Here is a 144,179-nt window from a genome sequence, read left to right on the forward strand (position 1 = left end):
CTCAATGGCGCTCCTCAGACTGACTCCCCACCGAACAACACACAGCTTTGGGATCTTCAAAAGGGGAAACCCAGCAGCTCACTGGATCCCTATCGCTGGTTCAGATGCTCTGGGCCAACATGGTCCCGAAACCAGGAACACTGCGTGGCACGCACGCCCCGGCCAGGTAGGCCATAGCGCCGTAAAGGGCCACCCTAAAGGTGGGTGCCACACTGGATGAAGAAGACCCAGAATCAATGGTGTCTGTCCCATAAATACCACTCCCCAGCATGCACAGCGAGGACAAACCCCCGTTATTGGCTGCTGGGAAGAGCACCCAAACCTTGACTCCAATGCTGCCACCTGCAGTACTGGGGTTGGAAGAACACCCCAGCACAGCAGAATGGGCTCACAGCACAGCCAAGCTGAGACAGAGACCGCAATTTGCCACTAACAATCAGGATCAGAGTCTAACTATACTCTGATCTATACTTAAATTTAACTAGCGCCAGTAATATAAAGTACATGGGCGCTACATAAATAAAAAATTAGGAGCCCCGTTGGGGGGCTTTGGCGAAATATCAAGGGTCTAAACAGAGAGAAAGGGACTGAGGACAGAGCTTCCCCAGTTCCTTTTGCTGCAGCTTAAGCTGCACTTGACAGTGAATGAATGGGAAGTGCTCTTTGCGGAGCGGCTTCCTGTTCATTCACAAACTGAAGCACAGTAAACATGGTTTACTGTGGTACAGATCACTCACTGTGTTCATTCATCCATCCTGAAACATCCCTGCAGCAGCTAGCGGGAGAGGAGGGATGCCAGGAGGCAGCGCCACACAGGGTGATTAGGGTGTGCCCAGGCACACTCAGCTCCCCCTGTGCGCACACCTATGGTAGGGAGACCAGACATCCCCAGTTTCAGGGGACAGTCCCCTGATTGAGGACACTGTCCCCGGACTAAGTCTGTCCTTGGTTTTGTCCCCAGATTGGATTCAATAGGGGGCAGGGGCAATTTCAAAGAAAGTCGGTGCAATTAAAATAAAAAAAATTGAATTACACCCCCTGCTCGGCCGTGCCTACTAGCATAGGGGGGCTGTATTTTTCCCATTATCTGTGCCCCTTTCTGATGATCATGTGCTGGTCGGAGCGGAGGGAATATTTCTTCTGTTTCGGGTGCATGCCCATTCAGCTTCGCTCACATGTTCTTCTGCCTTGGCTCAAATCCTGGCCAGCCACCTGCCTATCTCCTTGCCTTCCCTGGCAGAGTGATCTTCCTCCGCTCCCCATCCAGTAGTACCCAGGGCCCGAAGACAATGGACGGGGTGCCCCTGCGTTGACAAAAAAAAATTACACCACTGATCAAAGCGTGAACAGGCAAAACTCATATATATATATATATATATATATATATATATATATATATATAAAGCAGTATGGTGCCTCAGTATTCACTTTTATACATTTTGGAGGGAGATTCCGTGTGAAGAATACAAGTGTACGATAAGAGAGCAGGTGCCTCTAAGCTTATTCGTGAATTGCCATCCATCCTTCGTATAACATGTCGCCCAGTACCGACGGCGCTCTCCTCAGAGAGGAGGTGGCGGGGATCCCGCGCTTAGCCAATCACGAGCCAGGCTTTTCCCTTGCTGAGCGCCGCTGACGTCACAATGCTGAGACGTCACGGCTCGAGCTGTGGAACCCGGGGAAAGAGAACGAGCGTTCTGGAAGTCGACTGTGGTCCCTCCCCTCACACGCCCAGCGCCCGCTTCTTCTCAGTCAGCCCGGACGGGGAGAGCTCCCGGACCATGGCAACGGCTCTGTGGGCCTGAGACTTTGCATGCTGCTCGGCTGGACGGGCCGAGAATGCTGAAGATGAAGCTGCTACCGAGGAAAAGCAGCGCGTACAAGGCGTCGGATGAAGAAGAGGACGAGGAGGAGGAAGAGCTGGGGATGTATTCCCGTCCTAGCGGGCCGCTCCAGAGGGAGTCGGTGTACGAGTGGTTCGTACAGTCGCTGGGCCCGGCTCAGAGGTTGGAGTTCGCCTGCGGCTTGTTAGACTTGTGTAATCCGCTGGAGCTGCGCTTCTTGGGCTCATGTCTGGAGGACCTGGCCCGGAAGGACTGTCATTACCTGCGGGACTGTGAGAGCAGAGCTAATGGGCTGACCGGAGAGCCCGAGCTGGGGGACCTTAGTGACCGTACCGCCCGCTCCAGGCTTATCGTCTACCTGGCACTGCTGAGCTCTGAGAACCGGGAGGTGGCCGGCCGCCTCTACCGCCTCCTCCTAATGGGGATGGAGCGCCTGCTGGGGGGCTGGGAGGACGGAGAGCGCAAGCCGGCGGAGATAGCGGCTTCTCGGGAGGAACTACTGCTGCTGTTTACTATGGCGTCCCTCCACCCAGCCTTCTCCTTCCACCAGAGAGTCACCCTGCGGGAGCGTCTGGACCAGCTGAGGGAGGCCATGAGCAGGAAGAGCCGCTCGGAGGTAATTGGGAGGGGGTGGGGACGGTTACTATGGAGAGCACTCAGCGCCCCCCTGCGCACCCTCTACATACCGGCTTCTGTCATAGCACACGTGATCAGAGCTGCCATGGGCTGAACTCTTTCCTTACACCGTGCACCATACCGGCTTCTGTCATAGTACACGTGATCAGAGCTGTCATGGGCTGATCTCCTTCCTCACACTATGCACCATACCGGCTCCTGTCACAGCACACCTGATCAGAGCTGCCATGGGCTGCACACACAAACCGTGCACCATACCGGCTCCTGTCATAGCACATGTGATCAGAGCTGCCATGGGCTGATCTCCTTCCTCACACTATGCACCATACCGGCTCCTGTCACAGCACACCTGATCAGAGCTGCCATGGGCTGATCTCCTTCCTCACACTATGCACCATACCGGCTCCTGTCACAGCACACCTGATCAGAGCTGCCATGGGCTGCACACACAAACCGTGCACCACACTGGCTCCTGTCATAGCACACGTGATTGGAACTGCCATGGGCTGAACTCCCTCCTGACACCGTGCACCATACCGGCACCTGTCATAGCACACGTGATCAGAGCTGCCATTGGCTGTACTCCCTCTTAATACCGGCTCCTGTCATAGCACATGTGATCACAGCTGCCATGGGCTGCACACAGCGCACACCATACCGGCTCCTGTCACAGTACACGTGATCAGAGCTGCCATGGGCTGCACACACCGTGCACTAGAGGTAGACCGATATGGGTTTTTCTCTGGCCGATATTTAGAAATTGGGGCGGCCAATATATAATGCCGATTTTTGTGGCCGATATTTTAGGCCAATTTTTTTTTTTTTTTTTTTTTAAACACAACCTCACCCACTACACTCCTTCCTGCTTACTCCTGTCACTCTAGCACACACTTGATATCCTCAGTACAGGTGTCACTGGTTTGGAACTGGCAGGTGGCACTGGTTTGGAACTTACAGATGGCACTGACAGGAACTGGTTGGCATTGGCAGGTGGCACTGGTTTGGAAATGACAGATGGCACTATTGGCACTGACAGATGGCACTATTGGCATTAGCAGGTGGCACTGGTTTGGAACTGACAGATGGCACTAGTTTGGGACAGATGGCACTGGCAGGTGGCACTGGTAGGCACTGGTGGGTGGCAGTGGTTGGCACTGGCTGGTGGCACTCTCAGGTTTTACACTAAGCCGAGTGTAACTGTGTGAAACTAACAGAGGAGAGAGAGAGAGAGAGAGGGGCTGTCAGCTCGATGTCAGGGGTGGGCGGGACCCAGCAGCTAAATTACACCAGCCAATAATTGGGCTGCTTTAGAAAGGGGGCGGGGACACATACATGTAGCAGCCCGCCCAGATACCATCCCATTGGCTGGTGTAATATAGCTGGTGGGGTCCCGCCCAGCCCCCCAACATCGAACTGACAGTCACTCTTCTGCCAGAGCCGCTGAGTATGGAGAAGGAACGGCGGTCAGTGTAAAATATCAGCCTAATTTTGATATTGGTCTACCTCTACCGTACACCATACCCTCTCCTGTCATAGCACACGTGATCGGAGTTGCCATGGGCTGCACACACAGACCGTACACAACACCAGCTCCTGTCATAGCACATGTGATCGGAGCTGCCATGGGCTGAACTCCCTTCTCACACCGTGCACCATAATGGCTTCTGTAATAGTACACGTGATCAGAGCTACACATGACCCACATACTCATCTGTTAAAGTGATTGTGAAGTCTTGTTTTTTTTTTCCTATATAAATTACAAACATGTCATGTCATACTTGCCTGCTCTGTGCAGTGGATTAGCCCATATCCTCCTTCTTCTCTGTTCCCTCTTCGCTGCTCCTGGCCTCTCCACCCTGTTAAGTGCCCCTACAGCAAGCAACTTGCTATGGGGACAGCCGAGCTGCAGCTCCTTGTTTCCATTCAGACACGGTGCTGCCATTTGGCCATGCCCCCGCTCTATCCTGATTGGCTAACTGACTTAGACAGCTGCGAGAGCCAATGGCACACCAAAGATCATCAATTTAATCTAAACATTTTTTACATCACAAAACATGATAGTACAATGTTTCAGAGCCACGCAGGACCCCTTCCTTTTAGGCATTTGACTGGACATGGATTGTGCACTATGTCCTTCCGACACAGCTGATCAGATTGGGGCAAAGGGACAGTCACAGCAGCTCTCTACCACATGATCAGCCGTGTCCAATCACGATGTTAGCACACTTGCTGGTTATCGGCATTCCTTTCCTCACACTGTCACATTGTGAGGAGAGTAAAGCCAGTAACCAGCATGTGTGAAAGGGGACATCTACACTGATCATCAGGGCACTGATGATCGGTGCTGCCTATCTGTGAAAGCTGTCAAATGCCCATCAGTGCAGCCACATCAGTGAAGGAAAAAAAAACGACCTGTTTGCAAAATGTTATAACCGAAACTAAGAAAAAAGTTTTTGTGTGGTGTGTTTTTTTTTTTTATTATTATTATTATTATTTATTTGGTCTTTTTTTTTTTTTTCCATTTGTTTGTTTAGCAAAAAATAACCCAGTGGTGATTAAATACCACCAAAAGAAAGCTCCATCTGTCTGGGAAAAAAAGATAAAAATGTAATTTTGGGTACAGTGTTGCGTGACTGCGCAATTGTCATTCAAAGTGCAACAGCGCTGAAAGTTGAAAATTGGCAAGTGGTTAAACAAAAATCGTACAAGAGAAATTTTCCTGCCTGTCCCTTTTTGGATGAACTGTCACGATGGACTGTCGAAAGCTGTGCACTAATTTATTTTATCGTACAATCATTTCGAAAGTGGCATTTGTCATCCGATTTTCTGATCGTGTGAACTAGGCATAAGCCTCATCCTGGCCACACATGGGCCTACAAAGCCCAGCAGTGTCCTGTGTCATGAATGGACACAGGGAGCTGTGGCTCGGGTGCCCCCATTACAAGCTGCTTGCTGTGGGGGCATTCAACAGGAGGGAGGGGCTAGGGGCACAGAAGAGGGACCCGAAAAGTGGAGGATCTGGGCTGCTTTGTTCAAATCTACTACAGAGCAGAGCAGGTAAGTATAACATGTTTGTTATTTTTAGTCAGAAAATGTAAGTCCTGCTCAATTACTGGCCCCTTTTGCAGCTATAGCTATGTAAGGCTCAGTTCACATATATGCAAATTGGATGTGTTTTAAACCATTGGCTTCTGCTGCTGTTAGTAACAGCCAGTGACGAGGGAGCGGTGGGAGAGGCAGAGCAATGCTGTGTGTGTCTATGGCGTCTTGCTATGGTGGGCACCCAATGGGGAGAAGGAGCCAGGAGTGTTGGCAGAGGACATGAGTTGAGGAAGTTCAGGGCTGCTTTGTGCAAAATCATTGTTTCAGTGGTGTGAACTTTTTTTTTTTTTTTTTTAACTACTTGTTCAAGGGACTACATCGGAGTCCCAATCTTCTCGTCCCTCATGGCTATCTACTTCTTCTGATTAAAAAAATAAATCATTTTAACCAAACCCATATTTAACTAAGGTTTAACATTGTGCTGTTTATCCCCTACTCGGCTCCCTGTCTCCAGCCGGGAGGGGAGAGACCTTGCAGTGTGACGAACACCGATTGTGTGCTCGTCTGAAAAGGGAAATGTCACACTCTCTTAATGCTCAGAAGAAGGCTGCAAGGGGGGTGGTGACTTTCAGCTCAGACTGTCGCTACGCATTTGACCGGGAGCGAGTACCTGTCAAAACCAGGTAAAACTGTCATCTCCCCCACCAAAAAGTGCCATTGGATGGGGGGGGGGGGACGTGCAAACAAGTGGAACATACCCTTTTGGGTGAGGCTTGTGACTGGTGTGGCCTGAGCATCAAATCCTGGCATTTTCAAGCATCAGGAAGGCACAAGTGGCAACTTCCAGCCCTGCTAAAAAGGACAGAATTTTATGCTTGCGAACTGCCACTGTACACAAGGCCCCTTTTACACCTGGAAATTTTGTAAACTCTTGCAAATTCACGTGTTGTTGTACATGTTTCCAAAAAAAATGTCGCACATGTGGTGCCATTCTTTAACATTTTTCTGTGTGGACAAACGCATTAAAATGTGAGAAGCTCAGGGTGCAAAAAGCTACTTTTGACATATTTGTCTTGTGGAGAGCAGAATATTAATTTTAATGGGCTGCCCTACATGTGTAGAGCAAAAACACACCTAACCGTGGTGTTCTAATGTAAACTGCATGTATATTTCAACAGTATAGAAAGGGGAGTGTAGGACTCGCTTAACACTCAGCAGAAGTGCATCTGCTGAGTGAGAAAATGAGGCACTGGCCCCAATAAGAAGGGGGGAAAAAAAATTATTTCATCAGGTTACCCTCACACAAGGAAGCACTTGGGTGCTTGGTATAAGTGCATGCTGCTAAGCAGCAAAATTAAGCTCTGGTGTCCACTCCGAGAGGCTCCATTCACACTTGGACATTTTGGGATCGTAGTAGAATCGTTGTAATTCTACCCACAATCTCAAAACGCACTACAACTGAGGAACACAAGTTCAGGTGCCATTAATTTCAAACACAGACGTTTTGCTGTGATTGTCGCATTGCAAAAGTGGCAGATTACATTGCGTAAAAGTTTGTCTCCCAAAACAAGCTCCTGTTCCTTTTTGGGCGACAAACTTTACATGCGTGATTTATCGTGCAGAAAATATCAACAATTGTTGCAGAACCACACTGCGTTTTGTGTTGCCATTGAAAACAATGGCACTTGAACCTGCTTTTTGCGATTGTAGAGTGTTTTGGGATTGGGGGCAGAATCGCAGCAATTTTGCCGCAATACCAAAATGCCCAGGTGTGAATGGTTCACGCTGATGCAAATTTCATGTGGATTAGATGCGACCCGAAAGACCTAGATTCGTATGGCGCCTAAAAATAGTTTTCTATAAAAAGGGTTTACTGTAAGTCCTCATGCACATGGAAAAAATGCACCAAATCTACTGCCATAAGTTGGCAGAAATTTTTTTCGTATTTTCACGCTCATGAGTGTAGACTGATTATATGGGCTAAAATATATTCATTTAATATAGCTACTAGAATTTTAGGCTTGCATGTTTAGGTGTGTTTAGCTGCGCTTATGCACGTGCGTAAATTAGGCTGGAAAACTCCTCTCTGAATACAGGTTTGGGGCATTTTCTTATGCGCCTGAATGCTGCTCTTAGAGCAGTGCTTATGCATATTTGATAAACTAAAGCTTCTTTCAGAGGCCTTAGGCTTCGTTCACACAACCACCCCTGTTCTATATGCAAAAGTGATTTGGGAAGTATACATAAACTTTTTTTTTTTTTTTTATGGTAACAAGATCATTTCTTCAGTGGGCTGTCAAAACTGGAATGCAAGCGACTGCTTGGAGCATGAGCATTCCAGTGTGAACTGTCCCATAAAGTAGAATTCTAGACTAAATCTAATCTTTCAAATGTTCCTTCCTCACTTCTGACACCTACTGTATGCTGACTAGCCTGTATAAGAAAGATATATTGTATACTTCTTTTAAGGCCACTCCAGTCACACGATCTTCTCTAGGCTTCAATCCATTGTCGGTGCTCTCTCCTCTTCCATGCAGCCACTGCTGGCTAATACAGGGGGACCAGATCTCATGACTGGATTGGGCAGAAAATATTTTATTTTTTACGGTACTTAGTGGGGAACATAATTTTATTTGATCCCCTGCAAATTTTGTACGTTTTCCCACTTAGAAAGGAAAGGTCTATCATTTTTTATCATAGATGTATTTTAACCACTTGCTTACTGAGCAATTTAACCCCCTTCCTGCCCAGACCAATTTTCAGCGCTGATGCACTTTGAATGACAATTGCGCGGTCATACAACACTGTACCCAAATGACATTTTTTTATCATTATTTTCCCACAAATGGAGATTTCTTTTGGTTGTTTTTGAGCACCTCTGCGGTTTTTATTTTTTGTTAAAAAAAAATTAAAATACTGAATTAAAAAAAAATATATATATATTTTAACATTTTGCACACAGGTAATTTTTCTCCTTCATTGATGTACGCTGATGAGGCTGCACTGGTGGGCACTGAGAAGTTGCACTAATGGGTGCCACTGATGGGTGGCAGTGATGTGCACTGATGGGTGGCAATAATGGGCACACTGATCGGCACTGGTAAGTGGCACTGATTGTCACCACTTGTGGGCATTGATAGGTGGCACTGTGGGCACTGGCAGGGGTACTGTTGGCACAGATGAGGCAGAATTGCCTCTTCCTCTTCGGGACCGATGTCCCTTACACATAAGACGGTGATCTGTTTTTTTTTTTTCTCCTTTTGTTTACATCACGTGGTAAGGGGCTGGGATTGGCCCCTTTCTCGGATCTGTGATCACCCGAGTCTCAGTGACTCGGGGTGATCACAGCGCGCGTGAAGGGGAGGACGTCTATTGGCGTCCTCCCGGCAATTGGGGTCCGCGCTGTAGCTGTCATTCTGCTATACTGTGGACCCCTAGTGGTTAAATGATAGAGACAGAATATCAACCAAAAATCCAGAAGAAACGCAATACAAATATTCTAAATTGAGTTGCAGTTCAGTGAGTAACATAAGTATTTGATCCCCCAAGCAAAACACGACTTAGTACTTGGTGGAAAAACCCTTGTTGGCAAGCACAGAGGTAAGATGTTTCTTGTAGTTGGTTATCAGGTTTGCACACATCGCAGGAAGGATTTTGGTCCACTCTTCTTTACAGATCTTCTCTAAATCCTTCTTGGCTGTCGCTTGGCAACTCGGTTTCAGCTCCCTCCATAAGTTTTCTATAGGATTAGGGTCTGGAGACTGGCCCTAGGCCAGTTCATGACCTTAATGTACTTCTTCTTGAGCCACTCATAAACCTTGCAAAACCTTGAGGATTTACAACCCCTTTAAGGATTTGTGCACACAGGTGTCAAGGTGCGTGTCCAAGGGGACTCCCTGTGTTTTAGCGTTAAAAAAAAATGGTCAAATAGGGTGCTAAGATGTCTACAAAGGCCTTATAATGGGGGATAGATAATCAGTCAGGCCCGGAGCTGACCCTTTTTTTAAGGCCTCTAATGACCTCCCTAACCTTCTCCACCGTAAAAGCATATTCAAGTAAATTTTTGTGGGTGTTGTTTTTTACTGTTGGGATGGGGAGGTCATCCAAGTACCTAGCTATTTAGTTTTTGTCAGGCTGAGAATTATACAGGTCAGAGTAGAAATCATGGAATGCCTCTAGGATTTTGACCGGATTGGCTGTAGGGGGTTGACCGGATATCCTGATTTTTAGGCATAGTATGAGTTCTGATTCTGGGAGAGAGTTTTGCAGCGAGTAAAAATCCCATTTTGTTTGCATGTGTATAGAATTTATTACCGCTCCATCGAATTGCCTTTTCTGCTTGTGTAGTGAGAGCAAGATTAAGATCCAGTCTAGCTCTATCTATTAGGGCTATGGGATCCCTTTTATGACTAGCTCGTTTGGCTGCATATTACATTTCCAAGCGCTCTATGTCAGCCCTACGATCCTGTTTGGTTTAGGTAGAAATTTGGATAATTTTACCTTTAACCTAAGCCTTCTGGGCAGCCCAAAGCACTTTGATTGAGATATCACCTGTGTCATTGAGAGAAAAATATTCCTTAAGTCTTAAGCCTTATTTATTGTTTCAATTGAAGCCGGACTTGGCAGAATGGACTCATTGAATTTCCATTGACCCTGTTTCCTACCTAGAATGTTAGAATAGATAGATATCATTACTATTGAGTGATTGGAGAGGGCGGTGTCTTTGATGTGCACACTAACTATAAAAGGCAGTAAGTGTGTAGGAGTAAGAATATGGTCTATTCTAGTATAAGTGTTGTGAGGATGTGAGTAATGCGTGAAGTCCCTTTTTTAGAAGGATTTAATTCCCTCCAAGTATCAATAAGATTATGGGCCGAAATTATTCTGGCAATTTTGTGGCTTTCTTTGGTTGGATGAGTAATTTGGTCTTTTGGGGGGTTGGGATTTGTCAAGAGCCTGATCGATATCTGCGTTAGAATCTCCCACCAAATATTACTGTGCCTGTTAATGTTAACATAGGGCTTAGAGTATTCATCATAGTCCTAAAAAAAGGCAGCTTGACCCCCTGTTGGGGGCATAATAAGAAATTAGGGAATACAGGTGTCCTTCTATTGTGTCTTGTATTAATAAAATTCTCCTTTCGGGATTGCTATATTCAAAGGATTTTTCAAATTTGCAGGACTTTGAAAAAATAATGGATACCCCCTTGGTTTTATTTTTTGCATTAGCTAGGTGAAATAGGGGGGAAATATGGGTGTAAGTATTTGGCACTATACCGTATATGAAAGTGTGTCTCTTGGACATCCTACATTTTTCTTCGTTTGGGGAATTCAAATCTTGGACATTGTGGAAAGCTATTTTTAAGATGGGTTTGTGAGCTAGCCATGAGGGCCAGGGAGGCATACACGCTTTCAACGTCCCCACTCATCCCTAGTAGTCTTCTAATCCGAGGCCTTTAAGGAATTTTTCCCAACCAGTAGTAGGGGAATAAGATATCCATCTGCAGATCAGGTACACAAAGTTCTGTGAAATACGAGAAGGTTAGGCATTTAGGTAAGAATAAAATAACAGAGTAAAGAGAGGAAAGAATGAAAGATGAGGAAAAATCTCCTAACATGTAGAACCAGGGTTCAGGAGGGGAGACACCCCCTGAAACCTCAAAACTAGAACAGAAAGTAGTCTGACCCGTGGTGATCAGACAACCTATCCCTCAGAGGCCCATGGGTTTCTAAGGGGTAGGTGGAGGCACATGTAAACCACCCCCTGCACAGGATGCCCATATCATAAAAAAAATTGCTAAATTTAGCACAGCAAAACATTTGAGTAAAAAAAAAAAAAATGAATAATATTAAATAAAATATGATGATGATAATAATAAATACATTTTAGGTAAGTCCATGAAAGTTTGAAAAACTGTAAGGAAACACCCCGGGGAAGAAGGATCCCTTAATAGTGTTCAGACAGGTCTGAGATAGGAAAATGGTGGTGTAGAAAGAGAATGAAGTCAGGTGGGACCGCTGTCTTTGATTTTCTTCATCTTTCCTTTGTTCCAAAGGGGAGATTGAGATCTTGTTGGAGTGGGTCTCTTGGTTGAACCGGTGCCGGTTGAGGAGGTATCCATTTCAGCCTCTTGTGAGATGAGATTGAGTCGTAGTAATATGCGTTCTCCCTCCTGAAGGTTAGCGAAGGAGTATGATTTTCCGTTGACAGAAAACTTGACTGCAAAAAGGAAAGTCCATCTATATTTGATTTCTTTCTGCGTCAAGACTAGTAATAATGGTTTTAGTGCTCTTCCTAATTGTGGAGGGAGAGAGATCTGCGAATAACTGGATAGGGTGTCACTGGCATAAAACTTGGAGGCAGATCTGGTCTGTTTTATGACCTTCCTTTACAGAATAATAAATTTACTGGCTCCAGCAGCACTTCTCCTTTTGAGGGTTAACATGGCTAGGTACCAGGTGATTCGTAACACCATCCCCCTACACAACCAACCACACCAATAGATCTGGACCAGCAGTCAGCTCGTGTTTTTAATTACATGATCAGAAAGACCTGTACATGACACAGTTCGTTTAGCTGTAAGTATTACAAGTCCATTACAAAAATAATTTTTCTATATATTATATGGCTTATACTGACCATTTTCTATACATATTATAGAGTAATGTGTGACTCTCCATTACACCCCTGAAGAAAGAGAGACATCTCTCAGAAACGTCTGGACAATTTAGAGAACCACACTATACAACGCAATGCTGTAACTCTGAATTTATGTGTACAAATACTTTGTGTCTACCTCCGATCATGTTGATTTTTATTGAATTATTTGTTTTGACTCTTCTAATAAATATTATATAAAGATACACTTCTTTTCACACATAATTTGTTTACCACAAGTGCCTTAAAAGTCCAGTTAGGGGTTCTAGTTCTTTAGACTTTATTGCGAAAATACATTATTATTATTCTGTAATGTCTCTGGGTTTTCCATCTTTTCTGGGTGGTCCAAAGGCTCTGTGGGCCCTGTCTAGGCCTTGTCTAGTTCAAGGCGGTGTTGGGGAACATTAGGTAGCATTGCTTTGATTAGTTCCTGGACTGCTGAGGAGAGCAGTTTCAGGTAACCCTCTTGATTCTAATATTGTACCTGCGGGACCTGTTCATCAATTCTGGAGATGGCATAATCAAGTTGCTCCTGGACTGTGGATAAATGTTTGGAATGTTGATTAGAAAGGAAACTGTTTCCTCCAGTTTATGTTCTATTGTGTCTATCCTTGCTCCTAAATTTCAGTTTTCAGGTCCCCAGTTATTAGGGTTGTCCCGATAGGGCTGCAAGTAGGGTTGTCCCGATACCACTTTTTTAGGACCGAGTACAAGTACCGATACTTTTTTTCATGTAGTCGCCGATACCGAATACCGATACTTTTTTTAAATGTCATGTGACAGTTTTCAAACCACAATACAGACTAAGGATATTTTCTTTAGAATTATGAAGAACTCTAACTCAAGACATTATAAAATAATAAAAATGAGTAAAAATGAATAAAAATGTTTTATTTGCTTCTCACGCAGTAGTAAAAAAACTCAACTCAAAGAATTTTTCATAGAACATGTTGATAAATACAAAAAAAAGTATTCTATTTAGGTATCGGGAGCATTTGCACGAGTACGAGTACTCCCGCAAATACTCGGTATCGGTCCCGATACCGATACTAGTATCGGTATCTGGACAACCCTAGCTGCAAGTTAACGATTATTTTCATAATCGATTAGTTGGCCGATTATTGTTTTGATCGGTTAATAACCTTAAAAAAAAAAAAAAATTGTTGCGATTTGCATTTTTTTTTTTTTGGCCAATTTGTTGTTGGGCAGATTAGAAAACACAAATTGCCACAAAAAATGTTTTTCTGCAGCTTCTCCATTGAAGTATATTGTGTATTGAAACCAAAATGGCACAGTTTTGCGTTTAAAAATAAAATAAAAAAGTCCCTGCCCTTTCCAAATACACAGCAGCTCAAAAAATCATGGATATGAAACCATGTAAATCAACATAGTGTGTTTCTGCAAAAAGCACAGAGGTGTGACCCAGGCCTGAGATGTTTAGTAACATAATGGGGTTAAAAAAACTAAAATTAGTACAAAAAGAGCAAATAATCGCTACTGCAAAGGGGTTCATTTTTTACTGTGGGACAGTGAAAGTAATATTTACAGTAGCAATTTGCTCTTTTTGTACTATAAAGGGCTTTTTTTTTTTAACCCCATTATGTTACTGGCCGATTAATCGATTATGAAAATGGTAATCGATTAATTTCATAATCGATTAGTTGTTTCGGCCCTAGTCCCGATACCACTTTTTTAAGACCGAGTACAAGTACCGATACTTTTTTTTTTTTTTCAAGTACTCGCCGATACCGATTCTTTTCTTACTTCCGCTCTCCATCCTGACAGTTCGAGGGGGTAGAGGAGGAGGAGGAGCACGGATGGAGATGGCAGCACGGAGGGGGACAGCAGCACAAAGAGAGAGCAGCACAGAGGGGGACACGGATGGAGATGGCAGCACAGAGGGAGAGAGTAGCAAGGAGGGGGACACGAAGGGACATAGCAGCGTGGAGGGGGACATGGAGATGGCAGAACGGAGGGGGGCTGGAGGAGTATACGGGACAGTCAGTGGTGATCGTGTGTGGGGGAGTTACAAGCACCGATGATTTTAAAGCAGCTAAACGCCGCGTGCGGGGGAGGGGGGAGAGAGAAGCGGAGAAATTACTTTTAAATCTATACAGTGGTGATCGGTGCTTGTAACTTCCCCACACACTGATCACCGCCGACAAGTATCGGGTGAAGCATCGGGAGCATTTGCCCGAGTACAAGTACTCAAGCAAATGCTAGTATCAGGACAACCCTACCAGTTATTTTTGCCGCTGTTTGAGCCAGTCCCCTATCCAGAAGTTCTGAACATTTCTGGAATAGGTCCTCCATTTGAAAATCCTGGTCTCTGAGGCAAGTTTCTGACAGAATTTGATATGTAGGAAGAGCCAGATACTGAGTAGCTGATAAGAGGTTCAGTGGAGATTTGTGGGGGTCCTGCCTGGGTTTCTGAGGTGAAATTTTGAGCCGCTGAGGTGATTACATGTCTATTTTCTGTGAGGCAAAGTTCACTGGAGGCTTTATGCCGTGCTGTGGCGGCCATCTGAAATTTTTTGTCCGTGACAACGGATTGAAATTACGTTTTTAAAGTCTTTTTAAAATGAAAAAAAAACAGCTTAGAGGGGTATTCCCAGATTGATTATCTACCTGCTCATCAAGTTTGGGGTTAAACCGATGGCTTCTGTGGGCGCCACTGTACACACCTGGAGCGGAGCTCTCGGCTCAGGCAGCCATCCTCTGAGCCATGCGGACATGTGCAGCGATTTTATTTATTTTTTTCAAATGCAATTTTAATGCATTACACACACTATATTGCCCAAATGTTTGGTAAAATCTAAACGATGATCTTATACCAAGTACATAGATACCAAACAGGACATGCTTTAAAATTGCGCACAACCATGCAGCGGTGACAAACTACATAGATTTTTTTTTTTAAAAGCCTTTACAGGTTACCACTTTAGATTTAAGGAGGAAGCCTACTGCTAAAATTACTGCCCTCGATCTGACGTTCATGGTGATACCTCGCATGCATGGTGCAATTGCTGTTTACATATGACCAACGCTTGCGTTTGCCTTTTGTGTGTGAAATGCTCGTAGCTTCTGGTTTCTTAGGTCATATAGACGATTAAAGCCATTCTGGTCTCCTATCGGCTCTATGGTCAGCTAGCAGAACCACCGGCTGCATTATTAGGTTCCCAGGTGGGACAGGAGAGCCAGAGAAAACCATGGATAATGCTGTACCTGAAAGCAAACAATGGTAACAATAAAAAATTAACTAAAAAAATAAATAAAAAAAAAAAGTTTTTTTTTTTTTTTTTTTTTTTTTTTTGAACTGTGGTGGTGTAATCACTTCCTACAGCACTGGAGTAGCTGATTTACATATTGTAAGAACAAACGCTGTCAAGATAAATAAATTGCTGCTGCAGCTGAATGGCGTACCTACAAAGAAAATAATGGTTAACGATAAAACACAGTAAAGTATAAAAGAATTACATACCTGCAATTTAAACCTGATAAAACATAGTTCCCTCCACTTCACTGCGAGCAAATTAGTACAATTCAAGCATGCTCTCTCCCCTAGTCTAAGTCGAGATTCTACAAGCTGCTGGGGTAACCCCTGGCGATTAGATTGCACGGTGCCACATGTGCCAGTTCCATGATCAAACAAGTGACTAAAAAGTGGCATGCTCGTGTAATAATTGTCCACGTGCAAGTGGTACCCCTTTCCGAATAAGGGTGATAACAAGTCGCACACAATCTTGCCAGCGCTCCCTATGTAGTTTGGCCAGTTCTTGGGCTCCACGTGACTATCTTTTACCTCGTAAACCATAAAACTATATGTATAGCCTGAATAAAGTGAATGATGAGCGCAAAGATAAATGGAATATTGCATATAACACATCAAATATGTGAACGCTAAGAATAAAATATAAGATCCTCTAAATGAGGAAATAACGCAAAAAAAAACCAATCACCACTAATTAATTGTGGCAACTGAGGTGTGCAATCAGGGGTATTGAATACAATGAAGTGTCCCAAAATAAGATAAACAAAGTGTCCCAAGTGACAACAATAAAATAATCCGTGTATGGAAGCTGGCAGCGATGAAATATATCCAGTTAACTGTGCTGTAAAAATTTCACACGACAGCTGGGCTCACAGAGCGCTTACCTCCCTCACGTGGGAAAACAGCATAGAAATCCTCAGATGGAATGTATTCAAACTTCTCCCTTCTCGGATGGACGACTGCAGTCCAGTGGACTCTCTCCAGAAGCGTGTCCTTCTCTCTGTGTGCAGTTCCAGGCTTCACCAAAATGGCCGCTCCGTATCCAAACAATCACAGGTGGTTGAAAGAAAAGAAGGGCTCCAATAGTAAAGTATTTCCAAACGGAATTTTAATAGACTTCCAAAATTTAATAAAATTGCTAAGCATGAAAACTTAAAATTAAAATGAAACAACGCGAAGTGTCAAACAGCGACGGTGCGGACGGGATGCCGCGTCACTTCCGGTTACGTCTAGATGCGCCTTACGCGTTACGTCACGACACGTGACTTCATCAGAGGCATCAGAGGCCTGGCTGCAAATTGTTGGTTGAAGTGGTTTACGGGGGGGCAGATCAAATTCAGGGTCATCCAGAGGACGACGGTTCATTGTCATTAAAATGCATGAACCGTAAGATCTGCTCGTATTGTGTCCTGGCCATGGAGGCAGAGAACACGGGACGTATTGTGAATTGGGTCAGTGGACCAATATGACTGCAACTTTTTTTTTTTAACTATGCCCATGAGGAGGGATAGGCCCAGAAAGGTCTTAAATTCGGGAACCGTAATAGGTCTCCAATCTCTGGCAAGGGTCAATGTATTGACCAGCATACAAATTTCTTTGGTCCACAATAGATCTTGTGTGGAAAAACTGCCAAGAAAAATCAAGTGGCGTAAAACCAACTGTTTTCACCCGAATTCCGGGTTGGCTGGTGAATGGAGGAAGTACGGGTGCTGCAGAAGTGGTGGGCTCCCAATTGGGATTAGCAAATGCAGCGGGAAGGACACTATGGGCTTGTACGACCAGGATGTACTAGGTCGCTGGTGCTTGCCAGTTCACCAGAAGGATGAGCGGCACTAGTATTGGCTCTCTGCTCCATACTAGAGCCCTGCGGTTCTTGCACCTCACCAACAGAACAACGGGTTATCTACGTCTGACCTTGGCTCTGACGACAGAGTAGTGGTCCCTGCTATCTGTCAGGGTGCCGCTGCTGTCTACTGATTCGTATTCTGAGCCTGAATCTGACAGATGGGTGACTTCCTCTTCGCTCTCAACTGTCATGCTCAGAAAGGTGTAGGCCTCTTCACTAGTGTACCTCCGATTGGACATTGTGGCCTCCTAAATTTACAGGTACAACTAGTGTGACTTGCTGGCAAAAAGAGCACCTGGTTGTCAGAGCCTGCTTCAATCGCTAACAAAAAACTGTTAGCGTTTGCAGGGCTCAGGACTCTTATGTGTCTTGTCTTTTGTAAGTGACAGTGTCCGATTGATTCTGCACTTGCGTGGGCTGGGATGGGCGGAGGGCAGTGGCGTCTCCAGCTTTCATATTTAGGGGGGCACATGGGGGGACAGGGACAAAAGTAGGGGGGCCAACTATATATATCCTGGGGCCCTTTACTACGATCCCACTATGGGCCCTTTCACATGTTCTGCAGTGAGCTCTTCCTACTATACTGGGGCCCCCCAGGGTGGCAGAAAACAAGAGATATATGTCACCAGCACACCAGAAAATATAAGGGTCCAAAGCAGTGGGAGAACTATCAGGGTTGCAAAGGTTGTCTTGCCACCGGGCCCTGGTGTTCTGCCACAGTGGGGATCCCCAGCTGTCCTGTCCCTGCTATTTACAGCGCTGGTCTGGCATCTGTCTCCTTGGCAGCGGCGGCAGTCTATTAGGACCTAGTGCTGGTGACATTATGGGTGCATGCAGGGGAAGGCTGGCACTATTGGTTATAGAGGGCCGAGCCCCCAGCTGGTCACCTAGCAGCAGTAATGCTGTATAACCTTCTCTGTTGACATGCTGGTCGGCATGTGATCCAGGTGATGCTCCCAGTCAGATCTAATAAACGCAGTATTTATTAGCATCAAGAGTACAACCACATAAATATAATCAACCGTATGATCAGCAGCCATGTGGGCTCTATGCCTGTAAAGTGTGGGCTTTGATCAATAAAATCACTGATATTTATGACTAGGATTCGACTAAGAGCATCACCTGGATTGCATCCCGATCAGCATGTCAGAGAAGGGTCCACTGCTGCTAAGCAACCTGCAGGGAGCTCAACTGTCTACAACAAATAGAGATAGGCTCGGGTGTGTTTGAAATCCCACATGCCCGATCACGCCAGGAAGCAGACACTCCACAGTGCTAATCAATGTATGGGCTGCCTAAGAGCTAAGACCAGCCATAGACAGTTTAAATCTCAGCTGGTTCAGCAGAAACTGGCTGAGTTTTGAACCATTAATGAGCAGATTCTCTTATAATTATCACTAGTGGTTGCTGTATAGCCACTGGTGATAATCACTATTTGTCGGGAGAATATAATTGCTGGGCAGGAGGGATATTCCCCTGTCACCACTGTCTGTTGATGGGGGAATCATGCAAGTTTCTTTCCTGCAATCTGTGGATGCAGGAAAGAAATTTGCACCGTATATTATCTGCCTAACTGAAAGTGAAAGTAAATTGTGAATGTGTTGAAAGAACAGGAGAGGGGGAGGGAGACAGATGGAGGGGGAGAGAAGGGATGGAGATAATGTAGTTCAGTGATTACAGTGTACTGCAGTCTGCAGTGCACACACTTAAACACGGTCCAGGCTAGAATATCTGGTTGTGTGAGCGCTCGCATTATGCAGTGTCGGCGAGCAGAGGGAGGGGGGAATTCCCCCGCAGAGCTGACTGGGGACGCTCTCCCTCTCGGGGAGCAAAATACAAAAATTGCTAAAAAAATTTTTTTGGGGGGCACATGGTGGGGCACAGCATGATGTTGGGGGGGGGGGGGGGTCAGGGCCCCCCCCTAGGGACGCCTCTGGCGGAGGGGCTAAACACAGGTGCTAGCAGGCATCTGGGCTGATCCTGCCAACGATGCCTCCTCCCTTCTCCTTCCCACTGAGGGACACAGCGAGAGGCGCGGATCATCAGGACAGTTTTGGTGGTGTCGCCCTTCTGTCGGGTGTCACCTAGGTGCGGCCCGCTCCCTAGTAACGCTACTCCCTGGACGTGATGTCATAACATCATGCCCAGGCCTCCAAGGGTCATAGAGATGACTGGGGACCATCTGGTCACCAGAAATCTCTATGCTCAACTTCTGGCGCAGACTAATTTGTTCTCTGGCTCGCCGATCGCACGGGCGAGCCGGTAGAAGCAACGGAGGGTGAACTGCTGCTATGACTGTTCTTACGGTGCACAGAATCTTCGGCTGAAAAAGATGATATTTGAATGATGCCTGTAACTGCAAGCATTGTTCAGATATCTCTACTCAAAGTCCAGCACGTCATATGACATACCTTTGGGCGGGAAGTGGTTAACAAGGGAAAGTTAAGCCAGTGATTTTCAGAAAAGGCCTTTTATTCAAGGTATTTCTTGGATTAAACAACCCTTGTCTAACCCAGGGCTTCCCTGGGACCTCTGTTTTGGACCTTTCCTATCCTGCAGAAACCACCCTCTGAATCCATCAGGAAACTTTTGGATTATGTCTCCTGCAAGGTAGCCTTCTTATCTATCATGTCCATTAAGCATCTCTCTGTAGTAGAAGCTCTTTATTAAGGAGCCATTTCTCAATTCATCACAAGAACAAAGATGTCTTGCGTCCAAGACCCTCCTTTCTTCCTAAGGTGCTTTTCAGCATTCCACCTCAATTGGAAACTTAGTCTTTCCTTTGTTTCCCACTCCAAAACACCAAAGATGATTGCTCTTCACTGTCTGAAAGTGGTCAGAGCCATCAGCCTATCTTAACACCACAGCTTCTATGAGGAAGATGGATTGCTTTTTTGCCCTACCCTGAGGAACTTGCAATGAACTTCCTGCTTCAAGCGCCATCATCGCTAGATCAGAGCTTGCACCATTAGGCCTGCTTCACACTGGTGCGGCATTTGCTCCTGACTTAGGGAGCGCATGACTTGTACAAATCAATGGTTCCCTATGAGAGCCGTCTTAACTGGTCTGACACAAGTCGGCTGACATTGGAAAAGGTTCCTACACTACTTTAGTCTGTTAACTCCACTATACCAGTTGTCGCCATCCAGAATTTTTTTCCCAGTGAGCACTTCAACAGGCTGAGAAGAAACTGCTCGAAAGTAGACTACATGGTGCAAGGGCTATCCTTCAGAATTGATTCAGGAGACTTTCATGTCCCATATGAACTTTTTACCCAACCAGGAAACCATAACTGAGGACAAAGGGAAAAAAAACACAGTCAAATTTGTGTCAACTTTTAACAATCAACACAGGTCTGTTTCGAAACTCCAGAAACATTCTAATATCTTACTATTGGACTATTTAGCCCCAGTAATACCGGCAGCTCCACAAATCATTTTCAGGAAAGCCTGCATGGTGAAAAACATCTTTGCCCCCAGTAAGATTAAATTCCACAACAAAAGGTCTCCATTACACAAAAATAGGATGCTCTCCCTACCTGACAATTCATTATGCATGGTAGTACACACATTACTACCAATAGAAGCAAGGTTTTTCAAATCAAACAATTCATAACATGTTCTACCAATTTTGTTATATACGTCCTGCGTTGCCCATGCAACCAGCTATACTTGGGCTGCACTATACTAAGGACTAGGGTTGGTGATCACCGGAGATTCATTAACCACTTGAGGACCGGAAGGATTGGCCCCCTTAATGACAGGCCACTTTTTGCGATACAGCACTGCTGCGCTTTAACTGACAATTGCACGGTCGTGCGACACTGTACCTAAACATAATTGTCAACCTAATTGACTTCCACCACCTGTGGTTTTTATATTTTGCGCTATAAACAAAAATGACAATTTATGAAGAAAAAAACGATTTTTTACTTTTTTGCTATAATAAATACCCCCCCCCCCCCCCAAAAAAAAAGGCTTCATCAGTTTAGGCCAATATGTGGTGTTCTACATATTTTTGTCGAAAAAAGCGCAAACCAAGCGTCTACAAAATAGGGGATAGCTTTATTGCATTTTTTTTTCCCAGAATTTTGTCACTTAGAAAAAGCTCAGGAGCGTAAAACGCATCGGTCGCAGCCACATTGAGCCTATTCTCCACATTGACCCCTGGGTCTCTCTGCTCTTGCTTTTTGGCAGGCTGCAATTGTCATCGAACGAGCATGCTCCATCCAGGCTTGGTTTCCAGGTTCTGGCTCCGTGCCTGGTCAGCTGGTCTAATCCTCACATAACCACCAGCAGGGACGTGGGACTCAAGGCTTCCCTGAGCTGATGGCAGCTTACAACCATCCGCATTCTAGTGTGGCTCCTGGCACGGTATTGAGTGGACACGGCTGGTTCACTCTCCTCACGTCCAGTGTCAGTGACGCCGGGTTCACAGATCATTCCTGATCACCAGTGGCCAAGCACCATCCCATGATCTGCGCCAATCCCACGCTCCATACACCTTTTGGATCCATCCTGCACAGCCACTGGTGCCTCAGTGCTCTTCGGCCGGCGGTTCCTCACATCCCTGGTGGTCTCCAGTGGTACTGTAAGATACATAATACTATGATTGGAACTTCCTCACAAACTTTTTATTGCATTACAAATTGTTTGTTTTACTTTGGGGTCCCATTGACTTGGTATTTTCTTTTTACATTTAACCCTTTGAGCACTGACCTTTCTCGATTCCTCAGTAAATGAAGATATCACACTCCTCCCTCCCCTTTCTCTTTCAAAGGAATCGGATCAGGATGAAATGCCTTTCGTTGAAATTTCATCCAAACTTTAGAATACCATTGCTATTAGTATTGATACTGTATGCTCCTGCTTATAATTGGAATAGTGTGGGTCTGCTTCCAGTGTGGCATCACAAAAATTTCCAAAGCCTGCTAAGACTTTATTTCCTATTTTGCTCCCTTGTGGAACCTGTAGATTTTTATACTCCTTGGGTATAAAAGGTTTATTTTTTCCCTTTTCCAAGCTCCAGTTCCTAATCTAAGCCAGGAACATTTTATTTGTAAGTAGATGTGACCCTCCAAACCATCCATGTCTGGTTCCAAGCCCTCTCCCTAGAATGAGGCTACATATACTGATCCCAGGAAATCTCATGTTGTGTCGTTTCCAGGGGCTATAAATAGGAGTTTTGGACTCTGCCTCCCCCCCTTGGACAACCTCCTGCTGAATGACCAGTATACACCCCCCAATCGCTGTCAGCCATTGTCTAGTGGACTCTGCATAACTTTTGGATTTTTAATCTGTTTAAGTAATTGCTGGAACCATCTGCCAGACTAGAGTACTTGGCGTACATGACCCTATCTAGGATCTCCTAGCCGAGAGGAAAAATTTGCTTTGTGTCTGCATTAGGGTCTTTTCACTAATAGTTGCCTGCTTCAAGGCTTTGCCATACATTGTTTCACTCGGATTGTTGCACAATACCCTAGCAGTATGGGAAAAACAGACCTGGTCCTTGGACCGCCCTGTGTGTCTGACACACAAAGTCAAATTTTTCCTAACTTGGTGCATTTCCAATTTGGCACTGGGATCAGATAAGATGTGAAAAGTTCTCACAACGAATGCCAACCTGTTAAACTGTGGTGGAGCTCTGGATGCCCTGTCAACATCAAACTGGATAGGTTTTTTGCCAAGTTCAGGAACCCTCAGATCTTTGGGGTGGATGCTCTAGTGGCGCCATGGACTCATGGACCCAATTCACTCTGATCTACACCTTCTCGCCTCTCAAGATTTTTTTTTCTCGAATGCTCCTGCATAATTGAGGTTGAGGGTGCTTTTTTACAATACACAGAATTGGCCTAGCAAATCATGCTACTCGATCATACTGGCATATTCTCCGTGGGCCTTCCTGCATTGTACGGACCTTTTTGTTCCAAGGGGTCAGTACACCACCATCCTGCGTCTCCGTTGCTGGCTTGGATGACAAGGTTCTGAACCCCAGATCTAATAATTTTTTTTCTACTTTAGTTCATGATTGGGGGGGGGGGGTACATCTAACAGTTCTAGGACCCCTACTGTGTGGGGGGTTTTTTTTTTATTGTTAAAAGTAAAAATTTTTTTCAAAGTAAATGTAAAGCTTTACTTTTTTTTTTTTTGTCATTTACCTGGTCTGTGCAATGGTTTTACACAGAGCAGCTCCGATCTTCCTCTTCTAGGGTCTTTTACTGCCCCTCCCAGGTCCACCTCTTCCAAACACCCGTCCCCAGCCAAGTGCCCACAGAAAGCCCCTTATATTCAGACACACATCCCAGACCCCTTTCTCTGCTCACAGGTTTTGACTGACAACAGCAGGAACCAATAGCTGTTGTTGCTCTCGGCCAAGCCTGTGAAGACGGGAGAGGGGAGAAGAGCTGCTGCAGATGTGCACAGTAATGCATCGATTGGGCTCAGGTGAATATTTTGGAGGGGGTAGGGGGAGAGCTACTATTGCAAAGATTTTTACCTTAAAGTGGATGTAAACCCAGCACTCGTATAAACTAAAGGAACCGTATAAGTATGTGTGTATACGGTGTGTGTGATTATATATATATATATATATATATAAATCTCTCAAGCCTCCTGCATGTATCCCTACCTTGCAATGTCACCCCCTTCAGAAGTAGGAGCCCCGCAAAACTTTGGAGTGGGTGGGTCTTTGCCAGAGCTCGGTGGGCGGAATCATGTCACAAGACTCCCCTCCCACCTCTACACTCTCCTACATTTGCTGAGTTTTGAGTAACATCCAATTTAAAACTCAGGAAAGGCACCACGTGACTGGGCATGCTGAGATGTGGAGCAGCCAATCCTGGGAGAGCTGGCGAAGAAAGGAGGGGGGATATGAAGCTGGAATCGTAACACTCTGCTCGTTCATGAGATAACAAAATGAGATGTCAGTCACAGCAGTGGGGGGGGGGGGGATTGCTCAGAGCTGGATTAACTCTTTGTGGCAAGACTGGGCACAGATGACTTCACATCCTCTACTTTACCAGCCTTCATTAAAAGAAAAAATCGGGTTTACATCCACTTTAAAAGTTGTAAAGGCAAACGTTTTTTTTATTTTGATGCGTTCTATGCATTAAAATAAAAAAAACTTTTGTGTAACAGCCTCCCCAGAACCCCCCTAATTACTTACCTGAGCACCATCTCACGCTCTCCAGCGATGTCCATTAATACCTAAGCCGTCTGGGACATTCCCGATTGGCTGAGATAGCAGCGGCGCCATTGGCTGTCATTTAAAGTCAGTTAGCTAACCGGGAGAGAGGGGGCCGGGTCACAGCTCTGTGTCTGAATGGGCACAATGACTTGTTACTCGGATCCAGTGCCCAACAGGATGCCGCTGACTTGGGGGGGGGGGGGTTGGGACTCATTAGGAGGGAGGTGCCAAGAGCAGCAAAGAGGAGGATCGGGCTTCTCTGTGCAAAACCAACTGCGCAGAGCAGATAAGTATAACATGTTTAAAAAAAAAAAAAAGCTTCCTATCCTTAACAGCCAAGGAAGCTGCTTCTGTTTGATCTACAACTACCATGGTGCTGCACAAGTGACATGTTGGCAATCCCACCATATTAGGAATGTAAAGTTTTTTTTTTATTAATTCAGTGGGTTTAGTTACACTTTATGATCCACTGCTATTCAGGGGCTCTGGGCTTCAGCAAAATTGCAGCCTCCAGCAAGAAAAAAAAAAGAAGCCATGCTGGAGGAAATTTACAGCACACAATATTTTTGGTAGCATAACTATTTTTGTAGATATTTTGTATGTTCTTTGCTAAATCACTTTTTTTTTTTTTATCAAGTTGTTATGGGTAAAGTTCCGCAGTAAGCTCACTTCACACTAGGGTGACCACGTGTCCCGGATTGCCCGGGACAGTCCCGCATTTTGCAGGTTTGTCCCGGGCACATTAATTCCAGGACAATACAATGTCCCGGAATGAAACTGACATAGACACCCCCCTGGGCCAATCTGATGCCCCTAAAAAAGGCTGCCACATCACCACTTTACTCACTGACAGTACTTGTCCTGGCCAGGAATGCCTGGAGTCAACGTTCTTTTCAGCTCTAGAGTTCAATGAAATTTATTGGAAAATTCGGTCACATGGCTAAAATAAAGAAACTTCTTGAGTTACAGCTTTGTGAATTAGAACATATTGGAACTTGGATGAGCACTCTGGGCAGATCCTTTATGGAAACTGGTATCAATATATTTTAATGTAAACTTGCTAGTATTAACAGAAGATCTGAAGTTTATTTCCACAAGTGTTGCATCAAAGTTTAGGCTATGCTTTTCCAGGATTTTAGTAAGTGTAGCTATGTTTACCTTATTAGCTAGATTCAGAAAGAGTTAGGCCGGCTTATCTACAGATAAGCCGACCTAACTCAGAATCTGCGCCGGCCTATGTTTAAGTGTATTCTCAAACAGAGATACGCTTAAACATATCTAAGATACGACGGCTTGCGCCGTCCTATCTTAGGTTGCAATATTTCTGCTGGCCGCTAGGTGGCGCTTCCATTGCGGTCGGCGTAGAATATGCAAATCAGTAGATACGCCTATTCACGAACGGCCGGCCGCCGCAGTACATTTACGCCGTTTACGTAAGATATAGGCTGCCTAAAGTTAAAGATGCCCCCTAGGTGGCGTAGCCAATGTTAAAGTATGGCCACCGTTCCCGCTTCGAAATTCGAAAATTTTACGTTGTTTGCGTAAGTCGTCCGTGAATAGGGATTTACGTCGTTTACGTCCACGTCGAAATCAATAGGCCCGTGCGGCGGACCTAGCCGCAATGCACACTGGGAAATGTAGGCGCATGCGCAGTTAAAAAAAAATGTCAGGTCAAGCCCCATTAACATAAAACACGCCCCCTTAGACAAATTTGAATTAGGCGCCCTTACGCCCACCCGCTTTGAGGTATGCCGCCGTAACTTAGCAGGCAAGTACATTGTGAATCATGTACTTGCCTCGCTAACTTACGGCGGCGTAGCCTAAATGCCTTAAGCTACGCCGCCTTAAAGTTGCGGCGAGATATGTGAATATAGCTATTTGTGATCAGTGGCTGAAGTTTTACTAGCTGAGTGGCTGTGCAAGGAAGGTGCTGTAACATCTGCCGCTGACTTGTCTAGCTGGCCTGTGCCAGAATCCTCCTGCATTCCAGCTGTCTCTGAGAGCAGGGAATCCTCCTGTGACATAACGGAGATAAGAACTTGCAGAACACACTGTTTGGTCATACATGTTTCATTTTTTCCACTCTGTTGAAGGGAGCAAAAAGCTATCATGTTAGTCTAAAGGAATGGTAACGCAACCATCTACAATGATTTAATTGATGACCTTAAAGAAGAACCCCAGCTTCTCTTCCCTAAAAACAGATGCATTTTGCATGTAAATGAATCACAACCCCAGTCTTGGTTTATCTGTAACTTACCTCATTTAGCGGTAAAAAAAAAAGCAGATTTCTGTGCCTGTGATGTTGCTCCTTGTCCTGGCTGAATTTCCTATTTCCTTCCTTTCTGGATACCACATGTCCCATCATCCTCTGAGCCTCTCTAGTTTCAGGGCGAACTATGGGAGTCACTTGTACCCAGTTCTGGTCGTAGATGTGGGTGGGTCTAAGGGTTACTATGGGTGTTTATGGGCCCTTTATGTGGGTGGTGAAAGGAGAGGAATGTAATTATCCCCACCCACACTCCATTCCTCTGCATTGAATAGGGAAGAAGCAGAAAGTGAACTTTAGGCAGAAAATTAAAGTGATTCTAAAGGCAAAACCTGCTCTCTGTAATGGTTTTGCTTTGAGCAACTCCAATTAACAATCCCCCCCACCGCCGCTTGCTAAAAGGGCACTCATGCATGCATGCTTACTCACGCAACCCGCACAGAAAATTCATGGCTACACCCACTAAACACGTGTCGCTCTCATGGTGTCACTTAGGCTTTGCAACCCGCACAGAAAAAATACTTTGTATGTTTCTAAATTGTGCATCAATGCACGTAGCACTTGCCTTTTTTAGGCTGCGTGTTTTCGAATGCATGACAACCCACAAGAAACGTAACCATGTGTTTTGAAAACGCATGGTAATGCGCATCACGTTTGTGTTGCCATTAGTTCACATTTGTTTACGAATTAACGCAACCCGGAAAAAAGAAAAAAAATGCATGCTTTGTGTGTCTCCAAGGTGCGCAGGAATGTATTTCGGTGCCACACACAGAAGGCAGCTTGCTTTGGGGGCACCCGAGTCGAGCCGCTGCTCTCTCTCCCCTCATTGGCTCACTGACTTTACCAGCAGACGGGAGTCAATGGTGCCACGCTTCTCAGCCAATGAGGGAGAGTCCTGGACAGCCGAGACTCTCTTGAAACATCGCTGGATCGGCTCAGGTAAGTATTAGGGGGGCTGCTGCACACAAGGTTTTTTATCTCTGACTTTACAACCACTTTACTTTTAATCAAAAGGTGTGTAGATGTATAGATATATTTAATCACATTAAAAATATTTTATAAAACATTAACACTCCAAGCTGATCTATTTTACATGTACATCTACAGAACAATACATTCCCTTTTGAAACGTATCTTTTTTACAACCTCCCCCCCCCCCCCCCCCCCACACCAACAAAAAGTAACGCTCCAGGTATTCCTGCATTGAACAATTTATTTCATTTTTTTTATACATGCATGGAAACAAAAAATAAAAGGTTTGCCTATTATTTAAATAAATATTAATTTGGGCAACTCTCCCAGCATGACGGAAGAGAATGCACTTTTGTAGAAACGCTCTCCTCTGTGGTTGCAGAGCTTGCCCCAAAAAGCTGGTATACAATTTAAAATGCCCACCCCATACCTCCCTACTTAATTCACACTTTAGGGGCCTCTATGAAGCAGTTTGCTGATCAAACATTCAAGAATAACTTGGTGTGTTAGGGAAGCAGAGGGCTGCTCTTCAGAAGTGGACTGCAGAAAATTCTGCTCAGTTGATATGGCCTCTAAGAAGTTTCTTGGGAGGTTTATTGTTTGTTTTTTGTGTTTTTTTTCTACTGCCAGACAGTAGTGTTTTTTGTTATTAAACTTTTTTTTTTTTTCATTACAAAGTAGTAGTTGAGCTCTCATCAAGTGAATTTTGCTAGGTTGAGAAGATGCCATCTGTCTGCTTCACGCATTTCTCCTTCACCTCCATGATCAAACTGCTACATTGTAATTTTGTAGCAAGTTGCACGCTGAGCGGCTGTAGCAAGGGCTGGTCTGTCTCACACTTGTGAACATGGCCATTGACTGCACAGGCACAAAGCTTTACATGACCCTACCATCTCTGTGCTAGCATCTTGGTACAGGAAGTAGATACTGACTCTGGATTATGCCTGAACAAGGATGGTGCCAGCCCCCTGGCAAGCAAACCTGCAGATTACTCATCATCCATGCATTCATTGTTCAAAATGTTTCTGATATTAGACCTAATTTAAGCATCAATTCGTATATGAATGATTGAATTTTGGGTATCTGTTATAAGATGTATGTAATGTACTTACCTTTTTATTTATTTTATTTTTCTTTATAGGGAAATGTACAGGAATACTTGCCAAATCATGAGAGACATGTTGTAGATGGCAGTATAGGTACTTACAATGGAGTTAATACTACAACTCATATCCTCCAACAAGAAGGTATGTATTGTGAGTAGAATGGTACATTTTTTTTTTTTTTTTTTTTTTTTTTTTTTTTTTTTTTTTTGCTGTGATCGTTTATTTTTATTGGAGATTACACATCTCTTCCTTTTGTCTACCATTCAGGATGAGTGGAATCTCCTCAATCATCCAAACTATTAAGTGCTTATGCTACTGTACAATTGGGTTGTGAGTGGCTGTTTTCCTAAAACTACCAATTTCGTATAAATAGTGGCACTATCTTATTCTTTTTATATGAATCTGCTTCTGATAAACAAAGTGTGATCAACTGTCAAACTGACAGCCCAGTCCCGCAGATTATACTAGGAAAAATACTTTCCAGGTGTAATCTGTCTGTCCAATTGATAGCAAGGAAGTGCTTTGTGCCTACTCGGATGGGTACAGATCAACTATTGGATAGAAATTGGTCATGGATAAATGTGTTTTAATATGTCGATGGTGACAGAAAAGGCTATGGTATCCTTTTCCAGGGGCATTTTGCATTTAATCAAATTTAAAAAGTATATGCAGTATTTGTTTTTTTCTCAAAGTCACTACGAACGCCAGTAAAAAGCAGCTGTAAAAATGCGCTATTGCTAGCTTTTTGCAGTGGCGTTCACACGTGTTTAGTCACGTTTTGGCTTTTAGCAGCGTTTTTCTACCTCTATTCAAAATCAATGGTTCCCTGTGAGAGCCGTCTTAACTGATCCAACTTTCAGCCCATTGATTTTAATAGAAGTCGCATTCAAGTCAGATCATGATGATCCGACTTGTGATGCGACTTGTGCTCTGAGGATCTTAAGGCGGAACCCCATGCCAAAATAAACAGCGTGGGGTCCCCTCCCAAGCTATACAAGACCCTTCTGTCTGGTATGGATTATTTTAATTTATTTATTCTTTATATATATATATATATATATATATATATATATATATATATATATATATATATATATATATATATATATATATATATATATATATATATATATATATATTAAAAATCTTCCTCTGGTCTTGGCCACTGTTGCTGTTTTCTGTGCCGCCGACCCAGTCCTCCTCCGACGCTGTCTCACGTCATTGTGCCAGCTCCACTCTGTGCCATCATGTAACATTGCGAGGAGCGGTGTCTCATGGTGACTTCACCAGATGGCCACGCCCCATGGCTGTATAAGAGCCAGCAGAGAGGAGACTGCGTCGGATGAGGACCAGGTCAGGGGCGGAGAAGACCAGAGGAAGATTTTTTTATAAAGGACCTGTCAAAACTGTCTTTTTTTTTTTTTTTCTTTCATACATCACAGGACGCAGAGTTGGGCTAATAATTTTTACCTACTGGGTTATACGCCATCTCTATGTGAATAGACACTGGTAGACAAAGTCTTAGACAGAAAGTGATCCCTTTATAACCCCTCGCACACAGGAAGCACTTCAGTTTTGTAGCAAGCACTGAATTCTCAAAAAGAGGGGGAGGGGGACCTCTGTGTCCCGTGATGTACTCAAAGAAAAGGATTTTACAGGTAAGTATGACGAAAAAATCCTATTTTCTTTTGTCTTGCATCACAGGACACAGTTGGGCTAAAACGCATTACCTACTGGGACGTCCCAGAGCAATAACCTTGAGGGGAGGGAGACACCTTGCCAAACAATGGCCATCAGACCTTATATGGCAGCCCGCTAAGCCCTCTCCCCGCAGACCTCTGCGTCACATACAGTACACTGTGGCCTGAATGAACAACTGATGGACCCAATTGGCAATGGAAGCTTTGGAAGCTGCCTGCCCCTTCTTGGACAAGGGCCTCTTCCCGACAACCCTGGCCGTTGGTTGTCGGGGTCTGCGGGCGGGGGGCTTAATAAGGGGTCCCCCAGATTCCGGCCTCCCACCCTATGTGAATGAGTACGGGGTACATCCTACCCCTACCCATTCACCTGGGGAAAAAAATGTCAAGAAAAAAACACACTAGACAGGTCCTTAAAGTAATTAGGCAGCTCTGGGGGTCGTCTTCTGACTTCAGGGGTCTTCTTGCGACTCTCCGGCCTCTTCTCCGGTGCTTTCTGCCTTCTGCCGGGCTACTCCGCTATCTTCTGCCAGCTCTTTTACTAGCGGTGGCCTGGTCTTCATCGTCGTCTTGTTCCATCTTCTCTTCTTGCGATGTTCACACGACGTTCTCTCCGGCTGTAATGCCATGTGCGCGGTGCGCAACGTCTTGCATAGGCATGGGCCGGGGTCACCGGGTGATGTCACCCGGTGACCCCGCCCCATAGGACATCACAGTCCCGTAGCATGATTGGACTGTGACGTCCTATGGGGCGGGGTCACCGGGTGACATCACCTGGTGACCCCGCCCCATGCCTATATAAATCGTTGCGCACCGCACACACGCCATTACAGCGGGAGAGAACGTTGTGTAGACATCGGAACAAGAGAAGAGGGAAGAAAGACGGCGGAGGAGCCCGGCAGAGAAGAGACCCCGAAGTCGGAAGAAGACCCCCGGAGCTGCCTTTAAATAAATTACTTTAAAAACCTGTGTTGTGTGTGTGTGTGTGTGTGTGTGTGTGTGGTTTTTTTCTTGACATTTTTCCCCCAGGTAAATGGGTAGGGGTACGATGTACCCCATACTCATTCACATAGGGTGGAGGGCTGGAATCTGGGGGACTCCTTATTAAAGGGGACTCCCAGATTCCGATAAGCCCCCAGCCCGCAGACCCCGACAACCAACGGCCAGGGTTGTCTGGAAGGGGTCCTTGTCCTCATCAGCATGGGGGCAAGGTGCTTTTGGGGGGGGGGGGCGCAAGGCAAAGCACCCACCCCCCATGTTGAGTCGCATGCCAAAGTTGGATCTATTAATACAGAATCTGACTTTGATCCGACTTCAGGAAAAAAGTAGTGCAGGAACTACTTTGAAGTCGGTACGACTTAATGTCGTGCCAATATGAATGGTAGTCATTGAAAATCATGGAGAATGACTTGTCGTCATACGATTTTTGCCATCCAAAATCGTGGTACAAGTCCTATAAGTGTAAAAGGGGACTAAGTAGGTCTACTCTACAGCCTTGGCACAAGTCTGTTTTTTTTTTTTTTTTTTTCCTGTCTGTCTGTTTTTGGGCCTAAGGTTTTCAGTTGTAGTTTGCATATAAGGTCTGATGTGTAGAAGCCATTTTGTGCTCCTTGGCAGTTTTTTGCATGTGGCGTGCGCCCTTTCCCCAGAAATGCAGTATTGCTTATGAATAAGTGTGCGCAAAATGGATGCCCTGTGGCAGTAAAGCTACCTGAGCCGGTCGTTAAGTCCTTTAACCACTTGACAACCGAAGTCCGTTATTTAACGTCCTCGACTTTGTACGGTGATATTGTGCAGCTACAGGCATCATTCAGATATCACCTTCTTCAGCCGCCGATTCTGTGCATGATGAGAACAATCAAAGCGGCAGTTCCGCCGCTTGATCATTCTTATAGGCGGCGGGAGGGGGACGTCCCCCCCCCCCCCCCTCTTCCGCTGCCATCCGGTGCTTCCCCGTGCTCTCCCGTGCCATCGGGGGCCCGAAGAGCGAATTGGCTGGCGCTGCCTGGGAAGCATAGAGATGACTGGTGACCAGATGGTCGCCAGTCATCTCTATGACCGTCGGAGGCCCGAGTGCGACGTTATGACGTCACGCCCGGTACCCGGAAGTAAACAAAGCTGCAATTGCGGCTGTCGGCATGTGATCGGTGAATTTTCTTTCACCGATTTCATGCTTGTAAGCCTGGAGGAGAGATGTGGGGTCTTATTGACCCCACATCTCTCCATAAAGAGGACCTGTCACAGTGATTCCTATTACAAGGGATGTTTACATGTTTAAAAGTGATCAAAAAAAAGTGTAAAAAAAAATGTTTTTAAAACGCCCCTGTCCCCGGTAGCTCGCGCGCAGAAGCGAACACGCATGAAAGTCCCGCCCACATATGTAAACGCCGTTCAAACCCCACATGTGAGGTATCGTCGCGTGCGTTAGAGCGTGTGCAACAGTTCTAGCACCTCTAACTCGAAAATGGTAACCTGTAAAAAAAAAAAATCAAAGCGTCGCCTATGGAGATTTTTAAGTACCGAAGTTTGGAGCCATTCCATGAGTGTGCGCAATTTTAAAGCGTGACATGTTGGGTATCTATTTACTTGGCGTAACATCATCTTTCACATTATACAAAATTGGGCTAATTTTACTGTTTTGTTATTTTTTAATTCATGAAACTGTTTTTTTTCCCAAAAAAAAGGCGCTTGAAAAATGATTGCACAAATACCGTGTGAGGGAAAAAAGTTGCAATGACCGCCATTTTATTCCCTAGGGTGTCTGCTTAAAAAATATATATATGTTTTGGGGTTTCTGATTAATTTTCTAGCAAAAAAATTGTGATTTTTCCATGAAGGAGAGAAGTGCCAAAATAGGCCCGGTTGTCAAGTAGTTAATGATAGGTTTTTTTTGTCTGCTAGTTGATACAATTTCTAATGGTTGTCAGTAACCTTGATTACGTTATGCGCATCTGTGCCACCATGCCCCCCCCCCCACACAGATAAAAAGTACATTTAGAGTCTTATGCCGCGTACACACGATCATTTTTCGGCATGAAAAAAACGTTGTTTTAAAAGAATGACATTTAAAATGATCGTGTGTGGGCTTCACATCATTTTTCGGGTTCTGAAAAACGACAAAAAAAAATGATAGTGTGTGGGCTAAAACGACGTTAAAAACCTGCACATGCTCAGAAGCAAGTTATGAGACAGGAGCGCTCGTTCTGGTAAAACTACCATTCGTAATGGAGTAAGCACATTCATCACGCTGACAGACAGAAAAGCGCGAATCGTCTTTTACTAACACGGAATCGGCTAAAGCAGACCCAAGGGTGGCGTAGTCTGCATTGAACTTCCCCTTTATAGTGCCGTCGTACGTGTTGTATGTCACCGCGCTTTGCTAGAGCATTTTTTTTAAACGATGGTGTTTGGGGAAAGTCGTTTTAATGATGAAGTTGGAAAAACATCGTTTTTTCTACATGCTGAAAAACGTAGGTTTTTTTCATGCCGAAAAATGATCGTGTGTACTCGGCATTATCCTAGAAGAATTGGGGTATTCCCTAACATTTGTTATGGCTTAGTCCTTCAGTGAATGTAGGTGTACAGTAGCTTGGGCTATCAGCCATGCCACCATAACAGATGTATTGGTTATAGTCTTATTATTGTACAATGGGGGGGGATGTTGTTCCGTAGATGTATGGTTCGGGCACTAGGCTTTGTCTCATCCATATACAAGGATGTAGATCAGGAATATGCAATTAGCGGACCTCCAGATGTTGCAAAACTACAATTCCCATCATGCCTCTGCCCTTGGGTGTCATGCTTGTGGCTGTCAGAGTCTTGCTATGCCTCATGGGACTTGTAGTTCTGCAACAGCTGGAGGTCCGCTAATTGCATATCCCTGATGTAGATGGTTGCAAGTCGCTGAACGTTTGCTTCTGCAGCAGACTTTTCTTGTGTGCTTATATTTTGTACAAAGTGTCTATCCCCACCATAACTCAGACCTAGTCAATTAATGGATGTTCTGCTGTGTCTTTCAGTTTGCACCCAAGTCTTCAGTTAATTCAATTATATGCTTTTTGTGCATTCTATGTAACGGAATGAGCACAAGTATCTGAACCCAATAGCTGGTGCATTAAAATTCTTCAATTACCTTGTTACATTGGTCACACAAGCTTTCATATGTCATTTATATGTCCTTAATTGACCAAAGTCTCAGGGGTTTGGTTCTTTTATAACTGATTATTTTATTTACATATTTAAAAAAAAAAAATTATATATATATATATATTCGATTTATCTCATTTTAAAGTAAATACATTCATTATCAATTTTCAAAAAAACAAAACGCAGGGGGAGGGAAGAAAGGGGCCCAGTACAACTTCACCATCAATCATTTTCCTATTGGATACACTCTTATTATATAATCTATTCTTTATTCATATGCAGTTCACATCATTTTCCCTTATCTTTTCCCCACCACCTTACCTACCAATTGTATAACTACACATGGAAGATAACACCCCTATGGTGGTGGCAGAGCACATATAATTCTGTTCTAGTATTACAGCAACATTCACGTTTTATATCCCAATCTTATCCCTCTACCCTTTTTCACTTATCCTTCCCTACTCATTCTATAGTTTGAGAAGGATCTATCCTCCCCTGGGATTCCATCTGATGCTATAATAAAGGGTATCGTACCGGGTATCCCTAAACATGGATCCCATATTTCATGGATTTTTTTTTTTATCAAACACCTGCCATTCTTTTAATAAGGTATTGTTAACCTGTGTACGCCATTCCTTAACTTTCGTGCTATAAAATGGCATCATATTAATAGCTGTCCTAACTGCTGATAGATAGATATATATATATATATATATATCTATCTATGAAAAAAAAAAAAAAAACTCCCTCTGAAATTGCCCAATCAAACCACCATATATAGTAGAAATAAGACCCTTCTTAATTTGTGTCTTTGCAATAAGATCTATTAATGGCATAGTTTGTACCTTCAACTTATGATCTTTAAATTGGGCCTGTGGGGTGTGTCATAATTGTAAATATTGAAAGAAGTTATGTGGTAACAGAGTATTCTCTTTGTAATTAATGTTTTTAAAATGTTATTGGAATATAACTGTGAAATATATTGAATCTCCATTTCTCGCCTCACCCCAAATGCTTTCAATTTATCTTTTAATACTTTATATTTTCCCATATAGGGGTATAAACTTGTATATCTACGTATTGCATTATGTCTCATTTCCTGCCACAATTTGTTCATAAGTACTAGGGTGGGTTTTTGAGTAACATTACCAAAAGACCCAGATTCCAGCTGGGCTATTAAATGACTACGGGAGAGTCGAGTCAACAGTAGCGATTGAGTTGGGTCCTTCCAATCCATGAAACCCCATCCCTACCATCTGTTGGAGTTGAGCATTAAATAAAATACATCCTAGGATTTGACACGGTAAACCCCCCTCCCCCTATCTATTGAAAATTGTAATGTAGAAAGCTTAATTCTGGTATTTTACCCTTCCATAATATAATACTGAACAAAGAGTATTTTATTTCTTTTTTAAAACCATTTAAGAGGTATCCAATTTGGTGAATTATGCAAAATATAAAGTAACTGAGGGCTCCAGAGCATTTTTAACCAAATTTGCACGCCCCACTAGCGACAACGGTAATTTAGTCCATATTTTGCTATTCACCTTGAATTTATCTAATAATGGCATCAAATTATGATTAAAATATTCCTCAGTTTTTAAAGCGGGAGTTCACCCATTTGTAAAAAAAAAAAATTTCTCCCCTTAGCTTCCTGCTCGTTCGGTCTAGGGGAATCGGCTATTTGTATTAAAATATGAGCAGTACTTACCCGTTTTCGAGCTGCATCTTCTTCCGTCGCTTCCGGGTATGGGTCTTCGGGAGCGGGCGTTCCTTCTTGATTGACAGCCTTCCGAGAGGCTTCCGACGGTCGCATCCATCGCGTCACTCGTAGCCGAAAGAAGCTGAACGTCGGTGCGGCTCTATACTGCGCCTGCGCACCGACGTTCGGCTTCTTTCGGAAAATCGTGACGCGATGGATGCGACCGTCGGAAGCCTCTCGGAAGCCTGTCAATCAAGAAGGAACGCCCATTCCCGAAGCCCATACCCGGAAGCGACGGAGAGGATGCATCTCGTAAACGGGTAAGTACTGCACATATTTTAAAATAAATAGCCGATTCCCCTAGTAAAAACGAGCAGGAATCTAAGGGGGAAAAGTGCCCTCTAAGGGTGAACCCCCGCTTTAAGGAGACCCATATGCCATACACAGAAAGCAATCTGATTTGCTTTCTGCGGTAAAGTTGGGGACATCTCATCTACTGGGATCAATGCAGATTTATCCCAATTTATACTGAAACCCTTGAAATCAGCTATTCATCTGTATCTCCCAAAAACAACAAGGCATCATCGGCATACAGGTGAAACTCGAAAAATTAAAATATTGTGCAAAAGTTAATTTATTTCACTAATGCAACTTAAAAACTTATCCCTTTTTTTTTTTTTTTTTTTTTTTGCCCAAAAGTTTTGATTATCTGCTTTTATTTTGTGTTTTTAAGATTACCTTTTTTTAATCTAATCTAAATTATACACACAAGTGCACAGTTGGAGGCTTGTTGTGTTTAAAGCGGAGCTCCACCCTAAAGTGGAACTCCCGCTGATCGGATCCCTCCCCCCACTTCCAGCCACAGTCTGCGGGCAGGACGTCACCCCCCCCCCCCCCTCCCCTTCCGTTGTGTTCTGGGAACACTCGGCTCCCAGAGCACAGCAGGAGTCAATCAGCAGGCGCAGCACGACTCGCGCTTGCGCCGTAGGGAACCGGGCAGTGAAGCCGGAGCGCTTCACTTCCTGGTTCCCTCACCGAGGTTGGCGGGGGGGCAGCAGAGTGACGAGCGATCACTCGTCCTCTGCTGCGGACGGCGCTGGACTCCAGAACAGGTAAGTGTGCCGATATTAAAAGTCAGCAGCTGCAGTATTTGTAGCTGCTGACTTAATATTTTTTTTTTTTTTTCAGCGGACATCCGCTTTAATAAATGTTTACATTTGAGACATTTTCTGTATCACTTCTTATTACTAAAACTCCTGGACTGCATACTCAATGTGAAAGCCCAAGGGTCAGACTGATCATGTGAAAAAGGCTTAAGGCTGCTTTACACTAGTCTGTTGCGTTTTACCCACACTGTGGGTGCAGTTCAATGCACCTGTGGCTTTCCTTTGGGTAAGCTGCACTTTGCCATAGACTTCTATTACATCCTGCAGGTGTAGTGCACTTTCTGAAACTGCACCAAACCCTGCAGCTAAAAACAGAAGTCTATGGCTCAGTGCAGGTAACGTGCAGGTGTACCGCAATGCACCTGTGGATCAGTTTGAAAGCAGCCCAGTAACTACTGCAGAACAGATATACACATATATACACATGGATTTTAGTAATAAACTTACCTTTAATAACAGTTTTTCATTCAAGTATCGCTGGCTGCTGCTGCCCCAGGCCGAGTGCATTTGGTATCACTCCGCCTATGACAGGAGCCAGTGCTATACAGGAAGTATTGGCTTATGTGGCTCTGCTCCGCAGCCGCTTGGTTCCACTAGCGATGGCTTTATTCAAAAAACTGATGCTCTGGGATGGCAGGCCGGCAATTTGCAAACTGGGCTTGCCAACAAAGAGCAGGCCGCGGGCCACATCAGAGGGCTCTCTGGGCCACTGGTTGCACACCCCTGGTCTAATGGCTGTAACTTTCAAAACCAAGATATCACTGAAATATGGAAAAAACATGGGATTTTCAGAATGCACTAAATTAATGTTATCACTTTTTTTGTTTTGCATCTACAGCAGTGCACATCGAGAAAATCAGTTTTAAATATGTGCAGCGGAGGAGAGCTGAAAAGAATTCGGAATACACTTTTGAGGTGGGTGTATAGTTTTACACATGATTTACATTTTTATTTTTTAAATGGTTAAACGGTTTGTCTCATCTCTGTAAATTATACTTTCTGCTGGAGAGCTTTTTTTTTTTTTTAAAAAAATAGACTTGCTGGCTAGATCACCAGATGAAATTGGAGGAAAGCAAGTCTAACTACTTAACCCCCGGACCATATTGCTGCCCAAAGACCAGAGCACTTTTTGCGATTCGGGACTGCGCCGCTTTAACTGACAATTGCGCGGTCGTGCGACGTGGCTCCCAAACAAAATTGGCGTCCTTTTTTTCCCACAAATAGAGCTTTCTTTTGGTGGTATTTGATCACCTCTGCGGTTTTTATTTTTTGCGCTATAAACAAAAATAGAGCGACAATTTTGAAAAAAAATAATATTTTTTACTTTTTGCTATAATAAATATCCCCCAAAAATATATAAAAAAACATATTTTTTCCTCAGTTTAGGCCGATACGTATTCTTCTACATATTTTTAGTAAAAAAAAATCACAATAAGCGTTTATTGATTGGTTTGCGCAAAAGTTATAGCGTTTACAAAATAGGGGGTATTTTTATGGTATTTTTATTAATATATTTTTTTACTAGTAATGGCGGCGATCAGCGATTTTTTTTTTCCGGTACTGCGACATTATGGCGGACACTTCTGACACATTTTTGGGACCATTGGCATTTTTATAGCGATCCGTGCTATAAAAATGCATTGGATTACTATAAAAATGCCACTGGCAGTGAAGGGGTTAACACTAGGGGGCGGGGAAGGGGTTAAGTATGTCCCTGTGTGTTATCTTACTGTGGGGGGGGTGGCCTCACTAGGGGAAACACTGATCCTCTGTTCATACATTGTATGAACAGAAGATCAGCATTTCCCCTGCTGACAGGACCGAGAGCTGTGTGTTTACACACACACAGAGCTCCCGGTCCCCGCTCTGTAACGAGCGATCGCGTGTGCCCGGCGGCGATCGAGCCCCGCCAGGCACACGCACGGGAGTCGGGGGCGCGCACGCGCCCCTTAGTGGCGGCTCAAAGACCCGCCGTATAGCTACGGTCTCTCGCCCAGGAGAGCTGGCCTGCCGCTGTATAATGACGGTGTGCGGTCGGCTAGTGGCTAATGCAGGGAATTCAGTTACACAGGATACATTTAGGTGTGCACAAAGACTCTAGAACCGAAAGGATACTTATTGGTACTGATGGGGGAGAACCCAGCTTGCCTGCGCTAAGGTGAGGGCCCTTGAAAGGGCAGTGTCTAATGCCGGGTACACACGATTAGAAAATCGTTCAAAAATTAAAGATTTTGGAGCAATCGTACGATAATCTGATAGTTTGTACAGAGCTTTTCGAGAGTCGATCAGGACAGTTCATTCGATTTTATTATTTGATCGGACATGCACAATTTTTTTTTTTTTCGTATGCCAGATCGTACAATTTTAGTTTAATGCATTTGAAAATGCAATACAAATGCATTAACACATGACATCACTTCTGAATTTTTATTCTGTTATATGCAAATTTTTGTGCTTTTAGTAAACTCATCAGATTCGATCAGCATGCAAAAAAAAGACGATCATTCGTCCCATAATCTTATCATGTGTACCGGGCATAAGGAACTGTCTGGTCTTCTCCAGAGCTCCTAAAGGTGGCGATATGTTTAGTTTCAGACGATTCCCAGATTGCGGTTTTCTTATTCACCTTAGCTGGCAGCTACTGGGAACTAAAGGCTGATAAGCAGGCAAGAGTTACGGAAACACTGGGGGAGTCAGAAAGTAGGACGCTATGACTCTTGAAAAGTCAAGGAAGGAAGCACTGGGGGGGGGGGGGGGGGGGGGGGTGTCTAGCTAATTGAATCAACAGCAGTTGGTTAATCAGTCTTGAACACATGCCTTTTGGAATAACCATCACCAGCAGAACCTTGCAAGTTGAAGCCATGGAACCACATGTGCCAGCATGACTGCTGTTCTTTAGGAATGGAGGAGACTGATAAGCAACAAAATTGCTTTGGGCCAATAAATGCTCAGCTGTCCTGAACAAAAATGTTTATTGCATGTTAGATTAGATGACCAGTTATAAGGCATAGAACTGACAAACTTCCAGAATGGAAACACATCTGGTTCCGAATTGGTTAAGCATATCTGTTTTCATTTTGTTTTAGGTCACCTGGTCCGATAACTCCAAAACATCAGTAACCAAGTCATATCGAGAGTTGGTGGAATTTCTGTTAACGGTATTGCCCATTTTCTGATGATATAAAAATAATTAACCATATGTACTTACAAAGCAAAAATGTTGATCACTTGGTGATCTGGCAAATAATTTAGGGAAAGAAATGCACAAGCTTCCGACTAATTGCTTGGTCGTTACTAAACAATTCAGTTTTAAAGCCATAGACTAAATGCTACAAGGATTTATGCTGTTGGGATAGAAGTGTTGAGGGTTATGAATGAATGTACTTGTGTTGCCCAAAGTATTCTGTAAAATGTATCTTAAAGTGGCTCTTCAGTCCTCAAGTGTCTCTGCCTCCTCAAGCGCCACAATTATAGTCTGTGTTCAGATTTAAATGCCTTGCACAAGCAAAAAATACGCTTCCAGCTTCCCTATTCAGCAGCCTTTGCATGGCAAAAATAGCCGATGCGCCCAGCTCCCAATCTACATACAGGGTGCCGGAGGCATGGATTCCAATGGGCGGTGGGGGGTTTAGAAGCACATGATTGGAGCCTGAGGCTTTAATTGGCTTAAAAAATGTGTGGGTTCGGGGCGCAGAGCACTGCGCTCCGAGCCCACCCACTTCTGTGATGATAGCGAATTAATATTCGCTATTGTCTTCCTAAGAGGAAGACAATAGCGAAGGAGGAGACGCCAGGTGGAGGAGAAGACGCCAGGTGAAGCCGCCGCCCGGATGAAGCTCTGTCACTGACCTAGAGAGTATGGGGCTGATGACAGACGGAAGGGGGGTGCCCATCAGGGGGTACAGGGGGGTGCAGCTGATCTGATGGGTGGGGAGGAGTGGCAGGTGGATTGTTTGCTGCCCCCCCCCCAAAGAAAATATAGCACCAGCCGCCACTCTCTTGATCACTCCTTATTGCCTGTTAAAGTGGAGATCCACCCAAAAGGGGAAGTTCCGCTTTGAGGCCCCCTCTCCTGCTCCTCTTTCAGTAATGGCACTTTTTTTGGAGGGTGGAGCAAGTACCCAATTTTGACAGGTATCCGCTCCCACTGTGATCAGAAGTGGAAGTTCTCGTGTGATGGGTGCCAGAACACTTTCTCCAGCTGCCCTGTTTTGGGGCAGTGCAGGACCTGCTGAAGCACGGGGTGATAGTACCTGTGCCGCTGCCAGAAAGGTTTCAGGGATTTTACTCCAATCTGTTTGTAGTCCCAAAGAAGGACACGGTCAGTCTAATCCTGGATCTCAAGGCCCTCAACACCTTTGTAAAGGTGCGAAGGTTCATGATGGAATCAGTTCGCTCTGTGGTCGCTGCACTCCATCCGGGGGATTTTCTAGTGTCCTTGGACATCAAGTACGCATACTTGCATCAGAGATTTCTGCGTTTTTGCAGTTGGGGACAATCAATACCATTTGTGGCTTTCCCTTTTGGCCTGGCATCGGCACCAAGGGTTTGCACTAAGGTGCTCACCCTGATTCTGGCCTTGTTGAGACAGCAAGGTATCGCTATCGTGGGCTACCTGGATGACCTCCTCCTGAGAGCTACTTCAGACTCAGAATTAGAGGAGGATGTAGCGATTGCCAGTCAGACCCTTCAAGAATTTGGTTGGGTACTGACCCTCCAGAAGTCGGTGTTGGTGCTGACTCAGCGCCTGGAATACCTGGGCTTGATCCTGGACTCCTCGGAGGCAAAGGTTTTTCTCCCTTTAGAAAAATTGCAGGCTCTTCAGGTGGCGGTGAAGCTGTTGTAATCCCGCAGGTGGTCATCGCGTCCTGGGTCTCATGGTGGCCTCCTTCGAGGCGGTACCGTATGCGCAATTCCACACTCGAGTCTTGCAGAAGGAGATCCTGTCCAAGTGGGACAAGTCTCCGTTGTCCCTGGATTGTCAAATCCGGGTGAGCCAACTAGTCGTTAGGACTTCCCTGGTCTGGTGGTTGACAGCTCCGGCCCTTCAGTCCGGAAAGTCGTTCCTTCCCTTTCACTGGATGGTGATCACGACGGACTCCAGCCTGACCGGTTGGGGGGGGTGTTTGGGGGGTCCAGTCAACACAAGGTCGCTGGACATAGGAAGAATACCGCCTGCTGATCAATGTACTAGAACTTCGGGCGATCAGGCAGTGCCTCTCCACATGGTCAGAGGCTTCAGGGGTGTCCAGTCAGGATCCAGTCGGACAACGCCACACCAGTGGCGTATGTCAACTATTAAGGAGGAACAAGGATCTTGGCTGCAGCATCGGAGGTCGCTCGCATCCTGCGGTGGGCAGAAAGGAGCGTGCCGGCTCTATCGGTCGGATACATTCCGGGCGTAGAAAACTGGCAGGCGGACTACCTAAGTCGCCAGATGCTGGACCAAGTAGAATGGTCACTACACCTGGTCGTGTTTCAACTCCTTTGCCTAAAATTGGGCATGCCAGATGTGGATCTCCTGGCTTCTCGATTCAATTGGAAGGTATTGAGGTTTGCGGCCGGGTCAAAAGATCCCAGGTGGCCCTGTGGCGACAGTATTGGCTGATCTATGCTTTTTCCCCACTGAAACTTCTTCCTCGTCTTCTCCGCAGAGTGGAGACCGAGGGGATTCCGGAAATCCTAATTGCCCCAGATTGGCCTCGGCGTCCATGGTACTCCGACCTGGTGCGCCTGGTGGTGGATGCCCATTGGCGACTGCCGATGCGAGAGGACCTTCTGTCACATACTTCATCCTGCTTTACAGTCTCTGGCTTTAACGGCATGGCTATTGAAAGCCAGATACTAAGGGACAGAGGTCTGTTGGATTCAGTAATTTCCACTATGCTGAGGGCAAGGAAGTCCTCTTCTCGGAAGATCTACCATCGCAAGTGGAAGGCATACATCTCTGTGTGAGGAGATGGAGTGGCATCCACGGGCATATTCGGTTTCCAGGATCCTGCTGTTTCTACAGTGTGGAGTGGATCAGAAACTTGCCTTAAGCACCATTAAGGGGCAGATTTCAGCCTTGGCTGTTTTCTTTCAACGACCCCTGGCGGCTCATTCACTGGTGAGTATGTTTGTGCAAGGGGTCCGACATGTGGCTCCTCCGGTTCGACCACCACTACCTCCGTGGGATTTGAACCTGGTGCTCTTGGTACTTCAGAAACCTCCCTTTGAGAACATCAGAGAGATTCCTCTTTTGACACCCTCTCAAAGTTGCCTTTCTGGTGGCCATTACATCTGTCGGGAGGGTTTCTGAGTTGGCGGCCTTGTCTTGCAAGTCCTCCTACTTGATCTTCCATAAGGATAAAGCGGTGCAGATGGAACGCCCGCAGCCTTCGTTTCTTCCGAAGGTGATTTCAGCTTTTCATCTGAATGAGGACATTGTACTTCCATCCTTGTGTCCTTGGCCGTCGCATCCCAAAGAGGTTGCGTTACATTCCTTAGACGTGGAATGTGCTCTGCGGGTGTATCTGTCTGCTTCGGCTCCGTTTTCCAGAGTTCCGACTCACTGTGTCGGTGACCGGTCCAAAGAAAGGTCTGGCGGTCTCGACGGCCACCATTTCTCATGGATCAGAGAGATTGTGATTCAGGCTCATGCCCTTAAAGGGTGGGCGCCTCCCTTTCCTGTTATGGCACATTCGACCAGGGTGGTTGGTGCCTCCTGGGCTTTTCGACATAAAGCGTCTATCTCTCAGGTGTGTCTCGCAGGTGTGTAAGGTGGCGACCTGGTCGTCCGTTCACACCTTCACTAAATTTTACAAGGTTGACGTGCATGCATCTGCGGATGCTTGCTTCGACGCAAGGTTTTGCAGGCGGCTGTTTAATGTTGCAACTCCTCCGTTGAGGAGCTCTGTTTGTTTGGGGTGAAGTTTGTTTGCTGTTCCCACCCCTCGTTTTTTCGACACTGCTTGGGGGACGTTCTACTGGTCAAGAATAAAGGCGCTGTGTCCATCCATGGACGAAAGAGAAAATAGGACTTTTGTACTCGTAAAATCCTTTTCTCTGAAGTTCATGGACGGACAAGGCACCGACCCCTCCTGTTTGAGTTTGTACTGCTTTTTGACGAGTTTGAGTGCAGGGTGAGGGGTTATGACCAGAAGGACCTCCCCCCTCGGCGGGGCTGTTCAACTTTAGTATAATTACATTTGACCTCTGATGAAGTCGCATGACGTGACGATACATGTAAGGAATTGGGTACCCATGTGGCTGGAAGTGACATCCGTCCATGCTACAGCTACACCAGACCTAGGATTGCTGTTTTAAATCGTTTGTTTGCTTTTTGTAAGCCTTTTTTAAATAAATATTTTGGCTTAACGTGCTTCACGATTTTGGGAATCTTTACTTTCTTTCCTGGATTGGACCTGTGGACAACCTGTGGATGTTTGGAGGCATCCATTTTCTTGAAGACCAGCCTGGTTCACAACAAACACCCATACAAGCTGACGCGCTGTTTGGGAGAGGACTACGATACCACTCTGAGCTACTGCCCTGTTGGGCTAAGGTAAGCGCTCTGTGAGCCCAGTATCAGGAAGGAAGAAGATTACCCTGTATAGAAAACACTTTGAATACATGAAATACACTGGTTTATGAACTTTACTTCAATGAATTGTTTCTTGCTTATATGTCATTGGATCCTATAAGCACCTTCTCTAATTCACCAGTATTTGAACTTTATTGTTACACCAGCATCTTATCAGCACTGTGCACACTAGTGCATAATAGATAGGATTGCTCATCCAGCACTTTTCAGTTTGTGATTTATTATTTATTTTGTCACATTTTGTTACACCAGCATCCTATCAGCACTGTGTACACATGTGTATAATAGGATTGCTCATCCAGCACTTTTCAGTTTGTGATTCATTATTACATTTTTTTTTTTTTATATATTTACATATATTTATTCACACGGTTTTTTACTCTCTTATTAATTTCAGTACTTTATTTTATTTATTTGCGCTCATCACTTCCCTCTATTTATTTTTTTGTATATCTAACATGTCTGCCTAGTCCTCTCCTAATAGACGGAACATAACCCACTTGTCAAGACTAAAGGAGCCGTGTCCGTCCATGGACTTCAGAGAAAGGGATTTTACAAAAATCCTATTTTTTTTTTCATACAAAGTGCACTTATTTTTTGTGCCACTTACCCACTCTGCAGATGCATACTTAATTAAATCCAACATCCTTGGCCTCCTAGGGATCGCTTCCATTCTGCTCCACAATTCCTCCGTTTCCTGGTCGTGCCTGAGCAGTAGTGACCCTTTGAAGTCTGGGGCTCATCTCCTGGCCAAGAGATGGAGGTAGAGAAGTGTTCTTTTTTTTTTTTTTTTTTTAGGGCTCTATTGTGCAGGCCTAGTAAGGTTTTGTACCTGCGGAAGTGATCAGGAGGCTGTAAATCATTTCCAGGAGAAAGCCGACAAGCAGCTTGTGAGGTACACAGCCTATGTGAGTGTGTGTAAAAGCCACTGCTGCCACCAACATTCTCTGTAAACCGGTGGCAGTGCAAAGGTGAAAGCAAGCCTTATGCTTTGTCAATTCAGGGCAAAGTAACAGGCTAAATCCATTTCCTTCACTTCCCAGCCACTTCACTCTGTGTCAGAAAGGAAGTAACCCAGTACTTTCAGGGGTAGGGTAACATGTCAATCAAATACATGTAATGGCACTAGGCTAAACATGGCTCCTTTACAAGAGCAGTCCTGTGTAATGCACAAATCCAATGAATCGCAGCTTACGCGGGAAAGAGGAAAGGAAACTTTATACCTCCCGGGGAGTTTTGTATTACCATATTGCTTTGTACCGTATGGTCAAGCCACAGGTTTGTTTTATTCAGTCATATACATTGATGGAAAAGTATAAGGACACTTTGGGCTTGGCTCACACCTGTACGATTTATGTTTGCTGAAACACAAGACAATCCATATCCACATACATTGTTTTCTATGGTGCCTGTTCAATGGGGGCTCATGAAAAATGCATGTACATGCGTTTTTTGGTGTGTGTTTTTTTTTTTTTTTATTGTGTTTTGGTTTTAACAACCAGTCTCCTCCTTTTCAAAACAAAAAACGTTTTAAGAATGAAGCTGCAAAATGCACCAAAAAAAAAAAAAAGAAAGCATAAAGAAGCACATTCACATGTGTGAACCTAGACTTTCTTTTAATGGAATTTTCTTTTTGAAAATGCCCTCAACAAAAAACTTCCTGTAGATCAGGGGTGGCCAACCAGTGGCCCGGGGGCCACATGTGGCCCGCAAAGCCCTCTGATGTGGCCTGTGACCTCCTGCTCTGGAATGGTGGGTTGGCAAGCCCAGATCACAGGTTGCTGACCCCACCATACCACAGCATCAGTGTGGTGAATGAATCTGGTGGTAGAGGAAGAAAGCGGCTGCGGAGCAGAGCCCCATAAGCCGATGCTTCCTCTACAGCGCCAGCTTTTACACAGGCGGAGTCTATGGCAAAGTTCACGCTGCACCCGGGGTGTGGGTAAACCACAGAACATCAGTGTGAAAGCAGTCTTAAGCCCTTTTCACACGATCAGCCTGACCAAATGGGGCCCTCAATTCACCTCTATAGAGCGCCAGATGTCCGTTTACGCCCACCTACCTCCAATCCGAGTTCGTCCCCTTTCATCTGGGCGGATCAGAGGGCCTATAGAGTAGCCGTGACCTGTCATCCACCCGCTACGCTCATTATGGCCCCCGACTGGTTACCAAGTTGCTTATATGGCCCTCGATCTTCAAAAGGTTGGGCACCCCTGCTGTAGATACTGTTCAGGCTTAAAGAGGAACTGCAGTCTGCTCACATAAATTTAATAAAAACATCTTTGCTAGGGTTGCACCGATATCACTTTTTTAAGACTGATACTCCCACCCCCCCCCAAGTACTCGCTGATACTGATACTTTTTTTAATATCATGTGACAGTGGCACTGATGAGGCGTGGACTGGACTGTCTGGGTTTTTTTTTTTTTTTTTTTTTACAATTTATGTATATAATTTTATTTTTACAATGCCTTATTTTGGCGACGGGGGGGGGGTCCGGCTGGGGTTGTGGACAGTCAGTGGCAGTGTGTGTGTTTGTGTGTGTGTGTGTTTTTTTTTTTTGTTTTTTTTTTTTTACAATTTTTACTCTAAAATATTTACTTATTACAATGTTTCTCCCCCCCCCCTTTTTTAAGGGGGGCTTTGGTGAGATGTCAGGGGTAGTGATGGAAGAAAATCCGACGGGACAGTTCGCGAACGCTAACCGCAAATGTCCGCGGCAGGCCTCATTGACTTTAATGCCAGGCGAATATTAAAAACCTGCAGGTCATATTTGCAGCCACAAATTGCTTACTAGCTGTACACAAATAGTCCCACAACATGGACACTGACCTACCAAAAGTATTACGTGAAAAATCGGATACATAAGTAAGTGCCGGCAATTACAAGCCCCAAAAATTAGCCGACAGGCGTTCACTTGACGGCAAACAACTTTGTATTCTGTGGCTGGCGGTACATTAGGCATTCACCGTATACAGAAGTAAGTGTCGGCCATTACAGGCCCCAAAAATTAGCCCACGGCCACAGGCGTTCCCCGGACAGTAAACAACTTTGTATTCTGTGGCTGGTGGTACATTAGGCATTCAACGGATACAGAAGTAAGTGTTGGCCATTACAGGCCCCAAAAATCACTGATGGCGCACTGGCTGCGACTGACCAGTTTGGTTATCTCATCAAATGGCCACAGAAGTCTGCATGAGTCGCGCATGAGCAGCCACTGGTGCGGTGCAAAAAAACCAAGCTCCCAGAACCTTTCCTGCCGCAGAGTTCGTACAGGTAGTCCTTAACTGTAGTCATTAACTGCACGCTAATGCTGGAGCAGCCTATCGAGCATATACAATGTTGAGTTCCATCGCATCGGGCAGTCACAAATAAGACGTCTGACGGGCAGGTTGTTTCGCCGCTGAATGTCAGCAAGGCGAGCCATGGCCGTGTAAGATCTTCTGAAATGGGCCGAGATTTTCCTGGCTTGCCGCAAGACGTCCTGGAGCCAGGGTATTTGGCAACAAATCGCTGCACGACCAAGTTCAGGACGTGTGCCATGCATGGCACGTGTGTAATTTTGCCCTGTTTCAGCGCGCTCAGCAGATTGGCACCGTTGTCGCACACCACTTTACCAACTGTCAAATTGAGCGGTGCAAGCCACTGATCTGCCTGTGAATGCAAAGCTGAAAGGAGTGCAGGACCAGTGTGGCTCTTGTCTTCCAGGCACAACAGACGCAGCACAGCATGGCAACGTCTCACCAGGCATGTTGAATAGGTTCTGGGGATCTTGGGCGGCGCAGTGGAAGAGACGGTAGCATCAGAAAATGAGGAGTCGGCCTAGGAGGAGGAGAAGAGGCAGGCCTGCATGTTATCCGTGGCAGGAAAACCAAATCTACATGGGTGCCACGGGTTGCATGCTTGACGGCCGTCAGAAGGTTCACCTAGTGGGCAGTGGAAGTTATATACCTTCCCTGCCCATGTTTGCTAGACCACGTGTCTGTGGTCAGATGTATCTTGGCACCGATACTGTGTGCCAGAGATACATTCACTTGCCGCTGAACATGGCCATATAGCTCTGGGATGCCCTTCTGTGAAATTTTTTTCCTTCCTGGGACCTTCCATTGTGGTGTTCCAATGGCCACAAATTTTTGAAAGGCCTCCGACTCCACCAGTTTATATGGCAGTAGTTGGCAGGCTCTTCAGTTCCGACAAGCCAGCGGTCAACCGTTGGGCAAGAGGGTTATCCGGCGTCATCGTGTTTTTTTTTTTTTTTGTTTTACGATCGAACATTTGGGCTACGGAAGCCTGCCTTTTTGCAGAAAAACGTGAGGAAGGCATGATGGAAGGTGGAGTGGAGGACAATTGTGAGCATAGAGGGGAAGGAGAAGGAGAAGAGGCTGGACAGTGAGAGCCTGGAGTGTGGCTTTGTGGGTTCTAATGGCGTTGCTCCCACTGGGCTCGTGATGGGAGGCCAGGTGCCTTCTTAAGGCAGTCCTAGGTGAGTGTTTGGCTTACCGCGACTTATGCGTTAACTGCAAAGGCTGCAGATGGCAACACTATTGTCTGCAGCGGACATATTAAAGCCCACACTGTGGGGCCATGGGCCGGCGTCCTGGGTGCGCCAGATGTGACCGTACATTGTTGATGGCTCGCTCCTGATACATTAGGAGTCTGGCTTGTCCCTCCTGTGCAATGTAAGTTCGGCCTGCTTCTCCTCCCTATCTGCTGGTCCATCTCTCCCTCTGAACTCCCCTCCTCTTCCTCTCTTGTGGACACCCAAGTGACGTCTGTAGACACGTCATCATCGACGTCGCCTTCCACATCACTAACAGTAGAGATTTCGGAGTAGGCAGCAACAGCGGGCACCAACCTCCTTGGGCTGATCTGAGTACTGTCGTCAGACTGCTGAGTGCCGGCTGTTGCTACGTCCTCTTCCTGATCCAATGCCAAGAATGGCTGCGCATCTGAAATGTCTTCTGATGGATCGGAAAATAATTCCTGTGACTCAAGCGGAGGGTATATGGTGGTGGTTTTGGTGGCGAGCCACTCAACCAAGTCTGGTGCGTCCGTTGACGTAATCGAACGAACATTGTGCCACTTCCCACTTAGTGCTCCTGCCCTACCCCTACCACCCCTGCGGAAGGGCCTGCCTCTTCTTCTGCCTGTCATTTTTTAAATGACCCTGTGACAACAAAAGTTTTTAGAGAAGCGCAGTATATGTGGAAGAAGGTATATAACAAAATCTGCCGTTTTGGGGGGCCACTGGTTTATCGCACCAGTTATGAAACTTTTTTTTTTTTTTTCAGGAATTTTTTTTTAATGTGTGTAGCAGAGGTAACGCCACAAAAGAGGCAAAAATTCAGCAGTAACCAAATACACCGCCAGTCACAATGCTGCACAATACAAATCCACTATAATATGCTTTCTATATTCAAAAGTATATTATAAGTGTATTTTACACATATATACTGCAGAGCAAGTAGCACACCTATACCACTGCTTGAAAGGACTTTTGTGGACCTGTTGGGTAGCGATTTTGTGTCACTAAAGTCTGTCCCTGCTGGAAACGCCAACCTCTCCCTACACTACAAAAAGTACATGAATGTATTACACACTATCATGTACTTCAGAGCAAGTGGCACACCTATACCAGTTCTTAAAAGGACTTTTGTGGACCTTTTAGATAGCTATTTGATAGAATACAGCCTGTCCCTGCTCCAAACAGCACCCTCTCCCTACACTGACAAAAAGCAGAATGTAAGATGGCCGCCAGATCAGGTCTATTTATAAGGTAGGGGGTATGTCCATGTGCTGAAATGTCTCAAATGGCTGTCCTGCACCACCTGATGGATGTGTCATAGGTCAAAGTTCTTACCCATGTAACATTGCGGACCACCGTGAACATCGCCAGATGTCCGCCGGTTTGGCGGACCGCGAACACGCAAAGTTTGTCTCTAGTCAGGGGTCTAAACAGACATGGAAAGAGATGAGGATAGATTCCCCAGTTCCTCTCAACAACCTCGGCGGCACTGGCGATGAATGGACATATTTGAATAACCTATTTACCAGCTCCTTCCTCCACTCTCCATCCTGATAGGTCTGGGACAGGGGGGGATCTGGGACAGCTGAAGAAGCTGCCGATTTTCACTTCCTGGATTTACACGCGCACACGTGCGCACACACGCACACGCACACGCACACACACACACTGCAGCCCTGCAGTTCTCATTGGCCCTCTCATTATGACTCACCCCCCCCCCCCCCCCTTCCTGGCAAACTTACAAGAGTGAGAGATAGCGCTAGGCTAATGACCAGACAAGAAACAGGAAGTGGGCTGTATAAGGTACCGTATTTACTGGCAGAAGAAAAATGTTTTACTATGCAAAGTAAAAACGGCAAGGGCAGAAGATTTAATAGATGGAAAGATGAAAAATGACTGAAGGTCCGCTTTTTAGTAGAAATTATGACCCATTTGTTTATGCAGAGGTCTTCATTAAAAACTTTGTTTATATGTTTATAATTTTTTTTATTAGATTTTTTTTTTTTTTTTTTTTTTTTATTCCTATGCTTTGGGTCACTGTGATTTTGCATGGTTAATCTTCTTTTGGAATTGTAATGACCATAGTAATTTGTTGCAACTTTCCCAACAGCTTCCAAAGGAGCTGTCCAATGAACATATTGATAAGACTATAATAGATGCCCTACACCTAGGGAAAAGGAGGGAGGAGCATCACTATTCAGATTTGGAGCCTATAGTACAGTAAGTTTTATTTTTTATTTTTCTCTCTCTCTCTTCTGAATGGATGTATTTTCTCATTTTGTAAATGTTATAAATAATAGAGCGTTTCTATTTACAAAATTATTTTATACTATAGGCAGAGTAACCCACATTTAACCCCTGTTCACACTGATGTGACTTGTCATGGGATTTGCCAGTTCCAAATCGCATGACGGGTCGCACCCTATTGCCGGCAATATAACTATTCATATCTGTAACTCATGTTTCTGCACCAAACCTGTACCTGTTATGAACATGTTAATATTGTACCATATAGTTAGATTTTGCAAAACCTACTTTTGTTTTATGTTTACCTACCTCAATACCAGGCCAATTCTGACATTTCTCATATACATGTAAAAATCCTATTTTTGATTTTAACTAGAAAATTACTTCGAACCCCTAAACATAGTGTATAGTCATTCAAACTGATTTTTTTTTTGTGAAACAATGCACGTTAATGAATAAAAAAAAAAGTGAAAGATGAAGTTATGCCGAGTAAATAGATGCTTGACATGTCCTACCTTTTTTAAATTACGTACGCTCATGGAATTGCAACAGATTATGGTAATTTAAATTATCCATGGATGACGCTTTTAAAAGCCTTTGTAGGTGACCAGTTTGGAGTTGGTCTGTTGCTAGAATTATTGCTCTCACTCTATCGCAGTGATGCCTCGCGTGTGTTGCGATCACGGTTTACACATGCGTGCGTGACTGACGTGTGCATTCGCCACACTGTGAGCGCAAGGGGTGACGGGGCTCTTTCAATTTTTTATTTATTATTAATTTTTTTTTCTTTCTCCTTTTGGGCTCCAATGCAGCTGATCAGACAGACTGGTCTGATCAGCTGCTTCACTGGCCCTGTAGCAACAAAGCAACAAAGAGCCTTAACCATAAGAGAACCGGAAAGTGTTGACGATGTCGTCAGACGTCACACAGTGGGAGGAACAGCTTCAGTTCCTCTCACTGTGAGGCTAGAGATGGATGTCTCTATTCGGATTGCTTCCTGATCGCTTGGGAGAGCACGGCAATGGAGGGGGGGGGGTGTAACCTCCTTCCGCACCTTGTAAAAGTATTCCACCGGCTGCCCAGATGCTCTGGAAAACTTTTTTACCTGAAAGAGAATCGCCAGAGCTAGAATAAGGACAACTAGGATCATGGTTCTAACCAATGATAGTGGCCAGGAGGGAGGTGGTTAATAAAAGTTTACAATATAGGCTGTGTCTATTGCCATCTGGCTAAATCTTTTTTAATTCTACTACCAGCATACAGTGGGGAAATAATGATTTGATCCCCTGCAGGTTTAGTAAGTTTGCCCACTTACAAAGAAATGAAGGGTCTATCATAGGTGTATTTTAAATGGAGACATGAATAAGCAGCGCATAATACAATTGCTATAAATTGAGTTGCAGTTCAGTGAGTAAGATAAGAATTTGATCCCCTACCATCCAGCAATAATTCTAGCTCACACAGACTGGCTACAGTATGTGGTCTCACAGGATTAGTCCTGTCGATTTAAGAAGGCGCTCCTAACAACTATTTGTGTATAAAAGACACCTGTCCACAGAATCTTGCTTCCATTCAAACCTCACCCCCATGGGCAAGAATAAAGAGCTGTCAAAGGATGTTGGGGACAATATTGTAGATCTGTACAAGGCTGGAATGAGCTACAAAGACATCAGCAAGAAGCTTGGTGAGGAGGAGACATACCTGTAAGTCCCTTTTAATTTGCTGCCCAGCGGGCACACGCACACCGCCGTGTGCCTCGTGAGTGAGCTTGTGGGTCCCGGGAACTCGATGTTCCCGGGCAGCCCGCGATTGTGGTCGGCAAAGGCAGAACAGGGGGATGCCTTTGTAAGCAAGGCATTCCCCTGTTCTGCCTAGTGACATGTCGCTGATCTACTGTTCCCTGTGATCGGGAACAGTAGATCTGTGATGTGTCACTGGTAGCTCCTCCCCCTAACCGTTAGAATTACTCCCTAGGACACACTTTACCCCTTCAGTGCCACCTAGTGGTTAACCCCCTTCGCTGCCAGTGTCATTTTCATAGTAATCCGTGCATTTTTATAGCACTGAATGCTGTAAAAATGACAATGGTCCCAAAATGTCTGTCCACCATAAAAACGCAGATCCTCATAAAAATCCCTAGTAAAAATTATAATAAAAATGCCATAAAACTATCCCCTATTTTGTACACGGTATAACTTTTGCACAAACCAATCAATATACGCTTATTGCGATTTTTGTTTACCAAAAATATGTAGAATACATATCGGCCTAAACTGAGATTTTTTTATTTATTTTTTTTAAATTGGGGATATTTATTATAGCAAAAAGTACAAAATATTGTGTTTTTCTTCAAAGTTGTCGCTTTATTTTTGTTTATAGCGCAAAAACTAAAAACCGCAGAGGTGATCGAATGCCACCAAAATAAAGCTCTATTTGTGGGGGGGGGAAAGGACATCAATTTTGTTTGGGAGCCACATCGCACGACCGTGCAGTTGTCAGTTAAAGCAACGCAGTGCCAAATCGCAAAAAGTGGCCTGATCTTTGGCCATCCAAATGGTCCAGGGCTTAAGTGGTTAAGTCGCCAAACAAACCATTGGTAACATAATATGCCGCCATGGATTGAAAGGGATGTGGTCAGATAAGACCAAAATTGAGCTCTTTGACATTAATTGCCTCGCCATGTTTGGAGGAAGAAAAATGCTGACTATGACCCTAGGAACACCATCCCTATAGTGTAGCACGGAGGTGGAAACATTATGCTTTGAGGCTGTTTCTCTGCTAAAGGTACTGACCGACTTTGCTGCATTGAGGAGCCAATGGACGGGCCATGTATTGTAAAATCTTGGATGAGGACCTTCTTCCCTCAGCCAGAACACTGAAGATTGCTCCTGGATGGGTTTTCCAGCATGACAATGACCCAAAACATACCGCCAAGGCAACAAAGGAGTGGTTCGAGAAGAAGCACGTTAAGGTCATGGAGTGGCCTAGCAAGTCTCCAGACCTTAAGACTATAAAAAATGTATAGAGGGAGCTGAAACTTTGCGTTGCCATGCGACAGCCAAGAAACCTTAAGGATCTAGAGAAGATCTTTAACCACTTCCCGCCTGGCCTATAGCAAAATGATGGCCAAGAAGTGGTTCAGTCATCCTGACTGGGCGTCATAATGGGGGCACACAGTGCGGTGGTGTGGCGTGTCAGTCTGACACATATCACCGATCTCCGAACTTACTTTTTTGCAAAATTTGATAACAGAAATAAACTTTTTTTTTTTTCCCTTCAAAATTTTCGGTCTTTTTTTTTTTTTGTTTAGCAAAAAATTAAAACCGCAGAGGTGATCAAATATCACCAAAATAAATCTCTATTTGTGGGAACAAAATTAAAAAACAAATGTTTGTGTACAGTGTAGCATGACCGTGCAATTGTCATTTTAAAAAGTGACAGCGCTGAAAGCTGAAAATTGGCTTGGGCAGAAAGGGGGGGTAAGTGCCTGGTATTGAAGTGGTTAAAGATGAGAGGATCAAAATTCCTCCTGAGATGTGTGCAAACCTGGTGACCAACTACAAGAAATGTCTTACCTCTGTGCTTGCCAACAAGGGTTTCTCCACCAAGTAAAAAGTCATGTTTTGCTTGGGCATCAATTCCTCCTTTTTTTTTTTTTTACTTACTGAACTGCAACTTCATTTGTGTGTGAAATTAGGTGGTCAAATAATTATTTTCAACACTATACCTGTTATTTTTCATGGTGTCCTGTATAATGCATGTCTGTTCTTCGGATCTTCTGGGAAGTCTAACCTAATTGCTGCCCTCGGCCTGGATTTTGGAGTGCTGCATCCAGAACTCACTGGAATAGATGTTATGGGGGATAACCTGAAAGGGACCTTCATGCATTGGGTTCCTTGTAACAAACTTTCCAGACTATGTTCACAGAGTGCTTTCCAGGTCCAGAGCTGCTAGCAATTCCTCAACGCTTGTTTTTTCTCTGGAGACTCACTCGGTGGGTAGGCTGGTCGGATGAGCATCAGGTGCTGCCTAATTTCCATTGGTGTTCGGACACAATTCCTGACCATTTTTGCTGCAGAAGGGGTTAAGCACTGACATCATAAACTGGGTGAGGTGTCTACATGCTCTGCGCCATTTCCTCTGCACCTCTTTTTGGAATAAGCCTCTCCCCGCTGCTGCATCTGCTTGCAAAATAGCCAAGTGGAGCGCTGATCCGCATACTGGTGACCCCTGACCAGCCAACCCTCAGAGTCCTCTGTCTTTCTTGCCTTGTCCATCAGGGTAGGCACAGATTCTATGGCTAAACTGCCTATGGCTTCTGAGCCATAGGTCACAGTAACTATATCAGATTCCGAGTCCCTCCGAACTCTGATGAGATTCCTGAAGATTTGCAGTTTTTACATTAGAAATATTAGACCATTTTGGCTCTTTATTGGTGAAGTGCACACCACTCAAACTAGAGGATCAGTCTACTGCTTTCTGTTTTGGGTCTTTTAGAGCCCATGAAGCTGCAAAGACGTTCCCATTGCGCTCTTTTTAAAGTTGTCTTGTATGGGGATTGAAAACGCATGTCTTTTGACACCCTCCAAATGCTTGAAAGACTTTTTCCTTTTTGGAAAGGCTTTGTTGAACAATGGTCTACCTCTGCTGGTACATCAGCAGCTCACTTTAACAAGGAGGCCATTATAGTTGTAGAGGATGTTCTGTATTTAGGGACCCCACCTATCGGACGAAAACCCTGTTTAGAACTTGGTTCTCGCTGACAGGCCTTTCTGGTCGCCTTGTTTAGGTTGTGATCTAATTTGTCAAAACCATGTCAGAATTGTCAAAATCCCTTAAGAGACCCCTCCACCGTCACAGTGGATTTTTCATTAGAGCGTGTGAGCAGTTGGCTGAAGCTTTACACCATGGCTGTGATGGCCTGCTGGAAACATATTGGCTTGTTACTTGTATTGACGTTTATCTGTGCATGTGTCTAGAGTACTGAATAGTGCTGATCTGCAAATCCTGCTTCCAAGGAGCCACTGACCTGTATGGTCTACATACAGTGCCTTGCGAAAGTATTCGGCCCCCTTGAACTTTGCGACCTTTTGCCACATTTCAGGCTTCAAACATAAAGATATAAAACTTTAATTTTTTTTGAAGAATCAACAACAAGTGGGACACAATCATGAAGTGGAACGAAATTTATTGGATATTTCAAACTTTTATAACAAAAAACATTAAAAATTGGGCGTGCAAAATTATTCAGCCCCTTTACTTTCAGTGCAGCAAACTCTCTCCAGAAGTTCAGTGAGGATCTCTGAATGATCCATTGTTGACCTAAATGACTAATGATGATAAATAGAATCCACCTGTGTGTAATCAAGTCTCCGTATAAATGCACCTGCACTGTGATAGTCTCAGAGGTCCGTTTAAAGCGCAGAGAGCATCATGAAGAACAAGGAACACACCAGGCAGGTCCGAGATACTGTTGTGGAGAAGTTTAAAGTCGGATTTGGATACAACAAGATTTCCCAAGCTTTAAACATCCCAAGGAGCACTGTGCAAGCGATAATATTGAAATGGAAGGAGTATCGGACCACTGCAAATCTACGAAGACCTGGCCGTCCCTCTAAACTTTCAGCTCATACAAGACGACTGATTAGAGATGCAGCCAAGAGGCCCATGATCACTCTGGATGAACTGCAGAGATCTACAGCTGAGGTGGGAGACTCTCTCTATAGGACAACAATCAGTTGTATACTGCACAAATCTGGCCTTTATGGAAGAGTGGCAAGAAGAAAGCCATGTCTTAAAGATATCCATAAAAAGTGTCATTTTAAAGTTTGCCACAAGCCACCTGGGAGACACACCAAACATGTGGAAGAAGGTGCTCTGGTCAGATGAAACCAAAATCGAACATTTTGGCAACAATGCAAAGCAACACAGCTCATCACCCTGAACACACCATCCCCACTGTCAAACATGGTGGTGGCAGCATCATGGTTTGGGCCTGCTTTTCTTCAGCAGGGACAGGGAAGATGGTTAAAATTGATGGGAAGATGGATGGAGCCAAATACAGGACCATTCTGGAAGAAAACCTGATGGAGTCTGCAAAAGACCTGAGACTGGGACGGAGATTTGTCTTCCAACAAGGCAATGATCCAAAACACAAAGCAAAATCTACAATGGAATGGTTCACAAATAAACATATCCAGGTGTCAGAATGGCCAAGTCAAAGTCCAGACCTGAATCCAATCGAGAATCTGTGGAAAGAACTGAAAACCGCTGTTCACAAATGCTCTCCATCCAACCTCACTGAGCTTGAGCGGTTTTGCAAGGAGGAATGGGCAAAAATTTCAGTCTCTCAATGTGCAAAACTGATAGAGACATACCCCAAGCGACTTACAGCTGTAATCGCAGCAAAAGGTGGCGCTACAAAGTATTAACTTAAGGGGGCTGAATAATTTTGCACGCCCAATTTTTCAGTTTTTTTATTTGTTAAAGTTTGAAATATCCAATAAATTTCGTTCCACTTCATGTTTGAAGCCTGAAATGTGGCAAAAGGTCGCAAAGTTCAAGTTCAAGGGGGCAGAATACTTTCGCAAGGCACTGCACTGTACGTACGTACGTACGTACGTACGTACGTACGTACGTACGTACGTACGTACGTACGTACGTACGTACGTACGTACGTACGTACGTGTATATATAGCTGAGGGGGGAAGTGGAAGAGTGACACAAGGAAGTGGGACAAAAATAATAAATCTGGCCTTGTCTGTAGGCAAACACTATGCTACCCTGTGACTTTAACTGTCATGCAAGCCAGTGGGCACCGCTACGTTGCCAGCAACACCCGGCACCCCTATGTTGCCATCAACTCACCTGTTAGACCCAGAGACATCTATTTATTATTAATCAATGGTAGCCTGCATGTAACAGAATCCAGAGCAAGCTATCCTGGGCACTGTCCCTGCCTGTCACCTCTGTTCTGTGCAGTCTTGTCAGCCTTACCTGGTGCCAACTGTGTTGGTGCTGAAAGTTATCTTCCCAACCACTCCTCGCAACATCTTCCTCTCCTCCAGTAGACCGACCCCTGCACAGACAGAAACTTCGCCTCCCGCCAACTCGTACAGCGTGTCCAGCATCCTCATTTGCCCGAACTTCCCGCTCATGCAGACCCCTTCTCCGCCAGTGACATTTATCCACACCTGGATTGGTGCAGGACCCAGCCCACTGACGGAGCTGCTTTCTCTGCCTGCCCTGAGGAAGCTTGCAAAAATACAGTGCTTGTCTCAGTAAGATCTCCTACGCTTGGTTCTCTGGTCACCTGCAAGGTCTGGATAAAAAGCTGGCTAAACCCTCAAAAGAAACCATCAACCTGAAGATGCACCCCTGCCCCCACTGCTTTACAATTTGGAGGGGCATTTGTTATTCTTTGCAGATACCATGATAATTTGCCCTTCAGGCGCATGAGTAGAGTGAATGAAATATCTCAGCAATTCAATTGAACCCTTGCTTTCTGTTCCTCCTTTGGCTCCTCGCCTTTCTGTCACTGCACAGATTAGCAGATATAGATCTAGCCCTTTTGGGTTGTTCTGCACTCGGTGTCATTGCCCCAGCTCATGTGGCAGAACGGTTTCAGACGTGATACTTCAACCCGGTCAATGTTATAATCAGCGTTGGCCCTATTGTACTATCCTCATTGTGGGATATTTGACAACCTACTGTTGTCCCTTGTGACTCCATGGAATTAACTGCAGCTTACAAATCCTTAAATTTGATGGCTTCATTAGGTTTGGGTCCAGTAACAAACTTCTGTTTTTAGGGTGTCTGTCTACATTCTGGATCAGTGTTTCTCAACCTTTTTCCAGTCTGGGCACCCTTAAAAAGTTTTTTCAGTCTTGAGGCACCCCAGTCCAAGGCTTGGTTCACATTACGGTGTGTCGCAGAACACGCAAAAAATCGTGCTCATTCCTGACACACAGACAAATGCTCTGCTCTTTAGGGGTACCCCCCACATTGGAAAACGTGGGGTGCTTTTGCTGCAGTGCAATTTAAAAAAAAAAATTGGGGGACTTCTTTCCCTGCATTTTGTGGGTACGGAAATTAATAGACTGCCCTACATGCAGCTACACAGATGTGAACCAAGAGCTTGTTTACATGTCATGGGGCGGTAAAACCACATGGTTGAGCTGTTTTTACCACCCCAACTTCTCCACCTTTAGCTGCAGAGGCAGCAGCTGAGGGTGTTCACATTCTGTGGCTGCAACTGGAGGTATACCAAGGGGCTGCACTGCAACTACCCTGCAACTGTGTGCATTGCACGGTTGCGGTGTAGTGATGCTGCATTTATGGGCTTAAAATAGGTGGTAAAGAGGCAACAGAATGCCTCTTTACCGCCTGTCAAATGCCTCTGAAAAGCGATCTGTGCATGGATTGCTTTTCAGGAATGGGGGGGGGGGGGTCAGGATTAAGAGTAACACACACACACACACACACACACACACACACACACACACACACACCATACACCAGGGCTCAAAATTTCAAGTCCTGAGCTACTAGCCAGGCCTCAAGGCGTACTCGCCACCAGTTGCCCCGCCCAACCCCTACCATGTCCCGCCCCCTAATCCTGCCCCTAGACACGCCCTCATAAATCTCATGAAATGACACTTAAATGTTTTATGCAGAATTAAGTTATAAAAATATTAACAACAACTTTATCCGTGCCCAAAAATGCAGCCTGCCCATGTCTACCAGTGCAGCATGTGTCCCCCCACATTGCAGCCAGAGTCCCCCCCACATTGCAGCCTACCTGTGCTGGGTAAGAGGAGCCGGAGCCGCCGCTTGGTTGTTCAAAGCGCAGGCAACATAACAGCTTTCAATTCAATAGCCATGTTCCCCGCCGCGAGCAGACCTATACAGCCCCTCCCCCCTTGTCCGGATAACTTTGATAGACAGATCACCCGTCCAATCCTGGGATGGGTGATCTGTCTATCAAAGTGCCTGGACAAGGGGGAGGGGCTGTATATGATGGCTCGCGGCGGGGAAAACGGCTATTGAATTGAAAGCCGTTATGTTGCCCGCGCTTTGAACAACCAGGCGGCTCCAGCTCCTCTCCTTGCTCGCCCTCCCCCCTGCTCCCAGGCAGCCAACACTCGCCAGCCCTCAAAATTTACTCACAAAAATGTGAGCAGGCGAGTGTAAATTTTGAGGGCTGACATACATACATACATACATACATACATACATACATACATACATACACACACACACACACACACACACACACACACACACACACACACACACACACACACACACACACACACACACACACACACACACACACACATACCACACGCACGCACACCATACATACGCACACATACAGACAGGCACTCACATGTGCAGACACATGTATAAAGCCATTTTAAAATGAATCTTTTTTAGCTCGGTACCTTTCCAGGTTCCTCATTTAGCCGGGTACTGCACTCTAGGGGGAAGCAGAGTGCACAGCACACTCCTCTGCAATTTACTTTCACAAGCCAACAGAGCTTCTCACAGTTCGGCAGGAGAGCAGGCTCATCTGACAGCCTTCTCTCCACTGACCCCGCGGCACACCTAAGAACCTCTGACGGCACACCAGTGTGCCGCGGCACACTGGTTGAGAAAGGCTGCTCTGGATGGAGGACTGACGGACCCCTTTGGACAGCAGCATTGTCACTTTGGGGAGAGACTAGTGTTGGATGCTCTAGCAGATTTAGATAAACGTGACGGCCGCATTAAACCTGAACTCCTAATGCTTTTTAGGCAGTTGAGGCAACAGTTTTTCCCCCCCTCCTTTTTGGGATAAAGGTTTCACATAAAAGAAAAAAAGCTGACCATTGTAAGCACCCTTGTCAGTGTTAAATTGTTGTCTAAACCCTCTAACTTCCACGTTTGCTGAACCGCTTGGTCTGTTAAAGGAAGTTGAAATATTAGACTTGGCTAGTTGGATCAACAGGTGAAAAATGGAAAATAAAAAGAATGCTGTCACTACACTGTATTATTGTCATTTGGTTTTGGGTCTATTATCGCTTTTAAAGGGCTCTTTCGTTTGTGTGTGTGTGTGTGTGTGTGTGTGTGTGTGTGTGTGTGTATGTGTACAAAGGACAACCAAACCTACAAACCACTGGGGTAGAACTGTTACTATCTCCAGATTATGCTAAGCTAATCCCTTATTACAGCTTCATGTCTTTTTCATAGAGCTTACAGAGTGGTAAATATGCATGGGAATATTGGTTGAAGGTCCTTTCCAGCTTTATCTGACCAGTTATGGACTGAAGTCCTCCATGCTGATTTAGCCAGTTATCTCATTCAAAGATAAGAAGATTGTTAAAATGCGCTCTCCACCAAACATACTATACCCTAGGGGTAGTGAATTAAAATTCACGGAGGTCCGAATGTCATATTAGTGCTATGACTCCACATGATATCCTCCACTTCACTGCACCCCCACCACCACCACACACACACACCTTTAAGACCCACACACATCACACTTTGTGCTTCTTTTTCTTTCGACTTTATTGAAATGTCAAAATAAATCTCATTCATTTTTATGCACCACAGATCAGTTGCGGTGCATAAAAACAGTAAGCATTTTGCACCACACTGCTCAGCACGCAGGGGTGCTGTTGCAGTATGAACAATTGTTTTCTATTGCCCTTGCAGAAACCTGTGTTTTGCCAGTGCAGAAATCACAGACCCCCTTTTACATCACATCCCCCCTGCCTCATCACAAACCCCCCATTACAGCCCCCCCCCCAATCAGACTGAACCCACAATCACAGACCACCCCATCAGACTGAACCCACAATCACAGACCCCCCAATCAGACTGATCCCCCCAATCACAAACTGATCCCCCCCAAATCACAGACCCCCATCACATACTGATCCCCCCCTAATCACAGATGGACCCCTCCACAATCGCTGACCCCCCCAAATCACATACTCCCTATAACAGACTGAACCCCCCAATCAGACTGACCCCCCAAATCACAGACCCCCCATCACAGACTGATCCCCCAATCACAGATGGACCGCCCATCAGACTGATCCCCCCCCAATCACAGATGGACCCCCCAATCACAGACCCTCCCCAAACACGGACTGAACCCCCCCACAATCAGACCACCCCATCACAGACTGAACCCCCCCACAATCACAGACCACCCCATCACAGACTGAACCCCCCCACAATCACAGACCACCCCATCAGACTGAACCCCCCCCACAATCACAGACCACCCCATCACAGACTGAACCCCCCCACAATCGGACCCCCCTATCACAGACTGATCACCCCAAATCACAGACCCCCCCCCTATCACAGACTGATCACCCCAAATCACAGACCCCGCCCCCCCCCAATCACAGTCCTCTCTCAATATCAAACCCTAACCCTGTCCTGCACTGCACAGCACAGCACATCCCCTCCACACAGAAAACCTACCTTATTCACACAGGACATGAAGCGTGGCTGCTCTGGACAATGGGCGGGACCTTTCCCATTAAAAGTGAGTGATTTATTGCTGGGACCGGCCCGCTGCCTAGCAACCAATAACACACTTCAACTTAAGTCCCACCCATTGTCCAGCGCGGTCGTGCTTCATGTTTGTATGCTTAAGGCAGACAGGCAGTGCGGGGAGAGGAGTGCAGAGAAGGCACAGACCTGCCATACTGTGTATATAGCGGCATTGGCAGGCGGGCGAGCCGGCAACAGACACGCAGGCGAGGCTGCGGTCCGGATAGAATGGCCAGTGGGGCCAGACCGCGGGCCGCCATTTAGTGACGCCCGCTATACCCCATTGAGCTTGTTCAAGATGGGGGATAGAGAGAATTACATATGTTTATAAATGTAATACTGCAGAGGGCTTGTTTTATACATATGGTTTGGTATTGTGACAAAGGTGAGGCCCTTTTGGTCCCAGGTTACAACTCTCATTGCAGACCGTTTTGACCAGCCTAATGTTTGCAGCCTGGAGAGATGTTTACTGAGTCTGATGGACGATGAGTAATTGGATGCTGCCACAAAATTATTTCCTAGCCTTCTGTACCTTTATGCACAGAATTGAATAGCAATTCAGTGGATTCACTCTGACTGGTGAGCTATTGAGGCATGGAAAAAACAATTGTGTTGAACCTGCCTTTATATAGAATGACCTATGAAGCCTACAGTTTCCCCCAAAATGTTAATAAAATCTGGTTTAGATGGCTGCGTTCACAGGATACTCTGGAAGCCAATTAAGAGTCCGGAGGTACAGTAGCTCACAAAAGTACGTACACCCCTCACATTTTTATTATATCTTCATGTGACAACACTGAAGAAATGCTACAATGTAAAGTAGTGAGTGTCCAGCTTGTATAACAGTGTACATTTGTTGTCCCCTCAAAATAATACAACACACAGCCATTAATGTCTAAACTGCTGGCAACAAAAGTGAGTACACCCCTAAGTGAAAATTTCCAACTCGGGCCCACTTAGCCATTTCCCCCCCCCAGTGTCATGTGAATGTGACTCAGTTTTACAGGTTTAAGGTTTGAATTGGGAGCAGGTGTGTTAAATTTGGTATCTCTCTCTTACTGGTCACTGGAAGTTCGACATGACACCTCATGGCAAAGAACTCTGAGGATCTGAAAAAAGATTGTTGCTCTACATAAAGATGGCCAAGGCTATAAGATGATTGGCAAGACCCTGAAACTGAGCTGCAGCACGGTGGCCCAGACCATACAGCAGTTTACCAGGACAGGTTCCATGCAGAACAGGCCTCGCCTTGGTCGACCAAAGAAGTTGAGTGTACATGCTCAGCATCATATCCATAGACGTATGAGTGCTAAAGATGATGCACAAGAAACCCTGCAAACAGTTTGCTGAAGACAAGCGGACTAAGGACATGGATTACTGGAACCATGTCCTGTGGTCTGGTGAGACCTATATAAACTTATGGTCTTTTGGAGACTGGGCCACAGGGCAGTATTCCAACATAAGGACCCCTAACACACCTCCAAGATGACTACTGCCTTGTTAAAGAAGGTAAAGGTGATGGACTGGTCACACATGTCCCCAGACCTAAACCCTATTGAGCATCTGTGGGGCATCCTCAACCGCAAGGTGAAGGATCGCAAGGTCTCTAACAGCCACCAGCTCTGTGATGTCATCATGGAGGAGTGGAAGAGGACTCCAGTAGCAACCTGTGAAGCTCTGGTGAACTCCATGCCCAAGAGGGTTAAGGCAGAATAATAGTGGCCACACAAAATATTGAAACTTTGGGCCCAATTTGGACATTTTCACTTAGGGGTGTACTCCTACTTGTTGCCATCAGTTTAGACTAATGGCTGTGTTATTTTGAGGGGACAGCAAATTTAAATGGTTATACAAGCTGTACACTCACTACTTTACACTGTAGCAAAGTGTAATTTCTTCAGTGTTGTCACATGAAAAGATATAATAGAATTAAATACTGTATTTACAAAAATGTGAGGGGTGTACTCACTTTAGTGAGATATTGTAGATGTGGATTTGTTATACAGCATAACCCTGGAAGGGAGGTGACGCTGGACTTCTATTTGCTTCAGCTTTTTCCTGGGTGCAACAGACTTTAGGTACTGTATTGCGGAGGATTCTTTACCACCTTCCGCTTCCATGCAGAAACTGAATGCACTCCGACTTTTTTTTTTTTAATGCAGTATTGTACTCTTTACATATACAGCTGTCATAAAACGGTAACGGGTACAGATGCTACTTTGTCATCAGAAGTGCATAGTTTATCTTCCTGCACAATTTAATGTACATTTCTGGTGATCTAAATGTCCAAAGTGCTCTTTCCTATGTTCTATAAACCAGCATTGTTGGTGAGTGCAATAATAACCCTCAACATTGGTGTTAATAAATGCAATAACCTCCAGCACTGATGTCTGTGGACAAAATAACCTCCACAATGGAGGTCCCTGGCAGTGAAATTTAATCCCCACCCCTCCAGCATAGGTGGTCTGTGGCAGTAAAAAGTTTACTAACCCCCACCCCTCTCCCCCCCACGCTGTGTCAGGTTGGTGGTCGTGACAGAGTAACCACGCTGTCTAACTGGTGCCCAGTAGCTCATGTGCTGTGTTGGGCACCAAGGCTCTACAATGTCTCTGATCTCTGTGCATATGCACAGGATTTTGTGTTTAAAAGCTTGGTCTGCTGAATCTGCTTGTAAGAGATGCCTTATGCCTTTTTTTCACATGCTTTTTGATAGTGAGCACCTATTTAAAAGACATCCCTTGATAAATAATAATAAAAAAAAACGAAGTTTGAGCGACCACCTCTATTCTGCAAAGGGTATCTGTAACTGACAATATCGGCTCTAAAACAAGCAGGTTTACATGCTGCCTTACACCAACTTCAGTCAGAGCGCATGGTTGTACCTGTTCCTTCACAGTCCCCAAACCAAATTTGTAGTACCACCATTTAGGCTCTCCTCTGCACCCAGAATGTTAAATTGCTTACCCTTCTGAAGATCCAGGTATTCATGTCACAGGGAATTGGATGACTTTTTCCTAAAGGATTCCTCAGCCAAAACATGGTCTGCCAATGTTCCAAAGGACAATTCAGTTCCTGCAAACCTTTTGGGCTGGTAAATCAACTTTCCAAAGTCTGCCCTCCAGCTTTCACACTGTCTGAAGTACTTTTGGTCTAATTTAGCCCAAGTCAGAATTGTTCTTTTGTCCAGAAAAAATGTGTCTCTTTTTTAATGTCCCACATACTGGACATTAAAAATAGCACCAGCCCTTCACCACGATTTTTGTTTCTGCATGATGGTTCACTTCTGGGCCTAGTGATAACCCCCTTCAAGGCAGCTTCCTTAGCTAAGTTTCATGCCAGGTCACTTCAACTCAACGTCCTACTCTCTGGATCGTTCTATCAGTCTATCTAGCCAGACAATATGGTGGATCTCCAAATCTGCCTTGGGAGTAGGCAAGTAGTTTCTTCCTCCCTTTCTCCCTTTGCGGTGTATGATAGTCTATGTTCTACGAATATAAGCCCTGTGTTCTGTATTGTATTTCAAGATGAGTATTTACAAATTAAAAATGTTTTTTTTATTTTTTGTTTTAGGAAAATATTTTCGTCCCCGTCCCAGGCGCTCCTGCGGAATCAGAGAGTGTGCAAGTTCTTCCATAATAACCGGACAGAAACTGGACATCCCAGTAAGTGTAAATAAAATGAATGGTTATACTTGCTTACTGCAGCTTCTCTGTGTTCTAAGTCACTGTGGCAGATCTATTTTGGACTGGGTGGCAATTACACTGAACACGTGGAATATGATCGCTCGTAATATGACACAAGCTAGAGTGTGCTTTTGCCTCTCATAAATAAACGTCTTCGTGTACTGTATGTCAGTTTTTTAACCACTTCCATACCAGGCCTATTCTGGCACTCCTCTCCTACGCGTAAAAATCATAATATTTTTATTTTTTGTTGCTAGAAAATTACTCGGAAACCCATAAACTATATTAATATATATTTTTTCTTAGCAGACGCCCTAGGGAATAAAATGGCGGTCGTTGCAACTTTTTATCTCTCACTGTATTTGTATTTTTGTGTAAATGGATACCCAACATGCCAGGCTTGTTGTGCACATTAATGGAATGGTGCCAAACTCTGGTACTTAAAGATCTCCATAGGCGACACTTTTTTATATATATATATATATATATATATATATATATATATATATATATATATATATATATATATATATATATATATATATATATATATATATATATATATATATATATATATATATATAATTTTTAGAGGTTGCCAGTTTAGCGTTACAGAGGAGGACTAGTGGTAGAATTGTTGCTTGCGCTCTAACGCATGCGGCGATGCCTCACGTGCGGTTTGAACAGCATTTACATATGTGGGCGTACACTTTCTTAAAAAATTTTTTCGATCACCTTTATTCCTATTACAAGGAATGGTTCTTGACGGGTCCTCTTTATGGAGAGATGTGCGGTCAATAAGACCCTGCATCTCTCCTCCAGGCTGGAAAGCATGCTTACCAGCTGCGATCGCAGCTTTGTTTACAACCGTGGCCCGGACGTGGCGCTTTAACGTCACGCCCGGGCCTCCGTCGGTCAATCTTTATGGTCGTCTGATGGCGGCGGGAGGGGGGTGGGGGGGATGTCCCCTCCCGTCGCCTGTAAGAACGATCAAGCGGGTGGAACTGCTGGAAGTGGTTAAATAAAATTAAAATACTGGTAACAACGTCCTTCTTTAGATTCTTAGAACTCTGCTTTTATTCCTTACTTTTACCCAATTTTAGTGATTTCCCCCTCCCCATTTTTAATTGAACTATACAGGACATTAGGGGTGCAATTGCCACCAGAACAGGAAGGAATAAATTGCTAAGTGTTTTTTGTCTGTGTTCCTGTTGCATACATTTTTCTATGAGTAATCTCCAGTGGATTAATAATAAAAAATATCTCCCAGATCTTAAGGGTTGGGGGGGCGCTCATCCCCAAACCATCTGGGCAGGTGTCTATAATAAATGCATAAATATATACAAATAGATTTGTGGATTGAAAACACCCCACTGAACAACATACCCTACCCAAATATCAAGATTTATTAGATACAAAAGTTTCAAATGGCTTGATCCAAAAATCTACAACATAGACGCCCATTATGAATTCACATGTATTTGTTTATTCTACAGAAGGTATAAACCCACATGAGTATTTGACTTTGTTATTGCTGTCTTAACTGTGGTTTGTAGTGAGGATATCTGACTGACGTATAAAATTGATCAAGCTATGACTCACTCTTTTGTAGCAGCAAAATTGAAATATCTTGGACCCCTTTCACACTGGTGCTGCCCATAACGTCGGCGGTAAAATGCTGCTATTTTACCGTCGGATTTGCAGTGCATTTTGGCCACTAGCGGGGCGCTTTTTAACCCCCGCGAGCGTCCGAGAACGGGTTAATACCGCCCGCAATGCGCCGCTACAGCGACTGATTTCAATGGGGAGGAGCGGTGAGTTCACCGCTCGTAATGCGCTCCAAAGAAGCTGCTGGCAGGACTTTTCCTGACGCCCTGCCAGCGCACTGCTCGAGTGTGAAAGCCTGAGGGCTTTCACACTGGAGTGAATAGAGCAGCTATTTAAGGGCGGATTGCAGGTGCTATTTTTAACGCTATAGCGCTTGCAAAATGCCCTCAGTGTGAAAGGGGTCTTAATCATACAGTACAGGACACATAGACCATGGGTTGTAGGCTGGGAATCTTCAGGTGATTAGACCCTGGCAAAGCTTTTGAAGAACCCCACCATGGGTGTTTGCCTATGACCTTACCCAACTTTGTGAGTCCTCAGTCATACAATAGAAGCAGTGCATCTGGATCAGTGCAACCTCTGTAAAACCTTGGGAGCCGTACCTGGACCCCACACCCTTTGGACGCCCTGTAATGTTTCAGGCATTTGATCCAGCATGGGTGCATACCTCACCATTTGTTATACAAAGTCACAGGGTGCTGTACAGATCCAGGGCCTTGGTCCATTCCTGTGAACTCAAACAGTGAAGATATCTCTAGGGGTATTTCAACCAAGATGGGCAAAGCTTGAACCTTATACTAAGACCAGTAAAATGAACAGGTAAGACAAAGTTCTCCCTGTTTGCTGACCTGTTAGTGTAGCCCCACAGCAAGTATGAGATAGAATACCTCCCATTACTTGCTTTTCATGGTTTGTGCATCCTGAATAGTATTTATTTATATCAGGGCTCAACAAAACCCATAGTGACAAGAAATTTCATCCTGGCACCCGAATGCTTCCTCACACCCCGCACGCATTGAATTGCATTACATTCAGTGAAGCACAGGGGAGACATCCAGGGTCTTTTAGACCGTGAATATCATATTAAAGAGAACCTGTCGCCAAAAAAAAATTATTACATGGGGACACTCTGTCCCCTATGTGGTGGAAATGAAAGTTGGGCCGCTTTCACACATGCTGCCTGTTCTTTTTATCTGGCGGACCTGATCGGACACTCCATTTATCTCTATGGAGTGACAGATGTCCGTTGACATCCACCGCGATCCGATCCAGTTTGCCAAATCCAGAAGGATGGAGGTCCTATTTTCCATCTGTCTGGCGGTTCAGATGAACACAGACAGGTGGTCTATTTTCATCCAATCTCTCTAAAGAGGAGAACAGGGCTCTGACAGGTCTCAGCACAGTGAGCAGAGATGGACCCGTCATCCGCCTGCTCAGTGGAGATCAGCGGATCAATCCCTGATAAGCAGAGTCTGCCAAAACGGACATGCCCCGTGTGAAAGAGGCCTTGAGTAAAAAAAGAAGAAAATGTAAGTTACACCCAAGCACATAACCCCCCCCCCCCCCCCCAATATCCGCACGTACAAATGTAAGCTTGCGCATCAGGGTGCCTACACCTGAAACCGTTGATTGCGATACACATGCATATTGCTGCGCACACCAGATTGAGAGCAATAATTCTAGAACCAGACCCAATGCTAAAGTGATGATCTATAGGGGGCTTTTTAAACCGCACATATAGAAAACATAGGGTACTGAAGTTTGTTGCCATTTCCCAGGTGTATGCAAATTTAAAGTTTGACATGTTGGGTAACTATTTACTCAGTATAACCTCGTGTTCTACCACACAGTTGGAAAGCACTCCCTAGGACAGTGATGGCGAACCTTGGCACCCCAGATGTTTTGGAACTACATTTCCCATGATGCTCATGTACTCTGCAGTGAAGTTGAGCATCATGGAAAATGTAGTTCCAAAACATCTGGGGTGCCAATGTTCGCCATCACTGCCCTAGGAGCACACTTAACCCTGATCGCCCCTGATGTTAACCCCCTTCCTGCCAGTGTCAGTACAGTAAAAGCTTTTTTTTTTTTTTTTTTTATAGCACTGATCACTGTATTGGTGTCACTGGTCCCCAAAAAGTGTCAGCTGGTGTCCGATTTGTCTGCTGCAATGTTGCAGTCCCAGTAAACGCTGATCGACTGCCATTACTAATAAAAAGGCAATTTAAAATATCCCATAGTTGGTAGGGGCAAAAACGTTTGCGCAAACCCAATCAATATACGCTTATTGGGATTTTTTTTATCCAAAATGTTTTTTTAGATTGGATATGTTTATAGCAGAAAGTAAAAAATTTTTTTTAACTCCTTGAGGTGATCAAATACCACCAAAAAGAAAGCCCCATTGGTGGGGGAAAAAAGGGACATACATTTTGTTTGGATACAGCAATGCAGTGCCGTATCGCAAAAAATGGTCTGGTCGTGAAGGGGGTGAAATACCGATGTAACTACTTATGAAAAAAGCTTGGACTGCTAAAGTCTAGTGTCCATAGACACCCAAGATGCTTACCTGCATGTTCTCTGTTCCCTATCGTCAGCGTTTTCTGCACTTTACCGTAAGAGACAAACCCTTCCAGTTTGTCACACTGCCCTATGGCTTATCCTTGATTTCCAGGGTATTCACAAATGTGCTTGCACTGATTCTTGCCCTCTTAAGAACTCAGGTCACAGGTTATCTAGACAACCCTCTTCTGAAAAGACTCATTCTGTTCACCTATCTGCAAACCTCAACAATACTATTCAGGTGCTTCAGACCTTTGATTCCATACTCAAATCTAAAAAGTAGGCTTTCGATCCTTCACTCTGCCTGGAATACTTGCACTTCATTCTAAACAAAGTCCAAACAAAGGTCTCCTCTCCCCCCCCCCCCCCCCCACAAATCAAACTGGTCTCTCTGATTTCGCGCTAGAGCCTTCGGGTCGGAGACATCCCTTTTTGTGAGGGTCTCCATGAGTTTGCTGGGGTTTCATGGTAGCCTCCTTTTAAGGCTGTTGAAACAAACGTGCTCCTCTAAACCGCTCCAGCCAGGCAAGGAACTCCCTAACTTGGTGGAAGTACTTTCTTCCCTATTAAAAAATATGCCAGCCTCTTAAGATGGGGGGGGGGGTTTAATCTCAGTCCAGGGAGCATGGTCATCCAATGAAGCCAAGCTATCCATTGACGTTGGGGAGCTCAGAGCTATCAAAATAACACCTGATCAAGGTGGAAAAAGACGATGCTGCATCTGTGGCCTACATCAATCAGCAGAGGGGTACCCAAGAGTCATGCAGCCTTGAAGGAAGAAAGTCTGGTCATCTCATGGACAGTTGGAAAGTGGTTTACCTCAGTCTTCACTACCTGAATCAAGGGAAAAGGGCGCTTCACTCTAGCATCTTCTTCAATATGATATGTCGGCGATGGAGAGTTGTGGATATCCTGGCCTCCCAGGTTCAACAAGTTACCTCCTGCTTTTGGCCAAGATCATGGATTCTCTAGTACTGACATTGGATACTCCGATAATTACCTGGATCCAGTTCAGGTTAATCCATGCCTTTCCTCCACTGCAGATTCTGCCTCATCTGCTCTGAACTTTCACTATCCACGCAGCTGGTCCAGCTATCTACGGATTTGAAATACCCACTCTTCTTCAACCTCTTCTCTTTGCAGCGCCTCTGAGGTAGTCAGAATGATTGGTCTGCACAGTGAATCACTCTGGTCTGTCCTGGAATCACTGCACAGAGAAGAGGGAACAAATAGTTTTCTGAAAAGGTACTCTGAAATGACAGGTTTTAGCCTTGTCCATTTTTCTCTTCCGTTCACGAACGGACACAGCAGGGTTAGGGTTAGGGTTATATATCCTTCCTTTCAGGAGAGACTTGGGCAGAAAAAACAGCACTTCAAGTGTTAAAACACTTCTTTCAGTACAGAACCTCCCAGGGGGCGGGTCCCCCGGGTACATCCCACTCTCTGCACATGCAGCCCCAGTTTTTTTCTGCCTAACATTAGGAGAAGACATGGCTCCTCGGGGCCCATGTGCTCTGGAGGTTTTTAGGCGATTTTTTTTCGCTTTTATTTTATTTTTCCTGCATTTTTTGGATCCCGGGATCTACAATCAACTGCCGACCTGGGTGACAGGCTGGAACCTCGATTCTTGTAGTCCCCCCATGTTCGGCCATCGAGCGTGTGCTGGCCTTTAGCTATGCGCTGGGCCGTCCACTACATTCCCCGTGCTCCAGGGGTGGCCGGTGAGCGACATTCTCCAGGCACACATATGACCGGTCTCTATGGCCGTGTCACAGTGTGTAGGGCCGACAGCCAATGCCGTAAGCGGACGTTGGTTCTGTCTGGAATGCCTCCAGCCGGTGGTCGCAGGACAGGTAAGTAGTATCCCCTTGGCTTGGTGGTTCGGCTGGTGCATTCCTGGGGAGGTCGATTGAGGGTCCGCCCTGCTTTCCTTTTTCCCTTCCTCTCTCTCCTTCCCCTTTTTCTGGGTGGCGGCCATGAGGTGGGGGGTCCCTGGGGGCTCCGTTACTACCGGGGGGCTGTGCTGCTGTGGGGTGCTATTTTCCTGTCCTGTATGATGCCGTGTGTGCTGGGGGGGGGGGGGGTTCCTGCAGGGCCCTGCAGGGCCTGGTGCTTCTTTTACTGTGTTTGTCACTGTATTTTTAAAACACGTGTATGGCCGCCATTTTGCCGCTGACGCGCCTCTATTGACTCGGCGGCCATTTTCTTGTAGTCTGCATGCTGTTTTTCTGCATGTCGGTGGCCATCTTGGAAAAGTTTTGGCCTCTAGTGACCAGAATAACGGCGCCAAAAGCTCTCAGCACTCTTCCTGAGGCACAGCACGGGCAGCATTCTCAGCTTCTCAGTAGCCCTACAGCCTGGTGGGGTGGTGAGTCCTCTGGGGAGTCCCCTGCTCTCTGTTGCGGCCGGGAGGGTGGCCTGTGGGTTCCCGCCTTGCAGTACAAGGGCGGCATATACGGTGGGTCAGCATGGCGTCCGAACCGGAAGCTTCTACCCCAAGCATGCCAGAGTAAACCCTTAGTGCCCCTGTTCCTGCGGCCTCAGTGGATGCTATGACGGCAGTCCTTGACACTTTGTTGTCAGGATTGAAGTGGCGAGTGGCCAGAAGGGGGGTAAAAAGCACCCCCTCCCTCTGCCTTCTTCTGGGGATGTCTCTGACACGGAATCAGGCCCTGCTTCTGCGTCTGGCCCTGGTTCCGTCGTGTCAGATGATGCAGGCTTAGCCCACACAGACAGTGAGGATGACTCTGCTTCAGGATCAAAGCATGATAAGGAATTTGGAGCTCTTATCACTGCGGTGTGGGATACTCAGAAACTTGAGGATTTGGCGGAGGCATCAGACATGCCGGTCCCTTTTGGGTTCCGCAAGCCACCCCGCACCGCGAAAGTGTTTCCTTGTGTTCCATATTTGGACAAATTGTTGTACAAGGAATGGGATCGGCTGCAGAAAGTTTTTGCTGTTTCAAAATACTTTGCGGTCCGTTACCCGTTTGAGGAGGATTTCCTAAAAGAGTGGGCATCTCTTCTGTCAGTGGACCCCCCTGTTTCCAGACTGAACAAGGCTACCACGTTACCTGTGGAAGGGGCTCCCGCTTTTAAGGACCCCGCAGATAGGAGAACTGAGGCTGTGGCCCGCTCCATGTTCACAGTGGTGGGGTCGTCAGTGAGCCCGGTTTTGGCCGGGCCTCTGGTGTCGCAGACACTTGCAGAACGGGCAAAGTCCTTGCTGCAGGAGCTGGAGGCGCAGAATGTCTGAGACATGTGTGGACCTGGCCGACCAGTTGGTGCAGGGCCTAAAATTTGTGAGTCGGCCCTGGATACGCTCCCCTTGCTCTTCAGGGCCTCCACCTACGCGGTGGTACTACGCCGCCTCGTGTGGCTGAAGTGTTGGTCTGCGGACCAGTCTTCAAAAAAGGCCTTGGTGGACTTACCCTTTAAGGGTGAACGACTTTTTGGGGCGTCCCTGGATGACATCATAAAGGATGCCACAGGCGGTAAGAGCACTCTGCTCCCGCAATCTGGAAAGGGTAAGGAGCCTCGCTGGAAGCAAGGGCCCTCCTTTACTACCCCCAATCGTTTTTTTCGCCCGCCAAGTGCGGCAGGAAAGCGTTTTCAGGGTGCTAAGGCGCCCGCTGAAGGACAAAAGCGCCCCTGGTTACCGCAAGCCCAACAAGCCTGCGGACAAGCCTTCCTCTGCATGAAGGTCTGCCCCCGCACGCATCTCGGGTGGGGGGCCGACTTCGCGGCTCGGTGGAGGTCTCTTCTTTCCGACCGTTTGGGTTTGCAAAGTAGTTTCTCTCTTGTCTACCAAACAGATTTTTTCCCTCCAATCTCAGGCTTCCTCCAGATCGCCGGAAGGATCTGTCAGGGGCTGTCCAGGACCTGCTGGTCAGGGGAGTGGTTGTACCGGTTCCCTCAACAGAATGGTTTCAGGGTTTTTACTCCAATCTGTTTGTAGTCCCCAAAAAGGAAGGGGTCCGTCCAATCCTGGACCTCAAGGCCCTCAATTGCTTTGTCAAAGTACAAAAATTCAGGATGGAGTCGATTCGCTCAGTAGTAGCAGCGCTCCATCAGGGGGATTTTCTAGCATCCTTAGATATCAAGGACACGTACTTGCATATCCCAATATGCGCAAAACACCAGAGATTTCTGCGTTTTGCGAGGACCACTTTTAATTTGTGGCCCTCCCGTTCGGTCTGGCTTCGGCACCACAGGTTTTCACCAAGGTGCTCGCTCCGATTCTGGCCCTGCTGAGGCAGCGCGGGATCGATATTGTGGCATACCTGGACGACCTTCTTCTGAGAGCTTCTTCAAGCTCAGAATTAGAAGAGGACGTGTCTTATCACCTGTCGGACCCTACGAGAATTCGGTTGGCTATTGAATACCCAGAAGTCAGTACTGGTACCATCTCAGCGGCTGGAATACCTGGGGTTAGTCCTGGATTCCTCAGAGGCGAGAGTTTTCCTCCAAACGGAAAAACTACAGACATTACAGTCTGCGGTGCAGCGGTTGACGACCCAGAAATGGGCTTCGCTTCTGCATGAGAGTGCTGGGTCTGATGGTGGCCTCTTTTGAGCAGTGCCATATGCCCAATTTCACACTCGAGTGTTACAAAAGAGATTCTGTCACGTTGGGACAAGCTTCCTTCGTCTCTGGATTACCAGATTCGGGTGAGTCGACTGGTCAAGTCATCCCTAGTGTGGTGGCTAACATCTCCGGTACTTCGGACCGGAAAGTCGTTTCTGCCGTGCCATTGGACAGTGGTCACGACGGATGCCAGCCTCTCCGGCTGGGGGGGTGTCTGGGGTGTCCAGTCAGCCCAGGGGCGCTGGACTCAGGAGGAGTCCCGCATAACAATCGATGTACAGGAGCTTCGAGCGACCAAGTTGTGTCTCTCCAAGTGGTCTCTGGGTCTACAGGACCGACCGGTCAGGATCCAGTCCGACAACGCCACGGCCGTGGCGTATGTCAATCATCAGGGGGGCACACGGAGCTCGGCTGCAGCGGCGGAAGTCGCGCACATTCTCCAGGGTGCCGAAAGGTACGTTCCGGCTCTGTCGGCCGTGTACATTCCGGGGGTGCTGAACTGGCATCCCGACTACCTAAGTCGCCAAACGCTAGACCAAGGAGAATGGTCGCTACACCCGGAGGTATTTCAGAGCCTGTGCCAAAAATGGGGCACTCCAGACGTGGACCTTCTGGCGTCCCATCTCAATCGGAAGGTGTCACGGTTCGTGGCCAGATCAAGGGATCCGTGGGCGGACACGTCGGACGCGTTTGTGGCAACATAGGTTCACTATCGCCTAGTCTACGCCTTCCCTCCTCTGAAGCTTCTTCCTTGCCTGCTGCGCAGAGTGGAAGCCGAGGGGATACCAACAATCCTGATCGCTCCGGATTGGGCGCGCCGTCCCAGGTACGCGGACCTTGTGCGGTGTTCGGTGCTTCATGTCTTTAACCACTTAAGCCCCGGACCATATTGCTGCCTAAAGACCCAAGGGGTTTTTACAGTTCGGGACTGCGTCGCTTTAACAGACAATTGCGCGGTCGTGCGACGTGGCTCCCAAACAAAATTGGCGTCCTTTTTTCCCCACAAATAGAGCTTTCTTTTGGTGGTATTTGATCACCTCTGCGGTTTTTATTTTTTGCACTATAAACAAAAATAGAGCGACAATTTTGAAAAAAATGCAATATTTTTTACTTTTTGCTGTAATAAATATCCCCCAAAAACATATATAATTTTTTTTTCCCTCAGTTTAGGCCGATAAGTATTCTTCTACCTATTTTTGGTAAAAAAAATTGCAATAATCGTTTATCGGTTGGTTTGCGCAAAATTTATAGCGTTTACAAAATAGGGAATAGTTTTATTGCATTTTTATTTTTTTTTATTTTTTTACTACTAATGGCGGCGATCAGCGATTTTTTTCGTGACTGCGACATTATGGCGGACACTTCGGACAATTTTGACACATTTTTGGGACCATTGTCATTTTCACAGCAAAAAATGCATTTAAATTGCGTTCTTTATTGTGAAAATGACAGTTGCAGTTTGGGAGTTAAACACGGGGCGCTGTAACATTTAGGGATCACCTAGTGTGTGTTTACTAGTGTAGGGGGGTGTGGCTGTAGGAATGACATCGATCGGGTCTTCCCTATAAAGGGAATCACCCGATCAATGCGCCGCCACAGTGAAGCACGGGGAAGCCGTGTTTACACACGGCTCTCCCCGTTCTTCAGCTCCGGGGAGCGATCGCGACGGAGCGGCTATAAACAAATAGCCGCGCCGTCATCCCGGATCGCTCCCCGAGCGGACCCGACCTCCGAATGTACCGGGGGGGGTCCCGATCGGACCCCCCACCCACGTCTAGCAGAGGACATACAGGTACGTGATTGTGCCTGTCTGTGCCATTCTGCTGATGTAAATGTACATGAGGAGGTCGGGAAGTGGTTAAAAGCTTTGCCAGAGCCCAAGGTATTAACCTGTAACCACAGGGTCTTTAAATATCAAGTTTGTGTCCTGTACTGTATGTCTAAGATATAACATTTTAACATTTACAGGTAAGTAAAAATTCAATGCAAAAAATCAAATTACCCATGCTTTACCCTTCCGCTGCTAGGTCCGTACATTGTATGGACCTAAAAGAGGGGGTCTGTCACACTCCCAGTGGCTGCAGCCATCGGGAATGTGTGCATATCCAACAAGCTGACTTCGGGCTTTCAGAATTAAGCAGTTCGGTGCCCCCACAGCTGCTGTATTTCATCCGCTCTCCTCTCCTTCTTGCTGATTTGAAAGTGACAGGTATGTTGTCACTTCTGGGCCCCCCCTTTCACTTTTCCCAGCTAGCTGGCCTAATCTAATGCAGTGCCATTTACATGATATTCATTGGAGTGCATAAGAAACATCCAGGGTCTTTTAGACCTCGATGTTTCTTTACAGAGAACCTATCGCCAAGAATCATCAATGTAATATCATCCTTACATTTAATTTTGAAAATAAATAAATTACACCCAAAAAATGTTTGAGGTCCTCCCAACCCCACATACATGAACGTAAACGTGTTGGGGTGACAAAAGTGGGTCAGACCACTGTCGCCTTCACCAACTTGTGACAAATGACTGGCCAACCTCTCACCATGCTGTCCCTAATACGAAAAAGAGACACAAACAAGACAACAGCAAAACAAAAAAGGTTGAAAAAATGACAATACTTGTCAAGTCCTGGTTCAGCAGACTACCGTCAAACCAGCAAGGTGATTCTACGACTTGACAGGTGTTCCTTGGTTTGATGTTAAAACAAAAGCTGTCAATTTCAAGGACAGCCCCCTTTTCTTGTTGGTGAGGGGGGTGTTGACAGAAATGATATGACCAATGATTCGGTCTAAGGTGTGACTGCTGGGATATCATGGTGTGTGTGACTATGTCCCAAATACAGTCTTTTATAGGTATTTATTTCTTTGAATACATACATACATACATACATACATACATACATACATACATACATACATACATACATACATACATACATACATACATGTTGGTCTGCTAACTTGTATATTGGTGTCCAGCGTGCAATTGCCCATTGAATGGATATGGGGGCGGAGCTGGAATGTTCCATGCTGAGACACGGGGAGGCGGAGACAAAGGGGTGCTGCAGCTACACAGAAAGGCACGGGATCTGTAGGAAGAGTTCTGTAGTCTGCTGCCGACTGCTGAGACTAGGTGGGGGTACAGACCAGGGGGGTGATGCAGTTGCAGAAGAGGTGTGAGGGCCACATGAATTGGCCTGGAGGGCCAGATTCGGCCTGCAGGCCTTTTCGTTTGAAACGTGTTCGATGGTGCCTGCTTTCAGAAAATGTTTTGGGGGTTTTATGAAATCGTCAGGCCTAAAAAAGTGTGTAAAAATTGCAAAAACAAATCTGGTAGCAAAAGGGCTATATTACGTTGACTCTGGTCATTCTGCTTGTTTCAGATTACTAATGTAGTAGTTGTGGGGGTCTCCAATGTCTGTTCTGTAAACTTCAATGTAAATGCATTTAAGGTACCTGCACGCTATATCTATATTTCTGTGCCACTGCCACATGCCAGCATGTGCTACTGCCAACAGTTCAGGTTTTGGGACAAAGTGGATTTATATGACGTCTCAGATAATGGGTCGGGATATATTTGAGTAATGCAGATTTATCATTTACTAAATGCTTAGAACTGTTATCAATTTGTAAATGTAATAATGTATGGCCTCAACAGTGTTTTTTTTTTTTTTTTTCCTGGTTTTGTTACCAGGTCATTTTCTGACAGGCTCAAAGTTTTGTAAGACGTCTGAAGATAGCTCTGAGACTTCTAGTCAAGAGGAAGGTAAGATTTCCAGACTTAAAAGAATCTTGTGCTTAAAGGATAAGTTCACCTTCACGTCGTTTTACGTTGGTACTTTGACATGGAATACCATTGTTATGGCAGCACATAGCTGCCATAACCCCGGTATCCTCTTAAACTGCAGGCGGCTGGCTTTCAGATAAAAGTGGTCTCTGTGGTGGATTCGCTGCGTCAGTAGTGGCGGAGACAATCTGGTCAATTTCCGTGTGAGACTGGATGCAGAGTGAGGGAAAGATGACCCCCCTACTGGGCTCCATAACATTGGTTGACGGAAGCGGCAGCAAACATCACTTCCGCCAAATGCTCTTAAAGGGTATTTTTTTTTTTTTTTTAAGGACAGTGTAAATATAGAAAATCAAAAAGTAAAATAAAAATAAAAAATTTAATTCTAGCACTGGACCACCTCTGTATATCGAAACTGGTAACCTGTAGACATTTTTAAGTGCCAAAGTTTGTCACCATTCCACAAGCGGGCGCAATTTTGAAGCATGACCTGTCAGATATCAATTTACTTGGTGTAAAATTCTTTCACAATCTATAAAAAAAAATGGGTTGACTTTTACTGTTTTATTTATTTTTTATTCAAAAAAGTATATATTTTTTTGCCCCCAAAAAAAAGGGCTTATAAGACTGCTGCGCAAATACAGTATGACACAAAGTACTGCAATTACTATCCTTTTCTTTTTTTTGGGGGGGGGGGGGGTTCCAAGTAATTTTCTAGCAAAAAAATATATTTTAACTTGTAAACAACAAATCTCAAAAAGAGGCTTGGTTCTTAAAGCAGAGTTCCACCCATTTAAAAGTCAGCTACATAAAGTGTAGCTGCTGACTTTTGATATTCGGACACTCACCTGTCCCAAAGTCCAGCAATGCGGGTGCAGGAAGCCTTGTTCCTCTCCGCTGCGCTGGCATTCTAACTGTGGGTGCCCGGCTGTGGCTTCACAATGGTTGGCCAATCTTCTGGGACCTGTGATGTGTACCAGAAGTTTGCAGGGAGGGGGGGGAGAGGATATCTTCTTTTTTCGGCGCCAGCGGAGGAAGTGGGAGCTGGGTGACTGTAAAAAACTGACATACCAAATGTATAAAGCTGAAATTCAATTTTTGGGTGGAACGTCACTTTGAGTGGTTAAAGACTAAATTCTCCTTATTTGCACTTTTCTGATAAAGGAAATTGCAAGTTTGTTTTGGTTAAGGTCTAACATGTTTCAGAATCTTTTGATTAGACACTCATCAACCGGAAAATATTTAAATTTTTCACACACTTGGTAAAATCTGGTTTTGTTCTTTTGTTTTTTTGCTAGAAAATTACTTAAAGTCCCCAAAGAGTTATACATTGTCTGAAAGCAGAGGCCCTGTGGAATAAAATTGTTGGGGGGGATAGATTATATAGAGAGATATACTTATACTTATATACTTTTTTTTTTTTTTCGCAATATTTGTTCAACGGTTTATCAAATCTATTTTCAGGAAAACCTAAATTAACACGACCTTTAAAAGATGGTGTTGTACCAAACATTTATTGAGTAAATAAAATATCAAACATGTCGAGCCTTCAAACTGTGCTCACCCGAAGCGTCAAACTATGGTGCCCAATATTGTGCTCCAGCAATGATTTGAAAGTCTTTACGGCTGATCCATTTAGAGTCAACAGAAAAAAATGCCCCTAGAATTTTTGCTCTCACTCTGGAATTCATGGATATGCTCAACATGTGAGGAGCAATTGCAGCTTGTATTCATTTGCGTTCCCTTTACGTTCGTTGCATCAGTGTGTGTGCGCATGTGGGGCGATAGGGTTGCTGTTTAGCTTTTTTCTATTTATTTTAAACACTTCAGCTCCGGAAGGTTTGATCCCCTTCATGACAGGCAATTTTTTTGCTATTTAGAACTATTTAGAACTGCACTACTTTAACTGGAAATTGAATGGGTATGCAACGCTGTACCCACATGAAATGTATATAATTTTTTACACGGCTTCTGCTAATGGCGAATACTACTAATGTCGGTGATCAGCAATCTATAATGGAGCTGCGATAGTGCAATCTGACATTGACTGGAAACTAACTTTCACTGACATCACCACAGACACTTATACAGTGATCAGTGCAAACACTTAACACTGTCACTGTACTAATGACACTGGCTGAGAAGGGGTTAGGATCTGGGGTAATCAAGGGGTAAAATCGGTGCCTAACAATATGTAATGTGTGCTGATTTTTGCTAAAGACCTTTGTTTCTCAGCTTTGTGTGTTCCCTAAACCGAAAACGGGCAGCGGCATACCCGTACCGGCTGCCCATCTGCAGTATATTGCGGGCGGTACACAATATACTGGTTAATAATAAATAAATATATATTTATTTTTTATTTTTTTGCTAACAAGCACCATGTGTTATGGCACCAGCAGGTGAAAGGTTCTTATGGAGAAACTAGGAGTCTATTAGACCACTAACCTATCCCCTGCCTTCCACTCCAGTGGATCAAACACAGGATTGTACTTGATCAGCAGGTAACCCAGCATGTCGGCTGGGATTCTGACTGTTCTGAACCTGGAAATTATCAGGGCTGAGAACTGCAGTATCCTGACTCTATTTACTGAGGTCTCAGAGGAGTGGGAGAGCCTAGGAACCAGTCCAGGGGCAATGGCACTTCAGAGTACCTTACAAATTAAGGGGCTGCTCTACTGCCAGCCGGATCACTTTCACATGGAAGCCAGAAGCTAGCTAAAAACGATTCCAAGCTCAAGGCTGCTGTGTGAATTTGTACTAAAACCTTGTCCACTCAGACATTTATAAATGTACCTTGGTGGTAGACAAGTCGTCATCAATATCAGTGATTGTTATATATTGGTAGGTAGTGTACAACCAAAGCTCCTATTTGTATGTGCAGATAAACAATTATTGCACGTGTTGTACGTTCTGCGAATGGGGTTTGCTGAGAATGCAGCTAGTTTGTTTGCTGTAACATATTTCTTCTTTTTGTTAGATGGTATGCACCACACAACAGGCTACAAGAAATCAGGAAAAAGTCTGGTTACAAAGTAAGTTCACTTATTCTTTTGGAAGTTAATATGATCTGTTTATTATTATTATTATTGTAGCAGCAGTAAAGTAGAAGTCTTAACCACTTTACAACTGTCTTTTAACGTCCTCAACTTTGTGCGGTGATATCTGAATGTTGGGTGCAGCTACAGGCATCATTCAGATATCACCATCTTCAGCCGCCGATTCTTTGCACGATAAGAACAATCAAAGCGGCAGTTCCGCCGCTTGATCGTTCTTATAGGCGGTGGGAGGGGATCTCCCCCCCCCCCCCGGATGCTTCCCCGGACTCTCCCTTGCCATCGGGGGCCCGGAGAGCGAATCGGCCAGCGCTCCCTGGGAAGCATAGAGATGACCAGTCATCTCTATGACTGTCGGAGGCCCGGGCGCGACGTTATGACGTCACGCCCGGTACCCGCAAGTAAACAAAGCCCCAATTGCGGCTGTCGGCATGTGATCGGTGAATTTTATTTCACCGATTTCATGGTTGTAAGCCTGGAGGAGAGATGTGGGGTCTTATTGACCCCACATCTCTCCATAAAGATGACCTGTCACAGTGATTCCTATTGCAGGGGATGTTTACATTCCTTGTAATAGAAATAAAAGTGATAAAAAAAAAAAGTGTAAAAATAAAAAAATTAAGTATAATGAAAAAAAAATATATTTTTTTTTAAACGCCCCAGTAGCTCGTGCGCAGAAACGAACATGCATGCAAGTCCCGCCCACATATGTAAACGCTGTTCAAACCCCACATGTGAGGTATCGTCGCGTGCGTTCGAGCATGTGCAACAGTTCTAGACCTCCTCTGTAACTCGAAAATAGTAACTTGTAAAAAAATTAAAGCGTCGCCTATGGAGATTTTTAAGTTCCGAAGTTTGGCGCCATTCCATGAGTGTGCGCAATTTAAAAACGTGACATATTGGGCATCTATTTACTCGGCATAACATCATCTTTTACAGTATACAAAAAAACTGGGCTAACTTTACTGTTTTGTTGTTTTTTAATTCACGAAACTGTTTTTTTCCCTAAAAAAAGACGTTTGAAAAATTATTGCACAAATACCGTGCGGGGGGAAAAAAAGTTGCAATGACCGCCATTTTATTCCCTAGGGTGTCTGCTAACAAAGAATATATAATGTTTGGGGGTTCTGATTAATTTTCTAGCAAAAAAATTTAGATTTTTACATGAAGAAGAGAAGTGCCAAAATAGGCCCGGTTGTCAAGTGGTTAATACATCATAGGTAATATCCATGTACCTTCAGGTGATTTGACACTGGCAAACCTTTAGAGGACACGCCCCCTTGGCACCTCCCCTGATGGTGACCTTTTCATCCTTGGCTTAATTAGTTTTACATTTTATCTTTATCATATTATGTTTGAATTATTCAATCAACCCCTCACTCTCTTCTAATGGCAACATAGAAGCAGTGTATCCAGATCAGCACAACCTCAATAAAACCTTGGGAGCCCTACTTAGACCCTACTCTGTGTGGATGGCCTGTATTGTTGCTTTGGGCACTGGATCCTGCATGGTCGCTTGATACTTGGTACAACACAGGATGCTATACGGGTCTCCAGGGCCATGGCCTATAACTAGCAAACCCAGTCCCTGAAGCCCTCTTCGGGGTGGGGGAGTTTGTGATCACCATGATAGGCGAAGCCTTGACTCTATATACAGTTCAGCTTCATGGACAGGCAAGATAAGGTCATCCTAAATCTGACTGCTATTGTAACGGGTCTATATTTTGAAAGTTTTCACCTTGTGGTGTAAACTTTCCAAACTTGGCGCTAAAACTTAACAACTCAGAACTTAGTCTTACGTGGATGGCCTTGTGTTGCATCACTCCACTGGTTGCACACTTTACCATCACTTTTGCCTATAGCCCTTATAAGGTACTTGGGCACTTTCTACTGCCCTTTGCCATAAGTATTTGGTACTGGATGATCTACAGCTGAGTTACTGCATACTCCTTATGGGGACACATACTCTGCCCCCAATTCTGTGAGTACCTCACTTGTATCTGTGGTGCAGACCAGATGAAAGGGGGTCAATGCTAAATAGTAGGCAAGTATTTTTAGTCTGCTGAAGGCCTGCACAATGCTAAAAAAACTCAGTGACAATGCATCCTTTCGGCGCAAGACTGGTCCAAATACCAATCTCGGCATCCAATTCTCCGATTCAGGCATGCATGCAGCAAACGGCCCATTTGACTCAAACCGAATTCTCTGCATCTGTGTCATGTTTTCTCTGACAGTTTTACAGCCTTAATACAGACATCTTTTTCCAGGGCTCAAAAATGCCATGCCTTTCCTTCTCCTCCCATTTCTCAACCCGAGTCATATTCTGATTTGCCAGTCCTAGAGGATATTTGAGGCCTTATTGGAAGAAGCTGCAAAATATTTTTCTTCAGACTGTCACAATATTAAAGAGGGATTTTCACACATGCTTGCTAACATTGAAACGCTTATTGCCTCTGCAAAAGCCTCGGCATTGTGCAGCCTGACTCTTCCCTAGCTCTCCATTCCCCTTTTTGTATAAAAAAACCTGCAAAATATTCCCAGTCTGACGACTGGGTCATTACAGAGAGGATTTTTTTTCTTCCCACAGATTTTTTTCTGAATTCCAGTGGAAAAATAGTTTGCAAATAAGTGAACCAATTCCTGTAGTTGATCCTGCCATCTCTGTCCTAAGCAAATATGTTGCATTACCTATTGAAGTTCCATCTTTCATAGACTCTACAGATAGAAAATTGTAATTTCTATTTATCAAACTGCAGCTAAATGGGCTAGGGCAATGAAGAACCAACGATTTCTGGATCTTGCTGTTACAGAGCAATTATAGCGATTGCCCAATGCTCTGCTTTTTTGTGTGGATGCTAGAACGTCATGAGCTTTCTAGAATGGCTCATATCTTCATTGTTCTGTGTAGCTTCTTATAGCTGAAGCTGCCTGCAAGAGACACCTCACACCTATGTCTTTTCAAAGAAGACCTCTGTTTGGTGAGGCACTAGACCAATTCATCAAAGATTTCACAGGAGGAAAGGTTTTACTTTTACAGTGGAAGATCCCAAACCTCCCCCTTAAGAGCCCCCCCAACGTCTCTAAAAGTCCTTATTTCTTATCACTGGAAGGTTGTCACTACAGATACAACTCTGAGGAGGATTGTTCCAATCCATAACAGTCCAAGGAACATGGCCACTGGGGGAATTCAAGCTCCCCATCAACACCTGGGGGAACTCAGAGCAATCCCCTCGACCTTGCAGCACTGGACCCTCTTTCTGAAGTGACACTCAGTCACGGTACAGACAGTGTCGCAATTGTGGCATACATCCACAATCAAAGGACTCAAAACTGAGGACTCAAGGAGTGGGGTAGGGTTATAGAAAAGGCGTGGATCTTCTAAAGCTTTGCTAATGGCCAATCACCTGAGGGTACACAATAACCCATGGTGTATGAATACTCTGCCTGTTTCCTGTACTGTACTCCAAGATATTAAATTCAAAGGTCAAGTCTAAATTCCTCAAATATTTCTGTTTACTTCTGTGTTTGTGTCCATGCTATGCTATTATACTTTGCTATAATACTTGAAAAAGTAGCACTGAGTGTGCTTTTTATTATTTCAGAATGACTGCTGCATTATTTGTATACTTTTTCCAACAGTTATGTTGCTGTGAAAAGCTCATCCGGTGATGCTGTTCACATCTCTCACCCTGAACAAAACGGAACAGACTGGAGGAAGAATGATTGTAGGGACCCTCAGCATCCTTTGCGCTATATAAATGATAGATACCAGGTAAGAGCAGTAATAATCAGTATCAAAGCTTAAAAGGAACCTACTGCCAGATTATGAACATTCAAGTTATGTTCATATTCTTGCCAAACAGTAAAATAGTATTTTATTACTTGCCATACCCTTGAAGCACATTAAGGGAAACCAAATAAAGTCTTCAGGTAAATTGGGTTGCTGCGATTGTCCGCTTTTGTGATGGGGAAGAGATTGGGTGCAGTTTTGCTAGGGGGGTGGGGGGGGGGGGTAGTCCCTGTTTCTAGGAGGACGACTGTCATTGGCCACTGTTAAAGCCAATCACAGTCCTGCTTGCCACGTCCACCCTCTGGAGGAAGATGACTCGCTTGGTTGCCACTACCACGCTCCAGAAACAAGTGATTTCACTGTGATTGAGAGCCACAATAAGGTGACAGTTTGTGGAATTACTGTTGAGCTTCTGGGAACTTTGTTGAAATTATTCCTGAACCTTTGCATTGCTTCTGAACCCCTGCTCTCTTTTAAGCCAGAGCCAGTATTCAGTGCAATGAAAATCACACCCAACTTTTGGTGCCACACTTTTTTTCAGCTGCGGGGGCCCAACTTATGTTCCTGCACACAGGCCCACTGCTTTTAGAAAATACCCCTGACCTGAGCTCATTGCGCATCCATTCCAGATGCTTGTATGTGACCAGCTGCAGTGTACATGAGGCCTTGGTGATAAATATACACTTGAATGCTTTGGGTGATGGACTTACATTTGTGAAAAATGTCCTATAAGAACTGTCTGTTATACCCTGTGAATGAGCGCAGACTTTTGGGCATTATGTTGGCTCCATCATTTTGATATCTCTTACAGTACGAGGGAGGTTTTTTAAGGCACTGTCATCTCTTGATGTGGCTTTAGATCAGGTGTGCCCAACCTGTGGCCCGCGACCTCCTACTCTGTGATGGTGGGTTGGCAAGCCCGGATCTTGGGTTCCCAACCCTTTATCTCAGAGCATTAGTGTTGTGAATGAAATGAGATGTAGAGGAAGCAAGGGGCTGTGGAGCAGAGATCCATAAGCCAATGCTTCCTGTATAGCACCGGTTCCTTTCACAGGCGGAGTGATACCAAATGTGCTCTGCCTGACTTATTTGCGGTTATTATAGGTCAGTTCATTACTAAAATCCCAGTGTATATATATGGGCATATCTTCTGCATTGGTTACTCGGCTTCTTTTTATCTGATCCCCAAGTATAGTGTGCCTTCAGGTTACCTGCACTGAGCCATAGACTTCTGTAATTACCTGCAGGTTTGGTTTGCTTTCTGAAAGTGCACCACACCTGCAGGATATAATAGAAATCTATAGAAAAATGCAGCTAACCCACAGGAAAGCCTCAGGTGCACTGCACCGTACCCACAGTGTGGGTAAACTGCAGCGCATCAGTGTGAAAGCAGCCTTAGGCCCCTTTCACAGGATCCGACCTAATTGGACCCTCCATTCATCTCTATGGAGCGGCAGATGAAAACGGACTTGTGTCCATTTACACCCGCCTACCTCCAATTCGATCCACTAAAAAAAATAGAAGGGGATCTGTCCCCTTCCATCTGGGCAGATCAGATCGGAGGGCCCATAGAGTATGCATGTCATCCGCCCGCTCCACTCATTGTGGTCCGTGAACAGTTACCAAGTCGTTTAAATGGCCCTCGCTCTTCAAAAGGTTGGGTACCCCTGCTATAGATGCTTGATCCTCTCCCATTCTTTAATTAACCTCTAGATCAGTGGTTCTCAACCTTACTAGTACCGTGCCCCCTTGATAAAATGTTCCAAGTTGTGGGGACCCCTAACAGTAAAATTATTTTCGTAGCATGTGTTGTCAGCACCCAAGGCAAGTCATTTGCACCCCTAACCACTTGTACAGTATTAAAACACCTCATGGTACATTTTAGAATGTACCACTCTTTCTCTTCTCTTTTCTTTCCCTTTTATCTCTCTCTAGCCTAATTTCTTCCCCCCCCCCCCCCCCCCATTCCTCTCTCTAGCCGTCTTTTTTGCTCTCTTATTCTTTCTCTCTTTTTTTCTTTGTTCCTCCCCCTCTTTTCCTCTCCCTTCCATGTATTCTCTATTTGATGTTCTACACTGTAGTCTGATTTTGGACAAAACCTTTTTTGAAAACTGCTCTGTTTTCTCAGCAGCGTACATTGGAAAAATGCAGCTCACGTTTGGTACGTCGGGAAAACACAGAAAGGTAGTGCCTTATTTTGTTGCTTTTATTAATGAAATGGGGGGGGGGGGGAGTCAGTGTATTACTGCTGTAGTTCTCTTAGGTTACTTCTGCATTTTTTTCTATTTGTTTGTTGTGGAATGTGGTGATGGTTAAGGCTTCATTCACACCTGAGCGTTTCAGCTCCTAAAACACCCCACAAAAGCCTGAAAAACGCCCAACAAATAAGATTCCATTAATTTCAATGGCACCTGTTCACATCTCAGCATTTTGTCACCTGAAGCAAAACGCCTTAAAGGGGTTGTAAACGTAATTTTTTTCCCCTAAATAGCTTCCTTTACCTTAGTGCAGTCCTCCTTCACTTACCTCATCCTTCAATTTTGCTTTTAAATGTCCTTATTTCTTCTGACAAATCCTCACTTCCTGTTCTTCTGTCTGTAACTCCACGCAGTAATGCGACACTTTCTCCCTGGTGTGGAGAAAGCCTCTTGAGGAGGCGAGTGTCAGGACGCCCACTGACACATAGCTCCTTTCTGTATCTGCAAAGTAGAGAGTGTCCTGACCCTCCTGCTCCCCCCTCCCCCCTCAAAAGGCTTTCTCCACACCAGAAAGCCTTGCATTACTGTGTGGAGTTAGACAGAAGAACAGGAAGTAAGGATTTCTCAGAAGAAATAAGGACATTTAAAAGCAAAATCCAAGGATGAGGTAAGTGAAGGAGGACTGCATTAAGGTAAAGGAAGCTATTTAGGAAAGAAAAAAAAATACCTTTACAACCCCTTTAAGCTCAAAAGAAAGAACATGAGCTTATTGGGGGCAGATTACAAGCGTTTTTCTGCTTTTTACATTGGTGACCTGTACAAATTTGAGGCAAAACCACGTGACTTTGAAACGCTCAGGTGTGAATGCAGCCTTACAGTAGCCTCAGTTTTTCTTTTCTCAATTGTAAACTGAATTTTTGTTAGTAAAGGGACACCTTTTATATTTGTTTTTTTGTGACAGTCCTGGTTTCTGAGGCTTTTGTAAGTTTTATTCAAGTTTCCCAAAATACAGGGGGTGAAGATCAGACCCTTATCCCATAAAAGCTTTCATATGGATTCACATAAGGGTTTGATACAAGGCACAGAACGTGTCCAAATTAAATTAACATTATGGTAATGAGTAGAAGGTACAGTGTGACAGTAGCATCATAACAAAATGTATTTATGTGTCAGGAGGAGTTTTCTCATTCCCAACAAAAACAATTGGGAAGTCACACAAACTGGGGAGTGGTGGGAAGGAGGGGCAGCTCTACCAGGGCATAGCTGAAGTTTAAACTTCAGTTGGTTTTAGTATTGAGAGAGGCGGATGGGAAAACTCAAGGTTGTTAAGGTTGGTATGCCTGTCTTGCAATTTGGTCACCCCTTCTTCCATTCTTATAATGGGATTCAGCTCAGCGGTCAAGTCTGTTATGTTAGGTCCAGTTGTGGACCTCTTATGTCTGGGGGATAAATCTTCCACCTGTAGACATGAAAAACCTCAATAGGCTTTGTTTGGCCACCTTAAATGTGCCAGGGATAACAAGAGAGGGAGGGTTTCGGGGCAATTTACACTGTAGACACAGTACAAAAATAGACTGCCAAAAATGTTGGATACGTTTGCAGATCTGCCAGATATGAGGCATGGTGCCGCCCCTCACCATCTCCAACACCTAATACACTCTGGGAAAGATTTTATGTAATGTGTAGGGGCATCGGTACCACATAGAGCATCTTGTAATCCCTTTTTTGTACCTGACTATGCACATTGTAAAGCTGAGGTGTAATGTTTTTTTTTTACCAGTCAGCTTTTATCATTCATTACATGTCTAAGTTGCAGGTATCTGAAAAAATATATGAATATTTTATTTTTCTGCATTGCCTCTCCGGTGCATTCTAACGTGAGCCTTGTGCTTTAAATAGAAGTAATCAGAAAGTTGATGGTCGGTCGACATGCAGAGCAAATGGGATTAAATCATCTCCGAACATTCGGGTTGCTTCTGTGAAGGGTAAGTGCCATGAGTAAAATAAGACTTTTGTGCTATAGTAGAATTTTGTATTGAAATGTAGCACCTTTTTTTTTTTTTTTTTTTATTATTATTATTATTATTATTATTAGATTTTTTGTTAGAAATTGGATCACCATTTGTTTTTTTCTTTCTGGAGATTTCCTGTACTGATGATTGTGGTACTCTGGTAGCAGTTAGGATAGGTTCACACATGTCCAGCTGTGGTTTTCAGTCGAGAGTCTGGTGTAGTTTTGGTGACCGGTTCAGGTGCAAATTTTTACTTGAATTCGTACCTAAACCAGACTCAAAATCTCACAGGACCCTTTTTTAGGCTCCATTCACATCTATGTATGTTGCTTTTGAGCGTTTCTGCAGTGCTTTTTGCTGTGTTTTCTGCGTCTTTGCCGCGATTTGTGTCCTCCTTTAATTTTTATATTATACGTTCACTGTATATAGCTAGTTGCTAAAAAGTGGGTCAGGAAGCCGGCCGCCGTGTCGTTGGTAACAGATAAGTCCTCAGCTGTTGCCAAGAAAATTCACAATTTTTTATTTTTATAAAATTGGCGTGGGGTTCCCCCACAAAATCCATACCAGACCCTTATCTGAGAATGCAGGTCAGGAAAGGGAGGGGGGAGAGCTAACCAGCGCCCCTGCCCTGAAGGGGGCTTCCAGATTCCAATAAGCCCCTGCCGGCAGACCCTGATCACCACCGGCCAGGGTTATTGGGAAGAGGCCCTTGTCCCCATCAACATGGGGGGGGGGGGCCATGCGGTCTGGTATGGCTCAAGGGGGGGCGCTCACTCATCCCCTCCCCTCCCTTTCCAGGCTGCAGGATAAGGGTCAGATATGGATTTTGGAGGGGACCCATGATTAAAAAAATGTATTGATGTGAACCTGTTCCATAGAAACCCATGTTAAAAAAAAAAAAAAATTCTTGTATTTCTGCAAAAAGCATCAAACACATTAGTGTGAATCAAGCCTTCGAAAAGGACCGCAGCCCGCCCCGGACTCCTATGAAAGCTAGTCGGATTCACATGTTATGCAAATCTGATGCAGTTAAAAATGCATTCAATTCACATATATGTGAACCGAGCCTTAAGGGGAGAAATCTCCAGTGGGGACACAGGGGGGGGGGGGGGGGGGAGGGGAAAGCTATCAGAAGTACTAGCCTTTCCAAAACTTTACTATGAGATTTTCTGTCTTCATTATTACTGGGAGAGGAAATTAAGGAAAATGTTCCTAAAGTGAATTAAAAAAAATACATGGCTACATGTATACTAAAGGGACACGTATGATATTGGCTGCTTTTTGAATACCTATGGTACATAGGTTGAAAAAAGACACGGGTCCATCCAGTGTGTGATATTAGAGAGAGGTTTATAAATGTCCCTTGTTTTGGAATGCTCTGCTGTCATGTGCAGGCCGCTTTACACCAAGTATAAAAACTCTGGAGAAGACAATTATGTAATAAAAACAATCAGCAAGTTAACTGGTGCATTTGTTTTTAAGTTTATTAGAATTGACATTTTATATTTGGCGCAAACATCTCATAATGTGCAGCACACCAACATCTTTTTTATTGAATGAGTTTTGCACTTGTCAACCCCAACCCACTTACTGACTCTTTAACCTCAACATTACATCTAGAATGGAAATAAATCCACATTGTTTTTTAATTCAGATAAAAACCTAAAAAGTCTTGCTTGCACAATTAAACACCTCATTTGCCATGAGCACTTTTTAAATAAGGGTGGTGCCACCATTTGCCTTTGGAGTCCACTTGTGTGTAATTGCAACTATAGGGTTGTGTTATAATTATATAGCATACACTTAAATTCTCATTCTAAAAGGCCCCAGAATTTGTTAAAGGTACCCAAATAAATATGAATTGTAAGATCAATGAGGAGAATTCTGTTGAAGGAAGAAGCAGGCTTTTTTAAATTGAACTACTTGCCAACCAGACGCTGTCGTTATAGGGTGGCAGGTTAGCTCCCCTGGGCAAATCACGGTAGCTGCACACTGGCCGCTTTAAAGGGGTATTTTGGGGGGGGGGTTGTGCGGCGCAATGTAAGAGCCTATGCGCGTGGTCGGAGGCTGCGATATCTTCTATGGGGATGTTGCTGGTTTATACTGACATATCCCCGTTCTGACAAGTGATCAGGAATGGCAATCTCACTCTACTCCCTGTCAGTACACTGCCCCCACAGTTAAACATCTCCCTAGGGAACACTTAACCCCTTGATCGCCCCTAGTGTTGACCCCTTCCCTGCCAGTGACATTTATACAGTAATCAGAGGCTATTTTCAGCTCTGATCCATGTCACATATACATGTCAATGGTCCCAAAAAAGTTTCCGTGTCGGATCTGTCCGCCGCAATGTCGCAGTCCCGCTAAAAATCACTGATCACCAACATTACTAGTAAGAAAAAAATATATTAAAATGCCATAAATATATTCCCTATTTTGTCGATGCTATGCCCTTTGCGTAAACCAATGAATGTACGCTTATTGCGTTTTTTTTTACCAAAAATATATCTAGAATACACATTTGGCCTAAACTGATGAAGTAAATAATAAAAACCGCAGGGGTGATCAAATACCACCAAAATAAAGCTCTATTTGTGGGGAAAAAGGACGTTGGTTTTGTTTGGGTACAGCGTCGCACGACCACGCAATTGTCAGTTAATGCGACGCAGTGCCATATTGCAAAAAAAATGGCCTAGTCATTAAGGGGGCAAATCTTCCAGTCCTTTAAGTGGTTAATGAATGAACATAAAATACATTTTATTTTTGGACTTGACTGTAAAATGTATTTCTTGTAGTTCAATGAGGGCTCTATGCTCATACTCTTGGTACTACTTTTTCACCAAATTGAGAGACCGCACAGTCAGTTTATTTAGTAGATTGCTTAATCCAGTGATCTCTCCAGCCTTTAGAATATTCCCAGCCATATTTACAAAAGAGCTCCCAGCTGTATCTACAGATGCAGTGATGTTAGCAGCAGCCTGATCGTGGTGGAAAATTGGGTAGTAGATTAGCAGCTTATAATTAAGAAAATAATCCACATAAAACCCAGTGGAGCAGCTCCTACTAAAGTGTACAGTCACTCACAACACAGAAAATCGAATGTAAAATGAAAGGCAGTGAAGCACTCCAATTACTATAATAAACATGCAATATTAATCAATGTGTAATCACATCCGTGCCAAAACAAACAATCCTTGCTTTTATTGTTAAATACAGTGAATAAACATATTAATATATAAATGTGTATGAAGAAAAACTTGCTTAATGTGAAGAAAGAGTCAGTCCAAACAAGCCCACACTTTTATGTGAATCACAGCAAAACTTCCCTGCAGTGAACACAAATATAATGGTAGGTCAGCAATCCTGTGAAATTTTTCCACGTGTCACACAAGTGTGCATTATAATATGTGCCCTCACCTTCAATGGTGGACTTCACTGATAAATAGGTCTCATTGCTTAAAGAGATCAACTCCAAAGCTCTTATCGTCTACACAGGGCTCAGATGCTCATATTGAAATGCATGGAAAGCTTCATAGTGTGTACCATGTTGTAAAAAATAAATAAAAATTGCTTGGGAAGTAATCCACTCACATGTACACAATACACACAGGCATATCATAAAACCAGTCTCGGTACTGCTATTGTAAACCAGCAATCAGATTGTGTTCTTCCAGACTTTAACAAAGGTAGGTAAAGACTCTCTTAACTTGTGGAGGCAAAAACATTATCGTGGCAGCCAATAAACCAATAATTGACTCTGCCTTTTACCTGGAAGTAAGAAGCCCAGCAAGGAATCCAATATAAACATAATGCTGGTCGCTTAATCCTCCCGAATCCAATACTGTTAACAAAAAAGTATAAAATACAAAGATTTATGGATGCCAGCAAACTAATGCCAGGAATATAATAAACTAACACCAATGTCTTTACACTTCCAGGTACTATATATGGGCGAAATTTTTAAATATATGTATACAACATTGTGATACAAAAAAAAATAATAATTTAAAAACTAAACAAATGGGCATATAAAATAGAGATAAGATATCAAAATATGTAATATAGCGAAATAGATGTTAATAGATATAGAGATGTCTATATGCATGCATTCACCCCTCACATTTTTGAAAATATTTTGTTATATATTTTCATGTGACAACACTGAAGAAATTACACTTTGCTACAATGTAAAGTAGCGAGTGTACAGCTTGTAGAACAGTGTCAATTTGCTGTTCCCTCACAATAACTCACCACAGCCATTAATGTCTAAACCGCGGGCAACAAAAGTGAGTACACCCCTAAGTGAAAATATCCAAATTGGACCCAAAGTGTCTATTTTGTGTGGCCACCATTATTTTCAAGCACTGCCTTAACCCTCTTGGGCATGGAGTTCACCAGAGCTTCACAGGTTGCTACTGGAGTACTCTTCCACAACGACATCACGGAGATGGTGGATGTTGGAGACCTTGCACTCCTCCGCCTTCCATTTGAGGATGACCCACAGATGCTCAATAGGGTTTAGGTCTGGAGACATGCTTGGCCCATCCATCACCTTTACCCTCAGCTTCTTTAGCAAGGCAGTGGTCATCTTGGAGGTGTGTTTGGGGTTATGTTAAACTGCCCTGCAGCCCAGTCTCCGAAGGGAAGGGGATCATGCTCTGCTTCAGTATGTCACAGTACATGTGCCATTCATGGTTCCCTCAATGAACTGTAGCTCCCTAGTGCCGGCAGCACTCATGCAACCTATGCCGTTTTTAGAGCCCTATGCCATTAACAGCCATTAACAGATCGTCTATTCAAAGGACCAGGGCCTGTGAACTTGGAAGAAAGATCATAAATCGATGGAAGCCCTGTTTTTCGATGACAGCATGCCGCTGGAGGCCTTTGTTTTACCCCAGGTTCACACTGGGCTGCGGTAATGAAGCCATGTGAGTCAGCTGAACTCGCACGATTTCTCTCCCACTTGTCAGTCCCGATTTCTGCACAGATGTCAATGTATATCGCGAAAAGTAGTACAGAAACTACCTTTTGAAATTGGTGCAGCGCCGCAGATGCGGCGTTGCACCGATTAGGACGGTGCAAATGCTGCCGATTTGACATGTCAAACTGCACCAGTGTGAACCAGGGCTTAAGGTAAGTTTTGCATAAATAAAACCAGCACATTATTTTTTTGCTCCATCGGTTGGTAGAGCGCACATTTTGAGTCACGCTAACTCATTTAAAAAATGAGGACTTAAAGGGTTATAACATTGCCTTGCAGGTTTTTTTTTTTTTTTTCCAGTTTACCTTCACCTTAATTAATAAAAATTAACAGAGTGGTTTCACACTGCTGTGGTTTGGCTTCAGCGCAGGTATACCTGCATTTTTCATTTAACCTGTGGTTACCCACAGACGTGCCATTACGTCCTGCATATTTTTCAAGTTTTTTCAACACGCACCTAAGATGCAGCGTGCAGGACTTTTGGTGCGCTTTCAGATAACACGCTAAAATGTGGGACATAATAGAAAGTCTAAAGGAAAACCATGGGTACACCCACGCTGCAGCCAAACCGCAGCTCAGCAGCGTGAAACAACCCTTGAAGAAATGGCACAAGTTTCAAATTCCATTGGGTACTGTACCTTTAGCCACTTCTTTGAGGCACAATAGCTGAGACATATAGGTGGATGCCATCCATACACTGCTCATCTCTTCATGGCACCACCAATCTGCTCTTCACAGATACAGAATAGAAGTTACCCTTTGTCAATAACTAGTTGGGCTTTCACATAATTTTAGTTATCAGTAATTCAACTTTAACCACTTCCCGCCCGGCCTATGGCCGATTTACGTCCGGGAAGTGGTTATGAAATCCTGACAGGACGTTCTAGAACGTCCTGCAGGATTTCATGCCGCGCGCGCCCGTGGGGGCGCGCATCGCGGCGATCGGTGATGCGGGGTGTCAGTCTGACACCCTGCATCTCCGATCTCGGTAAAGAGCCTCCGGCGGAGACTCTTTACCACGTGATCAGCCGTGTCCAACCACGGCTGATCACGATGTAAACAGGAAGAGCCGTCGATGGCTCTTCCTCACTCGCGTCTGACAGACGCGAGTAGAGGATAGCCGATCGGCGGCTCTCCTGACAGGGGGGGTTAGCGCTGATTGTTTATCAGTGCAGCCCCCCCTCGGATCGCCACACTGGACCACCAGGGATGCCCACCCTGGAGCACCAGGGTGGGCAAAAAAAAAAAAATGCCAAAAAAAAAAAAAAATGCCAGAAAAATAAATAAAAAAAAAAGCATAAAGAAAAAAGATGCCAGTCAGTGCCCACAAATGGGCACTGACTGGCAACCTGGCAAAAATCAGTGCTGCCACCCCAGTGTCCATCAGCGCCACCCCAGTGTCCATCAGCGCCACCCCAGTGTCCATCAGTGCCACCCCACAGTGCCCATCCATGCCCAGTGCCCACCTATCAGTGCCCATCGGTGCCGCCCATGAGTACCCATCTGTGCCGCCTATGAGTGCCCATCTGTGCCGCCTATGAGTGCCCATCTGTGCCGCCTATGAGTGCCCATCTGTGCCGCCTATGTGTGCCCATCAGTGCCGCCTATGTGTGCCCATCAGTGCCGCCTATGTGTGCCCATCAGTGCCGCCTATGTGTGCCCATCAGTGCCGCCTATGTGTGCCCATCAGTGTCGCATACCAGCGCCGCCAATCAGTGCCACCTCATCGATGTCCATCAGTGCCATCTCATCGGTGCCCATTAGTGCCGCCATATCAGTGCCCGTAATTGAAAGAGAAAACTTATTTACAAAAAAATTAACAGAAAAAAATAAAAACGTAATTTTTTTTCCAAATTTTCAGCCTTTTTTTAGTTGTTGCGCAAAAAAAAAAAAATCGCAGAGGTGATCGAATACCACCAAAAGAAAGCTCTATTTGTGGGGAAAAAAGGACGCCAATTTTGTTTGGGTACAGTGTAGCATGACCGCGCAATTGCCATTCAAAGTGCGACAGTGCTGAAAGCTGAAAATTGGCTTGGGCGGGAAGCTGCGTAAGTACCTGGTATGGAAGTGGTTAAAGAATACAAATTCAAATCCAACTTCAATGGTAGCTTTTTTTTCTTTTGTTTTGTTTTGTTCTTAGTAATTATTTAGTCAACTGTCAATCAATTTATTTCTATAGGCAAAAATATTTGAAAGAACATTTTTCTGTCTCTCTTGTTTTTAGATCCAACACTGGAAGTTGGGTCAGGGCATGAAACGTGTGGAGAGACCTCTTCTGAGAGTTACAGTTCCCCACCTAGTCCCCGCCATAACAGGAGGGAGAGCTTTGAAAGTGAAGAAGAGAAAGACAGAGGTTGGCACCAAAAGGGGCAGCTTGTATAAATGGGAGAATGGATTTGGTGTAATACTGGAGTACAGTCGGGTTTAGCGCTTATATTGCAGACTTGGGGGTCAATATCGAAAAACAGCATTTTTGTGTACATTTTTGGTTAACCTATAGTTACAGCATTAAAGATGGTAACACAGGCAGTTTTGTTAGTACAATCTTACTACTAATAATCTGTGATTGATCGTTATACATAAGAAACAGTTAAGTGTAGCATGTATGAACAATTAGCCACTAATGATCATATAATTCTCTAAATTTGTATGTCCAGTTGCTTTACGTTCACCTATGGCTGGTGATTGCTGATGATTTTAGTAGCATGATTGAACTGACAAAAATTGCCTATAGGCGCCTAGTATTAAGCGCACTGAAGCTAGCAGCTGTAAAGTTTTACTTTTGATGAATGGTACAGACAGCCACTGTAAACGTGAGCTTTATTGCCAAATTTGTCTTCTGTATCATCCTTCAAATAAGACCTTGACTGTATTCAGCACTGTATTTAGATAATGAAGTCAGTTCACTCGATAGGTTTTGAAAAAAGTGAATATTACCGCGCTTATCAGGGGAGAAAACAAGGAGGGGGGGGGGGTGAGGGTACAGCTGCGGCACTGGAAGGTGTATCAAACCATACGTAATTGTAAATAGGGAAGGTAGTGCTGCGCTAATGGGTGGTGGATGGGTAAGTGTATGGACAGGTGGGGGAAGGGAATAAGATTGGTATAGCTGAAAATGAGAGCAGTATAACCAAAAATAGCATAAACAAAGAATAATCAGTGAACAATACTGGTGCAAATCATATAACTCCACACATTTCTCTTGGTGTGATAAATACACGAAAAAATGAGGTAATGAATAGTGCAAAAAATTATGTATAACACAACACCCAAATAACTGTGATGGGTAACAATATTAAACAGGTGATAAACAGTCCTTCAACAAGGCTTAAGCTGTGTCAACAAAAATATATATATATATATATATATATATATATATATATATATATATATATATATATATATATATATATATATATATATATATATATATATATATACAAATATATATATATATATATATACAAATATATAAATAATCATTTGAAAGTCCAAAAAATGAGAAAAAAGTGCTGGTGTAGGTCCGCAGTGTGAGGTTATAAGTGGGTAGATATCCAGTGATCCTTTTAAGATGAATAAGGATGTCCCCTTACCTTACTGCTGTAAGGTAACAGCATATAGATCCAACCACTTTAGATGGTTAACCAGATGGGCTCTGATCCAGGAACGACAGGTCCTCCTTGGAAATCTCGTCCCAGACTTAGTGCAGTCCTCCTTCACAGGAGGACTGCACTAAGTCTGGGACGAGATTTCCAAGGAGGACCTGTCGTTCCTGGATCAGAGCCCATCTGGTTAACCATCTAAAGTGGTTGGATCTATATGCTGTTACCTTACAGCAGTAAGGTAAGGGGACATCCTTATTCATCTTAAAAGGATCACTGGATATCTACCCACTTATAACCTCACACTGCGGACCTACACCAGCACTTTTTTCTCATTTTTTGGACTTTCAAATGATTATTTATATATTTGTATATATTTATATATATATATATATATATATATATATATATATATATATATATATATATATATATATATATATATATATATATATATATATATATATATATATATATATATATATATTTGTTGACACAGCTTAAGCCTTGTTCAAGGACTGTTTATCACCTGTTTAATATTGTTACCCATCACAGTTATTTGGGTGTTGTGTTATACATAATTTTTTGCACTATTCATTACCTCATTTTTTCGTGTATTTATCACACCAAGAGAAATGTGTGGAGTTATATGATTTGCACCAGTATTGTTCACTGATTATTCTTTGTTTATGCTATTTTTGGTTATACTGCTCTCATTTTCAGCTATACCAATCTTATTCCCTTCCCCCACCTGTCCATACACTTACCCATCCACCACCCATTAGCGCAGCACTACCTTCCCTATTCACTCGATAGGTTGTTCTTCTTTCGTCCCTTAAATGGTTTCTTTTGTTCATTTTTTTTCTTTGTAGCCTTTTCATTAAATCTGCACTTTTAAACAAATTTAAGCTATTATTTATTATAGGTATTTATATAGCGTCGACAATTTATGCAGCGCTTTACATATATATTGTACATTCACATCAGTCCCTGCCCTCAAGGAGCTTACAATCTAAGGTCCTTAACGCACATTCATACACATACTAGGGTCAGTTTAGACAGGAGCCACATACAGTAACCTACAAGCATGTGTTTCGGAAATGGGAGGAAACCCATGCAGGCACAGAGGAGATCATGCAAACTCCAGACAGATATTGCTGTGGCTGGTCTTTGAATTGACAACCCTAATTTTTTAAACTTAAAAAAGGCATTTAAAAAATATATATTTTCAAACAGATTACACAGTTATCTGTCTAAGTGACTGTGAAGACATCATTGTTGCTAAACTAGCTATTGCTTCTATAGCACACCCTCCTAAAACATTAGGAGACACAGGTTTGAAAAAAAATAAAAAATTCTGTCTTATGACTTTAAGATCACACTTTCTCCATAAAAGCATCTTGAAGTGGTTCTAAAGTTAAAAAAAACATCTACTTAATGCATTCCCTGCCTTAAAGCAGAGTTCCGCCTCGGGGGAAAAAAATGAAGAGTCAGCAGCTGCGAATACTGTAGCTGCTGACTTTTACTATATGGACCCTTACCTGTCCAGGGATCTTCAGGTCGACTGTCTGGTGCAGCCGCCACCCTTCCAGGTAAGGGAACCTGGCAGAGAAGCCTTTTGCTTTACGCCTGGTTCCCTACTGCGCATGTGGCGGAGGGTGGGAGGAAGCAATTAAGCGGAAGTTCCACTTTTGGGTGGAACTCTGCTTTAAGGTAAAAAATGTTAAACTACTTGTTCCTACTCCCCCCCCCCCCCCCCCTTCGGCACACGGCTTGCTGAGTGTCCACTCCCTGAGGAGGGGCTCCAGAAAAGGAGGTGAGAGACCACGCTGCAATACTTTTGCACAGAGCAAGTAGGTAGAACATGTTTTTTATAAAAATAAATAAAAGCCTTTAGAACCACTTTAAGGTGTAGCCAGCTGCAGCCTATTGCTGGTTAGGAAATGCTGCTGACCATGCCTAAGCAATGCACAAGATGGAACACACTGCTTGACAAGTTATTTTGGAATATCCTGTTTTTAATGTACAGTGAGTTGCCTCACTCAAACTACTTCAGGCAATTGTGGACTGTTTGTTCCATCCACAATTCCAAAAGGTAATAATAATGGTTTAGAAATTCAGAACCCATATTACTTTTTGAGGCTGGGTTCACGATTGAAACAGATGAGGCTGATGGCAGGAGCCTGGTGTGTCTCTGTTCTACGTTTCAGGGATGAATCGAGCCCGACTTGTTGCCTGAATTCGGACCTAAAACGGAGCCAAAGACACATAGAACCCCTGTGCAATTTGCTCTGAAGCTGCTCCGGAGAGGTGTGAATCGGCTCCATAGAGAGGCGGTCAAAATCTCCTGCTGTCTGAAAAGAATGCGGGAAAACCCACATCCAATTTGCACTAGTGTGAACCCACCCCAAATGTAAACCTGTCACAGACCCAAATGTATTTGAAAGTAAGCACATGATAATTAGAGGTGCCAACACTCCAGGTTTACTTTAAGATCAGCTGAGATTTACTTTTAAGATCACCGTTAAAAATAAATTTACTTTGTTTTCGATATGTTTGGTAATTGTCATAGTATCATTACTTATAAAATAACATATAACTGCAAACTTCTTTAGTTTAACATAATCCTATTCTCAACTTTTCCCAGTTTTTTAATTTCTGTTTAAACTTTTTCTTTTAACAGACACAGACAGCAATTCAGAGGATTCTGGCAAACATGTCCCTGGATTTCCAACTTTTGCTTCAGTAAATACATCAGCCAAGTTATCTGACCACCTTACTAGTAATGAAAGTATTGATGAGTCCTTGACTAGTCGCACTTTTACACAGTTTCAAACTCTTTTGCCTACATTGCACTGCATGATGCCAACTAACGTAGAGAAGATGGAGCCTGGGCATCCACATCCGACAGAAGGAAAAACTCTGGGTATGATAGTTAGCCCAGCTTCTATGCCCCCTGTGAGGGAGCTGATTCACCAGAGCTCCCTTGGAATTGGTGTTGCCACTGTAACCTCTGCCATAGGGGAACCAGGGAAGTGCATTGATATACTGACACCCCCAATGCCTGTCCCTTCCACTTTTCTTCCAAGGAACTGCTCGCCCAGCAGTCCCGCTTTGCAAATGCCAGTTCAAAGGCTAAAAGTACCTACTCAGGGGTCAGTGGAGGCCTGTACGGTTAATGGATCAACACAGACTAATATGGGTTTAGGAACTGCCAATGCTGGATTTATTTCAATTCATAACCATGGAGGCTTTACAGCTTCTCCTGTGACTGTTTCAGAACCTCTCGGTAAACCTATTTCACAAGTAGCAAGTCTTAATCAGGTAGTGCCTCATCTGGATGGAAATTTGGGGATTGCATCTCCGGCTGCCAATGTGAAGTTGGTTCTTTCAGGCGCTAACTTGACCCCAGCACCTTCAACAATCCCATACCCCCTTTCTGGACCATCACTTCCAAGTGGAGTCTTGCCTACACCTAACACCAATGTGCTGAATGCTGCTGCTGCTCAGCCAACTAATAATTGTATAGGTCAGGTGCAATCTGCCGTTCCTCTCACTGTTCCTACCCATAGCCCTGGTCCTGCACCCAGTCCAAGCCCTGCTTTGACGCACAGTACTGCACAGAGTGATAGCACTTCTTTTATTAGTGCAGCAGTTGGTAATACTAGCACAAATGGGACACTTTTATCACCACAGCAAATGAGCAATGGGACATGTGGCTCTTGTGGACGTAGATGCGGTTGTGGAGTACCGATGGGAAATTACTATTATCCTAACCCAATCCCTGGACAGATGTTCACGCGAGTTCCGTTTCCCTTTCCTATGCCATCAATCTGCAATAGCACCTACCTCAACCAAGCACACCAGAGCAATGGAACACATTATCCTGTCTTCCTGCATCAGCCTCCTTATACCAATGGACTAATGCATGAACCTGTGCTCGGTGGCCAGGCCAACTATGGCATGCAGCAGATGGCAGGGTTTGCTAGGTTGTACCCAATTTACCCAGCGACCAATGTAGTAGGCAACGCTAATGGATCAGTGGCTAAGAAAAATGGCAGTATCTCATGCTTCAACTGTGGGGTAGCTGGTCATTATGCACAGGACTGTAAGCAACCACCTATGGAAGCCAATCAGCAAGGTAATCGTGATACTTCCCAGAGGACTTGTTTCTAAATGTTCTTGTTTCTTCTGTTCCAACATGATTGGTATTCGGGTGTGTGAGTGTGTGTGTGCGCCCTGTTTTCCCACTTTGCTGGCCGCAATGGTGTAGACCATTCTAAAGAATCATTCTGACCATTGGCTAAAAACTGAAAACAAAGCTAGTCAAGTCCCTCTGTATTTTTGTATTTTGTGTGTCTAATAATTTAAAACTCCTGTGCCTCTGTAACTCCATGTCTGTCTGTTGTATTGCAAATTTATAATGTGTAACTTGTGTAGCCAAGTGAAGAAATTAAGAGAATATTTGGGGATGTAAAAAACTGCCCCCTCCCCCTCCCCCATGAGAAGTAAGCAATTTTATTAAGTTTAAAGCTGTTTAATGGGTCTCCACCATGTATTACTATAGCAACTGTGTGATGCTCAATCACCCACTGAAAAAGTGCCTTTTTGATTTTGTGCTTCTTAACCCCATAAATATTTTGTTGAACTTTTTCTAGTTTGTAAACACTGACTCAGAAGTTCTCTTTCCTGTTTTAGGCACTTTCAGGCTGAGGTATGCACCTCTCCTTAATCCCTCTCATGATTCTTTGGATTCTGCTGACTGACACCAGTCCACAAAAAATTATTACATGTACATTGAATCTACTAGTAAAGTTACCATATGGAAAATTCACTTTGCTTTTCATGATGGGTTTAGGCGCTAGAATGTTTACAACTTCAAGATGACAAGAAGCCCATTACTGTGCCATGAATTGTGTACCTCGAACTGAAGAAGTGTACATAGCATGCCTGTTTAAACAGGCCAAAGCCTTACATGAAGAACAGTGGTTCAATAACATGCCTAGGATGATTGGATGTACAGTGTGCTGGAAACCGAGATGAAGAGGAAACCTAATGTTTTGCAAAAGATGTAAATGTTCCTGACATTTCAATGACCCGTTTCTTTGTTCAATTCTGTGACTTATCTTTGAATCTGTAATGCATTTTCTGTCTATCGCACAGTGTCTGATTGCGTAAAGCTCTCTGCTATAGATTCAAAAGTCACAGCAGAGGTTAAGTGTGTAACGAAAAGTTTGCAATTGTATTGAAGATACTTTTTCTTCACCCTTCTGAGTTTTATGTATTAGGTAAAACCATGCCTATAAAATGTAAGAGCCAACACCTCCAAGTCAAAAGCTAGCGAAGTATCTGAATATTTTGTTTCAGGTGACGACTTGGAAGACATCTCATAACAAGTTATCTTGATGCATAGACCCCCATTTGCATCTGCTGTTATGTTAACTGCAACAGTTTGAAGTTTGATAAGTATTTTTATTTTCTAGAAAGCAAAATAACCTATGTTATAGGTTTTCTTTAAACTTATCTGACTGCTGTTTAATTTAGACAGAAATGTTCTGTCTATGCAGTCAGGCTATGGGTTATCATTGTGGCAGAACACAGTGGTGCCTCTGCAAGGTATTTCCAAGCCTAATTTATTTAACGCTTAAGACGTATTACAGTATTTAAGTATGAGAGGTTTCAGTCATTTATTTTGAAGACTATTCTTGTTAATTGGCAAGAGTAGCAGAGTTAACTATTTAATTGTTCTGTTTATCAAATCTACCACTGACCATATCTCATAATGTGAAGATGATTATTTTTATGTTCTTTAAGGGTGATTTTAAAGTAGTATTTTTATATGTCAGTTGTCTAAACTGAAAACTGCTACATGTATGGTCCATGTTAGTCTGAAAATTGCTCGGTCAGTATGTGGGGGGAAGTACCCGATCACACAAGTGATATTTACAACAAAAGCGAAATGCCACATCTTCGTGAACACACACTTTTATGATGGAGTATAGCGTTTTCCCATGTATGCCCATTTCATTGCTGAAGCAATGAATCAGATTAAAGGAAACCTGTAGTGATCGAAAAATAGGAGCTGCCTTCCTAAAATGCCAGTTGCCTGGCTGTTTCTGGTTTCCATGTCTTTTCAATGTCCCAGAACTATCATGCGGAAATGAAAGTTGGAGTACAGTCAGAATTCCTTATATGCATTTTGTTGCAAGTCTGTGATGAAAGGTTATGAAGCCATTGATTCAGCACGAAGACCAGGTTACTAGCAATTTCAGGAGGTGAGGTTAATAATGGCAGCCTTCATGTTTTTCACAGTACTGCATTTTCCTTAATGTGAGGAAACAACATATTGTGGTCTCCACTTTCGAAATTCAGTGTGCAGACACTATTCTGTCATTGCCCTTCGAGTCAGTGTCATGTCATCTTAAGACATTCGCTGCTGTTTTACAGTTTATATATATATTTTTAAAAAAAGCCAATATATGCACTACAATTTCTTGATTCCAGGTAATGCTTGACATACCTTTTTGTGCACTGAGGTTATCTGGGAGATAGGTGTGTATTCTGTGTCAAACAGCAGCCATTTACCAGCATTATAATACTGTTTTGTTATTTTATTTTTGCGCATTCCTCTAACTTCTATTCGCTGGAGAATTTTTTTTTTTTTTTTTTTTTTCAGATGCGTTTTTTTTTGTAGGTCCTAATTATATTCTTTCAGAACAGGTAAATGTAGGCTTATTAAAAACATTTAAAATGGAAATATGGTGAATAAGACCATAGAGATTTTTTTTTTTTTAAACTATAAAATCTTATTGCAAAAAGTTGGTTCATGAATTTCAAAACTTGAAAAAAAAAAAAATATATATATAGATGATATCTTGATTTAAACTATTTTGTCATTCCCAGCTATACTGCATCAACATATGATGTTTGAGGATGGCAAAATGTGTAGTTGACATAAGAAAAGTTCACAAAAAAAGCTTTAATTTAAGAGGAAGAAGAAAATCTTATAAATATTTTATTTGATCTAGGTATTTTGGATATGATTGAACAAGGTGTAGTGCAAGATTCCTCTTCGGTTAGATTAAGCAGCAAGGATTAAAGCAGCAAAAAGGAGATAGGAGGATTCTACAATACTTCAAGAGTGAGGTGTTGCCTTCTCTTTATTTGTATGTTTACCATATTCTTTGATATTTCAATTATGTACTGGAAAGGTTACTTATATTTCTAGAACAGATTTTGAATTTTATGCAAACTTATTTCCTTGAATTAACAGCAATAAAAAAACAGGAAAGCATTTTGTGCACGTTTTGTATTCATTTATATTTTGAATGTTGATCTGTAACTGGTCATTAGACATGGGGGGGGGGGGGGGGGATGGAATCACATAATATAGGGCTTTACGTGTAAATGTCAGGCAAATGTATTAAAAAAAAAAAAAAAATTAGTAATGTATGTATTAAAAATCTCTGTACAGAGATCTCTTCACATTGGCCTTCTCTAATCCCCCTCAACAGCAGGCTGGGTGAGGAATGGTGAGCACTCTAGGGCTGAGGTCCCCAAACTTTCCATGCAAAGGACCAGTTTACTTTCCTTCAGACTTTACAAGGGCTGAATTGTAACTACTGGGTGTAGAAAATGCCTCAATGTCAGTGAGGTATAGTGCCCTAAAGGCAAGCAAAGGACCACATTAAGCTCGCAAGCAGTTTGGAGACTGCTCTGGGTTCTACACTTAATACTTGGCCCAGTCTAAACTTGAGCATGTCTGAAGGGTTAAATGATTGGCATGCATCAGCTCTTTTAATGTCATGGACTGGGGTGTATCCTAGACCAAGCTGTATTGCTTGGCTTAAGTGTAGGCTTCAGAAAGCACTGGGATTGAGTATTACAACTTCCCTGACAAGGTAAAACGGTCTGCATACAGTATACTATACATCAGGGGTAGGCAACCTCGGCCCTCCAGCTGTGGTGGAATATACAAATCCCATAATGCGTCTGCTTTTTGGAGTCATGCCTGTGATTGTCAGGGTCTTGCAATGCCTCATGGGACTTGTAGTTTCAAAACATCTGGAAGGACAAGGTTGCCTACCCCTTATGTACAGCTTTTACATTTTGCATTTGACTGTTTGACATTTAAAATGTTTACCTTAAATGGGTAATTGGCTATCCGTGTACTTATGTGTAATGGAAATTACCACTGATACAGTGCATCTGAAAACAATTCAGAGCGCTTCACTTTTTCCACATTTTGTTGTTACAGCCTTATTCCAAAATGGATTCAATTATTTTCTTCAAAATTCTACGAATATCCATAATGACAATGTGAAAAGTTTGTTTTAAAAACCTTTGCAAATTTATTAAAAGTGGGAAAAAAAATCGCATGTACATGCGTATTCACAGCCTTTGCCATTGCACTCAAAATTGAGCTCAAGTGCATCCTGTTTCCACTGATCATCCTTGAGCTGTTTCTACAACTTGATTGGAGTCCGCCTGTGGTAAATTCAGTTGATTGGACATGATATGGAAAAGCACACACCTGTCTATATAAGGTCCCACGGTGCATGTTGGAGCACAAACCACGGCATGAAGTCCAAGCAATTGTCTGTATACCTCAGAGACCGGATTGTATTGAGGCACAGATCTGGAGAAGGGTAAATAAACATTTCTGCAGCCTTGAAGGTTCCTATGAAAACAGTGGCCTTCATAATTCATAAATGGAAGTAGATTGGAACCACCAGGACCCTTCCTAAAGCGTGCTGCCTGGCCAAACTGAGCGATCGGGAGAGAAGGGCCTTAGTCAGGGAGGTGACCAAGAACCCCATGGTCACTCTGGCAGAGCTTCAACATTTCTTTGTGGCGAGAGGTTGAACCTTCCAGGAGAACAAGTGATAATTGTCTGCGCTGTGATATGGCTTGGCCGGGTGAGTAAATGAGGGGAAGGTGAAAGAGCGGGCTGATTGGGCCTGGGGAGTGACAGGTGATGCAGACACAAATAAAATAACCTTAAAAACGGTATTTGAATAGGTACGGTCCTAGCTGGACTGTATAATATAACAGTGTGAGTCTTCAGTGAGAAGCAAAAACGTGTATGTGAAAGTCAAAACTAAAACATGAACGTAAAATCCTGGATAAGTGCAAAACAAAGAGAAAAAAACACAGTTCCACACTAGAACTGATGCAGCAGTGAGAAAACGGTTAAAAATGGAAAAAATTCCAGATTCTGCATGGATGGAGATGTGCAGTCCAGGCAGATCCAAAAAAACACATGCAGCCCACACCTCAGTGACTCGTGCAGCTTACCTTCCAGCTGACATTTAGGGTCAAACAGATTACCAGTTTTCCTATTGGGTAGGTATCTTGCTGCCAGTTCTCAATGGTTGGTCATACATATGAAAAAGAATAATAAAAAGGTTGTAGCTTTATCCTCCTATCACTCATATAACTGTAGGGAGAGGGGTTCAGTTTGCAAGGTAGCAGGTTAAGTATCCACTTACACAGTGTGTAGGGAAAGAGTGCATATCTCCACGAGTGCCGAACTCGTTTCCTAGTACTTCTCACTGCCAACACTTTGCCTCTTTAGCTTGTGTGAAGCCGTCCGCTTGTGTCAGGGTGAAGGAGGAAGGGGAAGATGCACATAGCATAAAACTGTACAGCAAATTTAATAAAAACGAAAAACAGTAAATACAAAACTCACATGGAGCAGTGGGGTGGCGATCGTGTATCCACGAGCACCGTGCTCGTCTGCCGTTCGTTCGGTACTGCTCCCGGTTAGTGCTCTGAGTCCCGACGCGTGTTCGTCACATCACGTGACTTCATCAGGGGATGGTTGCTAGAGCACTGGATTCGCTTAAATAATGTCTAATTGATAGGACGCAACGGCGGCCATTTTGTTGAAGTCCGCAATGTAAAATGCCTAATACCGACCCAGCGCCATTTTCCCTAAGCCATATAAGTATGCCAGTCAATGATAGAGCTTGCAAGGCAGGTGATAGGCTAAGATACGGGAGAGTGGGCGGTAAGGGACCGGGAATGGCCTAAGTTAGGGTAAAGGATATACACAGGAGATCTGCATATCAGAGGAACAGAGTCCAACATAATGTGGTGGATCTGAGATGCTGTAAACCGAACAATATCCAGCAAACTTGTGGTCTGGATATACCCGTAATTGAGTTCTAAAAACTTATAGGGATGGGCACCGAGCTGCCATCCCACGCTGCTGTAAGGATGCAGCCATATCGTGTCAGTGCCAGTGTATATGTCAAAAATTGTCATGGCAAAAAAATTAATTAAAATAAAGTAGATAAAACTGAATGTGGGTAAATTTAAGGAGAACATTAACACATGAAACATGTGTTAAGTACAAAAGAAGGTGTATAATAGGGATCCCTGTGGCAAAGCCATCTGGGAGTCGCAGGCTGGCTAATGGAAAAGGCTAGTATGTGTATGATTATAAGTATTAACCATGGCTCTACACGGAGCAGCACCCGACGCACGGCAGGTGTACATGAATAGGAAACTAGCATATAATCTGGCACACAGTATAAGCATGGTAGTGGAATGAGGTGGGCAGGCCAAAGGGTGGGGTGGGCATAACACTAGAAGTCACTCAAAAAGCAGTTCAAATCGAACTCAATGTTCAGGCCTCTGGGTGTGAAGGTGTCCATGTTGAAAATATATTTTGATTCTAGTTGGCTGAGGGCTCTGACCTTATGGCCACCCCGCCATGGTCTAGAATACGGAACTATCCACCAGAACTTCTGTTGTGAAGGGTCTTTTTGGTGGACTTTGGCAAAATGGCGAGATACGCTGTGGTTGGGAAATCCACTTTCTATATTTTTCACATGTTCTTTAATGCGTATCCTCAACAATCTCTTTGTGCGACCGATATATTGAAGTCCACAGCTGCATTCAAGGGCGTATACTGCGCCCTCTGTATTGCAGCCAATGAAGTCCCTAATTTCGTATTCGGTCCCATTACTGTTGGATTTGAATGTACACACTTTTTGATTAGGTCGTTTGGTGTGTGTGCAAGAGTAGCATCTCTTGCAAGGGTAAAATCCCTTTCCGGTGAAGAATGTAAATTGTTTCTTCGGAGGGTTTAATCACATTTTTCACCAACTGGTCTCGCAGTGTAGGGGCTCTTTTATATATAAACCTCGGTTTTTCTGGTAATAGATCCCGGAGGTCTTTGTCGCATTTCAGAATGTGCCAGTGCCTTTGGATAACCTTTTCGATTTTTTTATGTTGTATACTATAGTCTAGGACAGGGATCCTCAAACTACGACCCTCCAGCTGTTGCGGAACTACACATCCCATGAGGCATTGTAACACTCTGACATTCACCGACATGACTAGGCATGATGGGAATTGTATTTCCTGAACAACTGGAGGGCCGTAGTTTGAAGACCCATGGTCTAGGACTATAGGTAAGACATCTTCTCTGCTTGTTGGTGTCTTATTTTCCAGGAGCCTTCCCCTTGGTATCTTGGATACTTCCTCTATTCTTTGCTTGATATATGTGTCATCGTATCCTTTCTGTACAAATCTGCCGCCTATTTGTTTGGCTTGTATTTGAAATGCGTCTAGGTTTGTACAATTGCGTCGTAGGCACATTAGTTGGCCTTTAGGTATGTTATAAAGCCAGTTCTTATGGTGACAGCTGGTAAGGGGGAGAGAACTGTTTCTGTCCACATTTTTGAAATAGGTCTTAGTGTCGAAGGTGGCATTATTTCTGGAGATTTCTAAATCTAAAAAAAGTTATATTATGTTCTTCTATCTGCCAAGTGAGTCTAATATTTCTAGTATTGGTGTTCAGATTCTCCAGAAAAGTCTCAAGTGACTGGTAATCACCTTTCCACAAGATAAAGATGTCGTCGATGTATCTTTTATATAATACAAGGTCTCTAGGGTGATCGGAAAATACCGCTTCTTCCTCCCATTGGGACATAAATAGTCCTGCCACGCTCGGAGCAAATTTTGCTCCCATTGCCACTCCGGTCCGCTGCTGATAGTACTGATCATTATACCATAGATGACTATGTTTTAGACAAAAGTCTAAACATTTGATAATGTACTTTCTTTGTACACAAGGAAGATTGGTAAAATTCCTGAGTCCCCACTTAGTAGCATCACAAGCTAAGTGGTGGGGGATGATGGTGTATAATGATGAAACATCCGCCGTGGCCATCAAAATGGGGCCATCTTCATTAAGCTCAGTCAACAATTGCAGCATTTCCTTTGTGTCTTTTAGGTATGCACGTGTGCGGTGGACGGCTTGTTGGAGGAAGCGGTCTATGTATTGGCCTAGCCTCGCTGTAATGGAGTCTATCCCATTTACAATGGGTCTAAAAGGAGGGTCATCTTTATCTTTGTGGATCTTTGGCAGCGCATAGATGATGGGTGTCCTACAGGCTTCCGGAATCAAAAATCTTGCCTCTTTTATTCAGTACTCCTTTTTTGAGGCCTAGGTGCACAACTTGTTCAAGATCTTTTCTCCATTTAAATATAGGATTTCTTGACATTGGACTATAAGTCTCGGGGTCGTCAAGGAGTCTCATCATGCCTCTATGATATTGTTCCGTAGTGAGTAGCACAATCCCCCCACCCTTGTCTGAGAGTCTGATTATGAGATCTTTATTTGCTCTGAGCTTCTTAATGCCAATCTTCATAGATGTGGGTTCTTCTACTTTCTTAAACACTAGGTTTTTTATCTCTTCTGTCACCATGTTCCTGAATACTTCTATATATTTCCCATCTTTAACTTTTGGATTGAAGGTAGATTTATTCCTTAATTGGCTATACACCACTCCCTCATTTTCCTCCCTGGTAGGTTTAAACTATAGAAAGTGGATTTCCCAACCACAGCGTATCTCGCCATTTTGCCAAAGTCCACCAAAAAGACCCTTCACACCTGAAGTTCTGGGGGATAGTTCCGTATTCTAGACCATGGCGGGGTGGCCATAAGGTCAGAGCCCTCAGCCAACTAGAATCAAAATATATTTTCAACATGGACACCTTCACACCCAGAGGCCTGAACATTGAGTTCGATTTGAACTGCTTTTTGAGTGACTTCTAGTGTTATGCCCACCCCACCCTTTGGCCTGCCCACCTCATTCCACTACCATGCTTATACTGTGTGCCAGATTATATGCTAGTTTCCTATTCATGTACACCTGCCGTGCGTCGGGTGCTGCTCCGTGTAGAGTCATGGTTAATACTTATAATCATACACATACTAGCCTTTTCCATTAGCCAGCCTGCGACTCCCAGATGGCTTTGCCACAGGGATCCCTATTATACACCTTCTTTTGTACTTAACACATGTTTCATGTGTTAATGTTCTCCTTAAATTTACCCACATTCAGTTTTATCTACTTTATTTTAATTAATTTTTTTGCCATGACAATTTTTGACATATACACTGGCACTGACACGATATGGCTGCATCCTTACAGCAGCGTGGGATGGCAGCTCGGTGCCCATCCCTATAAGTTTTTAGAACTCAATTACGGGTATATCCAGACCACAAGTTTGCTGGATATTGTTCGGTTTACAGCATCTCAGATCCACCACATTATGTTGGACTCTGTTCCTCTGATATGCAGATCTCCTGTGTATATCCTTTACCCTAACTTAGGCCATTCCCGGTCCCTTACCGCCCACTCTCCCGTATCTTAGCCTATCACCTGCCTTGCAAGCTCTATCATTGACTGGCATACTTATATGGCTTAGGGAAAATGGCTGGGTCGGTATTAGGCATTTTACATTGCGGACTTCAACAAAATGGCCGCCGTTGCGTCCTATCAATTAGACATTATTTAAGCGAATCCAGTGCTCTAGCAACCATCCCCTGATGAAGTCACGTGATGTGACGAACACGCGTCGGGACTCAGAGCACTAACCGGGAGCAGTACCGAACGAACGGCAGACGAGCACGGTGCTCGTGGATACACGATCGCCACCCCACTGCTCCATGTGAGTTTTTTATTTACTGTTTTTCGTTTTTATTAAATTTGCTGTACAGTTTTATGCTATGTGCATCTTCCCCTTCCTCCTTCACCCTGACACAAGCGGACGGCTTCACACAAGCTAAAGAGGCAAAGTGTTGGCAGTGAGAAGTACTAGGAAACGAGTTCGGCACTCGTGGAGATATGCACTCTTTCCCTACACACTGTGTAAGTTGTGTAAGTGGATACTTAACCTGCTACCTTGCAAACTGAACCCCTCTCCCTACAGTTATATGAGTGATAGGAGGATAAGGCTACAACCTTTTTATTATTCTTTTTTATATGTATGAACAAAGAGGGACTAATGGGGACTAGGGAAAATTGGGACTTTATATGAAACAAAACATTAAGGGCAGAACGAATCAGTGGGTAAATAAAATAGGCTGTTTATTAGTAGCACATTTGGATACGTTGCATTGTAGATACATAGTAATAAATAATATGTTAAAATTCATAGTAGGAACATGATCGATCAGTCATAAATATTCCAATAATATCATGATAGCCAAAATAACACGTGATAAACGATGTAACCAGCATGTATGCATGGTAATTATACATGGTAGATCAATAAGTATGTTAAAATGCATGATGGAGAAATGACTGATTTACCACGGTGAGTTCCAATATAGACATAGTAAACAATGTAACACATGGTATAGACTGTGATCAACAGCAATCAGTGGTAGTTGTTTAACAGTAAAATTGAAAAAATAAATAACAGCATGATCTGTCAATCATGACAGGTAATATTTGTAACAATGTAGCAAATGATAACCAATATAGCCAGCAATGTTGCATGGTGGGTATGCATGGTAATTCAATATTTACATATAGAGTATACAATAGTAGCATGACTAGGCGATCATGGAAAGTTGCAAAGATGACATGGTAAACAATGTAACACATGGTAAGTACTGTGATCGGCAGTGTATCCAAATTGATGTAGATTCATAAAAAATATATAATATAGGGTACATGATTCGAACGTTCAAATGCCCATGGTGGTATCCATGATTGGAGTGACATATCATCTATAGGGTAAGCTCGACGCGTTTCGTGGATAATTTCCACTCATCAGCAGCAAGTAGAGGCTATGGATACCTATAGTAAAAGATACATGGTAGTAGAATACTAGTTAGGGGTAAGTAACTAGAAAGGGAAGAAGGGGAGCACGACTAGGTGGTCCAAACATTCTTACCTAGGGTAATTGGTAGAACAAGATAGGAGGTAAAATTGTTGATCAGAGGCGTCAAGCAAAGGGGGGTAGGTGATTACCCCACCGGGAGCTGACGTGGAGGCAGATTAGCCGCAGCAGGAATCCGATCTCAGGATGTAGAGTGATAAAATGGTGAGTGCCTTGTCCAAGGGTGGGTGGTGAGTATGAGCCCAGAGAGCTTCTGTAAAAAACATATAGAGGCCATGCATCAGGGTAATGAGCTTGGCTAGGAAGGGCAGGAGTCATGGAAGAGACTGGTAAAGATAGAAAACCAGACCGAAACAAGACAAGGGTAAAAGACAAGAAAGTGAGTGAGGTAAATAGAAATAGAGTGGTGGCTGTTAAAACCACCAACAAAAACTGGTGACAACAAAAATAATTATAATAATAATAAAAGTAGTAGTCATTGTACCTAAGGTAAATGAGTGATACAAATCAGTGATGGTAATAGAAGGTGGTGGTGAAGGAGGGGAGAGACCGTGCCTGCCAGCATCTGCCCCACTGAACGTCACGTCAAGCATGCTGGAGAGGAGTGAGAGCCGCGCACAAGCAGAATCTCTTATGCGCAGCCGCCCGACTCCTCCCCATTGACACATGCGGGTGGAAAAATCAAACCGTCATCACGTAGCGTCAGCGAATGACGCAACCGTGTATGCGTGAGGGGCGTGGCGTCGATGCGCAGCGAGTGCGTCCCCCCAACCCCGTAGTCAATAGACAGGGGGGCGGGGGAATGCCGCGGCACGCATCGCAGCTCCCAAAGGGTGAGGCGGTATAATCCATCCCCCCAGATAGAGTAACCTCATAATAAACGTAGTTGGTAATCCAAAATTGGCATACTATCCAGGGCGGCATATGAAATGGGTTCATCAGTAATCAATGGTATATTGGGTAGATAAATGTAATGTTTCCATCCCTGAATCAGTTAGAACTGAAAGATTTTGGATAACTAAATCCAAAAATCTAAGTGTGGGACTTTGTATGAGAATGTGGCCCTGCGGCACACAAATCTCCATCCCTGGTAATATGAACAAAGAGGGACTAATGGGGACTAGGGAAAATTGGGACTTTATATGAAACAAAACATTAAGGGCAGAACGAATCAGTGGGTAAATAAAATAGGCTGTTTATTAGTAGCACATTTGGATACGTTGCATTGTAGATACATAGTAATAAATAATATGTTAAAATTCATAGTAGGAACATGATCGATCAGTCATAAATATTCCAATAATATCATGATAGCCAAAATAACACGTGATAAACGATGTAACCAGCATGTATGCATGGTAATTATACATGGTAGATCAATAAGTATGTTAAAATGCATGATGGAGAAATGACTGATTTACCACGGTGAGTTCCAATATAGACATAGTAAACAATGTAACACATGGTATAGACTGTGATCAACAGCAATCAGTGGTAGTTGTTTAACAGTAAAATTGAAAAAATAAATAACAGCATGATCTGTCAATCATGACAGGTAATATTTGTAACAATGTAGCAAATGATAACCAATATAGCCAGCAATGTTGCATGGTGGGTATGCATGGTAATTCAATATTTACATATAGAGTATACAATAGTAGCATGACTAGGCGATCATGGAAAGTTGCAAAGATGACATGGTAAACAATGTAACACATGGTAAGTACTGTGATCGGCAGTGTATCCAAATTGATGTAGATTCATAAAAAATATATAATATAGGGTACATGATTCGAACGTTCAAATGCCCATGGTGGTATCCATGATATTACCAGGGATGGAGATTTGTGTGCCGCAGGGCCACATTCTCATACAAAGTCCCACACTTTGATTTTTGGATTTAGTTATCCAAAATCTTTCAGTTCTTTTTTATATGTATGACCAACCATTGAGAACTGGCAGCAAGATACCTACCCAATAGGAAAACTGGTAATGTGTTTGACCCTAAATGTCAGCTGGAAGGTAAGCTGCACGAGTCACTGAGGTGTGGGCTGCATGTGTTTTTTTGGATCTGCCTGGACTGCACATCTCCATCCATGCAGAATCTGGAATTTTTTTCCATTTTTAACCGTTTTCTCACTGCTGCATCAGTTCTAGTGTGGAACTGTGTTTTTTTCCCTCTTTGTTTTGCACTTAGCCAGGATTTTACGTTCATGGTTTAGTTTTGACTTTCACATACACGTTTTTGCTTCTCACTGAAGACTCACACTGTGTTATATTATACAGTCCAGCTAGGACCGTACCTATTCAAATACCGTTTTTAAGGTTATTTTATTTGTGTCTGCATCACCTGTCACTCCCCAGGCCCAATCAGCCCACTCATTCACCTTCCCCTCATTTACTCACCCGGCCAAGCCATATCACAGCGCAGACAATTATCACTTGTTACATACACCATTCTTTGTCTTTAAAGGACAGACTCCCCTTTTTTTTGCTGCAGTGTCCACCATCATTGCACCTATCCCTCTGGCCCACTTCCTTTCTCCCCCTCTCCCTCATCCTACACAGCGCAGGAGCTTCACCTATTTTATATATTTCCAGAAGAACAACCATCTCTGCAGCTCTCCGATCAGACCTGTATGGTAGCCAGACGGAAGCCACTCCTCCGTAAAAGGCACATGGCAGCCCATCTGGAGCTTGCCAGAGGCACCTGAAGGACTTCAGACTATGAGAAACAAAATTATCTGGTCTGATGAAACAAAGATTGAGCTCTTTGGCCTGAATAGCAAGCGTTGTGTCTGGAGGAAACCAGGCACTGCCCATCAATTTGCCAATACCATCCCTTCAGTGAAGCATTGTAGTGGCAGCAGCATGCTGTGGGGATGTTTTTCAGCGACAGGAACTAGGAGACTAGTTGGGATCGAGGGACAGATTAATGCAGCAAGGTAGAGACATTCTTGATGAAAACCTTCTCCAGAGCGCTCTGGACCTTAGACTGGGGCAAAGGTTCATCTTCCAACAGGACAATGACCCTAAGCACACAGCCAAGATAACAAAGGAGAGCCTCTGGGACAACTCTGTGATGTCCTTGCGTGGCCCAGACTTGAACCAGATTAAACATCTCTGGAGAGATCTGAAAATGGCTGTGCACCGACGCTCCCCATCCAACCTGATGGAGCTTGAGAGGTCCTGCAAAGAACAGGAGAAACTGCCCAAAAATAGGTGTGACAAGCTTGTAGAATCATACTCAAAAAGACTTAAGGATGTAATTGGCGTCAAAGGTGCTGAAATAAAGTATTGAGCAAAGGCTGTGAATACTTCAGTACACAGGAGACTGCAGTAGTTTTTTTTAAACAAGAGCACAGTAAAGATCTTTAGTATCCATAGTTGACCGTTTGTAAAATGTGCTCTATTGCTTTGCTTGTTTTCTAAGACACAGCTTAGATGCAAGGCATATCAGGCTGAATTTAAATAAAGCGCGAGACCACACTTCTGGGAAAAAATAAACAAAAAGGTGCTAGCACTCCTTTACCCATGGAACAAGTGAAAGATGTCTGCGCTGTGAAAACACACTATCAATAATATATTGCAAATGTGTGAAAGTGGAGGGGAAAGGGGGGGGAGAGAGGGACACAAGTGACAGTGAATACGTGGGTATGCCGTGGTAATAACTATAGATAGCAAAAAATTGAACAATAACTCAGTAAATATAAAAGATACACATATGCAACAAAATAAAAAAAAAAGTCCAAGAAACAAAAGAAACCCCAGGTCTCCAAAAGTCTGGTAAGTCTGATGGTTGAAAAATGAGGACAGATATTCAACGAAGGGAGACCCCACAGCCAACTCTGGTGAAGAAAGGATAGACCGTCACCTTAAAAATCTCCACACACACCTCTGGTGGTCCCAGCAGCTCACCTTACATCAAGCAAAAAAGAGCCTGATAGGAAAACCCTTTGGTCTGGTCTTGATGGTTTAGATTGCTCTCACATTCCAAGGCAGTACATGCAAATATAAGGAACATAGAACAGGATGGTGTAATATTGATAGAGCCGGGGGGGGGGGGGGGGGTCTTGCACATAACACACTCAGATGCACTCACATGGAATATAAAATATGAGGCTTATCTCCACGAGCAGCGAGCTCGTCAGTGTCCTGCTTCTCCTCATGCAGCAGTGGAACAATCAAAGCAATAGGGAAGCAAAACACATTGCATAATCCAGTAAAAACGATCAAATTTAATTTAAAACCGCACATAAAACTCACATTTAAGTCGGTATAAATGGCATAAATCCACGAGTAGCGAACTCGTACTACGTCCGTCGGATGCTAGGGGTTGTCCAGCGCTCCAATCCCGACACGTATCGTCACACATGTGACTTCCCCTAATGAACGCTAGGCCGAAGCCGCGGCCTTTCCTAATGTTATGGCCGCGGCTCCGGAGCTAGGCCAAAGCCGCGGCCTTTCTTAATGTTATGGCCGCGGCTCCGGAGCTAGGCCGAAGCCGCGGCCTTTCTTAATGTTATGGGCGCGGCTCCGGAGCTAGACAGAAGCTGCGGCCTTTCCTAACGTTATGGCCGCGGCTTCGGCCTACCTCCAGAGCCGTGCCCATAACGCTAGGAAAGGCCGCAGCTTTGGCCTAGCTCCGGAGCCACAGGAATAACATTAGGAAAGGCCGCAGCTTTGGCCTAGCTCCAGAGCCGCGGCCATCTTGGTACACCTGGCGGCGGCCCTCCTTTGTTTACACCCACAGAGGAGGAGCCCACACTCGTGGGATACGCTGGGAGTGTCTGTACTACCTGAGGGGGGGGGTGTCTTTCCCGAGGGGGGGGGGGGAGTGTCTGTCGGTACTACCTGGAGGGGGGGTGAGGTGAACAGTGGGGGGGGGATGTGGATATTCCAGTGGGGAGATGTGGATATTCCAGTGGGGGGGGGGATGTGGATATTACAGTGGGGGAGATTTTTTTTGCTAATCCGAAAAAATGATCCGATCCGTGACGCCTGATCTGAGGAACGATCCGAACCGTTATTTTTTTGATCCGTTGCACCCCTAATTCTGAAGTCATGGAAAAAGCAAAAGAATTGTCAAAGGATTTGCGGGAAAAGGTAGGCAAATTGTATAAAACGGGAAAGGAATATAAAAACCTATCCAAAGGATGGAGAATGCCAATCAGCATTGTTCAAACTAATTAAGAAGTGAAAAATGAGGGGGTTTCAATTAACTTTAGTTGAAATACAGGACTCTGAAAACATGTGGTGTGGCTGTTTCAAGATGCACTTGAAGATAGATGGGCTGCATAGTCAAGTCGCCAGAAGAAAGCCATTACTACGCAAATACAAAGTATCCTGCTTACAACAGGGGTCGACAATATCCAGGCGCCAGGTCGCAATTGCGACAAGAAACTGTGACCTGGCGCCCGCCCCGCCGGTAATTGAGGCCGTGGCTTTGCGGCCTACAAGGCTGCGAAGCCACGGCCTACAAGGCTGCGAAGCCGCGGCCTCAATTACCGGCCGCCGTGGGCCTGCCGCAATCGCGCGGTGGGGGAGATGGGGGCGCACGGAGGCACAGGATCCTGTGTCTCCGTGCACCGCCGCACGATATCGAGGGATGGTAATTGAGGCCGTGGCTTTGCGGCCTTGTGAAGTCCCAAGCTCTTCCTTCTGTCAGCTGGCGCCATCTGGTGGTGGCCGTTGGCATTACAAGTTAAACAGCAATTTTAATGTAATTTTTTATTGCCATCTCCTTCCCTCTAATTAGAACCCCCAAACATTATATATATTTTTTATTATAACACCCTAGAGAATGAAATGGCGATCGTTGCAATACTTTGTCACGCCGTATTTGCGCAGCGGTCTTACAAGCACGCAAAATACGCTTTTTTAAATTAAAAAAATAAGACAACGGTTATCCCAATTTTTTTTTAAATTGTGAAAGATAATGTTACGCCGAGTAAATTGATACCCAACATGTCTCGCTTCAAAATTGCGTCCGCTCGTGGAATGCCGACAAACTTTTACCCTTTAAAATCTCCATAGGCGACGTTTAAAAAATTCTACAGGTTGCATGTTTTGAGTTACAGAGGAGGTCTACAGCTAGAATTATTGCTCTCACTCTAACGATCGCGGTGATACCTCACGTGTGGTTTGAATACCGTTTACATATGCGGGCGCTACTCACGTATGTGTTCGCTTCTGTGCGCTTGCTCGTCGGGACAGGGCGCGGCTTCTGGCTCCGAACTTTTTTAGCTGGCTCCTAGATTCCAAGCAAATTTGTCAAACCCTGGCTTACAATACATCAAACGGCACAGAGACAAGCCTCAAACCTTCTGGCACAGTCATTTGGAGTGATGAGACCAAAATGTAGCTTTTTGGCCACAACCATAAACACTCCATTTGGAGAGGAGTCAACAGGGCCTATGATGAAAGGTACACCATTCCTATGGTGAAACACGGAGGTGGATCGCTGATGTTTTGGGGAGGTGTGAGCTACAAAGGCACAGGAAATTTGGTCAAAATTGATAGCAAGATGAATGCAGTGTTATCAAAAAATACTGGAGGAACATTTGACATTCCAACATGACAATGATCCAAAACACAAGGTCAAGTCGACCTGTTATTGGCTACAGCAGAATAAAGTGAAGGTTCTGGAGTGGCCATCTCAGTCTCCTGACCTCAATATCATTGAGCCACTCTGGGGAGATCTCAAACGTGCACTTCATGCAAGACAGCCCAAGAATTTACAGGAACTGGGGGCTTTTTGCCAAGAGGAATGGGCACCTTTTACAATCTGAGAAGATAAAGAGCCTCATCCACAAATTTTACAAAAGACTTCAAGCCGTCATCGATAAAGGGGGGCAATACACGGTATTAAAAACTGGGGTATGTAAACGTTTGATCGGGGTAATTTGAGTAGTTTGTTTTGATTATGATTTAAGAAGAGTAAACACAGTTGATAATAAATGGCTTTAGCCAAACACTAACCGTGCGTGAAAAAAGTTTTTTGTTTTATCATTCATATTCTCTGGAAAAAGAAATGGCCAAGAAATCAAAAATTTCTGCCAGAGTATGTAACTTTATGAGCACAACTGTACGTCTTCCTCCATCAGGTGCCACACCAAAATGCTTACAAATTATTTATTTTTTTGACACTCTAAATCAGAGAAACCTGAATTAATCCTTTTTTACTTGTGCTCTCTCCAGGACTGTATCCGAAATGCCTACCAGCAGGTCCACTCCACATATTGACTAGCGATCACAAGGCTACAAATGAACATTTTGTTTAATTCCTTGGTGCCGACAGTATGCATATGAGCCTTAACGCAGGGCAGCCACATACACTGGAGATCAAAATTGGAGAACAATTTATTAACACTTGATTTTTTTTGATAAATAATCTAATTGCTCAACAATTGATGGAATTTTTGTTGTGGCTATAACATGCTAATAGAACAGTGTTTTTCAAAATGGCCAAGGCACTTTAACCAAAAGAAAAAATATTTTGCCAAAAAACACAATGAGCAAAATTTGAGAACAGCAATGACTGTAACACGGTGAAAGGTTACTAAAATTTCTGAAGATTACAACAATCAACAATTAGTGGGCAGTTTACAGGCCCTTGCTTTGAATGACTTCAGTACATCTGCAGCCACAGGACAGCACTAGTCTCTCACACTGCTCTGGTGTGATTTTGTTCCACTCTTCTTCCAGTCTCTCCCACAGTTGGGTGATTAGTGGGTTTCTTGGCCATAACTTTGTTGCCAAGGATTTTACTGAAGTTTTCTATTGGCTTTAGATCAGGACTCTGCTGGCCATTTCATTATTTTGAAGTTTTTAGCTTCAAGGAACTGCTTTACCTGTTTTGCTATGTCACAGGGGGCATTGTCATGCATAAAAATTGCTGGCTGATCGGGTGATGAACATAGGAAAAGAATTGCATGTTGTCAAAGAAGGTTCTGATAAACATTTGCATTCACTCTATGTAGCTGTATGAGGCCCAACTCCTGCTGCAGAAAACCTCCCCCAAACCATAACGCTTCCTCTTCCACCTTTGACTGACTTCTTTACACCCTTTGGGTTCAGACTTTCCCCAGCTTGACAATGAACATCATTTTTTTTTTCATCGGACCCAAATACATTAACCACTTTAGCCCCGGAAGGTTTTACCCCCTTCCTGACCAGAGAACTTTTTACAATTTGCCACTATGTCGCTTTAACTGATAATTGCACGGCCATGCAATTTGCATTCTTTTTCCCCACAAATAGAGCTTTCTTTTGGTGCTATTTGATCACCTCTGTAGTTTTAAATTTTTGCGCTATACACAAAAAAAAATCAACAGTGATTATCATTGTTATACGCAATCGGTGTGTTTTATAAAATAAAAAAATCATGATCACCCCAAAATAGTATAGTGTTATTACGGTAACACTATTGCTCTGGTCACAGTATGTATAATAAAGAAAATCCGAGCAGGCTACATTTATGTAGCCTGCTCGGATTGGCAGAGGTTGTTATCCAATCCGAGCAGGCTTAGCATGCTCTGTCATCAACACAGTGCATCGGGATTGGCTGAGCACGCATATACAAACTACATACAGCCATACAGAGCACCCGGCGGGCTGCGGCTTCTTCATTTAATTAAAACCCACAGTGCATCGGGGTTGGCTGAGCGCGGCGCGCATATACAAACTACATACAGCTATACAGAGCACCCGGCATGCTGCAGCTTCTTCATTACTTCCACACAAGGGGGTTGTCTAATACGGTGAGTAGACTACAAAACCACCGTTTTTAGCAGCATGTTAGGGGGTCGTCTTATATGCCGAGTCGTCTTATACGCCGGCAAATACGGTATATATATATATATATATATATATATATATATATACACACAGTGATGAAAATAAGTATTTGAACACCCTGCTATTTTGCAAGTTCTCCCACTTGGAAATCATGGAGGGGTCTGAAATTGTTATCGTAGGTGCATGTCCACTGTGAGAGACATAATCAAAAAAAAAAAATCCAGAAATCACAATGTATGATTTTTTTAACTATTTATTTGTATGATACAGCTGCAAATAAGTATTTGAACACCTGAGAAAATCAATATTAATATTTGGTACAGTAGCCTTTGTTTGCAATTACAGAGGTCAAACGTTTCTTGTAGTTTTTCACCAGGTTTGCACACACTGGAGGAGGGATTTTGGCCCACTCCTCCACACAGATCTTCTCTAGATCAGTCAGGTTTCTGGGCTGTCGCTGAGAAACACGGAGTTTGAGCTCCCTCCAAAGATTCTCTATTGGGTTTAGGTCTGGAGACTGGCTAGGCCACGCCAGAACCTTGATATGCTTCTTACAGAGCCACTCCTTGGTTATCCTGGCTGTGTGCTTCGGGTCATTGTCATGTTGGAAGACCCAGCCTCGACCCATCTTCAAAGCTCTAACTGAGGGAAGGAGGTTGTTGCCCAAAATCTCGCAATACATGGCCCCGGTCATCCTCTCCTTAATACAGTGCAGTCGCCCTGTCCCATGTGCAGAAAAACACCCCCAAAGCATGATGCTACCACCCCCATGCTTCACAGTAGGGATGGTGTTCTTGGGATGGTACTCATCATTCTTCTTCCTCCAAACACGGTTAGTGGAATTATGACCAAAAAGTTCTATTTTGGTCTCATCTGACCACATGACTTTCTCCCATGACTCCTCTGGATCATCCAAATGGTCATTGGCAAACTTAAGACGGGCCTTGACATGTGCTGGTTTAAGCAGGGGAACCTTCCGTGCCATGCATGATTTCAAACCATGACGTCTTAGTGTATTACCAACAGTAACCTTGGAAACGGTGGTCCCAGCTCTTTTCAGGTCATTGACCAGCTCCTCCCGTGTAGTCCTGGGCTGATTTCTCACCTTTCTTAGGATCATTGAGACCCCACGAGGTGAGATTTTGCATGGAGCCCCAGTCCGAGGGAGATTGACAGTCATGTTTAGCTTCTTCCATTTTCTAATGATTGCTCCAACAGTGGACCTTTTTTTCACCAAGCTGCTTGGCAATTTCCCCGTAGCCCTTTCCAGCCTTGTGGAGGTGTACAATTTTGTCTCTAGTGTCTTTGGACAGCTCTTTGGTCTTGGCCATGTTAGTAGTTGGATTCTTACTGATTGTATGGGGTGGACAGGTGTCTTTATGCAGCTAATGACCTCAAACAGGTGCATCTAATTTAGGATAATAAATGGAGTGGAGGTGGACATTTTAAAGGCAGACTAACAGGTCTTTGAGGGTCAGAATTCTAGCTGATAGACAGGTGTTCAAATACTTATTTGCAGCTGTATCATACAAATAAATAGTTAAAAAATCATAAATTGTGATTTCTGAAATTTTTTTTTTTGATTATGTCTCTCACAGTGGACATGCACCTACGATGACAATTTCAGACCCCTCCATGATTTCCAAGTGGGAGAACTTGCAAAATAGCAGGGTGTTCAAATACTTATTTTCCTCACTGTATATATATATAGTGTGTTGGAAGGCTAGCCAATGCCAAGCCTGCATTTGTAGGAGTCGTCGGGGCCTTATAATCTCCTCTCCTCCCCGTGCACTTGTCGGCTTGTGTTTTTGGGTTCAGGAGAGCAGTCGACACGTCATTTCTGGTTCCGGGTGTACGGTGTCTCTGGCTGATCAGCATGGACGAGCTGCTCCAATTGTGTCTGGGGGTTTTTATGGGTCCTTGGCCTCCGGGTCCGCATGCACTGCTCCAGCTTACTTTCGGCTTAGTTTCAGGTTTGTAGGTGGCTGCTTTCCTGGGTATCGGTCGGCAAGCTTTACTCCAGGGAGGATGCTCCTCTCATCTCCTGCTCTCTTCAGCAGTACGGTGGTCACTACGTGTGTGGTTTCAAAACACAGCGGTCTGGTTAAAGGTATGTGTGGGGCCCGTTGGCTGGAGGAAGGGGAGCACAGGCTCAGTGACAGGTCCGGTATTTTCCTTCCATCAGGGCCTGCTGCACATGGTCTTGGGTTTCTTGCTACCTGTCATCCCCGGGTAGGGTGTACCACTGAGCCAGAACATGGGGTGACGCAGGATTGCTGGCTACCCTGGCAGGCAGCTGGAACTTGTAGTTCCACAGCCCAGTGGCCGCAGTTGTTGGCACACATTTGGTGGTATTTCATGCACGTTTTCAGCGCCAGGTCACATGTCACAGCAAGGACAAGGTTCACACGGCTTGGTTAGCCATCCCAATAGGTAAGGGTTACAAGGGGCTCACGGTTAGTTCACTGCAGGTTCACCCTTCTCCCACCACAAAGCACGTTTACTATGGTCAGGTGGTTTTTGTGACAAATTTGCCTTCATCCCTCCTACTCCAGTTAGGGGCTCGGTGCACACCATCCCTGAGGAACGAGACGATTCCTAAACTTATTGCTGAGCTCCATCGTAGGGGCATTCCATTCCCGGCCACGGCCAGGAAAGTGGAGTAGTTCAGACTCTTTTCAAGCCCGTCTCAGCCACAGCCATCCACCAGTGTGAAACATGTATCTCTGCTTACTTCCTGTAGTTTGGATCTCATTACAGCAAGGGACAGATATGGTTATAAAATGCTGCATGATGGGCAGTGCTTTTCTCAAAGGGGCGGATGTGATATTGAGCAGCTCCTTTAAAAAAAAAAAAGCACTGCCCATCATAAAGCACTGGCCATCATGCCTCTTCTAACCATATCTGCCCCTTTCAGAAAACCATCCACCCCTTGCTGTATACAGGGCCAGATTAAGAACATCATGGGCCTGGTGCTGAGGATTTTGGTGGGGCCTTTTAGGCTGCATTCACACCTCCGCGACAAGTAACGCCGCGTACGCGGCGTATTTTGCCGCGAATAGTGTAACTTTTTTTTTACAAATCCTTCCTATTGCTTTGTATGGCCGAACGCCAATGCCGCCTGAAAAAAAGGGTCCGGGACTTTTTTTCATGCCGCAGGTGTATGGCATCTATGAGATGTGAACCATCTCATAGACAGCAATGGGAATTCTCCCCTCCAGTGGCACGAGCGGCCGGCGTCGGGCGTTTTGTCGCGGAGGTGTGAATGGGGTGTAATAAATAATAAATAAATGCGTGGGAATGACATGAACGCAGCCCAGCCAAGGCAAGTGACCAAAGGCACAGAACCCAGAAGGAAGACCGGGTGAAGATGGAAGTGTCCAGGCCCCGCCTGATTCATCGCAGCACTGGAGGGCTCAGTCTGAAAATGTAAGTGTACACTAATGTGCTAATATGCTGTGCATACTTGTACATTGTGGCATAACCTACCCCAGGGCCTCTAAAAAGTAGTAATGTCGGGAAAGTTTACTACCGCTTTATTATCACAGGATCCCAGGAGCCTCTCATGGGGCCCCCTACTGACCCGGTGGACGGTGGCCCTTGGGCAGTGCCTAAGTGCACAGTTGCCAACATTTTAAAAATATTTTCAGGGCCACTTTTTTATATAAGTGCTATATTTAGAGTAGCTGAGATCCCCGATGTTCCTCTATACATCATAGTAGTAATCACAAAATTAAATGAGTACTAATAATGGGGCAGAACAAATATGAGAACTGATATTTCCTTTAGTTGAACTAACAAAAGTGTGTCCATTCTAGAGCTGGTAACATTGAGGATATTCAGTATAATTTTAAAGAACTGTTTTTGTGGGTAAGCGACATAGGGGAGGAGTATGGACGGTATATAAGTGGGAAGTATGTGCAGGTGAGGGAGAGGAATGTGGAGGGTCTAACAGTGGGCACTATGTACAGGAGAGGAGTACAAAGGGTACAGAAAAAAGCACTATGTACAGGAGAGGAGTGTGAAGGGTATGACAATGGGCAGTATGTACAGGAAGAGTGAGGGGGTATGACAGAGGGTAGTACGTACCAGAGAGAAGTGTGGAGGGTATGATGGGGCAGTATGTACAGGAGAGGAGTGTGGAGGGTATGACAGTGGGCAGTATGTACAGGAGAGGAATGTAGATGTATGATAGTGGGCTCTATGTATAGGAGAGGAGTGTGGAGGGTATGACAGTGAACACTATGTATAGGAGAGGAGTGTGGAGGGTATGACAGTGGTTACTATGTATAGGAGAGGAGTGTGGAGGGTATGACAGTGAGCAGTATGTACAGGAGAGGAGTGTGGAGGGTGCGACAGTGGGCACTAAGTACAGGAGAGAAGTGTATGACAGCAGCCACTATGTACAGGAGAGGAGTGTGAAGGGTATGACAGTGGGCGCTATGTATAGGAGAGGAGTGTGGAGGGTATGACAGTGGGCACTATGTACAGGAGAGGAGTGTGTAGGGTATGACAGTGGGTACTATGTATAGGAGAGAAGTGTGGAGAGTATGACAGTGGGCACTATGTACAGGAGAGGAGTGTGGAGAGTATGACAGTGAGCACTATGTACAGGAGTGGAAGGATATTTAGGGACTGAGTAGTGGTTAAGCGGGTCATACATGGATTGAAATTACGCCAATTATGCAGAGACCAGCCATAGTCAATCTATGTATGGGCTAGCTGGTTTTACACAAGTCAATCTATTAATCAACTTGAGTACAACCAGCCTGTTTTTTTTTCTTAAAACAATCAGTGCTGCCAGCTAAAGTTAGCAACAGTAATCATTGTACTCACTGGCAGAACACAATAACACTGCAGGAGTGATTCCCCCATCCACAGGTCAGCAGGTGAGAGGGTGTGTGGGGACAGGCTGGGGAGAGATACTAGTCAGTGGCTGGGTAGGCACTGGTAGTATCAGAGCCAGATACACACAGGTTACATACGCCACAATCGTTAGAGCGAGAACAATAATTCTAGTACTAGACCTCCTCTGTAACTCTAAACATGTAACCTAAAAAAATGTAAAGCATCGCTTAGGATACCAAAAAAAATTGTGCTAACTTAACTAACTAACTGTTTTTTTAATGAATGAAACATTTTTTTCCAAAAAAACATGTTTGAAAAATTGCTGCGCAAATACCGTGCTAGAGCTGCACAATTAATCGTTAAAAAAATCGTGATCTCGATTCAACCCCCCTGACGATCTTCAATGCAGAGTTTGCTGATTCTTTCATATACAGTGAGGAAAATAAGTATTTGAACACCCTGCTATTTTGCAAGTTCTCCCACTTGGAAATCATGGAGGGGTCTGAAATTGTCATCGTAGGTGCATGTCCACTGTGAGAGACATAATCAAAAAAAAATTCCAGAAATCACAATTTATGATTTGTTAACTATTTATTTGTATGATACAGCTGCAAATAAGTAGTTGAACACCTGTCTATCAGCTAGAATTCGGACCCTCAAAGACCTGTTAGTCTGCCTTTAAAATGTCCACCTCCACTCCATTTATTATCCTAAATTAGATGCACCTGTTTGAGGTCATTAGCTGCATAAAGACACCTGTCCACCCCATACAATCAGTAAGAATCCAACTACTAACATGGCCAAGACCAAAGAGCTGTCCAAAGACACTAGAGACAAAATTGTACACCTCCACAAGGCTGGAAAGGGCTACGGGGAAATTGCCAAGCAGCTTGGTGAAAAAAGGTCCACTGTTGGAGCAATCATTAGAAAATGGAAGAAGCTAAACATGACTGTCAATCTCCCTCGGACTGGGGCTCCATGCAAAATCTCACCTCGTGGGGTCTCAATGATCCTAAGAAAGGTGAGAAATCAGCCCAGGACTTCACGGGAGGAGCTGGTCAATGACCTGAAAAGAGCTGGGACCACCGTTTCCAAGGTTACTGTTGGTAATACACTAAGACGTCATGGTTTGAAATCATGCATGGCACGGAAGGTTCCCCTGCTTAAACCAGCACATGTCAAGGCCCGTCTTAAGTTTGCCAATGACCATTTGGATGATCCAGAGGAGTCATGGGAGAAAGTCATGTGGTCAGATGAGACCAAAATAGAACTTTTTGGTCATAATTCCACTAACCGTGTTTGGAGGAAGAAGAATGATGAGTACCATCCCAAGAACACCATCCCTACTGTGAAGCATGGGGGTGGTAGCATCATGCTTTGGGGGTGTTTTTCTGCACATGGGACAGGGCGACTGCACTGTATTAAGGAGAGGATGACCGGGGCCATGTATTGCGAGATTTTGGGCAACAACCTCCTTCCCTCAGTTAGAGCTTTGAAGATGGGTCGAGGCTGGGTCTTCCAACATGACAATGACCCGAAGCACACAGCCAGGATAACCAAGGAGTGGCTCTGTAAGAAGCATATCAAGGTTCTGGTGTGGCCTAGCCAGTCTCCAGACCTAAACCCAGTAGAGAATCTTTGGAGGGAGCTCAAACTCCGTGTTTCTCAGCGACAGCCCAGAAACCTGACTGATCTAGAGAAGATCTGTGTGGAGGAGTAGGCCAAAATCCCTCCTCCAGTGTGTGCAAACCTGGTGAAAAACTACAAGAAACGTTTGACCTCTGTAATTGCAAACAAAGGCTACTGTACCAAATATTAACATTGATTTGCTCAGGTGTTCAAATACTTATTTGCAGCTGTATCATACAAATAAATAGTTAAAAAAATCATACATTGTGATTTCTGGATTTTTTTTTTTTTTGATTATGTCTCTCACAGTGGACATGCACCTACGATAACAATTTCAGACCCCTCCATGATTTCCAAGTGGGAGAACTTGCAAAATAGCAGGGTGTTCAAATACTTATTTTCATCACTGTAACAAGTGGAGACACTTTCAGCTGTCAAAAGAAAATATCCGGGCAGTCTGCCAAGTTTTTAACAGGAAACATTGTAACTGACACTTCCTTCTTAGATCAAAGGGATACATGTCTGTGTGTAAAGAACAAATCTGGGCAGTCTGCGAAGTTTGTAAACAAAATGAAACATTGTAACTAACTAACATTGTAACTAAATTTAACCACTTAAAGTCCAACACTTGTTTCTTAAGTTAGAAAGCAATATTATTTGCTAGAAAATTACTTGGAACTGCCAAACATTATATATATTTTAGCAGAGACTCTAGGGAATACAATGGCTATTGCTGCAATATGTTATGTCACACTGCATTTTCCCACTTCAATGAATAATAAAAACCATAAAAACAAAACAGTGAAGTTAGCCCATTTTTTTATTCTTTTTTTTTTTTTTTATGTGAAAGATGATGTTACGCCGCAACAATCGTGAGAGAATCGTGATCTATCTTCTAAGCAAAAAAATTGCAATTCTCATTTTAGCCAGAATCGTGCAGCTCTGTACCCTGCAACATAAAAAGTGCAAAGACCACCATAGAGTAATTTTCTAGCAAAAAAACAAATGATGATTTTTACATGTAGTAGAGAAGTGTCAGAATTGGCCTGGGTGGCAAGGGGTTAATTACCATGAGTAATATACAAATAATTATTATAAGCACTGTGATCCTATCAGTCTGCTGCAGTGTGTCAGCTTGTATTTATATTGGCCGCTCTGAATGTAGCTTCTGACAGGCTGTGCAAGCAGGCTCGTATCTCCGGAACCATAAATGATAGCCGTCACATGTTTTCACCAGTTGTGGGGTAGCTCTTCCCATGCCTACCCCCAAATGTAGGGTTTCTGTGACCTCTGGTCATCGAGCTACAACCCCCCAAATTCGATCTTAGAAAAAAAAAATCTTAAAAAAAAAAAAATAATTTTTTTTTTTGGGGCAAATGGGCCTATCTTGAGAAAGGGGCCTGGAGCTGCAGCTCCATCAGCCCCATTGTTAATCCGGCCCTGGCTTTATAGAGCAAGCGGAGAGCGGCGTGTATAACCAGCCCTGAGCATTGGAAGCGAGCGTTGTGTTCTTTGCGCAGGCATTAGGGGAACCATATCGTTGGAACACCGGCCGATGGGAGGAGCTGGACCTTTATCTCCGCAAGGTGGTAGATCTGGCCCACAAGTATGGCGGTTCCACCTTTTTATGATTTAAAAAATCATAATAGTATTTTTCGTCTAAAGTCGCTTCTACTTGGGCACAGTTTCAGTTGGTCACATGTTGGAGCAACATCGACACGGAACTGTTTTGTCGGCATTTTGCTAGTCAAAAGTCTCCAACATGTGCCAACTGTCAGTCATCTGCCCACACCGCCAACTGGTGTCCTAACCTGGATTATCTGGTGGCTTCAGGTACCAATAGGCAGGGTCTAGTGATAAACTAGACAGACCCATTCATTTGTTAGGCAAAGCTCAGCTATGCAACAATTTTAATTGCACGGTCTGCAATTACAACCAGTGCAGACTCCTCCATATTTGTGCCAATTGTTTTAGGTCTCACCACAAATCTGTTGGGTCAATATTCCTAGATTAAAGTTCTGGTTGGGTCACCACCCATCCCTGGCTCTTAGACAGTTTCTGGTCAAGGGTTCTTCTTTCATACAGGCCTCATCACCATACCTTTGCAGTCATTTAAATGTGCTAATTTGTTGTCTGCTGCCTCCAATGCCCGGTTGGTAGATGATTTGTTGCAGGATGAGTTGGCCAAGTGGTTCGTCATTGGGCCTTTTTTGTCTTTACTGTTAAAGCATGTGAGCTCCATTGGTGTGGTCAAAGGCAAATTTTCCAATACATTTTGTTTAATCTATGATCTGGCTCCTCATTCATCACCCATTCCTACTTTAAACTCTCTCATTCCATCCGAGGAATTTTCATTGCACTAATTGGTTGACTTGACCATTCAGCATATTTTACAGATGGGCATGGGCACCTGGTTGTCAAAGGCTGACATTCCAGATGCCTTCAAACTTCTCCCCATCAAACAGTCTCTCTAGTGGTGGCATGGGTTTAAGTGGCTTTGCTACCAAGTTGACATTCGGCTCCAAGAGCAGTCCTTGGCTTTTCAACACTTTACCTCAGCGATCATTTGAGTTTTGTCTTCTCAGTTGGGGTATGGCAAGGTCATCCATTACTTGGATGACCTTTTGTTACTAGAAAGCCTGGCACAGCCATCCAAAGACCTCTACACTTAAGCCCCTTTCACACTGAGGTGCTTTTCAGGCACTTTCATGCTTAAAAAAAAAAGCACCTGAAAAGCTCATGAAAACCTATTTCCATTAAAATCAATGAATGCTTTCACGCTGGGGCAGTGCACTGGCAGGGCGGTGAAAGAACGCCCCTCGCCATTGAAATTAATGGAAAGCTCTTCAAAAGTGCCTGAAAAGCTCTTCAAAAGCACTCAGTGTTAACTGATAACTTGGCCACCGCTGAGATATTATCAATACGGGTAGCTCAGGGTCTCTCCTGATCATGTCATTTATGCGCAGGTTGATGTGGTTGGGCCTCAAGTTTAACTTTCATTTCCAGGGGGAGTTAATAAGTGGGGTCTACAATGTGGTTGCTGATGCCTTATCTAGGGCTGATTTCTGGCATTTCTTCCAACAGCATCCAGAGGCAGATCGGATGGGCAAGCCGGTTCTACCATTTGCCCAGCTGCCGATGGATTAGACACACTCGGGGTGCAGGCAGCCAGCCAGCCTGGTGAATGCATCACTATCCAGGAACACGCTCAGGGCGTACAAGACAGCGTAGAGGTGTTGTTGTGGCTTCACGTCCCTCTATCCCTGCAACGGGGTGGGGGATGTCAATTACATGATGGCTTTCATGGCCTACAGTGCGGCAAAAAAGTATTTAGTCAGCCACCAATTGTGCAAATTCTCCCACTTGAAGATAAGAGAGGCCTGTAATTGTCATCATAGGTATACCTCAACTATGAGAGACAAAATGTGGAAACAAATCCCAATCACATTGTCTGATTTGGAAATAATTTATTTGCAAATTATGGTGGAAAATAAGTATTTTGTCACCTACAAACAAGCAAGATTTCTGGCTCTCACAGACCTGTATCTTATTTTTTTTAAGAGGCTCCTCTGTTCTCCACTCATTACCTATATTATTGGCACTTGTTTGAACTTGTTATCAGTATAAAAGACACCTGTCCACAACCTCAAACAGTCACACTCCAAACTCCATGGTGAAGACCAAAGAGCTGTCGAAGGACACCAGAAACAAAATTGTAGACCTGCACCAGGCTGGGAAGACTGAATCTGCAAAATGATCACAAGAACGGTGAGCAAAAATAACAGAACCACACGGGGAGACCTAGTGAATGACCTGCAGAGAGCTGGGACCAATGTAACAAAGGCTACCAGTAACACACTACGCCACCAGGGACTCAGATCCTGCAGTGCCAGACGTGTCCCTCTGCTTAAGCCAGTACATGTCCGGGCCCATCTGAGGTTTGCTAGAGAACATTTGGATGATCCAGAAGAGGATTGGGAGAATGTCATATGTTCAGATGAAACCAAAGTAGAACTGTTTGGTAGAAACACAACTTGTCGTGTTTGGTTGCAACTCGGCATTCTCTCTCCTCCAAAGAACACCATAACTACTGTGGAGCATGGGGGTGGCAACATCATGCTTTGAGGCTGTTTCTCTGCAAAGGGAACAGGATGACTGATCCGTGTACATAAAAGAATGAAAGGGGTCATGTATCATGAGATTTTAAGTGCAAACTTCCTCCCGTCAGCAAGGGCATTGGAGTTGAAACGTGGCTGGGTCTTTCAGCATGACAATGATCCCAAACACACCGCCTGGGCAACAAAGGAGTGGCTTCGTAAGAAGCTTTTTAAGGTCCTGGAGTGGCCTAGCCAGTCTCCAGATCTCAACCCCATAGAAAACCTTTGGAGGGAGTTGAAAGTCTGTGTTGCCCAGCGACCGCCCCAAAACATCACTGGTCTAGAGGAGATCTGCATGGAGGAATGGGCCAACATACCAGCAACAGTTTGTGACAACCTTGTGAAGACTTACAGAAAATGTTTGACTTCTGTCATTGCCAACAAATTATATATAACAAAGTATTGAGATGAACTTTTGATATTGACCAAATACTTATTTTGCACCATAATTTGCAAAAAAATTCTTTCCAAATCAGACAATGTGATTGTCTGGATTTGTTTCCACATTTTGTCTCTCATAGTTGAGGTATACCTATGATGACAATTACAGGCCTCTCATCTTTTTAAGAGAACTTGCACAATTGGTGGCTTGCTAAATACTTTTTTGCCCCACTGTATTGTCATGACAGGTTGTCGCTGTCTTTCAATACCATCAAGCTATACCTGTCAGGCATTCAGCATTTCTTTTCACTTCTCCATCCTAAAGCCCTGTAGACACGGGCAAGATTCTTGTCAGGAAAAAAAAAATTGTTTTCTCTTATCGTCCATGGACGGACTCTTGACAAGTGGGTTATGTTCCCTGTTTACATGAGAGGACTAGGCAAAAACATGTTAGATATTCAGATACATGTCATTTTAACAGAGCTGAACAGCCCCGCCCAGGGGACGGTCCCTCTGGAAATAACCCACCTTCCTGCAGAATGCAGCCTCAGTTTCGTTCTGCCTAGCAAAGGAGGACATATGGCTCCCTTTGGGCCCAGTGCCCTGAGGAGAAATGTTATTTTATTTTATTTTATTTCTTGAATCTTCTATCAACTGTTGGCTGAGAGACAGGCTGGATATATATAAATCCTTATAGTCTACTCAGTCTGACCAGCGAGCGTGAGCACACCTTTGCAAAGAGGCTGGGTCTGCCACGACATACCCCATGACTCCTGGGGTGGCCGGTGAGCTTTCCGCTCAGAGGTCCACATATGACTGGGCTGTGATGTTCTCTCACTCACAGTTGCCTGGGCCGACAGCTACCTCCATTGCAGTTGTAGGTCTGTCAGGCATGCGTCAGCGAGTCCTCACTTGGACGGGTAAGTACAGTCCCTCCCTCTTAGGTGGGGTAGTCTGGCTGAGCATTCCTAGGGTTTGGGTATACTCCCTTTTCTGCTCCCTTTTCCCTCTGCTGTATTACATACTGCTGTCAGGGTGGCCACTACCCTGGTGTCTCAGACACTTACTGAATGGGCAAAAGTTTTGCGCCAGACTGCAGAGGAGCACCAGCTCCCATCCAAAGTTATTAGACTGGCGGACCAGCTGGTCCAGGGCCTTGTCCGTCTGTGATGCTTCACTAGATTCAGCACCCTTGATATCCAGGGCTTCTGTTTCGGCGGTGGTTTTGCGCCGCCTTCTTTGCCTGAAATGCTGGTTTGTGGACCAGGCCTCTAAAGAAAAAAGCAATGGCGGATTTACCCTTCAAAGGTAGGAGGCTTTTTGGGTCTTCACTGGACGTCATTATCAAGGATGTCATGGGAGGGAAGAACACGCTTCTCCCTCAGTCCTCCAAGGGGAAGGAACCCCACCGTAAGCCGGGTCCTTCCTTTCCCAGGCAGAAGCAGCATTTTCGTCAGGGTCCGCGGGTAAACCCTCCCAGGCCGACAAAGGCTCACCTGGGGGACAGAAACGTCCCTGGGTGTGTAAGCCAAACAAGCCGGCACCCAAGCCCGCCACTGCATGATGGCCTGCCCCGCCCGACTCATAGGTGGGGGGACGGCTTTGCAGGTTCACGACTCGGTGGACCTCTCTGATCTCCGATCAATGGGTCTGCGAGGTGGTCTCTACGGGGTACAAGATAGTTTCTTTCCTATCCCCCAAACAGATTATTTTCCTCAGGTCTCTCTCTCCTACCGGCTCGTCGGGCTGCCCTGTTAGGTGCAGTACAGGACCTGCTAAGTTGCGGGGTAATTTTACGAGAGGTTTCAGGGATTTTATTCAAATCTGTTTGTGTTCCTGAAAAAGGACAGGGTCCGTCCAATCCTGGACCTCAAGGCTCTAAATGCCTTTGTGAAAGTAAAGACGTTCCGCATGGAATCCATTCGCTCGGTGGTAGCTGCGCTCCACCCAGGGGATTTTCTGGTATCCTTGGACATCAAGGACACATACTTGCATGTCCCAATCTGCGCAAGTCACCAGAGGTTTCTGCGTTTTGCGATCGGGGAGGACCACTTTCAGTTTGTGGCCCTCCCTTTTGGCCTGGCGTTGACACCAAGAGTTTTTACCAAGGTGCTCGTACCGATCCTAGCTTTGCTGAGGCAGCGAGGCATTGCCATCGTGGGCTACCTAGACTCAGACCCTCCAAGAATTTGGGTGGGTGTTGAACGTTCAGAAGTCGGTCCTGGTTCCAACTCGGCGTTTGGAATATCTGGGGTTGATCCTGGACTCCACGGAAGCAAGGGTCTTTCTACCCCTGGAAAAATTGCAGACACTTCAGTCTGTAGTGAGAGTGTTGGCATCCCGCAAATGGTCGTCTCTCCGATTTTTGCATGCGAGTTCTGGGCCTCATTTGAGGCAGTACCGTATGTCCAGTTTCACATGAGTACTACAGAGGGAGATCCTGTCCAAATGGAACAGATCTCCTTTGTCGCTGGATCGCCAGATTCATGGTCAGCCACCTGGTCAGGGCCTCTCTGAATTTGTGGCTGAGATCCCTGGCTCTTCGGTCAGGGAAGTCGTTTCTTCCTTTTTAGTGAACAGTGATTATGACGGACACCAGCCTCACGGGCTGGGGGGTCCAGTCGGCCCAGGGTCGTTGGACTTTAGAAGAATCCTGTCTACCGATCAATGTCTTGGAACTTTGAGCGATCAGACTATGCCTCTCCTTGTGGTCGAGGAGGTTGCAAGGTCGCCCGATCAGGATCCAGTCAGACAACGCCACGGCGGTGGCTTATGTCAACCATCAGGGGGGAACTCGGAGCTCGGCTGCAGCGTTTGAGGTCGCTCACATCCTAAGGTGGGCGGAAAGAAGCGTTCCGGCTCTGTCGGCCGTCTACATTCTGGGCATAGAAAACTGTCAGGCAGACTACCTGAGTCACCAGATGCTGGACTAGGGAGAATGGTCATTGCATCCGGAGGTGTTTCAACTCCTTTGCAGGAGATGGCGGAACACCAGATGTGGATCTCCTGGCCTCTCGTCTCAACTGAAAGGTGTCGAGGTTCGTGGTTAGTTCCAGGGATCCCTGGGCGGACGCGTCAGATGCTCTGGTAGCCCCGTGGGGGTCAGTATTGGCTAATTTATGCTTTTCCCCCATTGAAGTTGCTTCCTCGGCTGCTCCGCAGAGCGGAGGCATAGGGGATCCCGATGATTCTAATCGCTCCAGATTGGCCCCGGCGTCCTTGGTACACTGATCTCGTGCGCCTAGTGGTGGATGCCGATGCGCGAGGACCTTCTGTCTCAAGGTCCCATACTCCATCCTGCTTTACGCTCGCTGGCTTTAACGGCATGGCTATTGAAAGCCAGGTTCTAAGGGACCGAGGTCTTTCCGTCTCGGTCATTCCAACTATTTAGAGGGCACGGAAGTCTTCTTCTAGGAAGATCTACCATTGCACCTGAAAGGCCTACATCTCTATGTGCGAAGAAATGGGTTGGCGTCCACGGACGTATTCGGTGTCCAGGATCCTGCTGTTTTTACAGTTTGGTGTGGATCAGAAGCTTGCCTTAAGCACCATTAAGGGTCAGATTTCAGCCCTGGTTGTGTTCTTTCAGTGGCCTTTGGCGGCCCATTCTCTGGTGGGTACATTTGTGCAGGGGGTTCGTCATATACTTCCCCCTCTTAGACCACCTCTTCCCCCATGGTATTTGAATCTGCTGCTCTCGGTTCTTCAGAAACCATCTGAGAGATTCCTCTCTTGACGCTTTCTCAGAAGGTGGCCTTTATGGTGGCCATTACTTCTGTCAGAAGGGTTTTTGAGTTGGCGGCCTTGTCCTGCAAGTCGCCATACTTGGTCCTCCATAAGGATAAGGCGGTGTTGCGCCCGCGCCCTTTCTTTCTTCCGAAGGTGGTTTCGTCTTTTCACTTTAACGAGTACATTTGTTTTTCCATCCTTGTGTTCTCGGCCGGTGAATGCTAAGGAGGTTGTGCTTCATTCCTTAGACGTGGTACGTGCTCTTCGGTGTACCTGTCAGCTACGGCTCAGTTTCGAAGGTCTGACTCACTTTTTGTGTTAGGATACAAAAGGGCTTGGCGGTCTCGTCAACCACTATTTCTCGGTGGATCAGGCAGACCGTCATTCAGGCCTATGCTCTTAGGGGCGGGTGCCCCCCTTTCCAGTCACGGCACATTCGACCAGAGCAATTGGTGCTTCCTGGGCTTTCTGACATCAAGCGTCTGTCTCACAGGTATGTAAAGCTGCGACTTGGTTGTCTGTTCACACTTTTTCCAAATTTTACAAGGTTGGTGCGAGTGCATCTTCTGATGCTTCCTTCGGCCGCAAGGTTTTGCAGGCGGCTGTTTAAAGTTGAATCTCCTCCGTTAAGGAGCTCTGCTTGTTTGGGGTGAAGTTTTGTGTTTTTTACTGATACTGTTCCCACCCCTCGTTTTTGACACTGCTTGGGGACGTCCCACTTGTCAAGACTTGAAGTGGCTGTGTCCGTCAATGGACGATAAGAGAAAATAGGATTATTTGTACTCACCGTAAAATGTTTTTCTCTGTCGTCCATGGACAGACACAGCCCCCACCCCTCCTTTTTAGGTTTGTACTGCTTGTTACGAACTGAGGTTGTATGCTGCAGGGAGGAGGGTTATGTCCAGAGGGACCGCCCCCCTTGGGTGGGGCTGTTCAGGTCTGTTAAAATGACATGTATCTGAATATCTAACATGTTTCTGCCTAGTCCTCTCCTGTAAACGAGGAACATAACCCACTTGTCAAGACTTGAAGAGGCTGTGTCCGTCCATGGACGACAGAGAAAGGGATTTTTACGTTGGAGTACAAAAAATCCTATTTCTCCCCGACTAGATTCTTGGCAAGAATTTCTTGCCGCCCGAGTGTACAGACTCTCCTTTCAAAAGAACTGTGGTTCTCTTGAAAGGCAGGAATGCAGTGACGTCATCACGTACAATGAGCATGCGCTCGTCACATTCGATGCCGTTGCTGCCATCTTGCTGCACCCTACCTATGCCTAGGAAGCTACCACGCATGCGTCAAAGTCATTTCGAACATGCACGGTTTTCCACGGCGACCAAGTATACACACTCTCTGGTTTCTCTGCAGGAAAACTGCAGAGAATCTCATGACGAGAAAATAGAGAACATCTCTAGTTTTCTCATCTAGAAACCTGAAAGCCTTGTACACACGCTCAGTATACTTGGCAAAAAAGCTCTGCCAGCAGTTTTCTTGCTGGTTCTTGCTGAGTAAACCGAGCGTGTGTATGAGGCTTGAGACTTTTTTTTTTTTTGCAGCTCACCCTATCAAAGCCATACTCAAAGGTATCCAGAAAACTCAGGGGAGGCCAGCAGTCACGTGCTTGCCTATTTCCAGTCAGTTGTCCCAGGGACTAGCAGATCTTTTGTCCCCTTCACCCTTTGGGTTGGGTCCCAGTTTGAGGTGGTCTTCCTCTGTTTGGTTTCCTTAGGTCTAAGGAGGTGTCCCGAGCTGGTATTAATGTCCCGAGCTGGTACTCCGCAAGGGTAGTCTTACCAGGTAACCTGAACATTTTGCGCTACAACTCCCCAATAACAAGAACTGCCAGTTAGTCAAGGGTTTGTGATCAACTATTACAAAACCAACACTGTCTGGTGTCCAGTGGAGGTCTTGGATCAGCACGGCCCCTCTCGACAGCCCGTTGTGGCTCTTCTCGACTCAGGCCTTTATATCCAGTCAGTTTATCTTGCATGTCAGGATTCTGATTGGTAAGGTGGGGTTCAACCCGAAACAGGGTCACGGGTCATTCTTTCAGGATTGGGGCAGCGTCTGGAATCCAAGCAGGGGGGGGGGGGTGTCCCTTCCCATGTCATCAAATACATGGGACGCTGGCAATCATGTTGCTACAGTCAGTACATTCCTGATCCCAATGTGGAGGTCAAACGTGCTTTTTCTACTTTGTTGGATTAATTGTTTATCATTAAATTTACTTACTGTACCTAGTTGGTGTCTCTCTTGCATTTGTTTAAGCATTCTCTCACGGGTGACCATGGCACACCTCAGGTCGCCATAGTTGGGGTTACGTCTCCTCCAGTATCCAGACTGACTACACGTTAGAATGATGGCTATATGGATTGTATTGTGATGGCTGACTGCATACAACCTAATTGTGTTCCCACAATATAAATCAAATAATGGGTATGTTGTTGTGCCTAGTGCCCTTAGTAATGTCAATAAAAATTGTGTTAAATGATAAAGTGCAAACAAAATCTGAAACCTTCCTCCTCAGTAAATAATATTAGTGAAAATAAGAGAAAACATTGAAAAAAAAAATGCAAGATCACAATAAAATTGCATAAAACTGAAAAATCCTTTAGCATAGGTATAAAAACCATACCGATGTGGGAACAAGTGCGATTTTAGCGCCGGTTCCCGCATCGCATCTCTCCTGCAGGCAGTTCACACTGCCTTCTGCGAACAGCTGCGGGCGTCAATATATTGTTACTGTCATAAATAAGAGGGAGGAGATGATGGACAGCCGCACTCCAATAAAGTGTAAAAAATTGTGCCGTTTATTCCAGTAAAACGAAAACTACAACAGCAAAAAAACCCGCAAGCAGTGGGGTAACAGAGCTGACGCGTTTCACATCGATAACCGATGCTTACTCATAGCATCATCTCCTCCCTCTTATTTATGCTTTGTGCATTGCCTGCACCCATCAGGTTTTGAACCATACTCACCACTGAAGTGCATTTGTCTGGAGCGGCGGTTTTCTTTCTCTAACATTGTTACTGTCACCCCCAGATCGGTTCACAGATCGTAGTGTGAACTGTGGATTCGGACAGGAGAACACCCCTGCGATCCAATTTCAGGGGGTGGGGGGGTCCCTGTGTGTTGTTTTTTTTTATGTGAATTCAATGTGAGTTCAGCCATACAACTGTATGGCTGAACTCGCACTGCACATCGCATGTAAATGGCACTGCTGTGTGGGTGTGAATCACATGCAATGTCTGACATCGCTACAGTGTGAACCTAGTCTAAAAGTGCAACACGTGTATGCAATTCATAAGTGGGTCCATATTACCTAATGTAAGTGCAAAGTATGAAATCTTCCTCCTTCGTGTCCTTAATGAATAGCATTGGTGGAACGTATGTATATATATATATATATATATATATAAATATTCTCAATTGTATAAAATCAAACACTAGTTCCTAAATATACTCTAATAACAATGCAAATAAATGTGAAACACAATGGGGGTTATTTACTAAAGGTAAATCCACTTTGCACTACAAGTGCAATTGGAAGTGCAGTTGCTGTAGATCTGAGGGGAACATGCAAGAAAATAGAAATCCGCATTTTAGCTTGCACATGATGGGATGATAAAAGCTGCAGAGCTTCCCTTCATTTCAGATCAACCCCCTCAGATTTACAGCAACTGCACTTCCAAGTGCACTTTGCACTTGTAGTGCAAAGTGGATTTGCCTTTCGTAAATAACCCCCAATGTGTAATGTGAAAAAAAATTGCAACACAATGGCAAAAACACAATATTGCAGCAAAAAAATCACATACACTGAAAAAAGTGCAACAAGCAGTTCATTAAGCGAGTCCATATAAATAATAATCCTGGTGCTTTGGTAATCCCCACCACTTTTCAATGCGCTCACCTCTAAATTTAAAAATAATAATAAAGGAATACTCCCGTGCTATCACTGAAAGTGAAAGAAACTATATAAAACAAAACTGCTGCAAACACAGATGGGTGAATCCGTGACCAAAGTAATATGTGCATGTGAATGGTACTGCACTGCTGTAAAACTATAATTCAACGTGTAACACAAGGCTGTATATGAAAGGTAATACTAAAAATGTGCACAAGGTGGCAGTAGAAACATCAAATATAAAAAACTTTCCAAGGTGAAACAAAACGAACAGTGATAAATCAATCAGTGCTCATGAAATGAACATCGACATGTTAGAGCCGGTTCACACTGGGGCGACTGGTCAGGCGGCTCAGCCACCTGACGAGTCGCGTCCCATTCAATGCAATGAAACCGTTCTAATAGGAGCGACGCAAGTTGCTCCGACTTAGATAAAGGTTCTTGCACGACTTTGGGGGCGGCCTGCATTGACTTCTATACAGAAGTGGTTTTACAGGTCGCTCCCGAAGTCGTGCCGCGGAAGTGTGAACCGGCTCTTAATGCATGTAGTGAAACTATTGAAAAGTCTCTCTAGAATAATTCTGAGATCGGGAGTGAAAGGTAAGGCTGCATTCACACCTGAGTGTTTAGTTTTCAGGCAGAAAGTCACACAATTTTACCGTGATCTTGTACAGGTCAAAAGGCCACCAATGTAAAAAGCAAAAAAATGCCCAAATCTGCCTGAAATGAGCTACAAAAAAAGCTCCAGAACTTTTTTGAGCTTTAGGCGTTTGGCTGCAGGCGACATGGAGTGGAGATATAAACCATCTCCATAGAGAATAATTGTTTTTTTTTTTCTTTTTCATACATCATGGGACATATAATATGTACATCTGGCTGGGTAATGTACTGTGCTCACCATTTGCACTAATGATGTCTTGCTAGACAGCCCACAAACTAAAACCGCAAGCTTTAACTATTTGAAGTCTGAAGAGGGTGCTGGTCTGATGCAGACATTTGGAAAGTTTTTTTATACTTTTTTTATTATATTGTGTACATTGTGGAAACTTTCCCTTTTTTAACCATATAAAGGACTGGATCTTCCGAAAATTAAAGTGTTAATGTATGTTTTTTTCTTCACAAACATTAAGTGGATTTATAATTGGTGAACTTTCAGGAGCGCAGAGTTTTCCTTTTTAGTGTATTAACCCTTTATCGACCGCTAGCGGGGGTTAATACTGCCCCACTAGCGGCCGAATCCCACGCTATTTTTAGCGGCGCTATACCGCCACCACGGCTCCTGCCCCAGTATGAAAGGGGCCTTAGTGAAATGGTTCGCTGTCTTTAATTGAATTTGGCAAGAAGTCAAATAGGATTCTTGCGAATGCCTTACGAAAAAAGAAGGCCAAATCACTCATTGTCAGACGAAAAAGGTCAATAACTAACAAAATCTACTGATATGGCAAACCAATTTGTTCGATACTATATAATATCCCCACTCCAAATCCAGTGACTCCAAACAAATCCAGGCAACAAATGATCACGGATTTCTTAAACCAATATAGCCCTTCTCCTTTATCTGAAGATGCTAAACGCGACTTAGGAACTCCACTCTCTAAATCTGAAGTAGACATAGCTTTAAAGCAAATGAAAACAGGCAAAAGCCCAGGACCAGACGGCTTAACGACAGGATATTATAAAACTTATGCGGAAACTCTACTCTTTTTTTTAACTGCCTTTAATACCTTTACTGACCCTGTTACGCCTTCACGTGATCTTCTCTCTGCTCACATAGTGATGATCCCAAAACCAGACAAAGATCTTTCAATAGTATCCAACTATAGACCCATATCATTACTTAATGTAGATCTGAAATGGTATGCCAAAACTATCGCCAATAGACTTCTTCCTTTCCTCCCCCATTTAGTTGACCCTGCCCAAGTTGGTTTTGTGCCGGGAAGGGAGGCAAGGGATAATACCCTCAAGGCAATAAATATTCTCCACTGGCTTGATACATCGGGGGATAGGGGATTTTTGTCGTTGGATGCGGAGAAGGCGTTCGACAGAGTGGCCTGGGATTATATAATGGCAACTTTGAAGGCTATAGGCTGGGGATATGCAATAAGCGGACCTCCAGCTGTTGCAGAACTACAAGTCCCATGAGGCCTAGCAAGACTCTGAAAGCCACAAGCATGACACCTAGAGGCAGAGGCATGATGGGACTTGTAGTTTTGCAACAGCTGGAGGTCCACTAATTGCATATCCCTGCTATAGGCCTTCCTGATACTATGATGA

General features: G+C 44.4%; 1 protein-coding gene across 1 annotated transcript; it reads left to right on the forward strand.

Moving 5' to 3' along the window:
- Nucleotides 1-1,645: 1,645 nt before the first annotated feature.
- Nucleotides 1,646-106,604, forward strand: ZCCHC2 (zinc finger CCHC-type containing 2). Its single transcript, XM_040353598.1, is given in 15 exon segments — nucleotides 1,646-2,460; nucleotides 28,861-28,966; nucleotides 38,378-38,454; nucleotides 40,626-40,697; nucleotides 51,759-51,868; nucleotides 67,022-67,113; nucleotides 79,582-79,653; nucleotides 82,652-82,706; nucleotides 86,367-86,499; nucleotides 88,646-88,701; nucleotides 90,615-90,700; nucleotides 97,933-98,061; nucleotides 101,994-103,451; nucleotides 104,009-104,033; nucleotides 104,035-106,604. Coding segments are annotated over 15 exon segments (3,255 nt in total). The 5' UTR covers nucleotides 1,646-1,839; the 3' UTR covers nucleotides 104,198-106,604.
- Nucleotides 106,605-144,179: the final 37,575 nt, after the last annotated feature.

This window comes from Rana temporaria, chromosome 5 (assembly GCF_905171775.1).
Source record: "Rana temporaria chromosome 5, aRanTem1.1, whole genome shotgun sequence".
Taxonomy (NCBI): domain Eukaryota; kingdom Metazoa; phylum Chordata; class Amphibia; order Anura; family Ranidae; genus Rana; species Rana temporaria.